The sequence below is a fragment of the Grampus griseus genome (assembly GCF_964374135.1).
Source record: "Grampus griseus genome assembly, chromosome: 4".
Lineage (NCBI taxonomy): Eukaryota > Metazoa > Chordata > Mammalia > Artiodactyla > Delphinidae > Grampus > Grampus griseus.
Window position 1 is genome coordinate 2,255,215 of NC_138997.1, and position 115,011 is coordinate 2,370,225.

At 39.8% G+C, this 115,011-nt stretch overlaps 1 protein-coding gene and 1 long non-coding RNA gene across 3 annotated transcripts; one reads left to right on the forward strand and one right to left on the reverse strand.

Moving 5' to 3' along the window:
• Positions 1-53,768: 53,768 nt before the first annotated feature.
• Positions 53,769-94,942, reverse strand: GASK1B (golgi associated kinase 1B). Of its 2 annotated transcripts, XR_014296642.1 has the most exons (5): positions 93,907-94,922; positions 76,765-76,979; positions 60,451-60,677; positions 56,845-57,530; positions 53,769-55,760 (listed from the first exon to the last, which is right to left on the reverse strand). XR_014296642.1 is itself a non-coding variant. In XM_082653092.1 (4 exons), exons 1-4 carry the CDS (start codon positions 94,814-94,816, stop codon positions 57,323-57,325), a joined length of 1,560 nt encoding a protein of 519 aa, XP_082509218.1. In that variant the 5' UTR covers positions 94,817-94,942; the 3' UTR covers positions 53,769-57,322. The 2 variants fall into 2 exon arrangements, 1 of the variants encoding a protein (XP_082509218.1); XM_082653092.1 differs by having other exon boundaries at positions 53,769-57,530; positions 93,907-94,942.
• A 1,479-nt stretch (positions 94,943-96,421) lies between these two features.
• LOC309821881 lies at positions 96,422-110,809 on the forward strand. The gene is made up of 3 exons (XR_014296662.1): positions 96,422-96,492; positions 110,165-110,263; positions 110,655-110,809. It is a non-coding gene; the product is annotated as an uncharacterized lncRNA (long non-coding RNA).
• The last annotated feature ends 4,202 nt before the right edge of the window (positions 110,810-115,011 follow it).

The following is a 115,011-nucleotide window of genomic DNA, read 5'->3' on the forward strand; positions in this document are numbered from 1 at the left end:
CATAAAGAAATGCTGGAAGTTTACACAGGAACATATAAAACATGTTTCCTAAAGGAGTTCAATCAATACAGGGCAGCCAGGGACAGGGGTGATGAATATCTAAATGCAGGCCTTTGTTATATCATTTGGATTTTTGAATTCCATGAATGCACTACAAACTCAAAAAATATTTTTTTAGTTCAATACTTATGAAATATTTTCCCAAAGCTTAGAATATTATAGAATTAGAAATGCTGTATAGCAAGTACTCAATGAATATTTGTTGAGAACATGGATACATTAGAATAAAAATTCTCTCTTCCATCAACAAACAGAAGGAAGAAAAGAAAGGAGGAGGTTAAGGAGAAACAGATAAGAGAGGGAGTGGGGAATAAATTCCACTTGACTTTTGTGTTCACACATTCTATTTTTATTTGAGGTTAATTTTAAATATAACATTTGTGGTCTTATCAGAAAGCATTTCATCTGAGCACAAGAGTTTAAGTAATGCTGTATCAAACCAAGATGCATTATATCCTGTTATGAATACATATTGTGTGAGTATTGAGATACTGTTTAAATATATATACCCACTGTGCATGCAAGTACATTGTGCTTCATTTGAAAGAAAATTTGAGGTGGATAGCACTCTTCCTTAATTTAGAGTTTTCAATCAGAATAAAACTTGATAGAAATGTTCTAATTTGGTTTCCAAGAGTTGTATTTCTGTTCAACTTGACTGCATCTTTGATTTAGTTCAGCCTCATCTTTCATCTGATGCCTTTACGGGGTTATTCGAAATGTGTTTCATTTTTCAGATTAGCACTTTGTATGTACGTATGTAGAGATGAGAATTACTGTATTTTTATTACTACTGTTAAAAGTTTACCCATAATATAAAAAGTAAATTTCAGGCAGTATAATACAGTTTGAAAAATTCAAACAGTGAAAAATTAGACATTTGGGAGAAGAAGGGGAATTCCATGGGTACCTAATCCAGCTGTGAATCTTTGCTCGGGGTTAGTTCCAGTAAGTAGTTCCTGAGTGAGATTTAATCATACTTATTCAATTAACTGTTAACTGCATCCAGCAATGGACAGGGAAGGTTGTAGCTCAGAGGGGCGGAAGTCTGTTTTACAGATAACACACTGTCCAGAGAATATGGAGAGAATAACAATAAGTATGGCAAGCAGTTAACATTCAGAACCCAATATATGAGTGTGATAAGGGTGGGAGGGCAGAGGGCCCTCGATCTGTTGTCCTGCAGGATGTCATCTTCATATGGACAGGTTGGCCATGTGACTTGCATCCTTCTCCTTCCCACCAGGAGTGTTTACTGTGGTGTCCTGGAGCTGATCAGTCATTGTATATTGAGTATACTCAAGGCAAATAACTTTAATCTTCATAAATCTCTGGAGAAAGAGATGCCACACTTAGGCTTCATGGAGATACCCCCAACATCACCTGGTGAGGTAGAGACAGTGCATAACACCAGAGGTCTGAGCTTTTTTTTAGTGCTGGATTTTTAATATTGATATTTAGCAATTTCATCCTGGATGTGCAAATGAGGTAAAAGTATCAAAGACAGACTATCATTTTTCACTTAAAAAGCAAAGCATGACATTGTGGTCCTTAACACCTTGATTCTTACCCTACGGGTGACACAAGGAAAGTCAGGTAAAATGTCCTACCCATATACGCTTCAGTCTGTATCCGCAAAGGAATGGAGAACAGTGCATTTTCTCTGTTTATATCCAGTAGAGAGACAGTTATCTGCCTCTTATTTTGAAAGGAGAAGGAGAAAAAATATATAACTTTTGCTCCTTTGAGAAGTGATGGCAAGGATCCTGGATTCTCACCCTGAACTTTTGGAATGCAAATACATCTTTCCAAGGGCCAAATAAACACTGAATGTCTCCAGCTTTTGTGACCTAGAGATGTTGCCAAGTTCTGGACTTCACAGGTTTGGGAATGTAAATAGCTAGGAAAAGAGTTCTCCAGTCTTTGTGGCACCTTGGGACTTAACCTAGGGACCTAGTCCAAATTATTGCAGATCTCTCATAATATGTGAAGAGTCAAATGCTTCCAGGAAAAATGAAAGCAAACAGGGCCTGTCTTTGTGTCCTAACATTTCCTTGTCTCAGAGGGCTAGGGCTTTTTAAGGTAGAACTGAGAAATCTAAGGAGATGTGTTTCCCCACAGGAAGGAGAATTTATATTTTTACGCAGGATGGAGAATATAAGCTTAATATTTGATACCAATATTCCAGGCAGGTATAATCATTAGTATTGCTCATTAATATTTTTATTACCATTTCCTTTTTTTTAATATCTCTATTGCAGTATAATTGCTTTACAACTCTGTGTTAGTTTCAGCTGTATAACAAAGTGAATCAGCTATACATAAACATATATCCCCATATCTCCTCCCTCTTGCGTCTCCCTCTCACCCTCCATATCCCACCCCTCTAGAAGGTCACAAAGCACCGAGCTGATCTCCCTGTGCCATGCAGCTGCTTCCCACTAGCTATCTGTTTTACATTTGGTAGTATATATGTGTCCATGTCTCTCTCACTTCGTCCCAGCTTACACTTTCCACTCCCCATGTCCTCAAGTCCATTCTCTACATCTGCCTCTTTATTCCTGTCATGCCCCTAGGTTCTTCATTTTTTTTTTTTTTTTAGATTCCATATACATGTGTTAGCATATGGTATTTGCTTTTCTCTTTCTGACTTATTTCACTCCATATGACAGACTCTAGGTCCATCCACCTCACTACAAATAACTCAATTTTGTTTTTTTCTTTTCTTTTTTTTTTTTTTGCAGTACATGGGCCTCTCACTGTTGTGGCCTCTCCCGTTGCGGAGCACAGGCTCCGGATGCGCAGGCTCAGTGGCCATGGCTCATGGGCCCAGCCACTCAGCGGCATGTGTGATCTTCCCGGACCAGGGCACGAACCCATGTTCCCTGCATCGGCAGGCAGACTCTCAACGACTGCACCACCAGGGAAGCCCTCGTTTCTTTTTATGGCTGAGTAATATTCCATTGTATATGTGTGCCACATCTTCTTTATCCATTTATCTGTCAATGGACACTTAGGTTGCTTCCATGTCCTGGCTATTGTAAATAGAGCTACAATGAACATTGTGGTACATGACTCTTTTTGAACTATGGTTTTCTCAGGATATATGCCCAGTAGTGGGATTGCTGGGTCATATGGTAGTTCTATTTTTAGTTTATTAAGGAACCTCCATACTGTTCTGCATAGTGGCTGTATCAATTTACATTCCAAGGAACAGTGCAAGAGGGTTCCCTTTTCTCCACACCCTCTCCAGCATTTATTGTTTGCAGATTTTTTTGATGATGGCCACTCTGACTGGTGTGAGGTGATACCTCAATGTAGTTTTGATTTGCATTTCTCTAATGATTAGCGATGTTGAGCAACCTTTCATGTGTTTGTTGGCAATCTGTATATCTTCTTTGGAGAAATGTCGATTTAGGTCTCATTTTTGGATTGGGTTTTTTGTTTTTCTGATATTGAGCTGCATGAATTCCTTGTATATTTCGGACATTAATCCTTTGTCAGTTGCTTCATTTGCAAATATTTTCTCCCATTCTGAGAGTTGTCTTTTCATCTTGTTTATGGTTTCCATTGTTGTGCAAAAGCTTTTAAATTTAATTAGGTCTCAATTGTTTATTTTTGTTTTCATTTCCATACTCTAGGAGGTGGATCAAAAAGGATCTTGCTGTGATTTATTTCATAGAGTGTTCTTCCTATGTTTTCCTCTAAGAGTTTTATCGTGTCTGACCTTACATTTAGGTCTTTAATCCATTTTGAGTTTATTTTTGTGTAAGGTGTTAGGGAGTGTTTATCCTCCATTCTGCAACTTTTTATCACTATATGAATGGAAGAGTGTTATACCTTTAAAGGTCAGAGCCTTGAGAATAGACTATCCTGTATATTGCAGGCTATAGACAACAGTCTTTTACGAAGGTGCAGAGCCAGCTGGACTAAGCACAGGCAACAGAGCACAAGGCTTAGAGCTAAAGGAATAGATCCAATATGGAGTCAGGTTTGTTCTTTTCTGTTATAAAATGACTTTTAACAAAAATTCTGAAGTTTCATAAGGGTATTGATAGATGAAGTTAATAGTTTTTGGGTTTGGTTTTGGTTTAAGTTGGCTTTTCTTATTAACCCATAGATACATCAAAGTGAGGAAAAAGAGATTTTTAAAAAAACTAAAAAATAGACTTGGTCAAAGACATATCTATTTTCAGAGATGCAAACTTGGAGAAAAATTTAACTTTCATTTTCAGTATGCTATCTATTACAATTTTAAAAACATTTATTTTAATGCAAGACCAGTTCATCCTCACAGATATATTTAGAGGTAAACTAAGATTTAGGAATATTAACATATTAAGCTTTTTCAGTGTTTACTTCCACTTTTATTTAATCACCACATAACCATGTCCTGGATTAATTGAATAAAAGAGTGACATGACTGAATTCTTCTGTTTATGTCTAGATGAGTACTATCCCTCGGTTCAGTGTTTTAAGACATCTTTATTCATATCTAACTGGACCTGCTCTTAGGCAACAGAAAGGCCAGCCTGTTGATGAGCAGGTGCTGTGAGTTGACAATTAAAAAATCGTAACATATCAAATCACATAAATATGTTTTGTACATAAAAGCTATTAGATTTGGGAGTAACAAAGACACTCTGGATATTAGTTTGAACCTCATCTTTAATTTTAAAATAATCTAGCTCAAACCAAAAATATAGAGGGGGGAATTTGGTGTCTGCTGTGGAAAGGTCATGGATCTTGTACTGTGAGGATGACTGGAGAGGGAAGATTGAGATCTTCGCACTTTGCTCTTTCAGAAAAGGACATAAAACCCTCCCCTTTCAGCACGAGGCTGAGAATGACAGAACAAAGTTGGCAACCTACTACAAAAGCCTGTTATAAAACTGTCAAACCCAAAAAGACAACTGTTTAAACTCTAAATCATTCTCAAGAATGAGAATGTAATTGGCTAGATATATATTTAACTATTCCAAATATGTAATATGGAATCTTTTATTTAGCCTCTTGAGACCTCTGTCAAATGATCAGAGATTAAACAAAAACAATGAGAGTACTTTAATTCTCTAGGTAGGTGTTTGGACCAAATGTTCTATTAAGTTTCTTCTTTAAATTAGATCTTTGATTTATAATGCAGAAGGAGGCAAAGGAGTTTGGTTTTTGTTTTTTCCTTAATATCTAAGTTGACCTTTTCTTGTTTAAATCTCAGAAAAGGGAGTAAGAACAGACATCAGTTTGAGTACCAACTTTCCCAACTGTTGTTCCCACAGGCTCTCTTGAGGAAGAGTTTCCTCCCTCATCGTGAATGCTCAATGACTCGACTCCACCAAGAGCCCTGGGATTCCAGAGGAAGTTTTGCAATGATACTCTGAGGTTTTGTCCCTGAGGAAGAAAGCAGGAATTTTAAGAGTTTTGACATATTATGTATCATTTTGTTACCGTTCAATTGTAAGTTTAAAAAAAACTGTTCAGAAGAAATTTTTCGGCACCAAATGCAGCATGAAGACCTCATGCAGGACTTTAAAAGAATAACCATCCTGAGCCCCAGCCCTGAGATGAGCTCATGATACCTGCGTTCAACCCCACTGGGAGGGGAGAACTTGAAGGTCGCCCAACACTTTCACGCTCCAGGCATCTGGGACCTGGAATGGGACCCCGTTTCCTCACAGCATTGCAAAACTGTTCCTCTCAACTTTCTGAGGGCCTTTGGATATTTTAAGTCATTCTGGATGACATCATATAGCACAGATTAGAAGGCCTATAATAAGAAAAGAGAATAATTCTGTCCTCTTCTCACCTCCTTTCCTCACTACTCCCCAAACCAACAACAAAACAATTTGGGCGATATTTCAGAAAAGGAATGTGATAAGGCCTGTTTCATTTTAAAACAGTAGTTGTTGAAGCTATTTCCTTAGAATTAAGCATCATGACGCTATGTTGCTTTCCTTCCAAAGAAGAGAGGCTAATATTGCTTTTTTGTTTGTTTTCAATCTAGCAAGTCACATGTCTGAAAAGAAATTATTGATATAATGGATGTGAATATATCGGAAATAGCTCCTGGATCTCAGAAGCCAGTGAATAAATGTGCATTTTTATAAAGGATAACAGACATGATTAAATTTATTTGTAAAAACAAAAACCCTTATTTAATTGATTTATATGTTTTCAACGGTTGTGCTTCCCAAACTTCATTGTACACCAGAGTCATCTGGAGACTTACAAAAGCAGCACCATGTTTTGCTTAAAGCAAAGGACCTCTGCCCTCATCTTCAGGCAAAGTCAACTCTGATTTCCACATGGCTGGGAGAACCAGCTGCTGAGAGCCAAGGCTTTGTAATATCATAGGGACTTTACATCAACAAAAGAATATGAAACATTGACATATTTAGCTGCTCATCTAGATGGTAAAAGTATGTATGACTTATATGGTAACTCCTTTCTAAGAGTTGTCTTCAAATCCTGTAGAAAATTAAAATATTTTCAAAGAAACTCCTCCCTATTCCAGAAATTTTTCATCCTAAGTACAATTACAATAAATTAAATATGTTTCTATTTCCAATAATTTGTTCAGGAACAAAATGTGAGTTTACATAAAGATCTTGTAAGAACCCAAGGTTGTTATAAACACGAACCCCGTCATTTAATCATGCATCTGTCAAATCGAAACTCTGAGGATGAAGTAACAGGTTAAAGTATAATTCAGTGAGTGATGAAAATATAGCCTCCCTTGAATTATATTTCATAAACTGACTACGTATCAACATTAACAATTTTACCAAGATAAATAATTATTCAGATGGGGACAAAGAACATGCAATAAAATATTTGGTATACTGGGTTTCTGTTTCTCTATATGCTTCTATTTTTTTCTATGACAACAAGTCTCCCTGTGTTACTTCAGAGCCCATCAGATGTCAGAGAGGGCTCTATGTGCTGACTGGCTTTGAGGGCAGTAAGCAATGATTTCTGTGGAGTGATCCAAGGATACCAGGCAGGCTTCCAAAACTTCGCATGTGCTAGCTGATGCTTGACATTCTATAGAGTCTTTACCCCCCAGATCAGTGATCCTAAGCAGTGGTGCCCTTCAGTGTTTTAAAAACTCTATTTAAAAATACAGACATCCAGGCCCCACCCAGATGTACTGAATCAGAATATTTCGGGGTTGGATAAATTATGTGTGAAAACATTGATCTCCGCTAAACACCAAACCCTGTCTCCATCCCATGCATGTTCCTAGCAGACCTCTCATGAGAGAGGTCAATGAGAGAATATTTTGCTCACTATTCTTCTTGATAACAATGAGAACTTGTATAAAATAAATTATTTTCTGGGAACATATACATTAACATTAAACCCAGAAAACTTATACAATATTACCAGACAAATCACTCTAAAAAATTTCACTATAAAGCTATTCTTTCCAAAACTCAAAGGATCAAACAGTTTCACAGGGATTTCTACCAAACTTGTAAGGTAAAATTAACTACAATGCAATTCATGCTCTTCAAAAAATAAAATAAAGTACAATGGGGAAAAGAATGTAAAGAACTCAAATACTCTTTAGGAAATAATTATAATATGGATTCTGAACCCAGAACAACAGCAGAAAGGAAAGCTGAGTAAAAATCATTCTCACTGAATGATTATGAATGTAAAAATAAAAGTAAATAGAATTCAAAAAGCACATTAAAATAATAATACAGCATAAGAACTGTTATTTACTCTAAGAATTCAAGGATGGTTAAACGTTAGTATATCTATTTATATAAATTTGAAGATTAATTGAGGAAACAATAAATAAAAGTCATATAAATGCCCTTCATACATATTTAAAGGGCATTTACCAAGAAGCTAACATAATTACTAGTATTCTCAATAATCTGACATTTAAGCTACCTGTATAAATCATGCTTAATTGGGAAACATTAACAGCATTTTAACTGAAATCAAAACTAAAACAAATATATCCTTTTTCCTCATTTTAATTAACACTGTTTTGAATGTATTAGTCAGTGCAGTTAGATCAGAGAAGAGAAGATATATGAAGTTTGAAATTTATATTATCATGATATTTAGATTATATGATTGTTTTCCAGGGGAAAAGAATAAAAGAATCAGCTGAAAAAGAATTATAAGCAGTAAAAATAGTTACTAAATTTGAGTGGAAAATTAAATATACAGAAATCAATAATCTTCACATCACTAAATAACGGCCAGTTGGAAGACATAATTCATTTGAAATAAAACAAAAAAAGTAAAATATCTAGGAATAAACTTAAGAAGCCTACAAGATGTACATAAATAAAGACTTAAATGCTACTAAAGAATGCAAAAAGAAGTTTGAACAATTATAAGGCACATGTTTCCATTAAGGAGAAAGACTTCACATCATAAGATGTTAAATCTCTTCCGTCAGCTTACAAAGTTTTCAAGATTACAATAAAAACACAACAGTCGTTTCTTTTGAGGACTAAACACACTGACCTCAAATTTCACAATAAAAAAATAATAAGAATATAACACCAAAAGCATGATCCATGAAGATATATATGATAAGCTGGTCTTCATTAAAATTTTAAAACTTCTGCTCTGCAAAAGACAATGTCAAGAGAATGAGAAGACAAGCTACAAACTGTGAGAAAACATTTTCAAAAGACACATCTGATAAAGAGCTTGTATCCATAATATACAAAGAACTCTTAACACCAGCAATAAGGATGCAAACAGCCCACTTAAAAATTGGGCTAAAATCCTTAACAGATATCTCACCAGAGAAGATATACTGATAGCAAATAAGCATACAAAAAGATGCTCCTATGTTACCAAGGAAATGCAAATTAAAACAATAAGGTACTACTACACAATTATTAGCATGGCCCAAATCCAGAACATTGACAACATCAAATGCTGCTGAGGATGTGGAGCAACAGGAACTCTCATCCATTGCTGATGAGAATGCAAATGGTACCTACAGCCAATCTGGAAGACAGTTTACAGGTCTGTTTTTTTCGTTGTTTTTTTACAAAAGTAAACATACTTTCACTATAATACCAAGAAATATGTCCTTTGTTACTCACCCAAAGGGACTGAAGACTTATGCCCACAAAAGCATCTGCACATAGATGTTTACAGCAGCTTTATTCATCATTGCCCAGACTTGGAAGCAACCAAGATGTCCTTCAGTAGGTGGACAGATAATTAATCTGTGGTACAGCAGACAATGGAATACTATTTAGCACCAAAAAGAAATGAGCTCTCAAGCCACAAAAACACATGGAGGAAACTTAAATGCATATTACTGTATGTGAAAGAAGTGAAAGAAGTGAAAGAAGCCAATCTAAAAAGGCTACATATTATATGATTCCAGCTATATGACCTTCTGGAAAAGGTGAAACTATAGAGACAGTAAAAGGTCAGCGGTTTCCAGGGTTTGGGGGTGAGGGGGAGAGATGAATAGACAGAGCACAGAGGATTTCTTAGGACAGTGAAACTACTCTGTGTGATACTAAAATGAAGAACGCATGTTATTATACATTTGTTCAAAGCCATAGGACATACAAGACTAAGAGTGAACCTGACGTGAACCATGGGCCCTGGGAGATGATGATGTGTTTCTGTAGGTTCACCAACTGTAACAAATGTACCATTGGGTCAGAGATGTTGATAATGAGAGAGGCTATGCCTGTGCGGGGGTAAGGAGTATATGGAAAATCTCTGTACCTTCCCCCTCAATTTTGCTTATAAACCTAAAACTACTCTAAAAAAATAAAATCTTAAAAAAATTTAATAAGAGAGTTCTTCCCATACCTAAGCTGTGGAAAGCTGAAAAGAAGGCTTCTCTTATTTTAACAACAAGAAAAAGCCAGAAAAACTACAAAATCATACATTTTCTTAAACCTATCAAAGAGCTGATGTCACAAAGTAACACCAAGTAGACTGGAAATCCAATAAGGGGCAGGGCCCCTAGGAGAGAGAGGGATGGTATGAACTGTCTCATCTAGGGCAGAACACAGGAAGATGCTAGGACCACCAGACAAGAAGGTAAGAAGGGATCTTCTAACATTTTAATAAATTACTGAAGACTGAGTATAGGCTAGTATGACATGATGAAACTGCTGATAGCCCCAGACACAAGGAGAACTTGCCTTTACTTACAAACCCTTTTCCACAGACTTCCAGGAGGTACACAAGTGAAAGCTTGGGGGCAGGGCAGGAGACAGGCATGGAGGAGGGGTTGGAGGGGGGATCCCTACTCCCTGCCACCCTGGGAAAGGCAAACCCTGCTCCCCTGGCCACCCCCTTGTCTCTTCAGAAGCAAATGCCTTCGGGAGAGAAAATGACACCTGTCAGCCCTGGGGCTTAAGTTAACACCCTCTGAGGAGTTCCCTTCAACAGGTTCAGTAATAGACTTATCCTGGCTGAGGAAAGAACCAATGAACTTGAAGATGGGTCAATAGAAATCAGCAAAACTTAAGCACAGAGAGAAAATAAGCGTAAAAACAAATAGAACAGAGCATCAGAGAGCTGTCAGGTAACATCAAATCATCTACATACTTGTAATTGAAGACTCAGAAAGAGAACAGACAGAGTACAAGACAGAAGCGATATTTGAAAAGATAATGGCCATAATGTTCCTGAAATAATGAAAGACAGCAAAACTCAGAGTCAAGAGGTTAAGAGAACCCAAAGCAGGATAAAAACACATAAGCCATATACAGAGACATATCACACTCAAACTGCTGAAAAAGATAAAAAGGAAATTTTGAGAGTAGGCAGAGGAGAGAAAGACCCACCACATACAGAGAAACAATGATGAAAATTACTGCTGCTTCTCATCAGAAACCACGTAAGTGAGAAGATAACGAGTGTTATCCTTAAAATTCTGGAAGAAAACCCCCCAAAATACGCTTTTGCACACAAAAAGTTAAACAAAAAGCCAGAAAATTAGACAAAACTTTGGTATGGGAGCTGATCAAAAATACTATGGTACATTCATGCAATGGAATATTTATGAAGCTGTTACAAATAATGAAGTGCTAATGGGAAACAATCTCAAAGGTTTACTATTAAGGTAACACAGCAAAGTTCCAAACTATGTGAAGAGCATGGCACTATTTGCTTTATTAAAAAACCAATATATAAGTTAATGCTTGCATATACACAGACTAAGTCTGGAAGGACACAGAAGAAAATGGTGACGGTGATTGCTTCCAGGAAAGGTAACTACATAGCCAACTGACAGCAGTTGGATGGGAGAGTTACATTTTAGAGCATATCATTTATTTTAAATTTTGAAGTCTATTTGCATTAGCAATTCAAACAAATAAATAAAATGCATTGTTAAAGAAAACTTAACACCAATAAAATAATTGTCTACTTTGAAGTCAGCAATGAACTTACCATAGGCTACATTAGTGCCAAGAGTCAAGTCTAAGTATTTGTGATATTTTGATTAAGCTGACAAATGAGAATAACAAAAGCAGCACTGCTATGAAGTCAGAAAGTCTAAAAAATGTCCATGCTTTATTTAAAATTTATTTTATATTCAAACACAGCTATCTTTATCCATACTTGCAACTCTAAGTTTATATAATATTTAATATATTACAACCCTTGGAAGTAAAACAAAGACTTTGATGAGTCAGCATTTCATTTAGAAGTCAGAATCATTAGTAGGGTGGTAACAATCCCTTTTAGGACACACACCAGCATTTTCTCTTTTAAGTAGCCAAGGATCCCTAGGTGCTAAGGGGCTCAGTGAATTCCCCGTGACAATGCCGCACGCATCGATGTGCAGATGTACTGGGAAGTGTCCCGTGAAAGGACCTTCCCAGTGTGAGAACAGATTCCAATTCCTGTCTCTCTCTGGAGTACTTTTGTTAGAGCTTCACTTTAATCTCAAAAGCCATTCACTTAAATTGTCCTTGATACATGCTACCCATTGCTCTCTGGTACACTTTCAGACTTCCATCAACTGGCACTCAGAAAGCTCCAAATCATTAAATTGAGGACAATTTCTTTCCTAAGTCTCTCTATTCACCTTACTTAACAGATAAGGGTAATTCTATCTCGCACCAACCCAGCAAAAACTTTATAAGTACATTTTCGATTTCTAGAGCAGAATTATAATTAGTGAGGACCTCAGAGACAGCCTTTACTCAGGAACTCAACACTGACTTATCTTGAACATGTTGTGATCTTGCTGAAAACAATACTATGTGCTCTTAAGAAAGTGTACAGAGAGAATAAGAAAAGAAAAATGGAGAATAATGCTAATGCAGATTTATACTTCCCCAGATCTGACTCCCAGAGAATTAAAAGTATAAGAAAGATTAACTACTCAGCTAAAAAAAGAACATTTTATTTAATCTTAAAATGTTAGTAAGATATTCAAATATTTCCTTGCTTAATAATTGAGAAAGCAACTGCTAATGTGGCTAGTCACTCGTAATGTGATTTAATTTACAGAATTTAGGGAGACAATACCATTAACTTTGGTAATATTTTCAAAAAGAAATACTCCCATATGTCTAGATAGATATGTTGAAAACACAATGTTATTCCCAACTTTTGCACATAATGAAAACAATAAAAATTAAAACACAGCCAGATAAACAGGAATGAATCAGTACTGATTTCTTTTCCACACGGAAGGGAGGTGAGGTGAGCTGTTGTGTTTTTTCGATTTTTACCTGTGGTTTTTTGCAGGCATTGGGATGCTTTCCCGTAAAGGGAGAGGGAGAAAATATTTTAGACTGTGTAACCCCAGTGGCCTCTGTGACAGGAACCCAGCCCTGCCGCTGGAGTGCCATAGACAGCAGATCAGCTAGCGGGCCTGGCATGTTCAAATAAAACTTTATTTACAAAAGAGGAGGCAGGCCAGATTTGGTTTGCATTGTGTGGTAGCTTGCCTACCGCTGATCTGTGTAATTAGACATGAATGATTCATAAAGGTATAGTGAAAAGCAAATAATAACCCCAAGTCCCAAATGTCATCAGCCACGTGTCTTTTGCGACTCCATAAGTGCAGCATCTGATATCACCTGATACCACTTTATTACCATACATTCATCTCCTTTCCTCTCGGATACACATTAATTATAAATGGTAGAATTGGTGGATTATGTTTTTATTTCACAGTGTCTTTTCCGATCTATGGTGAGGATCTCACAAAGAAAACAATATTGTTTTAGCAAATACTTTACAGAATCCCAGTTCTCCTATTGGCTATCATGGAGAATGCTGCTCTGAACGAGGAGGTACAGACATCTTTTCAAGTTAGTGTTTTGTTTCCTTTGGATGTACTCCTAGAAGTGGGATTGCTAGATCATATGGTGGCTCTATATTTAGTTTCTGAGGAATTTCCGTACTGTTTTCCATAGTAGCTGCACCATTTATATTCCCACCAGTGCACAAGGATTCCCTTCCCTCCACAGCTTTACCAACACTTGTTGTTTTTCTTTTTGATTACAGCCATTCTAACAGGTGTGAGGTGATATCCCTTGGTGGTTTTAATTTCATTTGCCTAGTGACTAGTGGACGTTAAGCATTTCTTCATATATCTGTTGGCCTTTCACATATCTTCTTCTAAGAAATATCTATTTAGGTTCTTTGTGAAATTTTTTTTTTTTTTTTTTTGCGGTACGCGGGTCTCTCACTGCTGTGGCCTCTCCCGCTGCGGAGCACAGGCTCCGGACGCGCAGGCTCAGCGGCCATGGCTCACGGGCCCAGCCGCTCCGCGGCACGTGGGATCTTCCCAGACTGGGGCCCGAACCCGCGCCCCCTGCATCGGCAGGCGGACTCTCAACCACTGCACCACCAAGGAAACCCTCTTTGTGAATTTTTAATTGATTTATTTGGTCTTTTGCTATTGTGCTGTATGAGTTATTTATATATTTTGATTATTAACCCCTTATCAGATATATGATTTGCAAATATTTTTTCTCATTTCACAGGTTGCCTTTTCACTCTGTTGATGGTTTCTTTTCTTAAGGCTTTTGAATGCTGTTCTCTCTTTTGATAGCATATGCAATACACAGAAATTGTCTAAGTCATAGGGTAGTCAGTAGCACAAACTAGATGCAAACACATGCTAGTTTTATTCTGCTCTATTTCTTCACCATCTATAACAAATAGTCGTCTCTTTGCTATAGTTATACAGTTACAAAAGTTTTCTCTATGCCCAGCATGGCTAATAAACATATCTAGATAGTTAAGTGATACATTGAGAGAAGTTTGGGCAACTCATATATTGATTAATATTTTGTGGCAAAAGATCTTTTAAATAGCAGAATAATTATATATCCCGGTACATTGTACTTAAGACTGTCTATTCTAGACTACTGCAAAATAACTGATGAGCAAGGGAAATTTCAGTCGTGTTTACGTAACATCATATTCCCAAATACCTTATCGTCATTAACAAGCTTTATTCTTTCAAGTTCTCTGAAGCCTTTAGAGTTGGTAGTAATACAGTTGACCCCTGAACAGCACGAGGATTAGAGGCACCAACCTGTATGCAGTCAAAAATCTGAGTATAACTTTACAGCCAACCTCAGCAGCAGGGGTTCTGCATCCCTTGATTCAGACAGCGTTGTCTGGTGTAGTCCTATAGGCCATATTTATTGGAAAAAATCAGCAAGTAAGTGGACCCATTTTGCAGATACAGAGGTGGGCTCCCAGGGGCTAACTGATGTCTACAAAATCAGACCATGAATGATAGAAGCTAAATTAGAACCCAGATTTTCTTCCTTTCTCATCGGATGTACAGTCTATTAAATTCCAGAACAGTTAATAGTCTTGAGGTAATCATATCAAGATATTAATATCAATCATATCACATAAGACAATAATATCAACCATATCACATAATAAACACTATAAATGTGACTCTAAACCCAGCACGTTGAGGTGTCCGCCAAGGGTGAAGAGGAGAGTTAATTCAGAAAAGCTTATTGGGGCACAGCGACAGAAAGGTCAGAAACATAGTCAAGAAAAGATCTTTTACAGCAATTAAACTACTAACAAGAACGGGACTGGCCCCAGATGGTAGGCGGAGACCGGCAGAGATCTGAGACAGCTTCTGCCTCTCCTGCAGGGGGCTGCAGCGAGTACCCTGGCTTCTCCCTAGGGAGTCAAGGAGGCCCTCCTGTCTATCCTTTCTGGAAACTCTGGGGCCTTGTTTCACCATCCGGAGAAAAGTCAAACTTATTTTCAGCTCCTACTGCTTCTTGGGCAAAGGGGCAATGGCATCGGTATATACCTGCCACCCAGCCTGATTGGTTTAGTCCCAAGGAAAGACAAGGCAGTTTGCCATCGTTTGGGGATTTGTTCCTAACAATGAGGAATTCTTACACAAGCCATCCTCTCTCCCACTGAATAGAGAATCACTTTCTCTTTCAAACAAGGTTTTGCATTTTCCATGCATGACGGTTTTTTAGAAACAAGAGAAAACAGTTCCTCTCCATGTAAAACAGGCAACTTTCTGAAGAGGAAAACAAAATGTATTCTTCATGGAAAGAATTTTGGTAGCAATAGAACTTTGAGTTCTTTCCAGAAAAACTCGTGTGTGTGTGTGTGAGAGAGAGAGAGAGAGAGCGAGAGCGAGCGAGCGAGTGAGAGAGAGAGAGAGAGAGATCTAGTCTTGCAGGGAGAAAATGAGAAAAATTCAGTAGTCAGAGTTCTTAGACACCATGATACAACATTACAGAATGCCTTAGTAGACCATTTTGCCTTTATAAAGACTAGAATTTTAAGTAGTTCTGTGCAACTATGTGGAATATAAAACCCAGACAAGATGCTTTAGCCTGGCTACTTGGTTCAACCATGCAGAAGCCTAAAGCATCACACTTGTTCACTATGGCCCTACGTGCAGAAGCTCAAAGCAGAGACAATGGCTCCGCATGAAAGCCACAACAGATAAAGGAATATAGCATATGCAGCCTACTCTCAAATGGTTCAGATAAAAAACAAAAACAAACCACAGTGTGTGTGTATATGTGCTTGTGTGAGAAAGAGACAGAGAGACAGAGAGACAAAGGCAGAGAGAGCAAGAGAGAATAACAAAGTCAATTAAGCAAGATGTTAAAAATTGGTCAATCGAGGTCAGAGACAGAACATCTATCATTTACTGTTGCTGAGGACCAACCAGAAGACTTTCCCCCCATCACAACATCTACTTCTCATCACTTGGAGCAGTGATAATTTGCTAATTCTATAGCAGGAAAGACTGTCAGTGTTTAAGTGAAATTCTTCATGTTTGACCATGAGTTTGTGGCATATGTTTAGTGAGGGGTTATTTTTTGTATATTTTCTCTTTGGTAGATGTGTGACAGTTTACTTGTTACTCAGTTTTCAGATTTATTGCCTGGTCTCTTGTGCAGGATGTTCTTGTGAAATGAACATTCCTGGGCTTAAATATCTGAGCAGAATAAGAACAGCTGAGTAATCGCTAGATTACATCTCTAAGGTCCTTTATCCCCCAAAATCTCTTTTGTATTTTACTTCCTCAATTTTCTTTTCAATTCCAAATGAATTTAATTATCTCCCCTCAGCATTTCTCTCTCTAGGGAGGAAAAAGCAATGCATTCATGGTCATGATTAAGGTGAAGTGAGGTTTCTTGTCATGCTTGTTCTTTCCTACATAATTTCAATTTCTTAATTGAGCCTAGAACTGAAAGAAACTTATTATAATAGGGATTCTAAAAATACTAACTCATGCCTAAGATTGCTTGCATTCTTATAAGTAAAAGAAAATTGTTGAAATAATTGGTTTGTTGCCAGTCAAATGCTTTCAATTTTTGTTACATCTCAGCACTGGCTTTGTAGAGTCATTGTTACACAGTTTGGCTGCAGTGCTAATCTGGCATTGGCTAAAAATATCCAGCATCAGGAAGGAATGATGTCCTGGGACAAACATAGTTGGCAACAATCTTTCCAGTGGTAACCAATGTTTGTTTGTTTTGTAAATCATTAGCTAAACAATGTAAAAGGCGAATGTATCTCCTCTTCCTTTTCTTTCCCAAGAATCTGAAAGGAACTGCCGGCAAATGCTGCTGAGAGGCAGGCCTGTGACCTCTGCCAGGCACTGGGTGTAGCCGGAATTCGCAGGGTGGGAGAGGTTAAAGGGCAAAGGGCTCACAGACCATCCTTCAATAGCTGCAACCCTGCGGGAAGTCTATGTCCAAGGATTTCATTCCTCCTTTCATCAGTAACACTCACAGACATCCTTGGCCATAATAGGGAGACTGCTTTAGGGAAAAGAAAAAAACATTATTATTTAAAAGTGTAATAAGGAAAGCAAGGAGGAGGGCCTGGTGTCTAACCTCTGGGTCCCTGAGTCTGCATCCCTTCCGAGCACAGTGATCTCTGCCAGCCCCAAGGAGGCCGTCAGGAAGATGCTGACGACGGGGACCAAGCTCACTGCTACGAGAAGGACCAGGAAGGACCCTAGGACCACTGAGCCCTGCAGACAAGCTAGGGAGCCGCTGCTTCACTGTGGAGCGCCAGCCGTTGAGAACCCTCTTCAGCCCCCTGCCCCAGACCTGCCCCTCTTGCCAGATGGAGGGGCAGGGGGGAGGGGAGGCACTCCCTTCACCCCTCTTGCCAAAGCCCTCTCTCTCTCCAACCTTCCTTCTCCCTCCATCCCTAGTGGCTCTAAATACTCCAGTCCCTCTTGGGCTGAAGCAGACCACGTGCACCCCAGGAACCCCAGTTTGGGGTGGCCTTTACTTTATAAAGTATCCAATTATACTGATACCTTTAAATAAAATCAATCGTAGGTACTAGGATGAACTTGAGCAGGGTGAAAATCATTTTTTTAATTCAGTGAAAACTCACCAATTAAAAAATAGCTTTAATTCACTCATTCAATAAACATATATTATGTACTTATTATATGCCAGGTTCTGTGGTCCACAAGGCAAGTCTCTGTGCTCAGGAAACTTGCAGGTAAAACACTTAAGGAAAATTTTACCCCTTAAGTATTAATTTTTTAAAGTAAAAAGAGATTAATTTGTGGTGGTTGAAATTTTTTAATGTGTGTTTTTATTGTGAAAGACATTTGTTTAAATGATGAAAATGCCAAGAATATAATTAAAAAATTTTTTTTTTACAAATTACAAGTGATACAATTCTTGAAGACCCTTTGACAATTGTCTGGAAAAATATACTAATAATGTTTTTTCTAAATCATTTTTCTAGCATTTTCATTTGTATTGTAATTTACTTTGCCACTCTACAAAGAGTGTTAAAAATCAAACGTGTATTTCCAGGGAGCTGCACAGTCAATAGATTAGAATATTGCTGTTTTGCAGAAAATATTTTTATTTCCTGCTGTGACATCCAGCCCGCTTCACGTTTTAAAGATTCAGACACGCAGCTGATTTTCACAACGCTGTTAATCTTCCTACAGAGACATTCAGGGGAAATTACCAAGTCAGGGTAGGAAAAAGTTAGCGCCATTTAAAAAATGACTTCTATTCAAACAATATTGTCATTGTCTAAAGGCCAAGGTCTTCTTGGAACTGTAAAAGTCTTCATGATATCAGGCCCTACTGTTTGTCAAGCAATAAGCAGTTCTTGCTTTCCAAAATACGCTCTATGTGTTTCTTCCCAAGAAACGCTATCCTTGAGGGAGAAGATGGCATTGTTTTAAAAGTACTGCTTAATGAAATCATTTTGCTATGATTGATTTTTAAATAAATATAAAACGATACTGATACTTTTATATAAAAATCAATGTTATCCATTAGGTTTAAGTAGAACAGGCTCTACATTAAGAGTGGAAATCATTTTTTTTAAGTCAGCTAAAACTCACCAGCTAAAAAATAGCTTTAGGGAAGCCACCCTCATTAATTTTTTAAAAAGTCTAACTCAACCATAAAATGACAACCCAATTAAAACCAGGCAAAGAATCCAAATTGGTATTTCTCCAAAACAAGATATACAAACAATTAAGAAATACATGAAAAAATGGTCATCTCATCAGCCATCAGGGAAATACAAGTCAAAACAGGAAAATACTCTTCCCACGCCTCCACCAGGATGACTACAGTCTTCACAGAGTGTAGCCTGTATGGCCAGAGCTCTGTGGAAATACATTTTTTGTTTGTTTGTTTGTTTTTTGGTTTTTGTTTTTTGTTTTTTGCGGTACGCAAGCCTTTCACTGTTGTGGCCTACTCCCGTTGCAGAGCACAGGCTCCGGATGCGCAGGCTCAGCCGCCATGGCTAACGGGCCCAGCCGCTCCGCGGCATGTGGGATCCTCCCGGACCGGGGCACGAACCCGCGTCCCCTGCATCGGCAGGCGGACTCTCAACCACTGCGCCACCAGGGAAGCCCGGAAATACATTTTTTAAAGTTTATTTAAATATTAAGTTAGTAGGGCTAGTATTCTCTAATACTGGTGTTAAAGCACTGCAATTAGAATGCTTGCTATTACCAAAAACATTGGAATACCTCTGTATTCCTGCGTAAAATTCTAAATATATAGGCTAATAACAGTATAAGTTTAAAATATTCTGATAAAAATGAGTAGTATGAATTTGAGAAATTAATATTTTAAATACTTGATGGAAATACTTTGGCTTTGCCTCCTAAATAAGAATGTCTGTCTGCTTAACGTCATTACAATTGTGCTGTAAAGAAAATGGAAGGAAAATTAATTCTGTTCCAAGAATGATTTAAGAAATAGGGAAGCCTCTTAGCCAGATGTGATACTGAAAGCATGGTTGTCTATTTGCAACTCTGCACTGAATAAAATGTCGGAAGGAGAACAGTCACTTCTGAGACAGGACCTGGCAGCCTTTCACTACCACCACAGAACTGTTTGAAAGCAGAAACAGAGGAATTTGCAAGTGCAATAGATAAAACAAAAATTAGAAGCACACTGGTAACTAAACTGAACGAACTAAAACCAGCAAAAGTAAATTGGGCACTGAATCTTAGAGGGAAAGATTCTGAAATTTTCACACACACAAAAATGGCTCATGAAGGCATTTGTTTCATAGAAAGTTTGCTTCATCAAGGACCACGAATCATTCATAAACACTTAACTCATGGAGAGTTTCCATGGAGACACAGAAGGCCCAACATGGAAACAATTTTTATAGGTTCTTAACCCACATAATGGCCAAAACTGTCTAGAATTGTGGTTACAGCTCAAGCTATAATGGCCACAAGCAATTCCATAGAAAAATCATTTTATTAACAATAAGGAAATAATAAATCACAATATTCTAAAGCAATAGACCACAAACATTCATGAGTTGCTATGCAAAGTGACATGTCCATATTTCTTAAAGTGTAGACTATTGATAAAACTATTGATTCTGTTTCTTTCCTTTAATATATTTTGTATGATTCACTGTGGTTGAATAAAACCAACATTAGCTGTTGCTATGGTACTTATGTCTTCAGGACACATTTCCTACAAAATAGTTTATGAAACTAAACTTATGTGAAGACATTTTTATTTATATGTATGGTGATACATACAAGGAATAAAAGGTATTGTTACAGGGCACGGATGAAATGCTATTTGATGCTAGTTACTCTTAACCTGTATTAAATAATCACTGCTGGTCTCTACACTTCCCTCCTCTTTCATTTAGTGGAAAGAAAATTGCAGGACTATTTTGTGCCACCACCATAGTGCTTCCTAGATGAGAGGATTACTACAACTATTTTGCTCCATCTTCAGATTTCTCTAGCCTATATCCCCTTTCTATTTTGGAAAGAAAAGACCTTCTTAAGAATGAATCATTTGAGTTGACACACTGCAATTCTCTTTACTCCCCATCCCACCTCTAATATTCCTGAATAAATTGAGAACTAAAATGCTGTTTTATTTCCTTATAAGAGTCCCAGTTATACTATCTATGAACAGGTAGGATCTGGTGATTTATTCCACTGTTTCTTGCATTAACTCCAGAGGACTAGAATTATGAAAAAGCTTACCTTTTCCCCTTCATTAGATCCATTGCTTTCACTGACAAAGAAATCTAGTGGTAGCAAGAGAAGCAGTAGGGCTGCATTTTTAGAATAAGAATAAAGAGAGAAGTAAAAAAAAGAGTAACCAAAGGGGGAAAAAAAAACTCTTGAAAGGAAGAGGATGAAAAAAAAAAAAAACAGAAGATGAGAAGAAAGGTTCTAATTGTAAGAAACTGAGTTGAAAATGCTAAAACTCTGATACAGGAAATACTTAAATTTAGACACTATGTTAATATTTAAGAATTGCAAGCATCTACTTTTTTAACACACTTTTTAGGACTTTGCAGGTCCAAATGCATTTAATCCGCACAGTCCATACTGAGTAACACATGTCCACGTGGTGAAGCCCATCACCACAACCGAAATGACGCATAGATCCAGCTCCCAAACTTGCCATCCCTTTCTCACTTCCCCCTGCTCAGGTAAACACCGATCTGCTTTATGTTACTATAGACTAGTACAGATTAGATTACTATAAATTAGTGTGTTACTGTGAATATAGCTAGAGTTACATATAAGTCGAATCACAACGTACATGTTCCTTTTCTGTCTGGCTTCTTTCCCTCAGCAGTTATTTTGAAATCATCCATTCTGATACATGTATGAATAGGTCGTCACTTTTTCTTACTTACTCATGTTCTATTGTATGGATGTACCACTGCTTCTTTATCTATTCACATGTGACACACATTTGGATGGTTTCCTGTCCCTGGTTATTACAAATCAAGCTGCTATGAACACTTGTGTACAAGTATTTGGGTAATTTTCTCGAATAAATGGCTAGGAACAGAATGACTAGATCATGTGATAGCTATATGTTTTACTATTACAGATATCGCCAGATTGCTCTGTAAAGTGGTTGTATCATTTTACATCTTCGCCATCAGTGTACGTGTGCTGTGTTCCTCTACATCCTTGCCCACATTTGGGGTGGTCAGTCTTTTACATTTTCGTCCTTTTTGCACAGTCTGTAGTGACATCCTATTGTGGTTTTAATTTCCATTTGCTAATATTAATGAGTGAGCATTTTTGTGTGTGTACTTATTCGCCATTTTTAAATCTCCTTTTGTGAATTGACTCCAGATCTTTCGCCTATTTTTGATGGCTTGGTTCTTTGTACTTATTGAGTTCTGAGAGTTCTTTATATATTCTGGATACAAGTCCTGGTATATGGCTTGGCTTTTCTTTCTCTTAAGAGTGTCTTTGGAAGAGCAGATTTTTAAAAATTTTGATGAAGTCCAATTTGTCAATTTACTCCTTGTGGATTATGCTTTTGGTAATGTATCTAAGATACCTTTGCCTAACACAAGGTCACAAAGATTTTCTCCTATGTTTACATCTAGAATTATTACCATGTTAGGTTTGACATTTAGGCCTATAATCCATTTTAAGTTAATTTTGTATACGGTGAGATATAGTATGGACCAATGTATTTTGTTTTTTGTTTTTGTATATAGATATTCAATTGTCCCAGCATCAATTATTGAAAGGACTATCCTTTTTCCATGGAATTACTTTCACCTTTGTCAAAAATCCATTGTCCCTATACATGTGAGTCTATGTCTGGACCTCTATCCTTTTAATAGATCTATTAGTCTATCTTAAAGGCAATACCACATTACTTGATTGCTGTGGCTTTATTAAACGTCTTGATATCTGTTAGGATTAGTCCTTTAAATTTGTTCCTTTAAAAAATGTTTTGGCTATTCTAAATCCTTTGTACCTCTGTATGAATTTTAGAATCAGCCTGCCAATTTTTACAAATCACCTGCTGAGGTTTTGACTGGGACTTATTTTATGACTGAGAATGTGAGTTATCTTGGTAAATATTCCACATGCAATTGAAAAAACTGCATATTATTCTTTTGTTGGGTAGAGTATTCTATAAATGTCCAATAGACCAGGTTGGAAATAGTGCGGTTAAGTTTTATTACATTCTTGTTAATATTTTCTCTTCTTGTTCTGTCATTTACTGAGAGAGGGGTATTGAAATTTCTGACCATAGTTGAGGACACTTCTACTTTCCCTTGCAGTTCTATCTGTTTAGCCTCATGTGTCCGTTACTAGAGGCATAAACGTTTAGAATTCTTAAATGCTTTGGATGAACTGATCCTATAGTATTAAAATTGTCATCAAGTTTGGAAACATTTTGGCCATCATTTCTTCAGATGTTTTTCCTGCCCCTACACTTCTCTCCATCAGGGACCTGAATTACATGAGCCTGCTTGAAATTTTCCTACAACCCACTGATGCTTTTCATTTAATTTTTCCTCTCTGCTTTTCATTATGTATAGTTTCTGCTACTATGGCTTTAAGTTCACTGGTTTTTTCTTCTGTGATGAAAATTGTTAATTCCATCCAATGTCATACATTGTAGCTTTAGCCTCTAAAATTTTGAATGTAGTCTTTCTCTACTGAACACATTGAACATATGGAAAACAGTTATAACTATTTGAATGTCCTTTTTTGCTAATTATTACATCTGGGCAGTTCTAGGTCATTTTTGATTTTCTGATTATTCTCTTCACTCTGCATTATGTTTTCTTACTTCTTTGCATGCCTGGTAAGATTCACTTTAATAAAAATTTTAAAAAAGTGAAATTTTGCCTTGTTTGGGGCTTTATTCTAGGATTCAGTTAAGGACTTGGAAATAATTTAAGCTTTTTGAGCTTGGCTTTCTGATTGTTTAGGCAGATCCAGAGAGGTACTCAGTCTAGGACTAATAATTTCCTGGTACTTGGGCAGGAGCTATCTTGAATTATGAGTTTTTCCAGCATGGCTACTGGAAACGGGAACTATTCCCAGGCTGTGTAAGTGCCAATCACTGTTCCTGCTGACACTTTTGGTTGGTTGTTTCCTTAGGCTTGGATGGTTATTTCTTCCCCTGCACTGACCAGTGCTCTGATGACGACTCCAAGGAAAATCTACTCTTTAGATCTCCAGGGAGCGAACTCTGTGCAGCTCTGTAGTCTCCAGGGCTCTGTCCTGAGAACTCCAGCCTCCTTGGTCTCCCCAGATCAACCTCACATCCAACTCTTCAACTCAGTAATCCACTGGGCTGCACCTGGGTCTCCCCCCTCTCCCGGCTGTGACCTGGGGCAGTAAACTGGGGAAATGATAGGACTTGCTTTCTTTTCAGGGATCGTTATGCTTTGAGTCTGATGCCCAGTGTCTTGAAAACACTTTTTACGTACTGTCTGTTTTTTGGGTGGTTGTTTTTGGTTTTTGGTTTTATCAAGCAGGAGGGTAATATTCAGTCACCGATACTATATCTTGTGCAGAAGACGAAGTTATCCCTCACCTTTTAAATACAACTAAAGGGAGAAAGTGTTGAGCGGTGTAGTTCTGTTGACCATATCGTCACTAGAGTTTTATCAATAAAAATAAATATTAACAATTAAAAACAACAACAACAACTAAAGGAACAAAGGAAAAAGCAACAGACAGTTAAAGAGACAGCAGGGAAAGGCTGAAAATGTCCTCTTCCAGCTTGTTTTGATAAGGTACAGTACCTGATAGCTCAGATCTCTGTTGCCGTTGTTAAAAATTATCTTAAACTTAGTGGCTTAAAACAACACAATTTTATTATGTATAATTCTACAGGTTAAAAGTCTGACACAGGTCTCAGTGAGCAAAAGTCAAGATGTCGGCATTTCATCCTGGAGGCTTTAGGAAAGCATCCATTGTCTTGCCTTTTCCAGCTTCCAAAGACCACCCACGTGCCTTAGCTCACGGCTTCCTTGCTCTGTCTTCCAAGACAGCAACCTCTCTGACTGTTGTTCTGGAGTCCTGTCTCCCTCTGACCACAGTAGGGAAAGATTCTCTGCCCTTAATGACCCATGGTGAGACTGTGCCCATGTGGAAAATCCAGCATTCTCTCGACACCCTCAAGATTCTTAACATAATCATCTCTGCAAAGTCCCTTTTGCCCTGGAAGGTAAAATATTCATAGGACTTAAGGGTTAGGAGATGGATATCCTTAGGGGATCATTATTCTGCTACCACAACTAAGATTTGGTGACGTAAGCTTTAGTATTCTATTCATTTTAAGCAATGAGAATGACATTCACAGAAATCCTTTTAAAAACATTCAGTCAAATACAAAGTTCTAAGAAAAGAAATTTGCTAGTTTTTCCTTTCCACCCAGTTGATGAAAAAAATTACTTGGTCTGACTGTTTTCTCTACCCAACCTACTGCTAAGCCCTCCTTTATTGGCCCGTAATACTGGCTCTTTCTCAGTCACCAAGATTAAAATAGTGAAGTCTAACATGCAATGAATTCTGTATATATATTTATATATCATTTTCTATATATTTATATTATAGATATAGATACAGATGTAGATATATTTCACGGTTGAGTTTTGCTTCTTAGCACTTATTCCTAAGAGTCTTCTCTAAAATTGTTGTGTTCGTTAATGTTACTTCTCAAACTAATTTCAAAAGTAATGTCAGTAATATAACAATAGTCAGTATTTATTAAGGACTTACTATTATATAAGGATTTAACCTAAATAACTCTTTTGGCATATGTAGTAGCTGCTATCATTTGATGAGCGAAGAAATGAAGCAGAGAGAGGGTAATTTGCCCAACGTTTCTGAAACAGTTTGCATGGAGGTCAGACCAAAGCCACGACACCCTGACTCCTGGGTCTGTACTCTTTTTTTTTTTTTTTTTTTTTTTTTGCGGTACGCGGGCCTCTCACTCTTGTGGCCTCTCCCGTTGCGGAGCACAGGCTCCGGACGCGCATGCTCAGCGGCCATGGCTCACGGGCCCAGCCGCTCCCTGGCATGTGGGATCTTCCCGGACCGGGGCACGAACCCGCGTCCGCTGCATCGGCAGGCGGACTCTCAACCACTGCGCCACCAGGGAAGCCCTGGGTCTGTACTCCTGATGCCTATTTTCACCGCATTTTAAGTTCCCGGAAGGCAAGGATCATGCCTTAATATTTTGTTTAAAGCATCTGGTACAGTGCTTCAAACACCTGGCACAGTGCTAGCTAGCACTGAAGTGTATAACATTTACCTGCTCAATTAATATGTACCCCTTTCATGTCTTTAACTATTAAGAAATTTAGATAGATTTGGTGTCCCCAAAGTGCTCCCCTGATTTCCCTGGGAGGAGGTGGGTGAGGAAGAGGTGACAGAGAGCACAGCATATAACTACCGTTAGTTTACATGTTGGTACAATAGACAAATAATGGTATATGGTTGCTGTGAGAGCTAGTCAGCCACGCGAAGAGCCTCATGATAGCTCACTGAGATCTGCTGTTCTTTGTCTTCATAAACACACGTATATACACCGGAATCTGGAATACTAGGCGTGATCCCTACCTTTTCATCTTAAAACAGTTCAACTTTGAAATTGTTTTCACTAGAATGGTAGAAAGCAGAGTCGCAAAGTTCACAAACTGTTGACCCTGCGGGCAGTTGTGAACAGCTTCTAAACCTAGGAGGAAAAAAGGCTCCCTTTCTGCTGACCCTGCGGGCAGTTGTGAACAGCTTCTAAACCTAGGAGGAAGACAGGCTCCCTTTCTGCTGATTAGTGAGGACATTTATCTCAAGGCCAGAATCCTCAGGTTTCTCAAAGCTTGGTTTCCATCAGTGAGGAAGGAAATAGCTGACTACCTAAACTTTTTTTCTACAACTTGGATTTATTTTAGTCTCATCATCCAGGACTAAATGGCTTGGAAGAAGTTTCCTACCTCTACTGGTTTCCTAGAGCTGCCAAAACAAATGATCACACACTGGGCAGTTTAATGCAACAGAAATGCATTGTCTTGCAAATCTGGAGGCCCTAAGTCTGAGCTCAAGTTGTCGGCAGGGTTGGCTCCTTCTGAAGACTGAGGGGACATCTGCTCTGTGCCCCCTCCCAGCTTCTGGTCACAGCCGAGCATCCTCAGTTCCTTGGCTTGTAGGTGTTTCCTTCCAACCTCTGCTTCCATTCTCATAGCGTTTTCCTATGTCTCTGCATCTGTGCCCAATTTTCCATCTTCAAATAAGGACATCAGTCATATTGGATTCAGGTCCCTCATCATGACCTTAACTTGACCAAATCTACAAAGACTCTATTTTCAAGTAGGATCAAGTTCACAGGTGATGGAGAGTCAGATTTTGACAGACGTTTTGGGGAGGACACAATCCAAGCCGCAGCACTGCCCTACCTGTTGAAGAGCTTACATGTTAAGAGTCACTTAAGCCAAGATTCCACTTAGACCTAATTATATGGATACGTTACAGAAGTCGGTGATTTGATCATATGACATCGATTATATGTGGAAACTAAAAAACAAATGATACAAATGTACTTATATACAAAAGAGAAACAGACCCACAGACATAGAAAACAAACTTATGGTTACCAAGGGGAAAGGGGGGAGGGATAAATTAGGAGTTTGGGATTAACATACACACACTACTGTATATGAAATAGATAATCAACAAGGACCTACTGTATAGCACAGGGAACTATTGTAATAACCATAATGGAAAAGAATCTGAAAAAGAATATATGTATATTCTTTTATATTATATATTTATATATTATATTCTTTTATATATATCCCCATATATATATATCTGAAATTAACAGTTTTCAATCAACTATACTTCAATAAAAATTTGATTTAATTTAATTTAATTTAAAAATTATTATTAAAGAAAAGAATTTGGTTTCACTCTGAAGACCATCACCTCAGGCATCAAAGTCCTCATGGAAATCAAGGAACATGTTCAGTTCAAACACCGTCCATTAAAATATGAAATGTATCATGTATAATCCTTCCTTCCTCAGTACCACTTACGTATTATTCATCAATCATGTGAAGCTTGTATTCCTTTTTGTCCTGTATTATGTGGTCACCCCCAGGTTCACCTACATCTGATTCGAGAGCCACTTAATCAGAAGCTATGTAATGGCTTCCTATGTGCTCAACACCAACTAAGAATCATGAGGCTACTGAAATTGCAAAGAATGTGATAAGAGAAGGGGTCAACCAGTCCAATCTTTTCACGGTGCTCAAAGGAGAAAACTAAGACCCAGAGAGGTTAGTTGTCTCTTAAGTTAACCCTCTAGTTAGTGACAGAGACAGACATCTCCAGGTATCCATTGTACCTAATCTATTCTTTCTTCTTCCTTTTTTTAAAAGAAATTTTTATTGAAATATAGTTAATTTACAATGTTGTGTTAATTTCAGGTGTACAACAAAGTGATTCAGTTATACATACACATATACATGTATCCATTCTTTTTCAGATTCTTTTCCCTTATAGGTTATTACAAAATATTGAGTAGAGTTCCCTGTGCTATACCTTAGGCTCTTGTTGATTACCTATTTTATATAGAGTAGTGTGCATATGTCAATCCCAGACTCGCAATTTATTCTTCCCTCCTCCTTTCCCCTTTGGTAACCATAAGTTTGTTTTCTATGTTTGTGAGTCTATTTCTGTTTTGTAAATAAATCCACTTGTATCATATTTTAGATTCCACATATAAGTGATATCATATGGTATTTGTCTTGCTCTGCCTGAGTTACTTCACTTAGTATGATCATCTCCAGGTCCATCCATGTTGCTGCAAATGGCATTACTTCATTCTTTTTATGGCTGAGTAATATTCCATTGTATAAATATACTACATCTTCTTTATCCATTCATCTGTCGATGGACATTTAGGTTGCTTCCATGTCTTGCCTATTGTAAATGGTGCTGGTTTCAATTCACTACTACCCCACGATGCCTGTATAACTCACAAGAATACATGTGGGGTTGTGTTGTCCCAATTTTTACTCTCCTTTGCTCTCCATCCCTGATTACAGACAGTGTGGAGGAGAGGGCTCCTGATTTTGTCTCCAGGAGAGGAATTCTCCCCTCTGCATTTCACTCTGAGGACCTAGAGTACATTATGATATGTGAATATGGCAAACCTTTGCTATTACCACTCTTTATCTAATAAATAATCTGGTAGGAAAAGCCAAAACCTCATTCAGATTCTGTGCAGCTGCTTAAACCATCTCAAAGTCGTCTTTCTTCCCCAAACTCTCCTGATTCTCAGCATTTCAATTTGCTCAAAAGAGCACTGAAGGGTTTGCTTGGGCAGCTGCTAATGTCTAGCTCTGGATATAAAAAAGACAGTTACACAAACAACAATCACATTCTTCATCAACAGTGATTTACGCCCTTGAAACTGGGCAATAAAAATTCAGACTGATTTTTTGTAAGTTATGCCTTCCTGCCTGCAATTCACTCATCCTTTCTCCAAGTTTCATTTTCTATACAATCCAAAATCTCAAGCACCATTGTGGCTTTGCACTTGCAGAAATAAATTTTAAAAGGAAGCGTGATTAATTTTGCCTTGATCCCTTTTTAAAGCCAAAGAGTAAATACAAATTTCAGTGTGCAAGTGTCTTTGCAGCACTAAACATATTCACTGATTAAGTAAGGTAACCACAGTCCAGAAAAAAAAACAGAAAAGGGAAGGATTGAGAACCTACAGGGGAGGAAGGAAAATTCAGTCAAAATTAAAGGTAATTCAGTTAGTTACTGAGCCAAATATCCCTTAAAGTTATTGCCAACCATAATTTTGATAAGAAAAATTAGGCCAATAAATTTGAACAATATAATCAATCTACAAAATTAGCTTGGAGCCCATTACTTGTAGCTTTAACAGAGAAACATGGTAAAAAATTTTTCTGGCAATAGTCAGATAATTTTATTTTCAATCTACATAAATTCCACCAAAAGCAACTTTGTAGAGACACAATATAGCATAACATTTAAATCAAGGGCTCTAAAGTTAGGCACTTCCTTGAGTTGAGGCCAGACGTAGCAATTTACTAGCCGTATGACCTGGACAAATTAATTAACCTTCATAAGCCTTCCTCAATTTTCTTTTGTCTGTGAAACAGAGGTAATAAATAGTCCCTGCCTCACAGGAATGTTGTATAGACGTAACGGGATAATGTACGTAAAGTACTTGTAGCAAGTTCTCCATAGATAATTCAGTATTATCTGCCTGAAAAAGCTGTGTCAAATAAGGAATTTGGAACATAAAATATGGAAAATGACAAATAATGGGTAAACTGCAGCAAGATGTTAACAGTGGTTAACATCAGAGCAGTGCAGCTATGACTGATTTTTTCTTTTTCCACTTCCCCAAAGTTTAAATGCAATTATATTATATTTAAAATGGAATATGATTTTATAAAAGTCATTAGGGCAAATATGTTACAATGGAAAACTTTAAGTTATTCTTTATTTTTTCTTTTTTTTGCCATACACGGGCCTCTCACTGTTGTGGCCTCTCCCGTTGCGGAGCACAGGCTCCGGACGCGCAGGCTCAGCGGCCATGGCTCACGCCCTGCCGCTCCGCGGCATGTGGGATCTTCCCGGACCGGGGCACGAACCTGCGTCCCCTGCATCGGCAGGCAGACTCTCAACCACTGCACCACCAGGGAAGCCCTAAGTTATTCTTAATATTTTTTCTATGGAAACTTTCAGTCTCTAGAAACCAGAATCTTCCTTACCCCCAAGCCCGTGCAACACACACTTCTCACCCCAAGATGAGGCTTTACCGAAGTCTACACGCCACAGGGCACATGCAGAGAACTCACAGCATGGCATTGATTCAGCAGCCCTTTACCACTGAGTTCAGCTTTAAAACATCTCTAGAATTAGAAACTCATGTTCTTCAGAACTCAAGAAAAATAGAACTGATTCATTTGTATAAAATACATATTGATGTTATCATATCAAAATTCTGGATTTACATTAACCATTTCCTTGCAATATATTGTCCAAATGTGATTTTACTAAAATTAACTGCTATTGATTGAATATTGCATTAAGGAATTGAGAAAATAAATATTTAAGTTGGAGTTAGCTTTTTCAGTGTCAAGATTATTCATGTCAAGTTCAATATTTTGAAGTCTAACTAAAGAATACGTGGTTTTAGGTGGAGAGAAAGGGGGGAAACCTGCTCGTTTATTTTTTAGCAATAAGTAATTCAGAAATAATTTATGGCAGCTTGTAGAAATACATTTAGTACAGCAACTATGTCCACTTAAGAGAAACTTGTTTGGAAAGTCAATTTATAACTTACAGTTAGTGGATTTATGAATAGTTCATTTTAAAAGTATGTAAAAGCCATACATCTTTAATATGTCAAAGCTAGTCGTTTGATTTCTTATCCTTTATGAATTTTGAAACAATATTTTGTTAAAAAGGGGAAAAAGTTATACATAAAAGTGGCTAAGAGGCTTTTCATAAAATTTCCTAATAAAGTTACAAAAGGTGAGAATTTGGCCATGACTGGTGAAATTTAATTTGGGTTTATTTTTTTATTTTTTTTCTCCTGGTAGCATTCTAAGAAAGGGGCTTATTTGCTCCCCTGGAATTTAAAATCATGAAACATCAGCATGTTGTTTGCATAAGCTTCTCTGGAGATGGGTAAACAGAGAAGACACAGAGGATGCTAGCAAGCATTCAGTGTGTCCCCTGGCAACATTCTCTAGAGGTGAAACGAGGTAAAAATAAGCATCCACAATGTCATGAAGCGACAAATAAGACATAAAAGAAATCGAACAACCTGCTGGGACTTTGCCCCAAGCCTCTTCAATCTTTCACAATCTGTGAGAAGAAGGCTTGGCCATAGACACCTCTTGAAAATGTAAGCGGAGTTTTAAGCATTGGCTGCACATGACGTCTTTTTTTTTTCACCTACAAAAAGGAGGCACCTCCTTATCTACCTTCCTGAAACTCCCAACAGGACCACATGAGTACAAAGTGTGAGTAACCCTGAAGGCATGTGTACTCAAGAGGTGCATTAGTCATACAGAGCGAAGTAAGTCAGAAAGAGAAGAACAAATACCGTACACTAACACATATATACGGAATCTAAGAGAAAAAAAAAAAGGTCATGAAGAACCTAGGGCAGGACAGGAATAAAGACGCAGGCGTAGAGAATGGACTTAAGGACATGGGGAGGGGGAAGGGTAAGCTGGGATGAAGTGAGAGAGTCGCAAGGACATATACACACTACCAAATGTAAAATAGATAGCTAGTGGGAAGCAGCCGCATAGCACAGGGAGGTCAGCTCGGTGCTTTGTGACCACCTAGAGGGGTGGGATAGGGAGGGTGGGAGGGAGAAGCAAGAGAGAGGGGATATGGGGATATATGTATATGTATAACTGATTCACTTTGTTATAAAGCAGAAACTAACACACCATTGTAAAGCAATTATACTACAATAAAGATGTTAAAAATAAAATAAAATTAAAATTAAAAAAATTAAAAAAAAATAAAGTGCTCTTCACTTCCTGCAGAGATTGGTGATAGCAAACTAAATGAAAAAGCATTCTTGAACTGTTATTGTTTTGGCCATCATTCTGAAATTTTTACGAGATCTAATGCAGATACCTCTGAGTAGGGAAGGTGAGACAGTCAGAGATTTATGCCCATCCAAGAAGCAAATGTATGATTTATGAATATTTTTCATCTCCAAAAATACTGAACAAGTTTTCCATTAATTTTTTTAAGGGATACTTTCTTTTTTTATTGAAGTATAGTTGGTTTACAAAGTTGTGTTAGTTTTAGGTGTACGGCCAAGTGATCCAATTTTATATGTTTACACACACACATATATATTCTTTTTAAGATTCTTTCCCATTATAGTTATTACAAGATACTGAATATAGTTCCCTGTGCTATACTGCAGGTCCTTGTTGTTTATCTATTTTATACATAGTTGTCTGTATCTGTTAATCCCAAATTCTCAATTTATCCCTCCTCCCCCCTTTCCCCTTTGGTAACCATAAGATTGTTTTCTATGTCTATGAGTCTAAGCCTGTTTTGTAAATAAGTTCATTTGTATCATTTTTTTAAGTTTCCACATATAAGTGATATCATATGGTATTTAACTGCAAAATATTCTCATTCCCATGAAATCCTTTTCTTTTTTAAGGATTTATTTGCAAAATGTTGAGAAACATGTCTTCTGTTCTTGGCAAATAAATTTGACGTTAGCAACTGCAGAAGCAGATGCCTGTCCACCCTGCTATCCAAAAAGAATAAAAAAGCACGCCAAGGTCAGAGCTATCTGAAAAAATCCATTCATGAAATATGAAGAAAATTACAGAAAATGAGAGACATACAAGAACGGCAGGAACCAATGATTCTGTTGCTGGGTTGCATTGACCTCAGTGGAGAAGGAGAGGCAGCCCACAGTGTTTATTAGGGTTCGTTTTACCATGAGTTCCTCACCTGGAATTGTAAAATTCTAGCAAACTGATCTCTAATTAGGGCAAAATCACCCCACTTAATTCCAGCTTCGTGAAATGTTGCAGAAGTTTTCCCACTATTCGTTGAGATAAAATATTTTTTTTAATATGAGTAGATCCAAACTCTAATCTGCAAAACAGACTATTTATCTTGAGTAACAAGCAACAATAGAAATTCATCCAATGTCAAATGGCTGGAATTAAATGAGAGACCTTTGCTGTTACAAAAGATATCCCTGAAAGGAAAGGTGACTTGTGTTTCCTCTGGCCGCACACATCAAAGGAAATGCCACACAAATGCTGCTTTTTTGCAAGTTTGTTTAGGTATGTCTTCAAAGGACTTGGATTTAGGCAGTGGGTTAATCCTTAACAAAAGAAAAAAACATGAACATGTGTCAAAGTTATGGAGGATCAAAGCTAAAATTACCAAGTGATTAATTTGTTCTAATGAAAAGTAATTCTGCAGAAGCATTTGGAAATCCAATGGTCTATAAAAGTGGTAAATAAATGCTTCCCGACCAACTGTTGCATGGGATTTAACTGTGACTTGAGCACTTTACTAATGATCCCTTATGCTGATCTGATATTGCTCATGTCAGCTTGGCTGTGAAGTTCCAGGTTGCAGACCCAGCCTCTGTGTTTGGAGACGGGGGAGAGCTCAAAGCCTACACGGAGACAAGTGAACATGTGGGTGAGCCACGACAGAAGCACAACTTGTATTTCCTGCTAGTAAGCTCAGGCAGGCAAATATCCTGACCCAGATTTAAGAGTTCTAGGAGGTGGCTGTCACCATTGGTCCCCCAGGCAAGGAGAAGTTCTAGTTTGCACAGGTGGTCTTGTCCCTTCACCTCTGCTCCAGGGTGTGGGGATGGAGGCCGCTGTGAGCACATGCCCAGCAGCTGAGGCGGGAGGGGTGATTGCTTTACTTCTTCAAACCCCTACCTCCTCCTCCCTGGACTGAAGGGGAACCTCATTTTCTCCAGTTTGGCTGAGAAATGACTGGAGATATACCTAAAAACTTAAAGAAAATAAAATATTTAACAAGGAGGCATTTCATAAGTAAAATTTTGACCCAAATGTAACTAATATTTTGGCTCGTATGTAATACCTAGTCCCTAATTATGTTTATTAGGGAGTCTCTTGATATTTTAGCCCTAGTTTTTAGAGAGACCACCTAGCACTAGATCCTAGACTTCTCAGTGGTAGAGACTTGACTTTATCCATTGCTGTCATCTCTGCAGTGTCCATCCAGAACAGGGCCATAAACAAGGCCCGTTCCTGTCCTCAGCTCTCAGCACCATACTGCACTGACATTTCCTCACTTCTTATAATATGGAAAGCAGATCCCATATACATCAAGAGGACATAGTCTATTCCAAGGGTCCCTGTGCAGGATTTACTTATTTTCTTTTAGTCCCCACCTCCATCCATCTTCTCCAGCCCAATTCTTTTCCGGTTATGTTTTTTGTGGTTTTTGTCAATTCTACTGCCATTGAGTGATTAGGTGGGTAACAGAGAAGATGCAGGCATGAAGGGCAGCAATAAATACATGTCTTTGGGTTGATTGAAAGTCATCAGAGGTGGCAGAACAAGAAAAGTCAAGGAAGGTATGGCATATAGAACATAAACCAAAGTGGTGTCTCAGGGATGTTTGATCATCCACTAAACACAGAACAAGAACCCCTAATAAGAAACACAAAAATCTAAAACTTACTGTACAGTTTGGTCTTTATTTTTCTGAGGGCCAGAAACCTACCATCATGTGAGATATTTACAGGCACTAGTTAGAGAGCAGAGTACAGACTGAGGCTTTCTGCTGGGAACTTCTCTAAAATATCCCCACTAACGTTATAGGAGCTTTCTCATTAAAACCCCAGGAGTTTCTGTTTTTAAGGCCAGAAATAAAAAAGAAAATTGTTTTTCAAGTTTGACTCTTCTCTTTGCCAAATAAGGATATTCTTTCATAGAATACACTGGAAGATTGGTATGTGAGGCTCTGAGGTTCATGAAATCTTCAGTCAAATTCCAGCTAGGAAGGGTCATTAGGAAAATTGCAAATCAATATTGTTTATATTTGAGTTGTTAAATACAACTTCACAACATTAAAATCTGTACCATGGTGATAGGTATCATCTGAAAATGCATAACTTACCTAATGGATCATTCCATTAACTACGATAGGAGAAGAATTCAAGGCACTCTTGAGTTTCCTATTGGTTTGGTCGTATACTGCTCAAACAAGTCCAAACGTATTAGTTATTCTTCCTTGTCATGTATAGATCTTACCCCAGGGCTGGGGTGGGGAGAAAAAGAGGGAAAAAAAATCCAAAAGATAAGGTAAGAAAATGAGATTTTCTAGGTAAATTTCAAAATGAATTCATTATCTTAGACCATGTTTCAGTATATACTTGCCATCTCTAAGTTATCTCCACACATTTTTTTAAAACCACTCCAATTGGACTTTTACCCCCACTACTCCAGTGACACTTTGCTTGAAGGTCATTAATAAGTGGTCATTTCTCAGTTCTCAGACACAATTTCTCACCCATTTGCAATGTCTTGTTTTTTTATATTTTTTAATTAAAAATTTTTTTTAATTTTCATTTTTTAACATCTTTATTAGAGTATAATTGCTTTACAATGGTGTGTTAGTTTCTGCTTTCTAACAAAGTGAATCAGCTACACGTATACATATATCCTCATATCCCCTCCCTCTTGTGTCTCCCTCCCACCCTCCCTATCCCACCCCTTAAGGTGGTCACAAAGCACGGAGCTGATCTCCCTGTGCTATGCAGCTGCTTCCCGCTAGCTATCCATTTTACAATTGGTAGTGTATATAGGTCCATGCCACTCTCTCAGTTCATCCCAGCTTACGCTTCCCCCTCCCCGTGTCCTCAAGTCCATTTTCTACATCTGTGTCTTTACTCCTGTCCCATCCATAGGTTCTTCAGAACCAATTTTTTTTTATTCCATATATGTGTATTAGCATACGGTATTTGTTTTTCTCTTTCTGACTTACTTCACTCTGTATGACAGTCTCTAAGTCTATCCACCTCACTACAAATAACTCAATTTCATTTCTTTTTATGGCTGAGTAATATTCCATTGTATATATGTGCTACATCTTCTTTATCCATTCCTCTGTTGATGGACACTTAGGTTGCTTCCAGGTCCTGGCTATTGGAAATAGTGCTGCAATGAACATTGTGATACATGACTCTTTTTGAATTATGGTTTTCTCAGGGTATATGCCCAGTAGTGGGATTGCTGGGTCATATGGCAGTTCTATTTTTAATTTTCTAAGGAACCTCCATGCTGTTCTCCATAGTGACTGTATCAATTTACATTCCCACCAAGAGTGCAGGAGGGTTCCCTTTTCTCCACACCCTCTCCAGCATTTATTGTTTGTAGATTTTTTGACAATGGCCATTCTGACCGGTGTGAGGGGATACCTCATTGTAGTTTTGATTTGCACTTCTCTAATGATTAGTGATGCTGAGCACCTTTTAATGTGTTTGTTAGCAATCTGTATACTTTCTTAGGAGAAATGTCGATTTAGATCTCATTTTTGGATCGGGTTGTTTGTTTTTTTGATACTGAGCTGCATGAGTTGCTTGTATATTTTGGAGATTAATCCTTTGTCAGTTGCTTCACTTGCAAATATTTTCTCCCATTCTGAGGGTTGTCTTTTCGTCTTGTTTATAGTTTCCTTTGCTGTGCAAGAGCTTTTAAGTTTCATTAGGTCCCATTTGTTTATTTGTATTTTATTTCCATTTCTCTAGGAGGTGGGTCAAAAAGTATCTTCCTGTGATGTATGTCATAGAGTGTTCTGCCTATGTTTTCCTCTAAGAGTTTTATAGGGTCTGGCCTTACATTTATTTCTCTAATCCATTTTGAGGTTATTGTTGTGTATGGTGTTAGGGAGTGTTCTAATTTCATTCTTTTACATGGAGCTGTCCACTTGTCCCAGCACCACTTATTGAAGAGGTTGTCTTTTCTCCATTGTATATTCTTGCCTCCTTTATCAAAGATAAGGTGACCATATTTGCATGGGTTTACCTCTGGGCTTTCTATCCTGTTCCATTGATCTATCTTTCTGTTTTTGTGCCAGTACCATACTGTCTTGATTAATGTAGCTTTGTAGTATAGTCTGAAGTCAGGGAGCCTGATCCCTCCAGCTCCATTTTTCTTTCTCAAGATTGCTTTGGCTATTTGGGGTCTTTTGTGATTCCATACAAATTGTGAAATTTTTTGTTCTAGCTCTGTGAAAAATGCCATTGGAAGTTTGATAGAGATTGCATTGAATCTGTAGATTGCTTTGGGTAGTAGAGTCATTTTCACAATGTTGATTCTTCCAATCCAAGAACATGGTATGTCTCTCCATCTGTTTGTATCATCTTTAATTTCTTTCATCAATGTCTTATAGTTTTCTGCATACAGGTCTTTTGTCTCCTTAGGTAGGTTTATTCCTAGGTATTTTATTCTTTTTGTTGCAATGGTGAATGGGAGTGTTTCCTTAATTTCTCTTTCAGATTTTTCATCATTAGTGTATCAGAATGCAAGAGATTTCTGTGCATTAATTTTGTATCCTGCTACTTTACCAAATTTATTGATTAGCTCTAGTAGTTTCTGGTAGCATCTTTAGGATTCTCTATTTATAGTATCATGTCATCTGCAAACAGTGACAGCCTTACTTCTCTTTTCCAATTTGCATTCCCTTTATTTCTTTTTCTTCTCTGATTGCTGTGGCTAAAGCTTCCAAAACTATGTTGAATAATAGTGGTGAGAGTGGACATCCTTGTCTTGTTCCTGATCTTAGTGGAAATGGTTTCAGTTTTTCAGCATTGAGAATGATGTTGGCTGTGGATTTGTTATATATGGCCTTTATTAAGTGTGGGTGGGGTTTGGGCCCAGCACATTGAAGGGTGTCTCCGAGCAGGTCTCTGAGTGTAGAGGTGGGGCCCTTGGTAGGGTGTAGGGGCAGAGCTTGGGCTCTGCACAGCAGGAGGGAGGCTCCAAGAGCAGAGGATTAGGCTGGGATCCCAACAGGCTCACCAGTGCCCAAGTGGACAGGGAAAGTGCTGGCCCTGTTCCCTTCCATTTCTTTGAAACCCTCCCCCACCTTCTCCCCCATCTCCCCTGTCCCCACTGGACCCCTAACAGTGGGTGGGTCCCTCTGGGTATAAGAACTTCTCTCCTCCCCCAGCCGCCCCTCAGGGATGCCAGTCCCATCGCGCCTCCACTTCTCCTCCCCCCCACTTCCCACCACACCCCATGCCCCACATCCTACCCGGTTGCTGGGGGTTCCTCCCGTCCCCTTAGGATTCCGTGGTCACCCACCAGTGCCTGGTTGGTGCCCTAGTTGTGCAGAGACACAAATTCTGTGTCATCCTAGTCCCCCATCTTGACTCCACCCCTCAAGAGCAGTGATCTTGACGATAAAATTAAATGACCTACATCGACTTACTTGAAAGCAAAGGCTCTCAAACTGAATTATAAAACCATAGTTATTTGCTACTTAGAGAGATTCATCTAAAGTCATATAATATAGAAATGTTAAAAATAAGTATATAGTAAAATAGAACAATGATATTTATGTTACAAACACCAGGGCATAATAAAAAGTACACAAAATAAAGTCTTTGTGAGACTAAAGGAAAAATCAATAAAAATATGAAGAGGAAATTTCTAACAAAACACTATTAGCTGATGGTGGGAAACAAAACAAAATTCTGAAAGTCTTTGGGAGTTTTTTTTTTTTAACTTTAAAAGGTGACATTAAGAGACACATATGAAATTTTCTAGGATTCAGAGAATATACCCATTTCAACTACTCATGCAATATTTACCAAATATTTTGGGATACGAAGAACATTTCAAATAAAAAATAAATATAAAGGCTATGTTCGATTGTCATAATTTGATAAAATCTGAAAAAAAAATGTTTTCATGCAACAGAGTTGATGCCTTATCAATAAAATAAAGGGAACTTAAAAAGTCAGACAAGTTACATGTCTTAACACCAAGTGAAAGAGTTTGGGTGGAAGCTGAGGATCTTTGATTTGATTTGATTTGAAAGAGAGAGAAGGCCCCAAGATCAAATTATATATACAGAAGCAGAAGAGCTTTAGTCCTGGTGTTAGGTGCTCTATGCGCCCAGAAGAAAAATGTTATATTTAGGTGGGTTGTTTTTCCTCTCTTTCCACTTGCAGGTGGTAAATAGCAAAACCACACAGGAACAAACTTATTCAGATATTAATCTCCAAAATATTCTTTTTTATTGAAGTATAGTTGATTTACAATATTGTGCTAGTTTCAGGGGTACATCCTAGTGATTCAGTTTTTTGCAGATTATATTTCATTAAAGGTTATTACAAGATATTGGGTATAATTCCCTGTGCTCTACAGTAAATCTTTGTTGCTTATCTATTTTATGGACTGCAGTTTGAATCTGTTAATCCCAAACTCCTAATTTGTACCTCCCCCTCCCTCTCCCCTTTGGTAGCCATAAATTTGTTTTCCGTGTCTGTGAGTCTGTTTCTGTTCTGCTATATACATTAATTTGTGCCACATTTTAGATTCCACATATAAGTGATATCATATGGAATTTGTCTTTCTCTGTCTGAATTACTTCACTTAGTACGATAACCTCTAGGTCCATCCATGTTGCTGCAAATGGCATTATTTCACTCTTCTTTATGGCTGAGTAGTATTCCATTGTGCTTGTATATCTCACACCTTCTGAAGCCCATTTTCTGTTACTGGTCACTGGGTTGCTCCTGTGCCTTGGCTGTTCTGATGCCCTTGATCCGCCTTCTCTCACTGTTGGCGCTCACCCAGGACGGGTCTTACTGCCTCTTGCCATCTGTCCCTCTTCCCTTTACTAGATGATCTCTCTTTTTAAGATACTTTGTTTCATTTCAGTGTTCTGCAGTTTCCCTACACTGTGCCTATGCTGAATGTATTATTCATCTTCCTTGAGATTTATGTTTCGGTTTTTCTCCACTTTGAGAATTTGGGTCTTGAATCGATTTTGGAAATTTGTGAGCATTGCTTCTTCAGTTATTGCCACTTCTCTCTGTCCTGTCTTTTTGGAATGCCTCACAGATACGTGTGGGTCCTTTCTGTGCTATCTTCCATAAAGAAGTCATCTTTCAGCGGTAATCTGTGATATTTCCTCAGCTCTATCTTCCAGTTTCTTCAGTTTCTGTAGAGCAAGAGCCTACTGTCTGATTTCCATTGCGTTTGCAGTCACTTATTATAACTGTCATTTCAAGAATTCCACCCTGTCCTTTTTTTCCCCTGGCCTCTTGTTCTTCTTACATACATATAGGTATATATTTAATATTTTTAATCATTTTCCACATTATTAATTGGCTTCAGGTTATTTATTGTTTCAACTGATTAAAGCAATGATTCTCCTATTTGTTGTTCCTGTAAACTTTTCTTTCATGGTAAATAAGTTCTTCATATTTTAATTTAAAATTTTGCACTTCCTTGAGAGGGGCTTGGTTTTGCCCAGGGTCTCATGTGCTGACTTGTTCTGAGAATGACCCTCCAAGGAAATTTTGCATTACTTCTTCTGTACATCCTAAGAGTACCCCAAGGACCACCTTTTATATTAATTTCTCAGCTCGGCAGTTCTGGCCTTCTCTGGTGCTGCAAAGTTAGCCTCCAAACCGGAAGGGGACGTAGGTTCAAGCTTCAGATTGCTAAAGGGAGACTTTTCCTGACACCAGACATAAGAGCTTCCTTGTCAAATGCTGGATGATGGGTAGATATTTCATGTCCACCTTTCACTAAAACTTCAGGTTTCTATGGCCCAGACTTTATGAAAGAATGTTTTTCACGCAGAGTTCTGAATCTTTTCCTTGTACAGCACCTACATGTTTGTTAAAATTCAAGTTCCATGTTCTCTTCATGTAGTAACTAACCCCTCCACCTCCAGGGTCAAGGCCACAGCATCAGCTGCTCCATGTTTATTAAGTTCCATCCCTTCTTATTTTCATTATCATATAAGAGTCCTATTATATTCTAATAATATAATGAATTATATTATTATAATATGACACTGTTGCCTGGGCATTTTCTTTTTTATATGTTCTCAGTGACACATTTTGATAGTTAGATCTTATCAAGCATTTCAAACATAGTGGGAGAGTTTCTGCATTTTTTTTTTGATAATTAAAAACATTTTTTTTCAATTTGCAGGAACTGAAAGCCCCTAAGTGATTTCTTCTGCTTTCTTCGATTTTGGATTTCATCTACACTTCAACAATTTCCGAATTAAATTTCTAAGCCTGTTGTTCTCAATCGGTGGAGGTTTTACCCCCGAGGACATTTGGCGATGTCTGGAGACAGGTTGATTGTCACAGCAAGAAAGAGTGTCACTGACAACTGATGGGCAGAGGCCAAAGACGCTGCTAGACATTCTACAGTCTCCAGGACATTACCTTGGCCCAAAATGTCAACGGCATCAGTGTTGAAGGACTTTGCCCATCTCACACCTCTCATCTGTGTTTGACGTCTCCACCTGGATGCACAGTGACTTCTGTCAAACAGAATATTCTTTTTGTCTTCATTCATCAAAGTTGTTTCTCACTTGATCTTTCCCATTTGAGTTAAGGGCACCATAATGAGCCTGATGGCTCAACTTAGAAACCCTGTGGTCATGCCTGAAAACTTTACGGTCAATTAGGTGGATTTCACCCTCTAAATACACTTGAATTGCCATCTCCACTCACCCCATCACGTCCGTCATCTCTCACTGGAGCTACTAGGTGGCCTTCTGTCCTATCCCCCTCCCTCCAAACTACCTGTCTCCTGCTTGTATTCCACATGGACCCCAGGGCGACCTCACTGCATGTGTGATGAAATCCAAACTCCCAGCAGGCCTTAGGTCCGGTGTGGTGGTCTCACCAATCACCTTCTGTACCTCTCCCTCATTCACTTCATTCTAGACAAATTAGCTTTCCCTTGTTTTCTGGAGGACGCTGCGCACTTCTCCAGCTCCGAGTGGAAATGCAGCACTCCACGTGCTGATGCTTCTGCCCGAGATGCTCTCTCCAGTTCGCAGGGTAAGTGCCCCTCAATCCTCTGATCCCAGCCCACACCCCTCCTATGGAGGCCCTCGTTTCTGCCCTAATCTGTAACATAGTTCCCCTCTCACAACTTCCACTGCAATTGTCAATGTTATTGTATATATTCTGCCCTAAATGTAAGCTTCAGAAAATCAAGAACCGTGACTGTTTAGTTCACTACTTCTTATTGGGCCTGGGATATGGCAGGTATTCAGGAAACATTTATTAAAGGAATTAGTTAATATGTAACAGAAATTACCAGGAATGATCGCTCACTAACACTGACTGAAGAGCTTCTGCAGATCTTGAACTTCGAAGGACTTCAAGCATTAGGTGTATGTGACTGAACATATACTATGAAACAAGTTATACACAGTTACTAAACGGTTAATGCATTATGTAATGTAAATACATGTATGCATACTATACATTATAAATGCATGTGTGTATACATTATATAAATATTTATGTGTATGCACATATATATTTTTATAATGTATATATTTTATGCATATATGTGTATTAAATATATACATATCTATGTATATAATATATGTAGACAGAAAATATACATTATATGTATGTATAACCATATATCATATAATGCATTAAATCTGTATGTGATACAAGGTAAATATATTTTATAATTTGGTTTTAATCTCCAAAGCTAATATTAACATTGGTGAAGATTTTGTGTAGCTGTGACATTGAAGACATTTCTCTCTCACATATTTATCCATCCCCTTACACTTCGACTGTCTTGGTCCTGAATAGCTCACTGATTTTTTTCTGTTTCATGAGGTCCTATATCCAATACCAAACTTTCAGAAGAATCACCTTATTTCTTAGTCTCTTGTTTTCTGTGGATCAAAATTCAGCTTCCAAGAGTTCATCATTTGCATTTTTATATCTTGAAATACAGGAGTAGCATTTTGCTACTCCTAGCTTCAACTGGGAGCAAGTGAAACCAGGTGCTTCAAGTCCTTTTTGGAATGTCATAGGGAAAGACATAGGGAAAAATAAATCAATGCTGTACAAATGCATGTCTTTTTTTTTTACATCTTTATTGGAGTCTAATTGCTTTACAATATTGTGTTAGTTTCTGCTGTATAACAAAGTGAATCAGCTATACATATGCATATATCCCCATATCTCCTCCCCCTTACGTCTCCCTCCCACCCTCCCTATCCCACCCTCCCTATCCCACCCCTCTAGGTGGTCACAAAGCACCGAGCTGATCTCCCTGTGCGATGCAGCAGTCTTGATAGAAGGAATTTAGGGAGCTTTGCTTTTCAACAGTAGCTTCTTGTAAGATGGGTCCTGTACTAACCAGTTCTATGGCTTCTCATTTTTACATGTGGTGATGGAACAGATTTGATAGTCTATCAGCTTCATAAGAAAGAATGTGGTATTCTAAAAAAGCACCTCATCTCCCCCTGAAACACTGGACTGAGCCATGAATTTCATAATACTCTGTGCATCGCGCGCTCAGATATCCCACTGGCCATGAGCTTTGATGTTGTTTCATGGTCACAATGACATACATGGCTGCCTGGAGAGTCCAGGTTCTTAAAACACTGTTCACGATGATAAAAGGAGAGACGTCTATGTTTACCTCTCAATCTTCCACAATCTAAAGGGAAAGATGTCTGTTTTTACCTCTCAATCTTCCACAATCCTCAATGACTTCATATAAGCCAACCAGATAGATGCTGGATTGTTGAGTATATATTGGGGACTTAACACCATTTTTAAGAGTGTTGTCACTCATACAACTGGCAACAGGAATGCAAAAAAAAAATGTTTCAATCATAGCAATGGTAACAAAAATTTTACAAAGGATCACTTTTGGGTCATGGAAATAAACTTTTTTATATGACTCTCAGTGAAAGTAAAAATTCTTTCCCAGCACAGAGCCGATTTTATATGAGTTCAAATCTATTCATTGTTTTTTCAATCTCTCGCTTCAAAACGCACCAACTAATCAGTTGAACAAAGCCCTAACTGGCTATTATATGTACTTGCAAACTAGCAAATTCAATTTTCGACATAACAACACAAAGTGAAATGAAGTGGAAGGCTGTGATTCTAAGGGGGCTTAATCCTCCTTTGTTCTGTGAACTTCAACAGCTTTCACGCCATAGCGGTCTCACAGCCCTTTGTTCAAGCTCACAACATCGAATGTAAAGAATGGCTTTACATTGTGATTTTCTTACCCGAGGAATCCAAATGCATCAAGAAAAATGTTCATCAAGGCTTGGAACAGAAAGAGGTATTTATTTTACACGTGCCCGAGTTCTGTGTAACTCAGCATCACGGCAAATAGATCGAGATTGCAACTCTGAGTTGAAATTCTCTTTGTCTCCTAGGAATCAGGAAGCCCGAACTCATGGCCCCAGATGATAACGCTTTTAAAGAGTAGGTAGCCATCTTGGGGAACACTGACAATGACCATTTCACACACGTGAGTAGAACCAGACGTGTGGGGGCTATTGCAAACTTGAGCGGCTGACGCTCTTCTCAATTAGACGGCTCTTAGTCAATGTTTCCACTTAAACACCTGGCCATGGTTTCTGCAATTTATCTCGGTGTGTATAGAGATACGAATTCTCTCAAGGAAGTGAGTCACTGCGACAGAGTGGTGAGAGGCCTTGGATGAACTTGGGAAGGCTGTGTGGCCCGATTGTCTGTCATAAGCACAAGCTGTGAAGTTGGGTGGATTTGGATATGAACACTAGGTTGTCACTTCCTGGTTGTTCTTAGACAAATTATTAACTTCTCCATTCTTTCTTTATCTCATGTGACAGAGTCCAGAGGACTAAAGTATTTACTATTTTTGAAGTGTATCACACCATGCCAGCCTCATAGTGTGAACCTGATAGGGGTAGCTATCTTTTTTTTTATTTTATATTGGAGTATAGTTGATTTACAATGTTGTGTTAGTTTCAGGTGTACAGCAAAGTGATTCAGTTATACATATACATATATCCATTCTTTTCCAGGTTCTTTTCCATATAGGTTATTACAGAATATTGAGTAGAGTTCCCTGTGCTATACAGTAGGCTCTTGTTAGTTATCTGTTTTATATATAGTAGTGTGTCTATGTTAATCCCAAACTCCTAATTTATCCCCCCACCTCCATTTTCCCTTTGGTAATCATGAGTTTGTTTTCTATGTCTGTGAGTTTGTTTCTGTTTTGTAAATAAGTTTATTTGTATCATTTTTTAGATTCCACATATAAGTGATATATTACGATATTTATCTTTCTCTGTCTGACTTACTTCACTTAGTATGATAATCTCTAGGTCCATCCATGTTGCCACAAATGGCATTATTTCATTCTATTTTATGGATGAGTAATATTCCATTGTATATATGAACCACATCTTCTTTATCCATTCATCTGTCAATGGACACTTAGGTTGCTTCCACATCTTGGCTATTGTAAATAGTATTGCTGTGAACATTAGGGTGCATGTATCTTTTTGAATTATAGTTTTGTCTGGGTATATGCCCAGGTATGGGATTCCTAGATCATATGGTAGCTCTATTTTTAGTTTTTTAAGGAACCTCCATACTGTTCTCCATAGTGACTGTATCAGATTACATTCCCACCAACAGTGTAGGAGGGTTCCCTTTTCTCCACACCCTTTCGAGCATTTACTGTTTGTAGACTTTTTAATGATGGCCATGGTGGGTAGCTATTGTGATTAAATTAGGAGATCTACCATACTGTTTCATGCCACAACCCTCTAGAACTCACAAAATATAAATGAAAAATTTGTACCAAATGAGCCTACATGATGACCAGATCTCCAACTGTATCATTCTCCCATTATTTGTCTTTTGCTTTATCTCATGCTCTTTTCAGTTGATTTAAATGGTGTCCAGTACTTATTCAAGAAACTTTTAAAGAGCTGAAAGATAAGACAAGCAAACAGTTTGTGGAAGTATTCATAAGGCAAAGCTGATTTAGCTGTCATCAGCCCAGGCAGTAGAAACAAAGTTATAAATTTCTTAAGAGCAACAATGTAGGGGAAAAAAGGATAGAGCTTTGAGGGAAGCAGGAGAATAGGACAGAATATCAAAGGCTCTGTCTCTCCATCTCAGAGAGGGAGGATAAATCAATGTTAGTGAGAAAGGGGAAGAACCAATGGAGATTTTACAAAGATGAAATGGCGGTATATGGCAGAAAAGTATTCTGATAGTCAGATATTGCACTGAAGAGGCTTTTAGACAAAATAAAATCGAAGGTTGCAATTCTGCAATTCACTAAAAACAAAATAGAAAGAGAAGAAGACGGCTGATAGTGGAGAAAGAGATCTGAGATGTTGAAGGGAGTTGAAGGGGATTATGCTGCAACAAAGGGAAGTAGGCTTATGGGACTGGCTTCTTGAACTTCACTGTCTGGTTCCCATTACTCTTCCTCTTCAAAAAAAAAAAAAAATTATCCATTCCTTTCAGGGCAGAACACTTTGCCAAGTATGCTATTTAAATACTGATTTTAGAACATTTCCTTGATCTGAAAGCACACTACCAAGATTGGCAAAAATCCAAGCTCTTTCTTCCTGGAGTCCTTGTCAGGATTTATAGGAGGAGTGTTTTTCTACCAAAGATAAAATTGAAGAAGAACAGAACGTTAAGTGCACAAAACACAATTCCTGATAATAAAATACATTGGCTGGAGCTATCATGAAGGATATTTGAGAAATTATGTAAGAGATTCTGATTCATAAATATATCTGAAAAAATAATATTTCTTTTTTTTAGTAGGAACATTTGAAGAACAGAAAGGAAAGGCTTAAAAAACTCTATATAAAATTAGCTTTTCTTATGTATGAAAAAAATTAGCTAACGCCTCTGATTTCCATTATACCACATATAGACACATATTAAATTTTACAGTTTCATGATCAAAGATTTGAAAATGGAAGCTGCTGAAGAAAAATGTGTTCCCTTATTTTCTTCTGCTGGATCCCAAGATCTAAGGCAGTGCCTGACACACAGTTGGCACTCAAGAAATATTTATTACATGAATAAAACAATAAAACTTGAAAGAAATCAAGTTAAAATAAATTCTGTAGTCACCACCAGCTCAGAGCTAATTAGTCCGGAAAGTCCTGAGATGTGGGTTTAATCTCATGGTTTGGGGCATCCCAACCTGAGTTCAAAGTCTCAATTCTGATAACAGTAAATCACTCAGTTTATAATCAACTGTGAAAAGAAATCAACCTGTTCATTAAGAAACAAAAGAAAGAAAACAATCTAGCTCTTTATCTGGATTTATTGTCCCACGTGTGTGGTGTGGGGTGTGTGTGTGTGTGTGTGTGTGTGTGTGTGTGTGTGACCGTCAATTGCTCTGAATCTTTCTCAGTGATACAAACACAGGGAACCTTCTCTGGTTGACATAGTTCCCTTTAAAGACTACTACTGGTGTGATGACTACAGGTGCAGAAAACACATTTAAGCCCACAGCAGCCTGTTTTACATACTGTTTCTGGAATATCTTTTCAAGTTATCTCCCATAGTCATGAATTTTCTCAGAATGGTTAGTCAACACACTTTGAACCTTAAAATATATAATGACCCACAATTATGTATGAAAAACACTTCAAAATTAGACACATCCTGCCTCACTCCTTGATTCCCTTGTGCCTAAGTAACTTCCAGAGCTTTTAGATCACTTCTCCACGTCCTCCCTGACACACTCGCCATTCTACCCCAACAGACTCTTTTCTCACATGGTTCTCCTTCTGAAGAACAAGAAATGGGATAAAGGCATACAATTATTCTTTGGAAACCACTAAAATGAATAAAGAAGATGGCAAATGAGAAAGAATGATGTCTCTAGTATAAAGCTATAAGATGACCATCACCGAAAGCAGAAAGCAGTGCGTTGATTTCTTTGAAAATAAACAATAGTGTTCTAAGAAACCTAAGAAGGAGAAGATGGGATTATGCCAGCAAAGACACTGCTGTTTTGAAATGAAAGAGACAGAGAAAGCAGGACAGAATGAAGAAATGCTGTCAAACTCACTAACTGCAGATCATGGGATTTCTCAGCCTGCATGATTCTACAAGACAGGACCATAAATCTCTTCAGTTATGAATGTGCACTACTCCTCAAGTAAACAGAAGGATGATGCTGAGGGTGATTCAGAGATCATCAGGGCTGATACTCTCACCACAGTCCCAAGGGACAGAACTAGTTCCTTCAGTTCTCACTTGGCCAGGATACCCCAAACCCGCTGCCATCCCAGACGTCATGTGGGCAGGACCTTTCAGAGAGCCGCAGGGGCAGAGCTGTGGGGATGACGCTGCCACTGTTATGACCCTGAAAGGTGGGACACCAAGCCAGAGAGGATTATTCTCAAGACTTTAGAGCCAATGAGAGTTGCCTTTCTAGATTTTGGACTTACTTGGAACCTGTCCCCCCTCCTTTCTTTCCTATTTTTCCCTTTCTGAATGGGAACGTTTATCCTTGACCTGCCCCATCACAGTATATTGGAAGCCCACAACTTGTGTGGTTTCCCAGGTTCAGAGCTGGAGAGGAATCTTGTTTCAGGATGAATCATACCTCAAGTCTCCTGCATATGTGACTTAGATGGTATTTAAATGAGACTTTGAACTTTAGAGATGATGCTGAAACAGTTTAAGACTTTTGGGGCTGTTTGCACGGAATTTATGTATTTTATATGCAAGAAGGATGTGAAATTTGAAGGGCTAGTTCTATAGACTGAATTGTGTCACCCCAAAATTCATATGTTGAAGCCCTAACTTCAATGTGATGGTATTTGGAGATGGGGTCTTTGGGAGGTTTAGACAAGGTCGTGAGGGTGGAGCTCTCATGGTGGGATTAGTGCCCTTATAAGAAGACACATCTGAGAGCTTGCTTCCTTTCTCTCCACCTGCACACCCCAAAAAGGCCATGTGAAGACACAGTAAGGAGGTGGTTGTCTGGAACCCAAGCAGAGAGCCCTCCCCAGACACTGGCCCTGCTGGCACCTTGGTCTTGAACTTCCCATCTCCAGTACTGTAAAAGGTAAATTCCTGTTGTCGAAGCCACCTAGTCTGTGGTGTTTTGTTACAGCAGCCCAACCTGACTAAGACAGAGACCAAAACCCTAACCTAGATGAGCTGCCTGACAGATGAGGTAGAGGGGGAGAAATCGGGGAACAGCAGCTGCTGCTGAGGACGGCACATGAAAATACACAGAGGCAGCCTGTGCTCTACAGCAACACTGGCCAACAGACCTTCTACAATGATGGAATTGCACTCCATCTGAGCTGATATGATAATAGAGTATCCATTAAACACCTGTGACTACAGAGCATTTGAAATATTGCTAGTGTGACTGAGGAAATAAACTTTTAACTTTATTTCATTTGAATTTAATTTGAATAGTTTCAGAAACTATTTCCTACAGTCTTGAAGGATATTTTTAAAACCCTTTGAAAAACTAGTTCGACTAAAAAGGATGAAAAAATTAAAAATCAATAAAGAGTTAATAAAAGCAGCAGAAGATGAAAGCTGAGCTTTCTAAAAAGGAAATTTGAAGATAAATTTGTTAGTGGAATTAACACTGAGAAGCAGTAAGAAGTAGAATAGATGCCGCTGAAATAAAGTCAGAGACAAATAGATGCCCCTGAAATAAAGTCAGAGACGTAAAGAAAACCCTTGAGAAAATAGTATCTTTTGTGAAGGAAAAAAATACAGAAAAGTAAACAAATAAGGAAAATACAATTGATTTGGAGGCAGATTCCATACACACATCATAAATATCTCCTTACCTGAAAACAACAAATAGAACTAAAAGAATATTCAAATATATATTGTAAAAGTATTTCTGAAATGAGGAAAAATATAAATATGTTGATGTCTTGTTGTGTTCCAGGAAAATTTGATATAGAATGACCAACTTTAAGACATGTCCTGAGAATTTATTAAAATTAAAGAATAAAGAAAGAATTCAGTGTGCATCAAAACTGGAAAAGCAAATCACCTACAAGTTAGACGGAAAAAAAAAACAAAACTGCAGGCTGGCCTCTGAAATCTTATCTGTAATGTTCAATGCCAAATGATAGGGTTGCAATGTCTACAGACTTCCAGCGACATTTTGTTTAAAAAAAATTATATGAAATCCAAATTTCCTATCACCAGGCTGTTGTTTAAACACATCAATAAAACAGAGTGTTATGCACAAATGAGCAGGTCTCTGTGAATATAGAACTCATGAGTAAGTCTGTAAACATCATCTGATGAAGAAACCTGTCAGCAAAGAGATGAAGGAGGAAAAACAAAGACGTCAGGAATGAGGAAGCTGTAACTGATGGAGGACAGGGAATCCATGCACAAAAAGCAATAAAGCACCTGTGACAGGTGGAAGCCGGAAGGTAAATAGTAAGAAGATCAACAATGTGAGCACGATGATACCTATTTCAGAAGTTGTTTTGGGAAGGAAAGAAGTGGGGGAAGAACACTTGAGAGCACGGACATCTTCATCTGTCATAGGAAGAATTCACGACGTGCTTTCTAAACTTTGTATTAGAAGAAGACCTAACTACCTTAGAAACCAATCAGAGGTTTTCTGTTGGTTGCAAGTATCAGAAAAACAACCAACCCAAATTAAGTTGAAGCAAAAAGGTGAATTAATAAAGGACACTGAGCCATTTCAAGGAAACCAAGAACTGGAAGGCATCTCCATGGCAACTAAGGCAACGGCAGCAACAGGACCACAGGCACCAGCCGCCCCTCCTGTCAGCTGTCAGCTCCTCTGCGGGTTCCCTTCCATCTTTCCTCCTTTCTCTGTAATCAGCTTTCTCCAGCTCATGTAAAGTCTGAGTAAGATCTCCAGAATATTGCCCATTATCACTTTAGTCCTGGTCTTCCTCCTTTTCAGGTCTAAAATGCTGAGGCACGTTTTCTGATTGACCCAGTCGGTCAGGTGTTCAATTCTGAACCAATCAATGATGATAGCAAAGAGAGCTGAATAAAGAGACTGTGTTTGCCCAGTGGAAGTCACACATGCATCCCTTAACCTCTCGACTATGGCCTGGGGGCCCAGGCAGAGGGGAAGTGAAATGGGGATGGGAGGGGTCCCCAGCAGAAGAGGGTTATTGAATGGACAATAGTAGACATAGGTTGTATTTGCCTCAGATATAATCTGAGCCACCACTTGTACCTTTGGCCCTCCACTCATGCACCAAATAGTTCAAGTTATCCCTTTCCAGACTGCTTTTGTCCAATGACTTGTAACTGGAAATACCGGCCCTTCAGAACGTCCCTTCATTCGGGCACAGCGATGGATACCTCCAGCCTGCTCATCTGCTCGGGTCCCAGGGTTTAGGAAGCACAAAGCCTTCCTGCCAAGCCGGGATGGGCATGTGAAGGAGAAATTGACATGTGTGGTTTCAAGCCACGGAGATTCGACGGCACTTTGCTCCTGTGACGTTACTTAGTCTATTTTATTGATATTCCATCCCCTTCTTGGATTTCCCGTGTGATTCTGCTCTGCCCATTGGCTGCTAACTGCATGCTGGTCCAACAATTCCCTCTAATGCACTTCATTACTCTTCCCTCCTGCTGTAAGGAAACACCCTCCGCAATATTTGACTTTCTGTCGGGGGGCGAGGGTGGTCCCCTGGGCTGTTAGAGTCCTGATGAGAGCATGCCTTCTTTACAGACCTGTCTTCTTCTCAAAGGATACAGATGCTGGCCTCGGGGGCAGAGGAAGGTAAAGCAATTTTACCACCACTCGTTCCAAAATGTTTGCGCTGACGTTTAATTTGTCGTGTGCTCCTAGATTTATTCCTCACTTAAAGTTTGTATTTCAGAGCACAAGCTATCTCTTCCTCCTGACTCTCCTGTGGCTTATTTCAAGATCCCTTCCCCCAAACCATCAAACCTCTTGGGGCTCTGATTGATGTCATACAACATGGCAATCCATTCTAATATGAGGAATTTGACAGAGAACATCTTCATGAACTGAACGTAAGAAGACAAAAGAAAATTAAAGGTTTACCTTCTATGGGGGGGGCCTCTTATTAATGGACTAAAGCAGTGGTTTTGAACCAGGGGATGATTTTGCCTTTCAGGGGATAGTTGACAATATCCGGAGACATTTTTGGTTGTCACAACTTGAAGGCACGTTACTACTAGCAACTGGTAGGTAGCCTGGGACAAAGTCAAGATTTAATTAGGAATCTACGTCCTTAATCAGGAAGTTCCTGCTCTGGATGCTGCCATGTCACTCCTCTTTAAACATAGTTCATCTCTACTTGCAACTAACAATAAAGTAAGACTAAGGAAATGACACAAATGGTACTGCCACAATTGTCACCAGAAGTCTTGGAAAAGTCTTATATTTTAACTGTCACTTGTTACCTGATGACGAAAGAGGAAGATTGACTCTCTCCTAGGAGATGCTATAAATTATTTCAAAATTCTCTTATGAAAGACCTGAATCTTGCAAGTTTCATTGTAATGTATTCTCACCAAGTTAGAGGCCGATATCTGACTCACAGTTTAATTTTTTAAGTACTAAAAGGTAAAATAATAATGTTGACCTCAATTCGTAATACTCCTGAGGATCTGAAATGAGGATACAGAACAAGATCTCTTGTTCTCCTAAACAGAAGTTGAGCCAATAACATAGAGTACTTTATGAGCCAGATAATGTCTCGTGTCCTAGAGCTAAAGAAAATGTTGGCACGTTTTGCAAAATCACAGCTGTTTCGGTCTCATTTAGTTACTGGTCCACTCCCTGCAGCCCAGTTTGCCTTTTGAAATATAGCTCAGCTAGCTATTCTGCAGCATGTGATAAAAGCCCCTGACAAGGGAGGGTTTTTCTGTTTGTTTTGTTTTTAGCTCTTTGTCTCAAAAGCCTTAGAAATCTTGACAAGTGCTGCTAAGAAATACACATTACTTTTTTTTAGAAAGAAGATGCATAGAGATTTCTGAATGTGTGCAAAATTGTGCATATTTTTATCAACAGATTAAATGCACTTTGGGAACATGAGTGTAAAAGGATACCTTTCTAAGGTGAAAAAAAGTGTTGAACTAATTTAACCATATGAAACGCTGATGTAAGAAAGTCATTTCTGTGACTTCATTCACATACCATGTGAATTTTTAGGCTACAAAACAAAGTCTGCCAGTAACCCGACTGAGTCAGACCTTTCAAGTAGATGATCAAGTAATAATTTTTAATAAATTAAAGGATTAAATGAAAACAAACTTAAGCTGTTGATCAAATGGTAGCGTTCAGTTCGTAAAATTATGTGACCCTGTTTTGAAAGTTGTTAAAGTTTCAAAATTTTAAAATCATGACTCTCAAGAAACTACAACTATTTGGTTCTGCAGTCAAAAATTTATTAAAGCAAAATTTTCAAAAAGGTAGAACTGCAACTCCTGTGCAAATGTAAAATGAACATATGTCAAAGATTTTATTCAAATAATTAACTAACAAGGGAACCAGTAAGATGGTAAGATCATTTCAAAGAGTATTTCAAAGCTAAATATTTACAGGCTATGTTAGGATAAGACGGTTGGACTAGATATAAAAACTGGTTAATGTCCAACAAGGTAATAAACTGTAAAACCATTAGGGTTGTCTCTTCCACCAGACAGAAATGATTTGCATCTCCCTGGGATAAAAATTGACAAGTTAACCTCTGCTTTAGAACACTGTTAAATAGTCCATTCAATAAAAAATCAAGCCCAGCCTTGCACTGAAAGAACACTTCTGGCTATTTCCAAGTGTCCGGAAACTTCTCTGACAAGTCAAATCATCTTTCATTCATGAAAGTTCTTAATTCTTGATGACACTATTTAGTTTTTAGAGAAAGGTCTTCATCATCTTTATTTGACCCATGTACAATTCCCATATCATATTTTCAGACTAGTGCCCTAAATGGGCATTAGCTGTTCTGTGCTAAGATAAACATTAGAATTTCATAAGACAGTCTGTAGATGGATCTACAACTAGGTTATTTTAGTCATTAGCTGTAATTTAATGTATATTTAAAAGTACAATGGTATAAACAGGCTATTACACAAGTTCAGGGATTATAAATATTTTGAGCATAAGTCTAAAACACTTTATATTTCAATAAGCTCCCCAGGTGCCTAATAAGCTTAATAAATATGAATACTATAAAGAAAACTTTAAACATAATGGTAAGACTCACCCAAAGCAAAGAAAACCCTAAATTAGTGTTTTCTTCTAGTTTATGATACCTGTTACCTAATTTTCATACCACCTAAAACAATGCTAAACGTACACCAAGAGAAGTCATGAAATCACTGTTAATGATATCAAATACATGCATACACAAACACAATCCAGTATAATGTTTGACTGTTCAGTTGTTTCTTTTATCATGAATGAAGGCAGCAAACATTCTCCTAGACTTCACTTCTGAAAAGCAGCCCATCTACAAAAACACAAAAACAAAACCAAAACAACAACAAAAAAACCACCTACAGAATAAAAAGCACACATCTTTCATTTCTAATATTTTTATTATACATTTTTTAGATATTTATTTTCATAATATCAGCTAAAAAAATAATCACAGAAGAATAAGCTTTTGTATGTCTGCCCAGGTAAACTGCTCTGTTTCAAATTTGTCAGGTTACAAATAAACGCCATAACGTGCGACGTGAACCAAACCACAGCATAGTGAGTATACCTGAAAGGCACAGAGTGTTCCCTTAGTTCCAGTAAGAGCAGAGTATTACTTATTAGAATGAAAAGCCTGGCCCTCAGTCATCCATTATTCAAAAATAATACAGCATGAATTATTCACTGATTCCAAAACAAAATACATTGTTGAAAAGCAAAGGTGACTAAAATAAACATGTGTTCCTGGACCTTACAATCAGACCCACTAGTGGGAGGACAAAGCTACCCCAAAATGGTGTAGCTTGAGATGCAAAATTAAAGCCGCTTCTGAGGACCATGGAATTCCCAGCATCAATTTCACAAATTTGGATAAGATGGTATATTCCATAAAAAGCATTTTAAAATGCAAATATGCCACATGGATAAGACAAGGTATAAGGCAACTTGACAAAGAGTTATTTGAAAGTAGAGTCTGGATCTCCAGACTTCTGTTAGGCCAATTTTTCATTAATGTGCTGATTATTGAGACGTAAAGCGATCTTAAAAAGCCCAAATCCAGCAGGCAGACGTGGAGACGCATGAGGGTCCAAGCGTACACTGAATGTGCAGGACCAGGGGAGGCACTCAGGGCTACAGAGGGGACACTGAAGAGAAGATCGTCTGAAGACCAGCTCCAAGGGTCCGCCAGCAAGGGAAGGTGCTGAGAATAGGGCTTGAATGCGACCCTAGAAAAGTTATAATTAGATGATTGAATGATTCCTTTTCCCTTGGTCTGTCTTCTCTTGTGTTCAACATGCTATTTTGACATTCTGCCCCATTCATTGGTGTAAATTATAATCTATAGATATGCTAGCCTTTATCAAAATGTCTTCAATAGTTCTAATTTACAGTGATATTGAGTGACCCTCGATCAGAACACAGAAAATGGGGTGCACTTTAGGAATAACATGCAGAACTGAGAAAACAGAGGATAGAATGCATTATAAACATTCTTAAATTGTATTTTTAAACTGAAAGAAGAAGTCAGTAGAATAGCTTCTTAATAAGGGATGGGGGGAGGGTAATAATGATTTGTTCAGGATTTGAAATCTCTATGTGACCATCTATCAAACACCATTATGTGGACACCTTCAAGGACATGAAGACTCAACACAGGAATACTATGTGTTCACGTCCTTCTACCTCATTAAAAAGTTGGTAGAGTTCGGAAAGAATTATTTGAGCCTAAACAATTTTGGCTGTTTCAGTTCTAGTCATGTGCTTTCATTGAGGAGAATTGATCAGCGTTGGGTTTTAATTGATGTTGTTCATATTTTTCATATTAGAATAAGCCAAACAATATATTTAAACACATTCAGTATCCGGTCCTATGGTCAATATCTGGACAATATCAATTAATTCAGCTTAAATATAATTACACAGAACAAATTAGAAGAAACCCACTGTTATTAATGAAATATACAGAAATTATAGTATATCCTTGGTAAAGATGACAAAAAGTGTAAAAAGAGCATCCACTTAACAAAAAGATACTCTGTAAGTATAGTTTCACATGTGTAAATACCTTATAACTGCTGAATGTCTAAGCCACTAGACGTAAGTTGGAGCGAAACTGAGAGAGCAAAACTACTTAACGTATAAATCTTCGGATATGGGTGGTTTCTATACTGGCAACAAATACCTCTCTAAAAAGGAATGGAAAATGCGATTCTTGAGCTCAGGATCACAGAGCTGGCTGATCATTTATAGGTACAATAGAATATACACTGGGGGCTTTACAAATAAACCACCATTTCTCCTAAGAATTACCGTAAGCTCTGAGGTTTCTGCAGATCATACGCCTCCAATTTCCAACATAGAGTTGCCTGTGCATAGTGTTGAGACTGCTCTATGTTCTAACAATTAGCAACAGAAGGACATCCAGAACCGTTCCCATCAGAGCAGCAAATTATTAAAGGAGTCACTACGTCTGATTCACACTAACCGACACGACAGATATTTTAACACGGCTAGCTGGGATAATAACTGCAACCATTCTGTGCTCAGGTGTTGCGACTCACAGGTCATGGTGTTGAAGGAAAATGTACACCTTTTGTAGCAGTATAATTGTAAAAGCTTTTAGAGTCTGCTTATAGTGTTCAGGCTCATCATATATACTTGATTAAATTCAGTTATTTTGTGTATTCATCGCTACTGCCTCATCCCTAAAAGGACTTGAGGTTTGTGTACTTGACCCCAAAACAAAAATGCATAAATATATGTAGAACTCTAGCCACAAGACCTTTTGCTACTCATTCATAGGTAACACTTTGGCCCCATGTGCAGTGATGTAGGTGAGCAGGACTTTGGCTCTCTGTTCAACTACATCGATAAGCTTCTCAATTCCTTGTCTACCTCCCTGACTCTCCCAGTAAACTTTATCAAGAAACAGAGACTGAAGGAGTTTCTGCCGTAAGTGCTGGCTCTTCAAAACAGAAACTGCAGATTCAGGAAACCTAAAAAGAGAAAATGATATTTCATTCTTTGTAATTGCTTGGAAATATTATGCCTTACCCAATGGCTCTGCCCTTCATTAATCTGGCAGAAATCACACTATCAGATAATACCGTGAGAATCAAAACGTTTTTTGTCACTGTCAAGCTGACACATCTCTTAATAATTACATACTAGAAGAATAGGTTTCAAGGGAACTGCACCTTCTATACCATTGAGAACTTGACATAAATACCAATGTCTAACTTAAGGTTACAATATGTATGCAAAGAGAGGCATGGAATGAGAGTGGATTCTGATAACCTGGAAAAATACTTTCCTTAATCTTAAGCTCCATTGCCCCCATAGAAACCACTTTAATCAGTCAAGTAGAATCGTAACCTTATAAGTGTCAACAAGGGGTTTTATGCAAGGAAATATGAGAAGAAAAATGCTGACAATTTCAGTAGAGTACTCTTCTAGAGGAGAAGATGCATGACTGAACTTAATGAGAAATAATCCAAAATGTACGTAGTAAAAAGAAAGAAATCATTCCAAAATGCCCAATTAAATAAAGAACTGCCTTTGGTTCAGATAATACTTCAGGATTTCTAAGAATCTGGGAACATTCTATTAAACCGGAATCCTAAATTGTTTTCAAATAAATTTAGCAAAACTCAAGTTTGAGACCCAGGGCATTCCACAATGAAGCATCTCTCTGGAAAACCTGAGGTCAGTTTAGAAGGATCCTTGCTGAATTACCTAAAGAGAGTGCATTGCAATTTCCGCTCTTCATGTAGGAAGAATAAAGCCAGGGGTCTAGCATATACATTATCTGAAGGACTTAGTAAAATTTCTGGTTCAAAATTACCTGCAATTTTTTGCTGAATCTCCAATTTGGCCTCTCTCCAAGCTTTCATTAAAATGCTGATGAAAGCACAGTACAAATATTGGGGTGTAATAGTAAACTTAGTTGTTCCTTAAAAGCTAAAACAGAACATATAAAAACTAAAACAGAACATATGCTTGTTTCAAGAGTACAGTCTGCCAGGAGTTTCAGGCCTCTAAGTACCTTCTCCAAAAGTCAGTGGGGCAAGCTGGGGAGAGCACTGAGGGAGCATGAATACAGCAATCCATGTGCTCCAGCATTTCTGATGCTGCAGAGAGACCAAAGGCCACAGAGCTGGACGTGCTTAAAGGATGCTAATCAGATGCTCGGAGCTCCCCGAAGACATGTCCTATATAATTTAGTGACCATAGTACTAATTAAGTAAGAATTTTTGCTCTACGAAGTACTAATAATCCATGATTTATAAATTCTATGGCCCTTGAACTAATTTAGCTGTGGCAGAATGTACGAGATGAAACTGCTAAAACCATGGATCTCTTTAGCGACTCATCCTTTTCATAAAGGAAAATCAAAAAAATTACCTGACTTTGCATTACACTGATTAATAGAAATATTCTATGCATAAATCTGGCTTAGCAAAGTCTTCATTTTTGCTGTTGAATGGGTAAATTACATATTCAAAGAAGATTTAACTTTAAACTCATTACTCCTTATAATGCATTTAAGGTTAAATCCTCTTTGAAAGCATAAATAAAACGTGATTCATATTTTTATGAATGTATAGGATAGATGGATTCTCCAGGCATACACTTAATTCTAAGAGGAAATGCAGGGATTTAAAGAAGACCCCGTAATACCAACTCAGTAAGTGATGTCTCTAGTATGTAAATTTTCCTACACATAAAATTTCCTGAACTTAGACACTTAGAAGAGAGAATCTAAGAGAATCCACATATTCTACCTTCAGTCCACAAACAGATGTGAAGAATGAATATTAACAGGGAAAGACACAACAAAAACTCATGAAAGTGGGGCTCCTGAAACTCTCATTGTCTCTAGTGTCAAAAGACCATAAAATCCACATTACCTCATTCATGGAGCTAGGAAGAATTGTTGAAATACGTTTCAGAGTTTTATTAACAAGAGAAATAGGAACAGCAGAAACACCAAGAGTCACTGCAGAAAAATTACTGGACTTGGACTTGGAAGGCCTGGCTTCTACCCTCAATTTTAGGCTCGCTCATGTGTCCCCAGCAGTCACTCAGTTTCACAAAAGGCCGGTTGACTGTTTCACTGAAGCACCCTTCTATCTTCAAGTTCAGACACACACCCCAGTTCCTTAGTGACCCTGATTTCTCACTAAGGTACAAAGACTATGAAGTGTGCTTTTTGGGGGGAAGCACTGAAATGTAGCCTCAGCCTCCATGGTTGGGGGCGAATAGCTCAGACTCTGCAGTGAGGTTCCTGCCACTATGGAGTGTCTTAGTTTCCTATATTTCCAAATCCTTCTTGAGTGTAAGCTCAAGATACTTTTCCCCATAATCTATGTCTATGGAAGGATCTTCAAATGCTCAGAAACCCTCCTACTTGAATTAAACAGCCATTGTCTTTGGCTACCATGTCCTACTCGGCCGACTGGCTCTGACTTCCCATGCGCTGATCAAAGTCACTGAGTTTATTCTGCCTTTGGACATCCTGCCTAGTCAATATCAGCTCGTCTGTTAGTTCCCCGGTCCTGTGCCCTGGTAATGGAGCCCCTGTCACCTGCTCACCCCTGCTGTGCTGCTTCCTATTCCACAGACCTCCACATGACTCCAACCTCACCCACATGGATTTTCACAGTGAGGGTCAAGCCACATGATGGAGGTGAAACTCAGTAGGACCTTGTAGGTTGCACAGGTCAGTGACGGTAAAACCTGGCGGCACCCTTATTCTGTTCCCCTTGGGTTTGGTTCCCTTCTCTGGGCTTCCATTCCCAGATTCTCTTTAAGGGCTACATTGATCAGACACAGGATGTGAGTCTTCTCCAGACCTTGCTACTTATTCAAGAGAAATGTAATGTCCTGCAGATGTTACTACATCAAGAAACTTACTCTTTGATGCCTTCTAACAGTTTGAAGTTCAAGTTATCTTCGCTTCTGTCAAAGAAACCCTTGTTGTCTATAAAGACCAAGTGCCTTGGGTCCTGCTTTCGCTGGACAATGTGGGCTAGAGCCACGGCATCCTGGTTGTCGCACTTCGCCCTCCGTCCACTCTGTACACAGGCATCTTCCTTCCGAGGTCGGAACCCACAGCAGTTTATATCCAAGCGATTATAAATCTTAAAAGGGAAAACAAAAACAATTCTGAGATGCTGAGTAAAAACAAAACTTGGGAAAGTCGGAAGATTTCCAAAGAATGAGCGCTTTCTAAACAGCTGACTTGCCAGGATCTAATTGGGGCCAGGCTCATTTAATTAAAGGCAACACTTAAAGTCCAAGGTTCATATCCTTCTGACTCAGCGATGGGTCTAAGCGTTGCCAGATCTGCTAACATCTCCAAAGGCAGGTCGTCCAAGCTAAGCATCTCCACCCTTAATATTCAGAGTTCCCACTGACATCATACACCGATGCGTGGCCAGAAGAATCTCTGCTCTCGTGCTACTCGGGACAGAAGATAGAAACAATTGTACTTTGACACATCCAGAAACCCTGAGTGATCTCAGAGGCTCTAAAAGTTGACTGCATCCCCTAACCTCTCTGGATTTCAGTATTGCAGTGTCTAACGCGAAATAACAGAGAAGAAATCTATTGAAAAGATGCGCGATCCAGTAATGATAGCCAAGAACACTCTATGTATGGAGCCCAGAGTTAGATTTTAAATAAGTAACCAGAGTGAGCAGAACAGTTGGGCCTATTGGTGTTTATTGTGGGTAATAAGGCTACTACCCTCTAGAAGAGGGCAAACAGATTAACTAGGAAAGGGAGAATTGGGTTACTTCCATTTCTTCTGGGCAAGGGAAGAAATAATATTTATTAATCAGGTTAAAGAAAAGCCTAGGCTCAGGAGTTAGATAAATTTAAACTCAAGTCTCTTCTCTCACACTTTTCAGCTCCGCGACCTTGTATAGATCCCTTTACGTTACTGACTCTCAGTTTAATTATCTGCATAATGGGAATGAAACTATTCACCTTGCGCATTTAGTGGGAAGATTAATGAAAGTGTCTGGACACACACCAGCCCTGACCCAGGCATCTAGAAGATACTCAAAAAAAAAAGAAAACTGTCATTACTATTGTTGAGACACAACGCACACACTATATGAAGTGATTTACCTCAGAAAAAGCTTCCAAGGCAAAAGGTAATTTCTCCATTTCAGTGAAGGAAAACTGAGCCTCAGAGGGGTTAAATAATCCGCTCTGCTACTTAAATATTAGTAAGTAGCAAATTTAAGATTCAGACACACTTGTGTTTTTCTTCAAAATGCCACGATTTCCCCCCAATACGTCACGTTGAATAGTTTAAGGCTAGTAGAAGATTGTACATACGCTCAAAATTCAAAAGATGGCTCAACACAGAGTGTCATTTTTATTCTTTTGTCACTAAACTCCCATCCTTTCTCTTCTTCCTGGGTTTTTGCAGATCCTGTGGGGCTGTGGCCACTTGCTAAGGAACGGATGCAGAAAGAGTACTACCAAAATTGAGCCTAATTTGAAACAACTCTTCATTCATTCATGCAACAGATGTTTATGTAACATCTTCTACCCCCTAGCAGTGGGCCAGGCACCAAGGCAAATGTCACCCATGGCCAGCACCCCTCCACCAGCACTACTTCCGGAGGAAAATGCAGTGGTTTAATCTTGTCTCACTACCACAGCAAACTTTGAGAACTGGACAAAGGACCCTCCTCTCTGTTTTCTGCAGATAAGTAGACTTGGTATCAAATAGCACACTTTGGGAAGCAGGAATTATAAGAGAAGTTAGCATAGGCCAATTTTCTATGAGGTTTATATAAAAGCAGTTACGTGGGATGGGGTGGCCCATGAACCACAAGCACTTGGACAGTTCGGAGGGTACAGTGCTGGTCAAGAAACAGTCTACAGATCAGGGAGGGCTCTGGCAGAACTGGCTCCAGGCAGCAGATCCACAGGGTCATGAACCTAACCAGTGGTTTATCCAAAAACGTCACATCGGCTGACTCCAGGGCATGGTGAGTTCCCGGGGCTGGTTCAAAGTTTCCCAAAGGTGGGCAAGAGTGCCCAACCATAGGACTGCAGGTTAAATGAAAAAAAGCGTAAGTTGGAAACTATTAGAAAAATGTACTGAGCCCTTTCTTCTCAATTTGATTTATTTTATGTGGCACCCTGACTGCCTTTGACTATAAGAGAAACCAAATGATACAGAGAGATTGTATATGCTCACCAGTTTTTGAGTGACCATCGGGGGGTCAGGGAGAAGGTAAAGTTAACTCTTCTAGAGAATGCTTCTCACCCGATGTCCCCCCTTTGGGGGTGGGGTTTTAAAAGTTTGCTTATTGGACTCAAGAGGAATTTTGAGAGTGGGCTGACTATTTTTGAGGGCTTGTCTATAAAATTATATTGCCAGTCACTTTCCAGTGTCTCTTTTTTATATACATTAGCTAATAATTCTCAAAGAATCCTTTTCCCATCATCTTCACATGTTTTTATCCAATTATAATGACATTATATACAGGGGGAAAAACTTAATCCTCTTTCATTTTGGCTACAAAATCAAGGTGTGTTGTGTTGGATATGTGTGTTTAGAACTTAAATTTTAACGACAGATCTACCAGCCAGTTCTTAAATGGTGCTCTGAACCCTAAGCTCTTTCTTCATTTTTGATTTCTAGTAGCGGGAAAGGACCAAGACATATAGCAATATTTCTGTTGTTTCTACAACAAGGACACGAGTATCATATATGCTATTGCTAAATAACAAGCACTTTAACGTTCAGGCCTAACTTTTAGTACTTCTGTAAATATTATACTTTTCTATTTTTAAGCTAAAAGAAAGCATTAAAAGTTAGAAGTGGGACAGACCGACTTAGGGCATCTTTTCACTATCTTCTACCATTGGACTGTTTCGAACAGTGCACTTTTAAAGGGTTTTGTCTGATCTCATTTTGAATCACTCAACAGTCTGTGATGATTTCACCACTTCCCTGTCAGACTGTTGTGCCCTTCAAGTCTCACAGACCTTGTTATTGAAACTGGGTGTGTGCGTTCAGCTTAACTTCTCTTCCAAAAATGTTTATCGTTCCTTTTGTTCAGATCTATTCATGTACCTGGTGGGTATGTTAACACATGTTGAGTGTGTGTGGTGTGTGTGTGTACACCTACAGATAGAGAATCAGATTGCAAGGCTTTAAATATTCTGAGTTTTACTTTGTTTTTCTTAGCATCCAACTATAGTAAATTATGTCTTTGTATTAATAACCTTGTCTAGCAAGGGCTTAAGCAGCTCTTAAATCTTGTTCCTAGCTCTTCCCAGAATTCTGTTTATAGTCTCCCTTTCAAATTGACGTTCAATATACCCAAAATAATTTGACCACAAAACCATAATCCACTCCCTTAAATTCAACACCATTTTGCTTGGCATTTAATTTAGTTATATATTGAATATACTTCCACTTACACTGAGCAGAGTTTACCCACTTTTTAAGGCCCAATAAAGCACATCCTAGACATCTATATATCCATAAATATGGTTTTAATATATGTATTAAACACATTTAAGTGTCGCATGATCAGGCACCATAGTTACCATCTACATGTCTATGTTCTTAGATAATAATCCTACAAAGAAACCTATTTGGGGGTAAATCTTGTCAGTTAAGCAGTTAGGTGTTGATCACCATTATTGCAACTTGTTCAAATTCACATCTTCTTACTCTTTAAAACAAGGAAAATCTTTTGCAAAATTGATCTTCTGAATCTGAAGATTCCTGCCAATGATGAGTTTCTATAAAATGACTCTTTCCTCTTTTAGGAAAATATATCTTTTCAATGTTTACCTAACTAAAATTATACTCAGAAAATTCAGGTGTTCCTGCCAATATTTTGTTGTTGGGGATATTTTTAGATATCTTGCATTCTTCTCAAGTTTCTTTTTTTAATCCCATTTTCCTTTTGGTAGTGTGAGTTTTGTCTGTAAGAAAAAGTATCATAAGAGTGACTCAAGTTATGTGCACAGAGCCCAAACCAGGATGTCTCAGCTGCCCTGACTAGCTCTCTAAGGCCCAGTAGAAACCTGCAGAAATCCAGTCACTCCCCATACTTCTGCACCCCACCCTTTCTACCTGTGTCTTCAAAGAGTGGATCTGTGGGAGTTTCTTCTTATCTCTTTTTAATTGCTAAAGTAAAGCAATTAAATGATTAATTTTATTGCCTGAACAAAGGCAATAAAAATATTCTAAACATGCTGCTAATATTAATAATGAAAAACATAATAGCAGTCATTTACTGAGTGTTTGGTATGTGCCAGGAATTGTCCACTTAATTCTTTACGTAGATTATTCGATCCTCATAGCAACCCTAAGAGCTAAGTGCTAACAAGAGTCCCATTTGATGAATGAGGACTGACTCAAGGTCCCTCAGCTGACACATGACAAAAGTCAGGCTTCCAACCCAGATGTCCATCACCCTGTGTTTCTCAGGGGCATCCTCCAACACGGTGCTGCAGAGAGATGAGTACATTTGTGCAGAATGTTAACTGACCCAACTTGCAATAAGTACTGGTCACAGGTTTCAGCAGAAACACAAAGAACTTCAGTGCAAGAGTTCAGGGAAAATTCATGACGGAGAGGATATTATAATTGAGTTTTAAAAGACAGGCAGTATTAGCTAAAAAACATGCAAAGGCATGAAGGTAGCAAATCCAAAGGCATCTTTAGAGAACCTGAGGGTATGTTAGACCAATGCTTCTCAAATGGTCTGCCATGAAAAACCTAGTGGTTTTGCCTTTTCTCTCCCCGGGCCCCATATTCCATTTGGCCTGTTGCTTTGTTAAAAGATGATAAAATAGAGATTATCGTATTAAGCGAAGTAAGACAGAGAAAAACAAATATCATATGATGCCACTTATATGTGGAATCTAAAAAAAAACGATACAAATGAACTTATTTACAAAACAGAAACAGACTCACAGACTCAGAGGACAATCTTATGGTTACCAAAGGGGAAAGGAAGGGAGGGATACGTTGGGAATTTGGGATTAAAATATAAACGCTATTATGTATAAAATAGATAAACAACAAGAACCTATTGTAGAGCACCAGGATCTATACTCAGTATTTTGTAATAACCTAAATGGGAAAAGAACCTGAAAAAGAACATATATACGTAAAACTGAAGAACCTAGGGGTAAGACAGGAATAAAGACACAGCCCTACTAGAGAATGGACTTGAGGATATGGGGAGGGGGAAGGGTAAGCTGGGACGAAGTGAGAGAGTGGCATGGACATATACACACTACCAAACGTAAAATAGATAGCTAGTGGGAAGCAGCCGCATAGCACAGGGAGATCAGCTCTGTGCTTTGTGACCACCTAGAGGGGTGGGATAGGGAGGGTGGGAGGGAGGGAGACGCAAGAGGAAAGAGATATGGGAACAGATGTATGTGTATAACTGATTCACTTTGTTATAAAGCAGAAACTAACACACCATTGTAAAGCAATTACACTCCAATAAAGATGTTTAAAAAAAAACTGAATCACTTTGCTGTACACCTGAGTCATTGCAAATCAACTATACTTCAAATAAGAAATAAAGAAAATGTAAATAAAATTTAAAACATTAAAACTGCCCCTTTACAAAGAAAACTGCATTTTATAAAGAAAGTTTAAATTACACAATAAAACATGTAATGAGTGGAATTGAACAATTCACTGTAGTAACTCATCCGACGCTTGGTACAGAGCAGGCACTTGACATACGTGTACCATGGACAGAATTCTCCCGAGAGCATCCGCTTTGCATTTGGCTATTTACAAAGCTCCTCCAAAACATTGTCTTCTTTGGGAAGACTCAAATGAACAAAACGATTCCGGTAGAGTAAGACGTGGGTCTTTTTAGAACAGCATCCAGTGGATGGAGTGGGAAAGATGGGCAGGGAGCAAAGAACAGGGCTGCCTGTCCTCCTCGTTTGCTTCTGGTTGGCGCCTTTACGTGGTTCAGTTTCACTAACTGTGGACCACGGAGTCTCACAGCCCACGGGGAGTCCATGGAACACCCTGCATGCAAGAGGCATTTGAAAAACAACACGCACACGTGACAGAAATAACAATAGCATTGTCATTTGCAGTTTTCTGGAAGATTCCTTTGAATTCCAGTGGTCTCACTTGACACCTCATTTGTTTTTAGAAAATGCACGGAGAGAAAACTTTCAGTACATATTTTATCTCAAAAAGGCAAAAAAACAGTGAGAATTGTCAGCCCCACCCTAGGAAGAGAAACACAAGCATATGGACTGACTTACTTGCCAGCTAATAACTCACGTTGGAAAATCCTCGTACTTGGATTTGTCTTGATGTCAATCAACGCACTGTTGCCGTGTTATCAGTGGAACCAGATTTGGATCCCTGTGGTCTAGTGGGTGTGTGGATCTCTACTAGATCACAGAGAAGGGCGACCTCAGACAAGCACCGCGGTCCCTATGGTACCTGTGATCACAGACCTAGGCCCATACCTTGGGAGCTCAACAAAGCAAAAGCAAAAGCATCCTTCTCACCAGTCTGCACCTGTATAGCTAGGGAACTCTCATCTCATGAAATAATAGGTTTCATTTTTCTTCTGTGCTACCATGGCAGCAGCTAGCCTGTTAGATGAGTATGCATTCAAATGTGACCAGCAGAGTAGCTGGTGAACGATGGGAAAAGTAAAAATCGTTTGCGGTACATAGATCTAACTATGGGCATCGGTTCCCCTGTGCCTCGGCCTCTGTAAACAGCAGTCATGGCTCTACACCGCCTATCCTCCAGAATTCCACGCTTAAAAATAACTATCAGTATATACCAAATCCATGCAGACTCTCCAGTTTCTGTCCCATTACTGAATCATAAGTAAAGACTAACAGTGTTTTTTTATATATAAGTAAAACTATTTTTAATGCTACAATACATTTGGATCTATTTCTACAGATGCAGTATTTGAATTCATGTACCTCTGAATAAATACCAGAAGTCAAACATCATTCTGCCACAGAAAGACTCTGGAAAGAGTCACTTGTCACCAGGCAAGTGACAATCTATTTTTAGAGAAAGAAAATTCACATTCTGTAATTTGCACAAGCAGAGCTGCGTGAAAATAGCCTGTCAAAGGCACACCCACCTTCCTGTAAAGATTTACAAAGAGCACTTGACTAAGAAAAACAGTAAATATTTTATGGAATTCTGATTTATAGAATGGATTTATATGAAGCAAATATTTAAAACAGCAATAAAATAACCTTAATATAAGTACACTTTCTTAAAAATACTTTCAATGAAATGAAGCAGCATTTTTAATGATTTAACCTTAAACAGGGTTGCCAATAATTTTTAAATGATGTACATTTACATCTCAGGGAACAGTTCATTCAAAGCTTTCCCCTTGCGTGACTTGACGTGTATTCATTTTTAGCATTCTTATGGAATTTCTATCTGTTTTATTTTCCTCTATTATGTAGTATTTTATTATAAGGACAGTGACAAAAATGAGTAAAGATAAACTAAATGACTATAGCAAAACACAATGCTGATTATGCTGACAAAGATTCTGTGCTTGACCAAAGTCAGGCTCCTGAACTTTCTCCGAGGCTTTTCACGCCCTTCCTTAAAAAACCAAGTTTTAGCAAGAACCCTGCAAAGTCAGTTTAACCAGGAGCCCTCACCCTTACAGCTACCTGATCACGCTCAATACCTGACCTGGGTCCTCAGCTTCCACCATCCCAAAGGTGATGTCTGAGCACCTGTCTTTAGCAAGAATCTGGTTAGGTCACTTTACCTGGAACTCCCCTTCCCCCGGATGTTTGCTCTTAGCCATTTTTCACCCCATGACCCCTACTCTGTCCCCTCCCCCGGCTATACGTTCCCACCTGCACTGCTGTATTCTGGGTTCAGCCCCATCTCTCTCCCCACTGTAAACTCCCACTGCAGTGATCCCTACACCTATTTCGATGATCGTGAACAAAGGCTGATTTACCATCTTTAACAAGCACCATGGAATAGTTTTTCTTTAACAATGATTAACACAACCTAATGTAACATACCCCAAAGTTATTGAAGCTTATTTTTTATGGAAATCAGCTCTCTTTGTAAGAAAGATAGACTGATTATTTTCTGGTTCTTTAAAAATAAATTGCTGCTTGAGAGTAGAATGGAGATTGCCAGGAGCTGGGGAGTCGGGAAGATGGAAGATGCTGGTCAAAGAGAACAAACTTTCAGTTAGAAGATGAATAAGTTCTGAGGATCAGACTATATTTAATAATACTGTATTGTACACTTGAAATTTGCTAGCAGAGTAGATCTTACACATTCTCACCACACACACACACACACACACACACACACACGGTAACTTTGTGAGGTGACGGAGGTGTTAATTAGCTTGACTGCAGTAAAGATTTCACAACATATATGTAAATCAAATCACCCCATTGTACACTTTAAGTATATGCATTATATTTGCCGATTATACCTCAATAAAACTAGAAGGGAAAAAAAGAGAAAATAAATAAACAAATTCTGCTTTACTAAATTAGACTTTAAAAACAAAGATTATTTTTACACACATGTATAGAATTTCCTGTTTGAAAATGTATTTGTTTCTATGCTCCCTGGGTTGGCAAATAGCTATAAAGTAAAGCCATTTATGTAGCTTAGATATGAAATCCCAGGATACTGCAAAAGCATTTTATGTCATGCCGTTACTAATTATCAAAATAAACCAAAAGGTTAGGTATCACATTACAAATAAAGAAAAGGCTCAGAGAGGCTAAGTAACCTGCCCAAGGAGACACAGCTAGAGAATGATGTGGATTTCTACCAACTTCCGCCTTTTCCACACTGCCTCCCAACATGGAGAAGACAAGATTCCTGCTTTCACAGAGATTCCAATCGAATGCCTCTAAGTATGATTCACTGTGTATCCTCCACATCAACCAACACCACGATTTGCACAATGCAAATACTCAATAAATGTCTGTTGGAAAAAATGAAGGAATGAATGCCAGTTCCTACTGAAATCTGTCTAATGCAGATAGCTAACTACTAAGAGACCTCTCTCTAATCAGGCCAGACCTCCATGTTTTCCTGATCCAGTATCTTGTAAAAAGCTCAGAGTGTTAAAATCAAAATCAAAGAATCTTAGAATTACAGAAACGTCATAACGCTGAAGTTACCAGAGACTATACAGGCAAAAGTGAGTTTATTTCAGAAAAATTACCCTAGAGACATAGTTCTCAAACTTTTTTATTTCAGAATGTTTTGGCACTCTTAAAAGTATTGAAGCCCCCCAAATCCTCCTTTATGTGGGTTATTTATCATATAGAAATTAAAACTGAAAAAACTTGAATAGTTACATATTAACTCATTTAAAAATAACACTGGTACACCCATTACATGTTAATATAACATATTTTTAGAAGAAATTGCTGTATCTCTAAAAATATAATAAGAGAAATGGAATTGTTCTTGCAAGTTAAAATGGTGTTAAAGGAAAAAACAGCAATGAGTTGAGCTCCTGATTCAAACAATTGTATAAGTGGTTTTCCTCAAGACAACCACTGCACTGTGGGAAGCAATAGAAGTGCTTTATACACACTTTCCACTTGCTCACCCAAAATATTAAAAAGATGTACACTTCCAGGTAGAGACTTATGAACATTAACAGTTTTTATTGCTTCATCAAGGACTTTCTTAAGTGCATCAGGCATTCATTCCATGGGTCTTTTCACATGAGTCCATTGGCCACGAAAGGAGAACAACTCTTGGTAGAGTCTGGGGCCAGCTTTGATTCATCCCAAGGCACCAACAGATTCACCCATGATTGCAAATTTTGTAAATATTGTAAAAAAAAGAAAAAAGAAAAAACTCTGAGTTTTGTGACCTCACAGACTCCCCTGAAAGGGCCACAGAAAAGCCATCACCCCAAACAGTCCCATTCAATGTGACCATAATCAGTAACAAATGTGAAAAGTCCCGTTTATCTCTTAGTTATCTGTGTCCATAAACATTTTGAATATGGTTGGGAAGAGCCTGTCACTAATAGAATCCTTATGGACCAGCTCTCCCTTAAATCTCTCTGAGTCTACTTCCTTGGGCAAAACAAACCATGAATCTTTAAAAAATAATTACATACAAAACACATATATATGGAGCCAGATAAATAGTTGCTTGTCCTCTCATTGTTGCTAGGGCAATACTGTTGGGTTGCTTTTTCCACGGTTTCCTTATTTACCTCCTGGCAGATTTATCTAGATTCAACGCTTAGACCTCCTGTTTTCCCGGAAAACAGCAGAGTCAAGGATGGTTTCAAACTGTCTGTGTTTGCATGGCATAGGATCAGTGGCGAAGCCAATCCCAAAAGCTAGCTCAAACAGTGCATTAAACAATCTTTGAGTCTCAAAAGATTATTGATGGAATCACACAGGCTTCCTCTAATCCCTGATCTCTCCAGCCCAGCTATGGATACAACAAGATTTAGGATTGATGTGTACTGACCAGGCACTAATCAATTTCAGCACAGCCTAAAAATTCCATGGCAAGGGTTGAAATAAGCAAAGATGACCTGTAATTAAGGAAAATAGACTGTGCTTTGATTAACAATTACATTAGAATTGACCCAGAAATGCTCAGGTGGTTGTCACGTGGCAATATGAGGTTTATGAATATAATGTATTTGACCCGACATTTCTCCCTTGATTCCGACAGATACAAGAGCAAAGACCTATGTCAACCCGCCCACATTTTACACACATGAGGCTTTAGCGTAATCCATGCCAGAAAGCTCTGAGAATAAATGCTAGACAGTAGGTGGAAAGGATACATAAAATTCTAAAGGCTTTGAAGTTGGAAGCAGACGTCTGAGCAACTCTGTGCTTCTTCACAGGAAGGAGATGCTTTGAGACACAGAGAACCCTTAACAGGAAGTGGGCCAGGATCCAGAGAAATACCTTCCTGCTGTAGAGGCCAGGTTGCCAGTAAGCTACGCCTCTGTCACGGACTAGGGTTGGTGTGGCAGCTCTTTATCTTCAAAGTTGCATCCTTGAAAAATCAAATAAATAGCTTAAATTCTGTGGAGTGAGAGAATGTGGTCTCTAAAAGGTCTCCACCGGAGAAAAGATGTCAAAGCCCAAAAGACAGACTGACAAAGGTCAGGGCCTTTGTATTTACTTTCTCCATCCTGTCATGTTCTTGCAGAGAACTGTTAGCAGCAGAAGTACATTCCATGTAAGGGCCATAAAACGTGAAACTATTTGCCTTTTGAAATAGTGCTGGTTTCCTAATCTCCACGAGGTTTTGAGTCGGCCTAACTTCTTAGTAGGAGGGATGATCTAACGCGTCAATTTCTGCAGGAGAAGACTTTACCAGCTTCCTAGATGGAGCTGGGTGTGTGAGTCAACCAAGGGGCCATCTTTTCTGGGAAAGAATCACACTGAGAAATGAGATAACAATAGTTCCCAGGCCTGGAGATGACATTGTGTCAGATTCGAGAGCCAAGACACAAGATCTGAAATGATACCTGAAGCCCATAGATTGGGTGGGAATTATCTACTAGAACACAGAAATCCCTCGGTCCAAGTTGGTTGAATTTAATCGAACCCTGTAAGCAGTATCCTGTATGCTTATAATTCCTAGTTTTGTTTATAAAGTAAAATGAAAAAGTACTAACATATGCTCATAGGAAAGATAGAACAAATGGTTGTGAAGCAAATTATTTAAATACAACACCTAGGAAGCCAAACATAGCCTTTCATATAATGTTAAAGGTCCAAAAGCACTAATGTGGTATCTGTCGCATTAAGTTCAGATGAGGAAACCAAGGCAAAGAGAGGTTAAGTAGCTTCTCAATGTTCAGAAATTAGTTATTGGCAATTGGAATTCAAACTTAGCAGACTGCTTCCAGAATCTTAGTTTCTAACTGTTAAACAGACTATATCTGAGGTCAAAAAGCAAGTTTTATACCTCCTAAATCTCCTTCTGTTATTTTATTTAATCTTTTGAAAGGAATTTGACCAAATCTTGGAAACTCAAATGCTCTCTAGAATACTACCCTTTGTCATCCTCATGGGGGAGAATTTTTATCCACTCAGTTCAGATACCCACGCTTCAAGAATAAAAGGTTACTTGTGCCTCTATCATATTTAACAGACCCAGTAAAATGCCATAGCCTTTGGGAATGTAGATTTTTTAATTGGGTGAAACAGAAAGAATGTTGTGTACAGAAAATTAACAAGTGTGTTCTGTATTCCCTTGCCCTTGCCGTAGCATCAGAGCAAGTGATTTCAGTTTGCTTCAGGCATAACTTTTCTAAGACTGCTCACAAAATCCACCCAGTATAATCCAACATATTCCCAAACACCATTTAAATAAGGCATATATTTGACTTTAAAATAAAAATTTCAGTGTAATTGATGAGAAGCATTATTGTATAAAAAATAACCATTTATTATGGTACTCATGAAAAATGGCCTAAGCTTGTTCATCTATTCATTTATTTGCTCAGTAAACATTTTCAATAAACATCTCTCTATAAACATTGTATGATGCTAAACATAAGAAGCAAAAAATAAATAAAATAAGATCTTACAAAAAATGTAAAATTTCTCTGGAGTAAAATCTATTAGAAAAGTCAAAAGAGGACTTCCCTGGTGGTGCAGTAGTTAAGAATTCACCTGCCAATGCAGGGGACACGGGTTTGAGCCCTGGTCCGGGAAGATCCCACATGCCGTGGAGCAACTAAGCCCATGTGCCATAACTACTAAGCCTGCGCTCTAGAGCCCACGAGCCACAACTACTGAGCCCGCATGCCACAACTACTGAATCCTGTGCACCTAGAGCCCATGCTCTGCAACAAGAGAAGCCACTGCAATGAGAACCCCACGCACTGCAACGTAGAGTAGCCCCCGCTCGCTGCAACTAGAGAGAAAGCCCATGCGCAGCAATGAAGACCCAATGCGGCCAAAAATAAATAAATTTTTTAAAAAGTCAAACGAAAAACAACAAAGTAAGAAAAATTATTTGAGACATTTAGGGTTGGATAATAGCTAACTTTCATCACATAAAAATGTTTTTATAAATCAATAAGAAAAAAGTTATGGAATGCAATAAAAACATAAATGATTTGAACAACCAATTCACAGGAAAAAAAACACAAATAAGCAATGTATGAAAATATGTTATCCTCAACCTCACTTGTAATGAAGGACCTGGAAATATATACAAGACCCCATTATCCTCCATAAAATCAGCAAAAACATTTATTAGTTTTCCACTTCCCAAAGTTGGTAAGAGAGAAGGAAGCAGACACTCTCACACATTACTGGTAGAATTGTGAAACACTGCAACATCTAGAGAAAATTAGCCTTCGTCTGTGACTTTGGGACAAATAAATGCTGGATGAGTCAAAAATGTACATCCATTCCCACAGATGCCACCCTTGTGTATATAGTTTGATCTACTTTTGTAAACAGTGACCAAATGAACTCTTAACAGTCAGACTAACTTCTGACTTTTAGATTCAGTGCTTTAACCAGAGCCAAAACTGGGAACTCCAATCTTGGTGTCTTACCTTGGATGGTTCCAGGTTAAAGTCTTGCAAAGGTCTCATCCTCATGAATTATGGGGGATGAGAAAGACTCCTCCCTCTATTGCACCCTTAAGAGATTATAATATACTATAATATACTATAAACATAATTTTTATATGCACTAGGAGACCTAAAAATTTGTGTGATTCACTTTATTGTGACATTGGCTTTGTTGTAGTGGTCTGACACCAAACCCAAAATCTCTCTGAGGTATGCCTGTATTTAGGATGCACTAAGAATCATAGGAACATTGCCAATCCATGTTCTTTTTCTCATGGTTTCCCCAACCTCTTTATCATTCCCAGCCTACGATCCCACTCAAACTTTCTCCTTCACTATTTTATGGCAAAATGTTCTTCTTCTTTTGACTGCATAACAGTAAGAACTTATATTATTTTTGGCCAGCCATCCTTACATGGATCTATCTTTTTGTTTTATACAGTATAGTTTCCTACCTAAGTAATGTTTTAAAAATGAAACTTGGTGTGCAGCATTGGGATAACCATCTCATACTGCTTCGCTGCCCCTGCAGTGGTTTTCTATGGTTTAATGCACAGCAGATATCGCACAAATATATCTTCATTGGTTGAATGATCGTTGGAGCTTCCCTTAACAGAAAGGAGAATGATAAAGACAGATGGTAGGTTGAGATTTAGTTGAAGGTTCCAAAATTAAAACAAATGTCACCAGAGACAACTTCTAACAGGGTTTGCCATCTAATCATTATAGGTTAGCTCTTCCGTTCATCAGCTGCAAACATCAAGGTCTATCCCTTCTCGTAGACTTCACCACAAGGTTCATGAATCTCCTCTCCATCCCCCACCCCCTACCATGGTCATCATCCTCAGGACCTTCAACATCTATGCTGACCACTCCCCATAGGGAATACCCTTACCTACTTCAGCCTAGCAATCTTCTTCCATTCTCCACTGTATTGCTACTACATGTTATCATACCAACATCTTCCATTAAACTAAGAAAAACTTGGTAGTTGTTATGTAATAATAGTTAAAAATATGAAAAATACAGTTAGCCAAACCTGCTAAAATCTCTATTTGGGAACTTACTAGCTAAGTAACACCAAACAAGAGAGGTAACTCTTGAGAAACAGTTCTCCATGGCATTTCTGCACATCTTATATCAAGTTTTCTTCTGCACTATCTCTTCAAGGATGCCAGTATAGCAAACAGCCTTGGAAGATACAATGAGTGTCTCCCTCTGGGGTGGAAGACAGATTTGTTTCCTGACCAGGATAATAAAGATAATGTCTCCTTCTGGGGCAAATGTTGGGCAGTTGTGTCAGCAGCCTCTTATAAGACTGGAGGTTTCCTCAGTAGGTAGAAAACCCCACTGGGTGTAGCGTTCAGTGGGGCGACTCCCCATCGCCCCAGTGGGACCTGAGGGCAGAGGAACATGAGTGATGAAGTCATTTGTCACTGACCCGGGAGGCTCTTGTCTTCTGCTATAGCATCTATGGCTGGCTAACTTGTTAACTTGCAAGCAGGGTAAGACCTCAGACCCTTCACAGTTCTTGACAGGAACTTCTTTATGCCTTAGTTTCCCTACCTGTACAATGGAGAGAGGGCACTTACCTCAGAGAGATAGTGTGCTAATTAAATGGGATAATGAGGCTATACATATACGGAGCCCAGCCTGAGTCTCACAGCTGCCCTTTTCATCAGTATTTGGCGGCTCCTTGCCAAACCAAGTGGCCTGCTCTCGGCTCAGTTCTCACTGGTGGCTCTGAGGCACGGACACCAGAGATCATCTCTTCTTCTCGAAGTTCCTCAACCCCAACCTGCACTAAATTGGTTTTCTTCCTATGTTTCTGTAGAAAGGCAGTCCTAAATTGCCACAAATATATGAATTAACAATACAAAAACAGAAAACCAGTTTTTCTAAGGTGGAAGAAGGGGAAGACAGTAATTGGAATGAGGGGGTAGGGAGAGTCACGAGATCTTCATCACAAGGAGGTAAGAGTTATTAAAAAACCTATAAAACATCAAGTCACTCAGTTATGTAGATAGCCAATATTTATTATTCTCCAATGTCTAATCTTAATGACATATTTGCAAAGAATTACTGGAAAAAAAACCAGAGGAAATGGTGGCTGTAAGGTATGTGGCCAAGTGACCATTGAAACAGTGTGGAATAATAGAAAACAGACACTTTTACTGTCAACAGATCCCAGGATTCCAAGCCCCAGATGTTAGTAGTTGTGAGAACTTGGGTGAGTTACTTAACCTCAAAAAACTTTGGTTTACTTACCTCTCAAGTCGGGTAAGACTCTCCACCTTGAAGAGCTGTTGATGGGTTATCTCAGTAAATTGTATCTATGATGGGTATGACTATTCCATGAGTAAAATACTGAAGAATTACTTATTCAGAAATTAATATGAGGGCCAAGGGACATTTCTGAATATTTCCCAAAAGGATATAACATCTCGTGATGTGGTACCAGGCTTGCCAAATACAACCTTATAGAATACCGGGCTTGCCAAATACAGCTTTATAGAACTTAAACTCTGGCTTCATAAAACCCCAAGGTACAGGAAATTCCTTAGTGGCAGACTTCTGTAACTCTGCATCAGTCTCAGATAACCACTTACTTGATTGAACTTACCTGTAACAAGAAATCAAAGAGAGCCATCTTGGACCATTCGTGGTGATGTATTTCAGTACAGCCCCATTCAGGTTTGGGTACGCGGCCATTCTGCCAGCACTTCTGTTTCAGCAACTGCTGATAAGTTCCCCAGGTGAGCTTAACAGAAGAGTGGGTCTCATTACTCGTTGGAGATAAGGATGAGTCCCAGAGAATGAAAGGACATGGGCGGCCATCTATAGAATCCAAAAACACACACAAAAAACACTTTTAGAATGTTACTGACTCAGCGTGTCCTCTTGGATGTCATTCAGTCTTTCACAGCTTCACACTCTCATCTGTCACATGTGAGAGTTTGATTAGATGACATTTATGATCACTTTCCCTTCTGAATATTTACTATTTTTATACCTCAGTGATGCTTCCTGATAGCAGTCTTATAAGATGGAAAGTTATTGTTAGACAAGGAAAGAAAAGTTTTTTTTAAACAAGATACTTTATAGATGTGGCAGGAACAGGCCACTAACCACCAATAACTACATCCTCTGGTTAATGTGGTTTTATTCCACATCTAAAAGCAGCCACCATGAAAAAGGAAAGAATCCAGACATTTATAATGATCTATTCAGTGTCTGAGTGGAGTGGCTCTCTATTTGTAATAACAACAGTCTGATTTTCTGAGGCCATATTATGATGTCAGGAAGAAAAAGAATTTTTAGAAGTTGCAAATTTAAAAGTGAAATTGTATGTTTCGCACCAGTCACTATAATCTCCAAAGAAAGAAAAAGGAAGCAAGAGGGTTTTTTTGTTTGTTTGTTTTTCTGATAGAAACAACAGCACTTCTGGTAATGGGTCATTTATTCACATAAAACCTCACAAAGTGTATTTAAGCAAATGTCATTTCTTCAACTTCCTGTGCATAGAATATTTTTTCAAAAAAAATCTGTCACTCGAATGTTTTTGTCTCATTCTTGATAGTTTAGAAATTTCCTTGGTGAACTGTACATTCGATGACACTGTAAGCTTAAAGCCAAAGCTTCCCTCTCAAGCTCCCATGTCTGTCAAATCAAGTCACTGAAAGATGATGAAGAGCAGCTTTGCTCGTAACTTAAAAATCAGAATGATCTCTTGGGGGAAAAAAAAAAATGACTAAGTCACAAAGGTCTGAAAAATCCCATTTAACTCATTCTTAACAGGCCTGGGCATTCGAATCCTCTGAAACTATGGCTGGAATGTCAAGACACACCACAGGGATTTTTAAAGCTCTTTCAAATGACCTGAGAGGTTCTCAATCTATAACTGTTTTTTGTTAAAGACTTTTATTTTCCCACCTTGCTTATTTGCCTTCATGTAGAGCTCTAATCTCTGGTCTTTAATGCAAGGACAGTCACTCCTCTAACCACTCCTGAATGTGGTGTTACAATGACCTTAATAATATTAATAGCATTCACTTACTCATTCTAATCACCTACATTCCAGTTTTGTTCAAAAGAAAAATCTTTCTCCTTTTAGCCTTGAAATTTAGGCCAGGGCCAGTAGCAAGTCGTTTAGATTGTGGAAAATAGGCCACGGTCACTGGTGTACAATTGAAAGAAAAATAGACAAAGAAACATGAACCATATATAAAGAACTTAATCGTTATCTCTCTCCTTTTTATTTCCTTTTACTGTACTAAATGATTTGGGGCTGCTGGGACCCAATTATCTTCTTAGGTATTAGATAAATATAATGTTAAATGTATATGCTCCAAATACTATGCCAATTTAAAAAATAATAATAATAAATTCTAGGTAAAAACAGGCCATCATGTAGTGGGAGACACACATAAACCAGTGTAACCAAATACATGTAAGAGACACAACACAGCTTTCAAAGATATGGGCACTTCAGACTTCTAAATATCAACACCAAGAGGCTCTATCACTCAGTGTCTTTGGAACAAACTGATACACAGCTAGCACTTTGCATTCTCAGGGCTGGGAAGTATTCAAAGGGAGTTGAAAAACACTGAAATTCAACAACACAAATCAATACACAAGACAGACAAAGCGCCAGTTTCCTCAGTACACAAGGCCCTCAGAGAAATGAGGAAATTATGCACATAAACAATTGAAACAGTTAACTTCTGTGCTGTTTTTCCTTCCCTTTAGAAACATTTGTTTCATATTTTAAAAGTAATTAAGAGTAAATCTACTCATTTTAGGAAATATAACATTAAAATGTATAGCTAAAAGATGACATGATACTATATATAGGAAACACTAAAGTCTCCACCAAAAAAACTATTGGAACTAATAAATGAATTCAGTAAAGTTGCAGGATATAAGATTAATATACAGATATCTGTTGCTTTTCTATACACTGAAAATGAACTCTCAGAAAGAGAAATTAAGGAAACAATCACATTTACAATCATATAAAAAAGAATAAAATATCTAGGAATAAACTTAACAAAGGAGGTAAAAGACCTATTTGCTGAAAACTATAAGACATTGAGGAAGGAATTTGGAAAATATACAAAGAAATGGAAAGCTATCCCATGCTCTTGGATTGGAAGGATTAATATTGTTAAAAATGGCCATACTACCCAAAGTCATCTACAGAGTTAATGCAATCTCTATCAAAATACCCATGACACTTTTCACCAAACTAGAACAAATAATCCTAAAATTTATATGAAACCACAAAAGACCCCAAATTGCCAAAGCAATCCTGAGAAAAAAAGAAGGGAGCTGAAGGAATCATGCCCCCTGACTTCAGACAATACTGCAAAGCTACAATGATCAAAACAGCATGGTACTGGCACAAAAACAGATACATATATCAATGGGAACAGAATAGAGAGCCCAGAAATAAACCCACACACCTTTGGTCAATTAATCTACAGCAAAGGAGGCAAGAAAATACAGTGGAGAAAAGACAGTCTCTTCAATAACTGGTGCTGGGAAAACTAGACAGCTACATGTAAAAGAATGAGATTAGACATTTCCTTACATCATGTACAAAAATAAACTCAAAATGCATTAAAGACCTAAATGCAAGACCTGAAACCATAAAACTCCTAGAAGAGAACACAGGCAGAACACTCTTTGACATAAATTGTAGCAATATTTTTTAAATCTGTCTTCTAAGGCAAAAGAAATAAAAGCAAAAATAAACAAATGGGACCTAATTAAACTTGAAAGATTTTACACAGCAAAGGAAGCCATAAAGTAAATGGAAAGACAACCTACTACATGGAAGAAAATACTTGCCAATTATATGTTTGACAAGGGGTAAATATCCAACATATATAAATAGCTCATACAACTCAAAATCAAAAAAAAACACAAAGATCACTTAAAAAATGGGCAGAAGACCTGAATAGACATTTTTCAAAAGAAGACTTACACACAGCCAACAGGTCATGAAATGATGCTCAACCTTGCTAATTTTCAGAGAAATGCAAATCAAACCACAGTGAGATATCAACTCATACCTGTCAGAATGGCCAACATCAAAAAGACTACAAATAACAAATGTTGGTGAGGATGTAGAGAAAAGGGAGCCCTCCTCCACAGTTGGTGGGACTGTAAATCGGTGCAGCCACTATGGAGAACAGTATGGAGTTTCCTTAAAAAGCTAAAAACAGAGCTACTATGTGACCCAGCAACTCCACTTCTGGGTATATTCCAAAGAAAACAAAAACACTAATTCTAAAAGATACATGCACCCCAATGTTCATTGTAGCATTATTTACAATAGCCAAGATATGGAAGCAACCTATGTGTTCATCAACAGATGAATGGTTAAAGAAGATGTGGTATATGTACACAATGGAATATTACTCAGCCATAAAAAAGAAGGAGATTTTGCCATTTGCAACAACACGGATGGACCTAGAGAGTATGATGCTTAGTGAAATAAGGCAGACAGAGAAAGACAAATATTCTATGTTACATCACTTATATGTGGAATCTAAAAATATAAAACAAACTAATGTATATAACAGAACAGAAACAGATTCACAGATACAGGTAAAAAAAACTAGTGGTTACCAGTGGGGAGAGGGAAGTGGGGAGGGGTGAGATACAGGCTATAGGATTAAGAGTCACAAACTACTGTGTATAAAACAAATAAACAACAAAGATATACAGTACAGGAAAATATATCTGTGATTTTTAATAACTTTAAATGGAATGTAAAATTACAGAACTATTGAATCACTATGTTGCACCTGAAACTAATAAAATATTGTAATCCACTCTACTTCAGTACAAAAAACAAATAAACAAACATTAAAAAACTGTCTAGCCTAGAAAACAGCAATCATCTACAATCTCCTACCCTAGTAACCGGTTCTGTTATTTGTATATTTACATCTGGTATTTTCCCATCCCTTTCTTTCACACATGAAAAAGTAAATTGTTTTTAGAAATTTAAGGAGTAGAGCTTACGGTTAGAGTTCAGACTCTAGAACACAACAGACCTTTTGAATTCTGATCCTACTACTTCTTAGCTTTGTAACATTGGACAAGTTATATAACCTTTTCAAACCTCACTTTCATCCTCTGTAAAGTGTGGGCAATACTGTACCTTCCAAAACAAACTCTGTTAAACAGGATCATACGTTTAAAGTTCTCAACCTCAGCCTAACATATATGCATATCCTGGAAAGGTTTTGCTATGACTATTTTTATATGCATGCGTTATACAATCACATAATTCATCAGCCTTCTAGCCCTTATTTGTTTATTGAACATCTACTATGTCTCAAGCACTATTCTAGGCCTAAAGCATACAGACATACATGCCAGGTTTTCAGTTGTTTGTTGTTCTGTGGGATTTTTTTGCTTTCATAGAGTTTACATTTCCAGCAGGGAAAAGAGGCAAAAATGACACAAGGGAAAATAAACTATTTGGAATCACCTTATGTATAGAGTTTATCATAATTGTTTCACTAAATGTTACATTGCAAACATTTCTCTTACACTTAAATATTCTTAAACAGTCACTTTAACTGTGATACAATAATGTAGCCCAGTGGTCAGCAAACTTGGTCAAGGGCAGACGGTGAGTATTTCAGGCTTTGAGGGCCATACAATGTCAACTAGCAAGTACTCAACCCCACTGTGATACGAAAGCAGTCAAAACAAAATATAAACAAATGGTGGTGACTATGTTCCAATAAAACTGTATTACACACCCTGGAATTTACATTTTTTGTAATTTTCAAGTGTCATAGTAGTATTATTGTTATTTGGATATTTTTTTCAACCATTTAAAATTGTGGAAGCCATTGGTAGCTCAGGGACCACACAAAACCCACAGACTGTAGTGAATCAATCCCTAATCTAGTGTATGGGTTTATTGTCTTTCATTTACCATTTCTCTCCTTTAAGTCTTAAAATTTTTTTTGAATGACACATTTTCTATTAAATGGTTCTCAAACTGCCACAGGGAGCTTTCAACGGATAGGAATAATTGGTTTTCAGTTAACATCCTCTGTTTTCCTCCACATGCATCTCCCCTCAGCAAAATATTCTGACTGCCACAGAAACACGTTCTGTCCTGCCATGCCTGGCGTCAGTCACCGCAGGGAAAGGGGCTTCCAGAGAGCAGGGTAAGAGGCAGTTCTCAGGCTGAGCCAGGCTGGATGCCCTTCCTTCCAGCCAGCAGGTCTTGCAGAGTATTTGTACACGTTGCCCAGGCTGGTTCCAGAGCTCAGAGCTGTGAGCAACGACTGTGAGGTGTATTCCACTTTGTATAAAATACGGCTGATAACAGAATTAAATGAACCTTGATAGATCTGAAGGGATGACAGAAAAATACCCTTTGAAAGCAGAAAACAGGTTAAAGCAACTTACCTGAAGTGGTTCAGAGGTGAAGGGTATTCATCTCTTCACATTTGAATTTGTCAGAATGAGGCAGTACTGGGCTCTCTAGAGAAATCTTAATGGTGAAGAGAGAAAATTCTACCTGTCAGAATGGGGAGGAAGTGGGCTTTTAAAAGAAATGTGGGTGTTCATGTGAATTAACGGTTATATAACTGTCTTTTAAAACACTGAGACTTGCCAGTAAAACTTATTTTTTCCAAAATCTGAATATCTCCCCTGAATTTTGATGTTCTCCCAAGTCGTTCTTTATTCAAAAGCACAAAGAAGACATTCTTGTGAGAAGACAAATGTGAAAATCCACTAAGAATGAATGCTCTACACAACCTCCTCTGCCCTGGTTTATCAGGAGCCCTTCACCTTGAACCAGTGACCAGTTTTGCTGAACTACAGGGGGAGTTATCAGTGAATGTCTGCATCTATCACTGGGCAAAACCAAGTAGAAACATCCTGAGCTCTGAAATCACAAGCCTATTTTATCACATGGGCCAAGTTCCAAGCTTCTCGTGAACAAGACAAAAAAGAAAGTGACAGTTCAGCTCAGAGACCTTCATTAAAAATAACTCCAAAACCCTCTAAAGAAAACAAAGACCGGCCAAACAAAGGTGAGGCTCACCTTTGTTATGGGAAACAAATTGTCATGTTCCATTGCAACTTCCAATGCATTGCAGGAAAACTTGAATGCTGCGGCTCTCTAATCTAAAAGCAAGTGTTGATGCGGGCGCACCTCCGCTGAGCAGGTAGCAGGTGTCTGGTTGTTAATGATCCCTTAAGTACTATCTGCTCTATTTTTCTACTGTGCCTCTCACAGTAGGGTTCTTGCGATTGAAAGTGGAAAAAGCAGGTAAGATCTCTTGGTTTAGGGATGGCGAATGTGGACAAGTCAGTCAATGTGAGGGAGGGTGAAATAGGATTCTGTGACAGTCTGGCCGGGGAGGAAATGTGGAGGATAAGATGCTTTTAAACATTGTTAATTCACTTATTCCCAAAGCACATATTTACCATTGTCCCCCACTATCTGGACGCATTTGGTTCCTGTGTTTGGGATAGAAAGAATTCAGAGTGAGGCATACCAGAAACAGAGGCCCTGCAAAATCCCAGTCCCAGGCAAGGCCTGGGCCACAGCTGGGAGTTTAGTGGAAGCAGACAAGCACGCGTGTAAGGACGATCAGGTTGCGTGTCTGCCAGTTGAAGAGTGTTTTAAAGGGACCAAGTGAAGGAAGGACTAAAATAAAGGCTGAGCTCTCAGAGCCAAGCCAAGCAACAAAGAACTGCCGGGCCCCAGCACAGCGAAATGAGCAGCTCTGGCCATTAACAAGGAGAAGAGCCATGTCTGAAGAGGAGCTGAGTGCGTGGGTGGGAAACCAAGTCACGAGTGTTGATCCTACACTTGACGCTGCATCTCTGGTCTCCACAGGACTCAAGCCCAGTCCTCCAGCCACCCTGACTGAGGCAACGGGCTCCCCAAGGCGTGAAAAGTGTGAGATCCAGAGACGCTGAAAATACGGCACTGTCAGATATTAGAAAGAATCAACCTCTATTAGGTTTTAAAAGGGGAAGGTGGCAGAGAAGCAGAATTCCATAGATTTTACACGTGTAGGTTCCATGCAGCCAACCAAATCCTCGATACAAGGGCTTGTCTTAGGAATCCAATTTCTGGGTGATTTAGAAAACCGTTCTTCCAACAAAAATAGAAATGTATTTAGTTACTTTCCTAACTGTTTCACTAACTGGTTTTCTCGAGGTTGGACTGAGTTAAAATAATCTCCACGTTTCCTCAAGCGTTAGCTAAGCATGAAGCACTTGTGACTTCCCTCTGCCACAGACGCTTGAAACAACCCAAACCATCAGCTCTACTTTAAAAACATACGACCCAGCAATCCCTCTACTGGGCTTATACCCTGAGAAAACCATAATTCAGAAAGAGACACGTACCACAATGTTCACTGCAGCACTATTTACAATAGCCAGGACATGGAAGCAACCTAAGTGTCCATCCACAGAGGAATGGTTAGAGAAGATGTGGCACATATATACAATGGAATATTACTCAGCCATAAAAAGAAACGAAATTGAGTTATTTGTAGTGAGGTGGATGGACCTAGAGACTGTCATACAGAGTGAAATAAGTCAGAAAGAGAAAAACAAATACTATATGCTAACACATATATATGAAATCGAAAAAGAAAAGGTTCTAATGAACCTAGGGGCAAGACAGGAATAAAGACGCAGATGTAGAGAATGGACTTGAGGACACGGGGAGGGGGAAGGGTAAGCTGGGACGAAGTGAGAGAGTGGCATGGACATATATACACTATCAAACGTAAAATAGCTAGCTAGTGGGAAGCAGCCGCATAGCACAGGGAGGTCAGCTCGGGGCTTTGTGACCATCTAGAAGGGTGGGAGGGAGGGTGGGGGGAGATGCAAGAGGGAGGCGATATGGAGATATATGTATATGTATAGCTGATTCACTTTGTTATAAAGCAGAAACTAACACACCATTGTAAAGCAATTACACTCCAATAAAGATGTTAAAAATAAATAAATAAAAACAAAGTGTCCTTCTTTGTTCTGAACCTTTGACTAATGGATGGGAACTTCTGCTTTCTAGGCCTGCCCTGGACTTCTGCTATAAAAATGGGAGCTCCCAGACACTTCCTGTCTCAATATTCCCTTTAGAAAAACAGGAACCGACCTTGACTTCAGAGGGTCGTGATGACGGAGTCACTGCCAAACTCCACAAACATTTTGCCAGTAAAGTCTTGGTTACATCAGGGGGACCTGGTCCTGGGCCATTTAATGCTGATTAAGGTAGATGAAGAAGCCATGAATTCCTGACTGGAGTGAGCTTCCTACGGTCGAAAGCTCATCACATCACCTCTCTTCTTCAGACCCTTCAATGATTTCCCATTATCTGCGGGATGAAGTCCATGTCCTTCCATAACATAAACCCACCCACTCTCCACCGCCAGCCCCTATTCTCCTTTTTCCAGAACGGTTTGCAGTTTCCACGCACACACTCCCTTCACAAGCTTCTCACACATGGGTTCTCTCCACCCTTCTGTACCCACCCACAGTGACTTTGAAGAACTAGTCTGACATAACTGCTTCTAGAACCTTCTGCAGTCCCCCTACCCACCCCCCTATACACACACATCACTCTCTGTGCCTGCAGGCTTCCCTAACCATATCTCCTGGAGGTCTTTACCCTACCCGTCTTTGTTTTTTTTTTAAACATCTTTATTGGAGTATAATTGCTTTACAGTGGTGTGTTAGTTTCTGCTGTATAACAAAGCGAATCAGCTATACGTACACATATATCCCCATATACCCTCCCTCTTGCTTCTCCCTCCCACCCTCCCTATCCCACCCCTCTAGGTGGTCACAAAGCACCGAGCTGATCTCCCTGTGCTATGCGGCTGCTTCCCACTAGCTATCTCTTTTACATTTGGTGGTGTATATATGTCCATGCCACTCTCTCACTTCGTCCCAGCTTACCCTTCCCCCTCCCCGTGTCCTCAAGTCCATTCTCTACGTCTGTGTCTTTATTCCTGTCCTGCCCCTAGGTTCTTCAGAACCATTTTTTTTGTTTTTGTTTTAGATTCCATATATATGTTTTAGCATACGGTATTTGTTTCTATCTTTCTGACTTACTTCACTCTGTATGACAGACTATAGGTCCATCCACCTCACTACAAATAACTCAATTTCATTTCTTTTTATGGCTGAGTAATATTCCATTGTATATATGTGCCACATCTTCTTTATCCATTCATCTGTTGATGGACACTTAGGTTGCTTCCATGTCCTGGCTATTGGAAATAGTGCTGCAGTGAACATTGGGGTACATGACTCTTTTTGAATTATAGTTTTCTCAGGGTATATGCCCAGTAGTGGGATTGCTGGGTCATATGGTAATTCTATTTTTAGTTTTTTAAGGAACCTCCATACTGTTCCCCATAGTGGCTGTATCAATTTACATTCCCACCAACAGTGCAAGAGGGTTCCCTTTTCTCCAATAAATGCCTCTCCAGCATTTATTGTTTGTAGATTTTTTTGATGATGGCCATTCTGACCAGTGTGAGGTGATATCTCACTGTAGTTTTGATTTGCATTTCTCAAATAATTAGTGATGTCAAGCATCTTTTCATGTGACTCGTGGCCACCTGTATGTCTTCTTTGGAGAAATGTCTATTTAGGTCTTCTGCCCATTTTTTGATTGGGTTGCTTGTTCTTTTTGATACTGAGCTGCATGAGCTGTTTGTATATTTTTGAGATTAATCCCTCGTTAGTTGCTTCATTTGCAAATATTTTGTCCCATTCTGAGGGCTGTGCTTTTGTCTCGTTTATGGTTTCCTTTGCTGTGCAAAAGCTTTTAAGTTTAATTAGGTCCCATTTGTTTATTTTTGTTTTTATTTTCATTATCCTAGGAGGTGGGTCAGAAAAGATCTTACTGTGATTTATGTCAAAGAGTATTCTGCCTATGTTTTCCTCTAAGAGTTTTATAGTGTCTGGCCTTACATTTAGGTCTTTAATCCATTTTGAGTTTATTTTCATGTATGGTGTTAGGGAGTGTTCTAATTTCATTCTTTTATACGTAGCTGTCCAGTTATACCCCTGAAGCCATTGAAATGCAGTCTGGCTTTTGGCCACTCCCCAGTTCCCCCACTTTACCAAAGAAGGTATGTAGTGAGCAAACAAGACAAGAGTGAAGCCCAGCACTGCTTGGAGCCCGCGCTCAGTAAACTTTTGTTCACTTATGAATGCATTTAGTTGACCAGCTCAACTTGATCGCTAAAGAATGATACCCTTAGGGCTTTTCTGATAAAGAACACAATGTGCTCTCCATCCAAATTTTCAGAAACAAGACATGATTCCTATATTCCTGAGTCAATATTTTAAGAAAGTTTGCACCCATGTCCAGGACTTCTAGGATTTTGAAATCAGTGTGTTTCCAAGTTGTGAGGGCATCTGGGTAATTCTCGTAACTCCCTGCAAAATGCCTCTGTCCTTACCTGAGAGCCTGGGACAACATGAATTGTGCAGCTGCCACTCCCCTGCTCTGGCAGCCATGCCACCAGCGTGCAGCTCACAGCACTGCTCGCATGGACTCGAGAGGAGAGAGGAAAGTACCCACTGTATTTCTCCTGCTCTATGATGAGACGAGGCAGTACAAGTCAGAGAACAGTGAGCACATTGGAATCGACACTGAATTTAAATGGAAGTGGGTGAGGGGCCTGCACTTTGTCATCCAAGCAGCCCTGACACACAGCATTCCTGGAACGAGGCTACCTAATCCAGTCTGACAGCTCTATGGCCGTAAAGCGGCATCCTAAAAATAACGCACACATAATGCATCTCCCATGCTGGGCATGAAAAACAGTCCGATGCTTAAGTGCTACCAAAATGGTGGCCCTTGGGATTCATTTGCATCTCTGTGCAGACTGCTGGGGAGCTTGGCCAAAGTGCTCAGTGGAAGATCACGGGGGGCTGGGGTTCTTCTGCTCTCTCCATAGACATAGTCTGCTTTGTCTTGTCTTAGATACATATTTTTAAATATTTTGTTTAAAAAAGTATTTAAAGGTATCAGTATCACATAGTATCTGGTGACGTCTATCATGATTGATGATTTTTGCAACGACGGTTTGGCAGAAAACATACTAATACATTCAGCCATATTTGCATATACACGATTGTTTACGGTAAAACAAGAAAATCTGGGAAGCATTGGCTTGTATTTAAACAACAACAGCCCTTGTAGCCGTGTTCAGGGTAGTATGGCCATACTTCCTTTGAGTGAAAATATTAACAATGTTAAGTGGCTGAGTTGAAAAAAGAAGTTCAATAGAAAGGTTGGCATAATGGTAAATCAGAAATCACCATGTTAAAATTTGCACATTGTTGTCACTATCCCATGATTATATCAAGTTATATTTGAGAGGTAACGTAGGGCAAGAGAAGCAACGTGAGGATACTTTAGTATCAGACAGAACTGGGTACAAATTCCACTTCCACTGCCCACTAGCTATGCGTCCTTGAGCAAATTTCACACCTCACCGAGCCTCAGGATTCCCATATATAAAGTATCAATACTATCTGCTGTGTGGAATTGTTAAGCAATGCAATAGTCAAATGGCAACAAATGCAGCATAGACACGCTGTGAGGCATAATACTAGGTTCTTTATAAGTTTACAACTGAAAAATACATCATTATTGCAAACATGGATTTCTTTACAAGGCCTTTGATGCTATATTTCAATTCACTTTTGTATTTCCCACACAGATACGCATAGCATGAGACTCTGGTCTAGTGGTCATGGCTGGATTTTGTAGGGTGGTATCCTCCTGGCCCTCCCTACCTAATTACAACCTTGTCCTTCCCCAAGTACAACCTTCCCATTTTCTGGGATATCTTTGGAGTGACACCTGTCAGAAAATGGTCCAGTATACAGTTCAGGGCCAGTAAACCTGCTAATTTCATATATATATTTTTGGATTCAAGGGGAGTCATCTAGAATTCAAGTTATACGACCAAGAACCTGTCCCAGAGGAACCTGAGCTAGTGGCTCTGGGCCGATAGGATCACCTGTGTCAGTTTTACAAACAAACAAACAAACACATAAATACCTGAAGATGAGCTTTATCATTGGGACCTTTTGTCTTTGGACTGGATGAACAGAAAGTTCATCTGAGAGGCTGAGGCAGACATATCATTCAGTCACAGCCTCTGACACTCTTTTACATCTCCCTTTGCATCATATGTCTCCTTTTTACAGCCAGGTAATTTACATGACTTTCAGCAAAGGTATTTAATTACACTGGGCCTCTACTTACACATCCACAAAAGGCCTCTCGTAGAGTACCCACCTTATAACAGTTTAGGAGGATTTATTGAGATAATAGGTGCATGGTACTTAAAAGAGTGCCAGTATATGGTAACATTCAATATTACTCTTGCTATGGTTACGGTTGTTGTCTCCTTGAGAAATAAGAGGTTCCCATAGCCCATATCTGTGCAGCAGTACACAAGTCATCAATGTCTAGTTGTGTTAGATAATCAGGTATACAAATAGGTCGTGGTGATGGAGAAAGAAGACACACCTTAAGGACCCCCAAAAGGATTTGGTGAGGAAAGCAGATTGATAAAGAGGAAAGTCTTGGAAGTTACAAGACAAGGGCTTGAATTCTTTCTGGACAATTAACTCATTGTACGACCTTGAGCTGCCTTCTTCTTATCTTTCTTTCTTCTCAAAATTGAGGTAGGAAAGTATCTCCTGCATAGGTTTCTTTGAAAGATTAACTGCGATAAGCCAAATATCTATATTCGACTCACAAGAGACTAGCGATGTTCTTGGTACTAAGCATGAATTTATTTTCACAAACATTCATCAAAAGTCAGAGAACAGACACAACACTTAAGGCAGATTATTTACAGGACTGGCTGACTATCCAGTCTCCCAGATATGAAGAGATCTCCTCCCAGACCAAGCCAGATCATCAGAGAAATGCATACCTAAGCTGAGTTCTGTTTTTCCTCCTATAGAAAACTCGTTATCAAATTACATTACAGAGTGAAGTCACAGACCATATATTGATGGTCCTCACAAGAATAAGCTCCATAAACCTTATTATTTGCATAATACAGAGGCTGCCAAGGATATTTTTCTTTACCTTTTCAATGAGTTATTTATAAGAATCTTGAGGAGAAATCCCAGCCTGGATTTGGGACTAAAATGGTAGCACTTGTCCTGAGTTTTTGAAGCCAGAAGCAAGTACAGATTTACTGTTTGGAGTCAGTGAAACAGACCAAAAATGCATTCTTGCATTCCTTCAAAAATATTTATTGAGCAACTACTATGTGCCAGACTCTCCACTGGGATCTGGACATTCAATGATGAACACGACAGGAAACGTCTCTGCCTTCACAGATCTAGAGCGTAGTGGGAAAGAAGAGATGATTAAATAAGCAATTATAATTATACAGCAATGATACAGAATGAGCCAGAAACAGATGCTGGGTAACAAGATAAGATCTATCACCCCCTTAGATACCTAGGGAGGTGCAAATAAAGCTAAGCTTGGACCAAGAGAAGACTAGGAGGACCCTAGAGGGAAGAGCCACACATCTGTGGAAATCAAGGGAAGAAAGACACAAGTCAGGAAAAGACTAGAGGTAGGTGAGTGAAGAGAGATACCGAGAACCTAAGACTGTTAATCCCCTACCATGACCAGAACTGATCTATTTATGTACTTTGCATCAGTACAATGTCTCCATGAGTAGAATTATATTGTGTAGGGTGCTCATAACTATATATCATGTCCTAGCCTCCTGAGGAAACTGGTCTGATTTTATGACTCTCAGTAACTACATTCTAGTAGAAAGTATCAAAGAGAGAATAAAGAAAGTTCCGGTATTACTTGAGATACAGTCTTAGGTATTTAACTCATCATATTGAGAGTCATGTCAATACAACCTTGTTGGCTTCTTTCCATCATCACTTACTTCTGCAAAGAGAGAGGAATACCAGTCTACACTGGAATTATAAAGGCCTCCTTCAAATTTAATGCAACTGCCTTCTTCATTCCCAAAGATGCTGGATATTCAGAGAATAGAATTAAATACCTAAGAGGTATCCTGACACCAAAAAGTTTAAGCCAGCAGGAGACCTAGGTTTTAGTCCTAGCCCTGTCACATGAAGAAATGATATGTATCCAGAGAAAACGCTAATTCGAAAAGATACATGCACCCCAGTGTTAATTGCAGCATTATTTACAATAGCCCAGACATGGGAGCACCTAAATGCCCACTGACAGATGAATGGATAAAGAAGATGTGGTATATACACAATGGAATATTAGTCAGCCAAAAAAAGAATGAAATAATGCCATTTGCAGCAATATGGATGGACCTAGAGATTATCACAGTAAGTGAAGTAAGTCAGACAGAGAAAGACAAATATCATATGATGTCACTTATATGTGGAATCTAAAAAAATGGTACAAATGAACTTATTTACAAAACAGAAACAGACTCACAGACATAGAGAACAAACTTGGTTACCAAAGGGGAAGGGGAGGAATTAGGAATTTGGAATTAACAGATACACACTACTATATATAAAATAGATAAACAACAAGGACCTGCTGAGTAGCACAGGGAACTATATTCAATATCTTGTAATAAATCATAATGGAAAAGAATCTGTAAAAGAATATATATATGTATAACTGAATCACTTTGCTGTACACCTGAAACAACACAGCATTGTAAATCAACTAGACTTCAATTAAAAAAAAAGAAATGATAGGTGAGGCTTGGAGGCTATATGAGTAACTCAGTGAACATGGAACCTCATGTGCTTCGTGTAGTAACACCAACAGCAGTATTTATTGAAGATTTACTGTGTGTCAAGCACCAGGTCTACGTGTGTTCCCTGTATTAACTAGCGACAAACTCATGAGGTGGGTACTGTTGTCACTTAGAGCTGAGAACATGAGCGTTTCTGGGTCACAGGTTGGTAAATTCAAACCCAGGGGTCCAGCTCCAGAGCCCAGGCTCCTAACCACTACTTTCCTCTCTCAACTTCCGTCCAGGAGCTCCCAGGGAAGCTGGAAGGACAGATCAGAGTACCATGCCTCATTCAAGCACGCATCACCTCTTCTCAGGGCCTTTATGACATGAATGAACGGCAAGGGAGCCTTCCAGGGGGACCCTCTGCCCTGCTTGGTCCAGGAGAGGCTCCGTGTGTGCCTGCTTCTCCATGCCCACCTGCATACTCCCTCTCTCCAGGGTGGACAGAAGTGGTAGCGTCACCTAAGCCCAATGGCTAAGAGCTGACGTTTTGAAGTTTACTGGGCCTGGGCGCAAAACCCAGCTTAACCATTAACATGAGGCCAGTTACTTTGCCTAAATAAGCCTCAGCTTTCTCATCTCCCAAATGGAGATAAGAATCGCACCTACCTCCTAGTACTGCTGTGAGAAACACAGGAGTCAAGACCTATAGAGACTCTACGTCTCAGGCAGCATCGTGCTTAGCAAATAGTGAGCACCCTCTAGAAACGAACTTGTATCACCATTTGATAGAATGTCTGAGAGGCTTCTCACATCAGCATCACACTGGTGGAAGACTTTGTGAATTTGAGGCATCGAAACACACCTGTGAATCTGCAGCGCTTAGCCACGAGCCAGGCTGAGTAGGGAATGCTAAGTCTTTCTAAATAAACCAGTGGTGCTTCAAGAAGTGCCCATTCTAAGACTAAATTATACCCCTGAAGCCATTGAAATGCAGTCTGGCTTTTGGCCACTCCCAAGGCTTTAATCCATTCCAGTCCAGACTCCATGGGAACTGGGCTGAAATGCTATGTTTTGTAAGGAAATAGCCTTTGAGCTTATAATCTCTTTGGGGTCCATTTTAGCCTCTTGGACCAGCCTGGGTTCAGAGTGGCAACTTCTGGAATCACTCTGCTTTCAAACACAGCCAAGGACCCACCCTACTTTGTGTTGGAACACTGGAATAGCCTTAGGATTCAGAGAAAATCCTTTCTGTGGCATGAGCACTGTCACACCCCAGCCCTGACGCCTGCAGCTGAATCGGCAGGCTGCACATCCCGGAACCTGCCACGATGTTTGTCACCTGACGGCATCTCTCGGCACTCAGGCTCAATAAACCATAATCATGGACTTGGACTTGGAGAAACCACGTGGCTGGTCAGTATATACACTGAACAAATCACCTCTTTTGGCCTCATTTTCTTTGTAAACTAAAGCGGTCACGTCCATCGTGAAAGATGAAGGGGTTGAATCTAACATGGTCTGGCTCTGGGCCTCTTAAAAAGATTCCATCTGCCGAAGAAAAATAACCCTCTTTGCCTTTATTTTTAAAAACCTCCAGTGCGCAGGATTCTACTTACTTCCATACAAACCCAGTTACTAATATGCCTGACTGTCAGCAAGCTCTCCGCCTCCACCCCGGCTCTCTCTCCTGATCACACAATTGCCACTGGCTTTCATCAGGTGTAATACGCCTTCGGGAAGCGCGGAGAGGGAAACGGAGAGCACAGATTGCACAGCGGGGCTTCTCGCGCGTGTGCAGCACAGCATCGCCCGCGCACTCTCGTGTCCTCCCAAAGCTGAGAAAATCGAGGATGCCAAGCGTATGGAAAGACGTGCTGCTGCTGTCCAAATGGGAAAAGCGGGCGGAGAAAATCATTTAGAAAAAGAGGCTGAGGGAAAAGAGAAAATCAAGCCCAATGCAACAGCTGCAAACAAGAAGCCCGGGAAACGGTTACCTTGGATGAACTCGGATTTCCTGCTCACAGAAGGCAGGGTCCGGTTGAGTCCCAGGATCCTGTCCAGGTGGAAGGCAAACACCTCGCTCATGTCCAGAGGCTGCTTGAGCAGCCCGCAGGGGCTGGGGCCGCAGACGGGCCCCGCGGGCCGGCCGGTCCCCTGCAACACCAGCAGGCGCGCTCTGCTCCTGGGCCAGGCCGGCTGGAGACCCGCCACCGTGCCGTCGGCCAGCAGGCGCATCCGGCCGATGTCTTCTCCGCTCAGCCACGACGGGGCGCTCTCGCTGTAGATCCTGATGTTGCTTCCCTCGGCCCGGGGCAGCTGCACATCTGCGTCCCCACCTTGAGCTCCCACACCCTGCATCCACCCCCAGGGTCGCTCCCCAGCCTTGGCCAGGTTTCCTCCCCGGACGTGCCCGGGCACTTCAGCATCAGCTGCCCTTGCAGCTTCCTGAGGCCGAAGGGACGGTCCGACCAAAGTCCCGGGTCCCGGGGCCTGAGAAGCCACCGCATACTTCTTCCTGCGCTTGGGTTTCACGGTGCCACGGATGCTGGCGGGCTTGCTGCGCTTGGAGCGCAAGGTGATGTACACCACGTTGGGCTGCAGCGTGGTCCCATTGCCCTGGGACTCGGGAGGGGCCAGCGTGCCGTCCAGGGGTATCTCAGGGAAGGGGACCTCGGCGGTGGCCCGGCTCCAGTGCGGCCCCTTGCGCGCGCGCCCTCCGTGCGGGGCAGAGGCGCGCCCCACCTGGCTCACCAGGAAGCCCAGGTAGATGGCGCAGGCCGTACCCAGCAGGAGGTTCCTCCTGGTCCTGGGGCGCCGGCTGCTCCAGAGTTTCCGCACCCTCGGGACGCACAGGGAGGAGAGGAACCAGTTTATGAGTTGCCCTGGCTTGTCCGGACAGCTCATTTCTGAGCTTCGTCCACATGCTGCACAGAGTTTAAAGTCTGCCGTTGGCTCCTTCTGGCATGATGCATGGTTTGCTGAACGCCGCTGTCGCCTCCACTCAGGTGTCTACGTGGTCTCCAGTGGGTCGAGGAGGAAGTTAAGGGCTGGTGATGGAGCCGGGGAGGCTTCTGACACTGGCCACAACAGACCTTCTAAACCCCGACAGCCTCCCCGAGGAGAAGTCTGGCTAGTTCCTGGGAATGAATGGAAACAGAGCGAACTGAGTCACAGTCTCAAACTCGGTCAGTTCCTCCACAAGAGGAAAGAAAAACGCGGAACCTTTTCCTTTCATCACTATCACCACGAAATGATTTTTTAAGTGAGGTTTAAAAAAAAGTAGAAACAAGATAGATGTATAGATTTGATATTCAGTTTCAATTAGTGAAAACCAACCACCAAAATCCAAGACTATTTTATAACTTGTAGCTAGAGTCATTTAATTTGATCCTGAAGGAAAAGCATTAAAATTGGACAAATCCAGGCTTTTCGTTTTGAAATTCAGAAATAATTTAAGAAAAGTAACCATCCTATTTATTTTTAAAAGTCCTGCTTTAACTAGTTGGACGGAAGCACCAAGTATTAGCATTCAAATTCAGAAACATATTCTCTTAATCGTATGGTACAGTCTTTTCTTCATAATATATTCCATTATCGTACTTTAAGGGTTATCATAATATAAAGGCATACATGCCCATGTATCTCGGAAGCAATTACATTTATTCAGTCACACACACACACACACACACACACGTAAACACAAAACACACATCTAACTGTTCTTTATTCCTTTTCTTTTCACCAAAGTCAGCTGAAAGAAGAGAACCAAAAGCCCTCTAGCTCTACTTTTTCACACTATTAAAAAGAAGAACTGGTAAAAAGCAACCTTACTTACACAGCTGGCCCCGTGCTTGGCCCCAGGAAGAATGCAATCCCTGACTCTAATGCAAAGAACTATTAAAGGCTGAGGCATGTAAGTAGAACATATTTCATGGTCGAGAGTGTTCCACATTTCAAATATTTCAGCTCTGCTTTCAAAGCTCCCTTGAAAACTCCTGATTGCAAAGCAAAATGGGTACTTGTTCACTGGCTGCTGACAACCCACTTTTAAGATGTGTAAGGGTTTCTTTTTTTTTAATATTGTAAAAAATAAACTTTAATTTTAAATTCTGGAGAAAAAAAAAGCAAATGCCGTATTTTTCCACTTATTTTTAACTCCTGGGAGCCCTCTAGTGTCCTGTATAGAAACAGACTCAGAAGTGTCAGTCTTTTTGGTGTTAAAAAGCATTAGAGAGTGTTCGCTTAGCAGCAGTGAAATAAACACCTCATGAGGTGAAGGCATTCACCTCTCTGTCCATCCCAGCCACCGGGGATTAGAGCAGCAACGTTGCCAGGGACTTACCTTTCCATCCTGGCTGTGTCCAGAGTAACACTGGCCTCCCACCGCTTCTGAGAAGAGAAGGCCCAGAAGTTCAGAAAAAGGCAAGAAAGGGTTAATGCAAATGAGGGAGAAAAAAGAACAGGCCGATAAGAGTACACATCGGTGGGAAGAGACGTTTATAGTGTGCCGTTGCCCGGTGCAACAGTTCACAAAAAGAAGTTGTGGATTCTCCCTGATTGGAGGTTTCTTTTAAAAACAGGTTAGTGATTGCTTTAGGTGGCTTGCATGTCCGGGCACAAAGGCAGGGGTTGATGACCTCCGGGTCTCACTTAGACTTATTGTTTTTGCTTCTACAGCAAATAGAGTCTAGAAGGCACGCAGGCAGGCAGGGGCCAGGGAATGTTTTCCCCACAGGAAAAGAAGGTTGTTATGGGGGGGTGGGGGCAGGGAGTGGGAATTAGAGTATGGTGTGTAATTGTAAAAAGACTATATTTAACAATGCGGAAAAGATCAAGGCATTGGAATACATGTAGAAGGAAAGGATAAACTTCCAAGTGATCAAATACCAAAAATTATACTAGAACTGTTCCTGTAGCTCTCAGACTCAGCCCATGCTTCCTAGAAGCACCCATAGATTCTGGCTAAACTGCATGAGAACTTAAGCATCAAATTGATTTCCTTTGCTCTCCAATACTCTTTGTTTAATTTTATTTTATATTGTAGAATAGACGATTAACAATGTTGTGTTAGTTTCAGGTATACAGCAAAGTGATTGTTATATATATACATGTATCTATTCTTTTTCAAATTCTTTTCCCATTTAGGTTATTACAGAATATTGAGTAGAGTTCCCTGGGCTATACAGTAGGTCCTTGTTGGTTGTCTGTTTTATATATCGTAGTGTGTATAGGTTAATTCCAAACTCCCAATCTATCCCTCCCTACCACCTTCCTCCCTGGTAACCATAAATTCATTCTCTAAGTCCGTGAGTCCGTTTTGCAAATAAGTTCATTTGTATCATTTTTTTTTTTAGATTCCACACATAAGTGATATCATATGATATTTGTCTTCCTCTTTCTGACTTACTTCACTTAGTGTGATAATCTCTAGGTCCATCCATGTTGCTGCAAATGGCATCATTTCATTCTCTTTTATGGCTGAGTAATATTCCATTGTAAATATGTACCACATCTTCTTTATTCATTCGCTGTTGATGGACATTTAGGTTGCTTCCATGTCCTGGCTATTGTAAACAGCACTGCAATGAACATTGGGGTGCATGTATCCTTTCAAACCATGATTTCCTCCGGATATATGCCCAGGAGTGGGATTGCTGGATCATATGGTAGCAATACTCTTAAAGCACACTTCCATGAGCCCAGAATTATTTTCTAAATAGTAAATATTAACTTTTTGAAAGGAAACGATAACCAAGCCAGTTTGTAAAACTATCTTGTTATTTTCAGTATTCAGAAGAATAACTGACCTGAAGTCTTTAAAAAGTAAAAGTAAGTCTTTGGCAGAAGCCAGGTTCTACTAAGCAGAAGACTCTGCTAGCTGTTTCCAGAGGTTTCTTTAGCGGCGAAATGCTTAGGAAGTAGATAAGAGTTGTCTGGCTTAGCAAACTTGGTGGACTCCTCCTCTCGCCCCTTGACACCTCATTGAACTGCTTGGGGGCCCTTCTCCCAGCCCTGGCATCTGACAGGGAGTCAGCACTGCCGAAGGGGAAGGTCCCTGGTAGAATTAGGAACCAGCTCGTGGAATCATGGGTGTAGCCAATATATTGATATTACAAATACACTGGATAAACAGGGCTCAGTAGATAGAAAACAATTTGAATCATTCTTCCCATTGCCTATTCAAACTCACTCTGGGCACTAGTAGCCCTTTTCAACTGCTTTGGATAAAAATTCAGGCATAATTTCTGTAGTCCGACTTTTTAAAATTTCTCCATCGTTTGAGCCGCAGACACACACATACACGCACATAAACGAATCAACAGTTAGATTCTATGTAGTAGTCGAGATGTTCACATTTCTTTTATGTTTACAGCATTTCCCCTCTCGGGCAGCTTGCTGTTCCTCAAAAAAGTATGGCCAAGGGCTTCCCTGGTGGCGCAGTGGTTGAGAGTCCGCCTGCCGATGCAGGGGACACGGGTTCGTGCTCTGGTCCGGGAGGATCCCACATGCCGCAGAGCGGCTGTGCCCGTGAGGCATGGCCGCTGGGCCTGCGCGTCCGCTCTAGGGGGGAAGGTGCAGTCACTTTGAAGATCGTGGCCTCTCTGGCTGGCTGTCGATGTCTGCTCAGCCCCTTGGAATCTGGCAGCCCACTATTCTGTGGAGATCACCTTGTTTCTTCAGGCCCTTTTCTTGGAAAGCATTTGAAATAACCAGCAGGCTGGCTTTCTCATTTGGGCCTGTGTGTATCGCCCACAAATGGTCCAACAGACACAGTCACATCCTCTGCCTCAGCAACCTCAGGCTCCCCAAGACAGCAGCCGCCTTCCCAGGCACAGGGATCTCACACCACACTTTGGAATGTGCAACCATTCCCATCTGTTGCTCAAGGTCACGGCTGAAACTGAACAGAAAGGTATTTTCTCCTGTCAGGTATCATGGGGCTCCAGAGCGAAGTTCCATTCGGTTTTAGAAGAATAAGCCTGAATTCCTTGAGTGAGTCACGGTTTGAAATTTTGTTGTCGCGATATAATATTCACATACACCACGTGAGGACACATGGAACACTCAAAATATTTGTTACTGCTCTGAATATTATTAGCTCAGAGAGACTGATATGATAATATTACCTCATACCTGAAGTATTCTCTCTCCATTAAAAAATAGATCTATGAGCAAAACAAAGTGTAAAGGTAGACGATAAGACAATGGTGTGGCCCATTAAAATAACCGGGAATTTTTTATATCTTTATGGAGAAGTAACATGGGTTTGTGACAATGCTCCATTTCTTTTTCTTTTTTTTTTTTTGGCCATGCCATGCACCTTGTGGATCTTAGTTCCCTGACCAGGGATTGAACCTGGGCCCCTGCAGTGAAAGAGCTGAGTCTTTTTTTTTTTTAACATCTTTATTGGGGTATAATTGCTTTACAATGGTGTGTTAGTTTCTGCTTTATAACAAAGTGAATCAGCTATACATATACATATGTTCCCATATGTCTTCCCTCTTGCGTCTCCCTCCCTCCCACCCTCCCTATCCCACCCCTCCAGGCGGTCACAAAGCACCGAGCTGATCTCCCTGTGCCATGCGGCTGCTTCCCACTAGCTATCTACCTTACTACGTTTGTTAGTGTAATCACTGGACCACCAGGGAACTCCCTAATGTTCTATTTCTTGACCTAGATGATATTTATTTGGGAATAACTCCTTGGCTATCCATTTACTATTTGTGCGCTTTTCCGTATATATCTTATCCTTTAATAAAACTGAAAGAGGTGGTGGGTAAACAAATATTCATTTATATTCTTTATATTGTGGATATAGCCGTTATACCCCCATACAGAAAGGGAGTGAGAGAGTAACAATGTTTTACACCTTTTTTATTTACAATGAAGAGGTCCTGATACTTTCGTCATTCAAGAATTAAATTAAACACTTGAAGAACAACGAAATCACTGAAACTTTGAAGAATAGATGACTAGGTCCCTTCCAGCTCCCCAGAGGTTCTCCTTTAATTGCTGTGAGGAGCAGCCCAGAAATCCATAGTGTGAAAAATGTCCAGTGTGCAGGGTTATAATTCACTCTTCTAAAGGTTAAATGGCTAGTTTCAGAGGCAAATTAACAGCTTTTCACAGTCAAGTGACACGCGTTAGGTTTTACTGTCAGGGAAATAATCTTTAAATCCTTCAGTTCTTCCAAGGGAAGGATCCACGTGTGGAAAGGCTGTTTCTCCTTCAACCTGGGAGAAGTCCAGGACCAGGGCCGACAGTAGGAAGGACTCTCCTTTCCCCATGTCTGTCAGGTGTACTGTTTGCTGCTACCGTGGGAACAAGCTCACCCACCAGAGGAATACGGAAGGGCTCCAGTCACTGAAGACCTAAGTATTAAGCTTTTCCTTGCTGTGGTTGACCCAGACTTGTTACATAGGCTATAGACCCACAGATGGATACTCTATCCCTGGTCTGTGCTGTCCAGACCTGCCCCAGGGTCCCTAACACTTGCTCACCATCCTCCTGACCTGTAGGACCCACAGCTCTCTTAGAATCATAATCCTGGCTGTAGCCTCGGTTCTTGGGTCTGACCTCTGACCTGCTCGTCATGAGGAATTTGCTAGTACTCTTGCTACCCATCCTAACAGCAGGCCTGGGTGGGACCAAGCTGGCCTGACCTGTTTCTGAAACTCTCTTAGCCTGATAAGTTTTGAAATTTTGTTACAAAGGGGTTTAATTGGTACCAAGAAGTTGGTGGTTCCTTCAGTAGTGCTTAGATCTGTCTTTAAAACCTTATGAAGAAGTTACAGGTTTTGTGTTATGTGTTGTAGAGATACGTGCACTTTTATCTGACACTGATGACACACTGCTAAGGACATTTCTCCTACTGACCCATGCCACCACACCTAGTCTCAATAGGAGAAGGACTTTCAAAGAAAACCCCATGTCTTCTCAAAGCTAGACTTATCGGGCTTCCCTGGTGGCGCAGTGGTTGAGAGTCCACCTGCCGATGCAGGGGACGCGGGTTCTGTGCCCCGGTCTGGGAAGATCCCACATGCCGTGGAGCGGCTGGGCCCGTGAGCCATAGCCGCTGAGCCTGCGTGTCCGGAGCCTGTGCTGCGCAACGGGAGAGGCCGCAACAGTGAGAGGCCCGTGTACCGCAAAAAAAAAAAAGATAATCAGGTACATTCTGCTGGCTACTTTGGATTCAAACCTTCAGTGATTTTTGCCTTTATTTAAAATTAGTCTCTGGTAACCGCTGGGAGGCTACAGTCAGGAGATCTTTAGCAATATAATTGACATCACGGGGCGTTTGTCATACAAGGTATTACGGTGTGGATCACACCGGGAAGGACTTCCCCTCGGGTGATTTGACATCTTCCAGCTGGTTAGACCTCCAGAACAATATTACCAGAACAATAATGACTGATGACAGAAGTATAAAACTCTAATATTCATTTTACTTTTCTTAATAGTAACACCTCATAGGGTTGGTGTGAGGATTAGATGAATTAATAAATAAAAGCCCTTAGCATACCAAAAAGAAGTTAACTCAGTCATTACCAGGACACTGTGGTGGGGAAAAATAGACCTTAGAAATATTTACTTATCATGGCCAGAAAGAGATTCAGAGTTGACCACCGCCTTTTGCTCACAGCTCACGGGAAGAGTCACCGAGTTGTTGGATGGTTTTAAACAGTCCTTCTCCAGGCAGGTTTCTCCCTCCTATGCAGACACTTGTAAGGGGTTATCAGAGCCTGAGGTGTCTGTTGCCATATCTTTAGACTCCTACATTAGTCTTTTTGCTTTTTTCATTTAAAATATCCTTGCAGCAAGTACTTTGTGACAGGCACTGTCGAGTTCCTTTGGATGTAGCTGTGGAGAAGAGGATTGACCTTCTTCTAGGATCTCACCATCAAGGGGAGTTTGGGATCCCATCTTCCAGGCCAGACTCCCCAAGAGCTTTCAGCTCTGTCTGTTCTCCACCCTCTTCCCCAGCCACCACCTTAGGACCTTCCCAGACATAATGTCTGGTTTCAGACCCAAATTCTTCCCATCCTGTCTGGTCTCAACACAGCTAAGCAGAGCCCTCCTACACACAGCCTCAAATACGACAATTCTAATCAGGCCAAATTTGCCATCTGCCAAGTGGCAGAACGAGACTTTGATTAGTTTTATAGATTATTCATTTTAGCTTGATGAAGAATTCAACTACCAATCTGTCGTAAGTTTCAAACCAAACCAGAGCTTATTTTCACTTATTGGACCTTGGAAAAAAAGACATTGTCCTTTTCTTTAAGAAAAAGAAAATCCTTTAAAATTAGTCGAATTTTAGCTAACAGGTGAATAACTTTCCCTCTAAAATATATTAATTTTTAAATAAATTTAAAAGATGAGTATGGAACTTCAACAGCTGAAGCTTTTAACTGTCTGAGAAGCTTAGTGAATCTAAGTTCATCACTAAACATTTTATCACTTTTCTAAGTTTTCCACAGAGAACACAATTCAAGAATAAAATGTGTAACTTCTGCTTCAGCATTGTGTCAGAGGCCATTACTCTCAAAGACCTTCGTACTTTAAACCTAGGCTCAGGACAAATAAGGAAAAACATATAACCACTGTTTGCAAGTTCTCTAAAAGAAACAATTCTCAAATTTAAATTTTCCACAACAGAATATCAGTTTATATGAGATGACTATCAGAAATCACCAATATTCAAAAAAAGAGAAATTTTAGAATTAGAAACCAAAGATAAATTTAGTATCCACTATATAAATAATGTTTAAGGGACAACAAAGTGACCATGCAATAAGAGGGGATTAAAAATGATTGAGCACATATTTAAAAGAAATTTTAAAGTAACATTTAGAAATGATAATAGAAATTAAAACTCAGTGGATACAATTTTGAGCCCTGGGCCCAACAGTGTAGCTTATACTGAATGAAATCTTCTACCAAAAATAACTTTAAAAGTTGTAAACACATATAAGCAATCCTTTGAAGGCCTTGGAGAGCCAGCACAAATGGTTTGCAGCAGCTGGAATCCCTAGAAAGGGATACACACAGGGGACTCGCGTCACCTCAGAAGTCTCCCGTGGGCATCTTCCAACTTGTGGCCAGGGCAACAAGGGCCCGAGAAGAAGGCAGGGGTCTCACGGGCCGAGACACATGTGGGGTCCGCGACGCCAGAGGCGCTGGGTTTGAGGAGAGAGGATCGTCACAGACGGCAAGCCCAAGTCTGCATTCGCCTTTCCCTCACACGGCTGGACACATGGCTGGGCAACCTTGGGCCGTGAGTGTGCAGAGCAGGCCTGAAGGAGGGCAGGAAACAGCATCCATCGTCGGGGTCAAAGGTAAGGGCCAGGTGCTCCATGGGGTCCACCAGGGGCTGTGAACTGGAGGTCAGGAAAAGTAGAAGCAGTGCTGTTGGCACCCCTCCCCTGCCCACGGCCCAGAAACACCACCAGGCTTTGGAGGGTGACCTCCATCCAGGGGGCAAGGTGCTGATGTGCAGCTGGGGCTAGCACATCCACCCGGCCCCCGCAAAGGGCAGTGTAAGTGAAGGGCACCTGGGCTCAAGCCCCTCTGGGTCCATGGCGCATCCCCCCAGGCATAGAGCCTGGGTTAGGAGAGGCCCGTTTCTCCAGCAACAGTCGGGAGCTACGCTGACAGAAGCGCTGAATTCTCTCCCTCACAAGAGAGGACCTTTTTGATCTTTCCTGCACTCCTTTCTGCCAGATGAGCCAGTTGTCCCCTCCTCTCTCTCCCTGATTTATTCTTCCTCTGTACGTCAACCCCTCTGCTTATTTCCAGTACTCTACTTATTCCGTGGTATTGTCATTTGTCATTGGTGCCATGCTTTTCTTTTGTTTCCAGGCAGCAGGAAACCTAAAAACCCAATTCAAGCATCCACAAAAAAAAGTGGTCTTGGCTGGTGTCACTGGAACAGGCAGGGATAGAACTGGCCTCAGTGTCGCTGGGTCACGTCTGGCTATGATTCTCTGTCACTCTCTTGGCTGTGCCCTTGTCAACGGCAGACTTCCTCAGGTTGATCCCCAGGTGGGTGGCTTCCTGAAGCAACAGACTCTACGTGACCCCTCTCTCACCTCTAGGAGAAAAAAAAATTGTAATCATCTCACAGCCACCAAACAAGATTTCTGGGCTTTGTGCAGAAGCCAACCCCTATAGATGAAAGAATGTCATATAGGTTTACACCTTGGTTACCCGTTCACTGCTGAACCAGTAACTATAGTAAATGACTTTGAATTATCCCTGGAGCTGCGTGTGATGTTAATCCCATACAAATCCCTAACCTCCTGACTGCTACACAGTGGGAAACGCTTAGAATGGTGTTGGGTAGACGAGTAAAGCATCGTTATAATCACAGTAGGTTTTTTTCTATTGTCACCATAAAATCATGAGAGCCTGTAAGAGAGAGAGAGTCCTGACATACCTCTGTGCCTTCAGATCCTACTCGTGGCTGACATACGATCAGGATTCTACAGATTCAGATTCATGCACCTGAATGAATGGGCAAATAAAATAATAGTTGATTCTCCTCAAAACTATATTTGTCACCAACCATTCCTGTAATTCTTTTTTTTTTTTTAAGTCTAGTCTTTTGAATTTATTTTATTTTTGGCTGCATTGGGTCTTCGTTGCTGCGTGCGTGCTTTCTCCAGTTGCAACGAGTGGGGGCTACTCTTCCTTGCCATACACGGGCTTCTCATCGCAGTGGCTTCTCTTGTTGTGGAGCACAGGCTCTAGGCATGTGGGCTTCAGTAGTTGTGGCACATAGGTTCAGTAGTTGTGGCACGTGGACTCAGTAGGTGTGGCTCGCGGGCTCTAGAGCGCAGGCTCCATAGTTGTGGCGCACAGGCTTAGTTGCTCCGCGGCATGTGGGATCTTCCCGGACCAGGGTTCAAAACCGTGTCTCCTGCATCGGCAGGCGGATTCTTAACCACCGTGCCACCAGGGAAGCCCCCATTCCTGTAATTCTTAAAGCATATTGTAGTTGCAGTAATATTTGTACAACACCTCATTTTTCAACCCCACCCTGCATGGTTGTAAGTTTTACCTATTGCTTTTTTGTGGTCCTTTCACTTGATTTCAACACATTACTGATTATATTTAGAGCTGCTATTAATACAGACTTCAATTGCTGTCCTGTTTTTCCCCTTGAGCAGTGAAGCAGTTGCCATGGAAACAGAATCCAATACCTCTCTCTAGAGCTTCACATCAATGCAGTTTGATGAGAGGAACTCACACACCACCTCCTACCTCTCTTTTATAAGTCTAAAGATCTATTACCTCCAAAAGATGCAAGTCATCACAGGGGTGAGGCACCTTTGATGAAGTGTGGGTTTGACAGCTTGTCCAAGAAGATGTATCAGAGCTCTCATCTGGAAATAATTCCCTAATCAGAGTTAGAGAAAGTTATTAATGCTTGAATTGACAAAAAAACTCCAAGTCACAAGGTAGATTTTATTTATAGGTCGGAAGAAGGATCATTTTAATTGACAGCACACGATCAGCACAAAGTCACAGACTCATAACCACATTACCTGGTGATTATGTGGTGGAAGCATCATTCCCCCCAACTCCACCTACACAAAACGTGAGATTTGAAATCTAATCTAGGTGGGCTGATGGGGGAGGGGAGAGTAAGGCCCCAAGCCTCTCTGGGAGGGGCAGCTCCTCTCAGCCAAAGGCGAGGGCAGTTCTCTGGAGGAAGCTGTAGTAGTTCTAAGCTTGAGCTCCTCTACTCTGAGCGGCTGCGGGAGGGCACACTGGCTACAAGAACTCTGTGGGGAACCAGCAGCCTCAGCTGCTGAGTAGAAATGATTGATCACCAAGTCCTAAATCCTCAGTTGGAACAAATTTTCCAAGACCAAGCTTTGACCTTGTCAGCACTCCAGAATCTTTTATCTGGTACCTGGATGTGCTATGATGGAATTTTCTATCCTGTCCTGAGGTGTTTGCACAGAGTCTACCTCTGTGGGTGTATCTCTGAGGGTAACCTGGGTTAACCCAAGGATGTGGTCTGGAGAAAACCAGGATGGGGTGGATGCAGGGGACAAAGAGGCAGCAGCGGAAAGATTACAACACTAGAGCCTACTGTACCATCAAGGACCTAAAGCATAGGGATCTAAGCAAAGCAAGTAGCCAGTGGACAAGCCACATCCAAGTCATCATAGGGGTATTGACTCTTAGGTACTGGCAGCTAACAGCAAGCTCATGGATGAGACACAAAGCCTAAAAGGTACATGTACAGACCAGAACAGGATCAATAGACAGAGATCGGTACCAGAAGAGGAGAAAAGGCAGAAGATGAGGCTGGTCTGTAAGAAAACAGACAGGATCCCATCCTGATTCTGTGCTGAAATCCCAGTAGGTTTTGTTGCGGGATCTTTTCCTTAGTGCAATGTTTTTATATTTGTTTTCTTTTTGATTATCTGCTTGTTTGGTTTATAATCCCGACCTTATCAAGATGAGACCTTAAAGATGACACAGTATATTTGTTCTTGGTGTATGTTTTCTCTGTCTCAAGGAAAAGGAAGATTATCCATGAGCTGGATCAAGGTTGATTCTCCCAAGTGCCTTGGTTGCCACGATTTTGTTCTTTGCTGTGTTAACCTTTGCCCTCATCCTAAACCCATCCCAGTGTTCCCAAGGAACATTCAATTCCCATCACTTTTCTAGGAGAGGAGGAGGTCAATATTCTTAGTGGAGTGTATTCTACATACCACCAGATTTGGAAATATTTTTTGTCCAGACTTGCACAGGGTCCCCAGCTCTGATACTGCACAACAAAGCCAGACCACACTTGACCCATGTCTACCCAGGACTCAGGGGCATTCAGGGTTGCCAGGTTCTCTGCAGGTACTAGTTGTGGCTGCTATCTTGCTTTCTTCGTACTAAGCCTATTTCCAAGGGACTGGGTACAGATCAAGCTCTTAGTTGATCTGCTTTGGACAAAATTCCTGACCTGCTTCTACTCTACCTCTTACTTGTTTTCTCTGTACAACTTAAACCCCGCCCTTCCTGCCTGCCCCCACTGCTTCACTGTGTCCATCTTCCTTCTCCCCTGTTCTTGTTTTAACAATCCTACTGTACTCCCTACTGCCCCTCCATTCTAGGATGGCTAGGACGGCCTGACTGGATAGACTGAGACGGTGTCATGTCCCGGGAGAGCTCAGAGCAAAGCCAAGGCCATTGTAAAGACACTGGCTTTTACCCTAGGGAATTAGAGAGCCCTGGAGGGTTTTCAGTTGAGAAGTGGATGCGGTCTAAAAATGACTGAAAATCATCGCTCTGATTGTTGTTTCAGGAACAGATTGTGGTGGGGGGTGGATCTGCAGACAATCAAAATAGCTCTGATTGGGACGATGGAGCCCTGATACATGGTAGTCACAGGAGAGGTGGTAAGATGAGGTCAGATCCAGATGTATATTTTAAAAGGCAAAGTAAAAGGATTTCCTGGAGTTTCGAATCTAGGATATGAGAGAATGAACGGAGCAAGGCTGACTCCACAGGTTTTACTCTGAGCAATTATTTAAACACTCACATACTATTTCAGGGCATCACAACTATTCCAGACATTATTCTAAGCCCTTTGCCAATCACAGCTCATGTAATCCTTGGAACAACCCTATGATATAAATGTTATTAGCATCCCCATTTTATGGACGAGGAACTTGATGTACAGATTGCTTAAATGACATGTGAATGTAATTGCCATTAGCTGAGAGGGATCGTCTAGGAGGTGAACAGATTGGAGCAATATAAGGAGTTCGCTCTTCTACTTTTCAAGATCTAGAGAACACTAACCACCCACCTGTCCAGGCTCAGTCCGCCTGTGCTTTCATGGTACACATGTCTTATCTGCAAGTGTTGTGTTAGGTACTGCAGGTTGGCACCAGGGCTCCCACAGCTTGGTCTAACTCTGGAAATAGTGGTATGATGGGAAATGTTTCCCAGTCCCTTGGAGGGGGGAGTAGGATTTTCTGAGTATTTGCTGATTTCTGTGTAAATATTCAATTTCAAACAATGTAATTTTATTGAATATGGAGTTTGAGAGAGATGTATACAGTCTCCCATCAGCTGCACCTCACCACTAACTGGAACCTTTATGATAATTTTAAAGGGTTAGTGACTATCTGTCTACCTATCTATCTATCTATCTAACTATCTACCTATCTACCTAGTATTTGGGGCCCCTAAATGAGGAGGAGAATTTATGGTTGGAGACATGGCCAAAGCAGATGGTAAAAGTAATTTAGACTTGAACTAGAGGTTGAAGTATGGATGATAAAGCAAGAATAGACAGAATAAATCCAAGGATGTGGAATTATGAAGGGACTACATAACTATAGGAGAGCTCAGAGGTTGAAATAACTGATTCTTGGCTGATGGCATGAGGGTCCAGAGCAGAGATGACCAGGATGTAAACTGAGGGGACTCCAAGGCAGGTCAGCCAATCAGGAGTCTCTGGAGTAGGTAAAGGAAGAAACTCAGCCAGTGTAGAGAAGAGGCATCAGAGGACCCCGAGAGCCGGCAACAGCAAACACACTCAAGCTTGGTGTCTGCCAAATGACCACTTCTACAAACTGTCTGCCTCTGTATCTCCAGGAGTTCATTTCAAAAAATATTTTTGATGCAGTGTATCTGGGTTGAGTCAAGGAACTATGTGCTTCTTAAAAGCTTCCTAAGTCATTTATAGATAATATCAGGTTTGGAAACGTGTTAAGTACCAAAGACAGAAGGAGTCAGGATATCAAGGAATCCCAAGAGCCAATAAAAGTCACCTAATTATGAGATTAGAGTTTAGGGCCAGGACAGCAATGCCTGAAAGGAATAGGACCCAGGTAACAAGATAACACAGTAGCCAAGTAGCAGGATACATAGGTAGGAGCTGATGCTGAGACCTGGGCACGAGGACCATGTGAGTCATCCTCAGCAAGTGTTCACAAGGGTCCCAAACGTGTCACCAGGAAGTTTTTAACTTCTTGGCAATGGGTCCAAGAGAAAAATGTATTCAGGGAAGTGACATGATCATTTCACTTTCACAGAAGGATGGTGGGCAGAGTGCAAAGAAACAAGACTAGAAGTAAGAAAACTAACCAAGGGGGAAATCAAACAAAAGATGATGAAGGCGTGAACAATGGCTGTGACCATAGGAATGGAAGAGTGAGGTTGGTTTTAGAGACATTTCAGAGTTAGAACTGCCATAGGATATCTGATTGGATATGGAGAGGGAGGGATAGGGAGAAATGGAGGATAATTCTCACATTTCTGGATAAAGGGAGAGGAGGAATAGGGAGAAATGGAAGAGGATCCCCACACCTCCAACTAGGGCGATCTGGTAAACAGCATGCTGCAGGGAGATAAGCACCTAAGAAGAAAAACAGAGATGAGATCAGGACTCTTGGTGGCAAATAAGAGGAAATAACTCAACTGGCTCAGACAAAAAATGGCTTTTCTTGTTGCATGGAATCAAAGAAAGGCTTGAACCAGCAACGATGTCATGAACTGTGGTAGCTACTATGCTGTCTTCTCAGAATGTATTTTCATATCCCTTCTAATCACAGTCTCCAGGTTTCGAGTACAGCTATGTCTGACATATTCACAGACACAGGAGAAGTGGATGAGCAAGGACTGGCCAGTCAGAGTGCCCCACACTTTTGGCCAGAGTGACCAACTCAGAGGTGGTCATAAGACGTGAGCTTTTGAACATACATGTCAAGGTGTATAGATACATTATAGTTTTTTACCTGTTTCAGATACTTGAATGCACATTTCAGGTATCTTCACAGAGGTCAGAATGAGGCATGGATCTCATAATACTTTAGAAAGTATATTAAAAATGAATAACCAAATCACTGAAATCAGAGACATTTTGACTTGAGAACTAACACTACCACTGATGCGCCGTGTGGATCTGAGCAAATCAACTTTTGAACCTTGCTCAGCCTCGTCACCCATCAGATGGAGGTAATAATAGCGTGTAACGCTCCCAGTTGGTCTAAGAACTGAACAAAATAATGCAGAGAAGGGTCTTCATGCAGTCCCTGCCTATGGTAAACACTCCATAATTATTATTTATCATTAGTATCATTATCCTCCATCCAGAAGTCTTCATTTTAGGGCCCTACTAGTGACCTTCTCTCCTGACTTGTTTCTACCCCCCCCCCCAAGCGCCTGCCAGCTCTTGTCAGAGTACCCATCAGCACACCCCGACCTTGCCCCACTGTCCTCCCACCACAGGTGTCATGTTGCCTCCCTCTTACCCTGTGAATCCATCAACTGGAAACGCTGTTGAAGAAAAACCACACGTTCACACCAACAAGCAAGTGGAGAGGCCATGTACGTTCACAGGCGGGCACGGTAAAGATTATGTACACGACAGGTATCATGGCTAAGCCCTGGACTCAAGAGATTTTATATTTTTGATGAGTAAAATCAAGTAAAACTTTTAATTAAATGTGATACTAGGAGAAGTTTTTGGTCTCCAAAGATGGAGAGTTTAAATTACCTCGTTTTTAGAAAATCAACAAATGAGCCCTTTGACCACACACACTTAAGACAAGTCCTTTGTCTGTGACAAAGTTGCAGTGACCTGTAGACTGAAGTCAGGTGTTGTGGTTTGATCAGTCACCATGTAAGGTAGAATGAACTCCATCTCTGAGAATATTGACATCCTTTGTTTATTGTTATTATTGGTTGATTTGTTTATTTGATTCTGTTTTGTTTGAAGCATTGAGAATCACGTGCAGGTGATGAAGCCCAGAAGGCAGAAGCTGCTCTGCTGAGAGACCCAGCAGGAGCAGAACCACTTCAAGGCCCAGAGGACATCATGGTGAGGAGAGACTTCCTCCGAGCTTCTTCTAGAACTAACGGTGCCCAGCACCTCAGGAGCTGCAGCATCATGAGCACAGCGGTGGTGCCACATTCATCAGTCATGGCAGCAAGAGGTCTTCTGACGACTGTGATGCTGGTAGCTGGTAACCTAGGGAAACTAGAACAGGAAAAGAAGAAGATGAAAATGTCACACGGGCCCCATGATCACCTGGGAGGCTTCCCCTTTGGGGACTGGCAGACGTAATTGCGGGAACTTGGATGCTGAGGTCTTGTAAACATACTGCAGGAGGCATTGTAATTTCAGCTTTAAAAATAAAAGAAGTCAAATTTTATATAAACCAACTGGTGAGGACTTCTTTCAACCTCCTTATATTATGAATTTAAAACATGAGGTACAAACTCCTTAAGTGTCTTGACCAAGATTACCCAGGAAGGGAGAATGACGTATGCATCAAGATTTTGAGCTATAGTATGTTATAATAATATAGAGTAAAAACCTAAAAGTTGGTTTGAATGTAGAGAGTAAATATCTTCCTTACCATTCATCAATCCAGAATCAGAACTGTAAGTAAAGCCAGGTGAGAATTTATCAGAAAACAGTAATTCTCCCAATACAAGCTGCAGCCATAAAAGGCAGTAACAGCCCAATTCTTGGGGTGACCATGGATTTCATACTGAGAATTCTTATTGTCTGAAATCACGAACTATCAGAAACATTTCTGTTTGACATTATTTCAGTAAAGATAAAACACCAGAGTCTGGTCTGGAGGAGTTTAATCATTGTGATACTCTGAAGCAGCCTTGATTGGCAGTCCATGTGCAGAGTTTCAGCAAGTAGGTCTTGGACACAGCATTTGACATCTACGTTAACTTTGTTTCCAAGGAAAACATAACTGTGGGTTCACTTCACAGGCCAGAATTGATGGTGGCCCCTTTACACACAGCCTGACTTTTCTTGGAGCCCATCAAAACACCACTTCATTTACACTGCACCTAAAGGCCACTCTTGCAAAATCCCATAGTAACTCTTTTTTTTTCCTTTCTTTGGTGAAACTCCCCATGGTTCCTTGGATGTGCAGTCTCCCACATGGCAATGAGTCAGTAAAGCTGACTTAGTTGGTACACAGGTTTGTCTCTGGTGGTCTTAGGCTGATTGAGCTAAGAAAAGACAATTTCTTATATTTTATTTTATTTATTTTTCAAATTTCTTATATTTTAAATGTCTACTCTTAATTATCTGTATGATATCCTCTTCCATATGCAGAAGTCACGAAATAATCTAATTGCAAAACAGAAAAACGTTTATAGCTTAAACGTTTCCATGCTATAAACATAGAACGTTCTTGAGATCAAAGAGGAAGAAAATCAGTGTTTTAAAAATGAAATACACACATATTTGGTTTTCTTTTGCTTTCCCAAAACCCAGCCTGTGCCTCTTATAATACAACAGTGATCAATAAAGTGTTTTTTCTCCTTAGTTGTATGACTGAGCGACGCTTAGTGACAACAACCAGCATCACTTGAAAGATACTGAAAAGCTTAGAATACTGAAGAATTTCCACAACCTCCTTCCCAGTCCTCATCCTTAACATATGACCTTATTTTCTACTTCACAGAGAATTAGGAAAAGATCAGAAGGGAATGTACACAAGCCTCCAGCACATCTTCGCCACCTCCTGAAGCTGCACATATGTACTTTTTCCTGTGTATGACCTTCCTGTGCATCCAACAAGGAGGCCTCCCTCGGCTCTGCACTAGGATCCCATCTGCTTGCACCCACACAAGGACATTGTTCCAGGAATTCTCTCCTTTCTTTTCCCTGGTGGCCCACCCTCAAGACAGCCCTGGATGATCCTCAGTGCTTGGTACCTGCACCGCGATGCAGTCCCCTCTCACACTGAGTCAGGGATGGACTGTATAACCAGCAGAATTCTGCAAAAGCCCCAGGGTGTGACTTCAGATGCCAGGTCATAAAAGACAATGGCACCTCTGCCTTCTGGGAGTTCTCACTGTGGGGAAGCCACACCATGACATGGGGATACTCATGCAGTCCTCTGATGAGGCCCGTGAAGGGAAACTGAGGTCTCCCCCCAAGCAGTGAGGGCCAACGTGCCTGGCCCATAAGCAAACCTCCTCAGAGGTGGCACCTCCAGCCCATCCACATCTTCAGATGCCTGGAACCATGGCCAGCATCTCCATGCAGTTTTGGGGGAGACTCTGAGTGAGAACCCCACCCAAGATGCTCCCAAATTTCTGACCCACAGAAACTGTGAGAGAGGACAGATGTCCAGTGTCCCCCAAGGCACTGCATTTGGGATAATTTGTTACACAGCAATAGATAACTAATACATCTCCTGTGATCACAGGACTTGAGCTGCTCCCCATCTTTCCCAGAGGAAAATCCAGAGTCCCCTGTAGGCCTTACGAGGCCCCTCCCATCCTGTTCACCCCATTCTCACCACCCCAGGTCCACCCACGGTGACCTCCTTCTCTTCCTCAGAGCCCTGAGACGGGCCTCAGGGCTTCTGTCCTCACTGTTCCCTCTCCCCTCCCCCCCCCCCCAGCCATCCCTCAATGTCTCCCTCTCTGGGAGGCCTTCCCTGATGACCCTTCCAGAAACACAGCTCCCCACATACAACCACACCCACATCCACACACACTTGTCTTTCCCCCTCCTTTATTTTTTCCTTAATACATCTTACTATTTAATAGACCACATGTACTGTTTATGATCTGGCTGCCCTCATAGCTGAGAGCTGAGCTGGTATAGGGATTGTTGTCTGTCCCCAGTGTCTATAACACTGCCCAGTTTACTGTACATCTGCCATAAAGATGTCTTGGATGAATGCATGAATGTTGAGGATGCAAGGATGCAAAATTAATAGTACCTTAAAAATGCCTGACATAGGCCTTTGTGATCTGACTGCACTTTATAAACCTGCCTCTAAAATTTACCACTAGTTTATACAGCAAATATACAGGTCCTTAGAATCTGCACCTTTTGTTTCATCTTGATTTTCTTCTAAGTTCTCTGTGTTTTAACTTTTATCCCTATTATTATGTCCTCATTCTACACTGCTTCAAAGACTTCATGAAATTAATATAAATAAATGAAGGTAAGTAAATAATGTTAGTGTTCTCCTAAACTCAGAATAGGTGATTAAAACTATCACTGGTTCAGTACATTAGAGAATTGTAAACTTTTTAAGGAATAAAGATCTAATTTTTTGTGAACCCTATTTTTAAAAGTCAGCAAAAGGTAATAGTTTTATTTTTCATTGAGGTAAACTTTATTGTGAAATAGTTTACATGAAAAATAAACTTTGGATCAGGACAGGAACATTTATTTTTAACATTTTGCCTCATCAATTCTCAGTATCACAGTGTATTTTTTCTAATGTCAGGTTATTCTTGGAAAATTTCGTTTGCTTTCTGGATATAATAAAACTCTTCTTGAAAATTATTTGTGATAAACTGATTCCTTCTTTTCCAAAGAACCCAGGGAGAGTTCTTTTAAAGACTACAGTGGATGATTACACTATCTAGTGAATAAACAGGTTTTTTCTGCCTTCACACAATTCATAATTTCTCATTATGTATAGAATCCTCAAATTTGGGAGCAGGAGAGCACACCCAGTAGGATCGTATACGATCATTTAGCAACTACTGGAGGGAGGGAGAGTAGCGTAGATTTTGGAAAGCCCTTACAGCCATACTTACCCCCAAAGAGTCATAAAATGATAAACATCTGTTCAATGATCAAAATGGGAAATAATTGGTTTTGATTCTAAAGGAAAGAATAAAATAGTACTTCTCAGGATATGTTTCACTTTATAAGTACTTCTCTTATTTAGTGAATGGTTGAAAAATACAATCAAATAAAAAAAATATATAGGTATATACCTTATCATGTTTATGTGATTGATATATTTACCTGGCTGAGGAAATAGTGTAATTGCCATAAAATAATCACAAACTTAATACTTTTGTAGGTTTTTTAAAATTTACTTATGTATTGAAGTATAGTTGATTTACAATGTTTCAGGTATACAGAACAGTGATTCAGTTATATATATATATATATACACACGTATCTGTATATATTCTTTTTCAGATTCTTTTCCATTATAGGGTATTACAAGATACTTAATATATTTCCCTGGTTTTAGATCTTTCTTTTCTAGTATATGTATTAAATACTATAAATTTCCTTCTGCGCACTGCTTTCACTGCATCCCATAAGCTTGATAAGC

Excerpts from the sequence above, each read along its gene's own strand:
- GASK1B (XM_082653092.1), bottom strand. The coding sequence starts at position 94,816 with ATGAGCTGTCCGGACAAGCCAGGGCAACTCATAAACTGGTTCCTCTCC. Across the intron at positions 76,980-93,906 it reads GAAATCCGAGTTCATCCAAG|ATGGCCGCCCATGTCCTTTC; the intron begins GTAACCGTTTCC and ends TGGATTCTATAG. Across the intron at positions 57,531-60,450 it reads CTGTTAGAAGGCATCAAAGA|GTTTCCTGAATCTGCAGTTT; the intron begins GTAAGTTTCTTG and ends TTCTCTTTTTAG.